The 142247-nt window shown below is 46.9% G+C and overlaps 4 protein-coding genes across 11 annotated transcripts; 1 reads left to right on the forward strand and 3 right to left on the reverse strand.

The window, feature by feature from the left end:
- Positions 1–776: 776 nt before the first annotated feature.
- LRCH3 (leucine rich repeats and calponin homology domain containing 3) lies at positions 777–63878 on the reverse strand. Its single transcript, XM_075716315.1, has 23 exons — positions 63641–63878; positions 35708–35852; positions 34039–34165; positions 33156–33261; positions 32848–32984; positions 31763–31872; positions 27070–27163; positions 26038–26158; positions 23363–23511; positions 21126–21202; positions 18334–18429; positions 17840–17891; positions 17550–17690; positions 16264–16311; positions 15099–15152; positions 11029–11109; positions 9580–9651; positions 8643–8691; positions 8036–8149; positions 7266–7384; positions 5593–5730; positions 3245–3322; positions 777–977 (listed from the first exon to the last, which is right to left on the reverse strand). The coding sequence occupies exons 1-23, from the start codon at positions 63876–63878 to the stop codon at positions 777–779; spliced, it is 2547 nt and encodes an 848-aa protein (XP_075572430.1).
- A 1299-nt stretch (positions 63879–65177) lies between these two features.
- FYTTD1 (forty-two-three domain containing 1) lies at positions 65178–79955 on the reverse strand. 2 transcript variants are annotated; one of them, XM_075716378.1, is made up of 9 exons: positions 79853–79955; positions 76369–76500; positions 73112–73257; positions 72202–72314; positions 71331–71427; positions 70214–70275; positions 69281–69355; positions 68335–68461; positions 65178–67225 (listed from the first exon to the last, which is right to left on the reverse strand). In XM_075716378.1, the coding sequence occupies exons 1-9, from the start codon at positions 79953–79955 to the stop codon at positions 67130–67132; spliced, it is 951 nt and encodes a 316-aa protein (XP_075572493.1). In that variant the 3' UTR covers positions 65178–67129. The 2 variants fall into 2 exon arrangements, with proteins under 2 accessions (XP_075572493.1, XP_075572494.1); XM_075716379.1 differs by lacking the exon at positions 79853–79955 and adding an exon at positions 79062–79090.
- Positions 79956–85930: 5975 nt separating this feature from the next.
- RUBCN (rubicon autophagy regulator) lies at positions 85931–111925 on the forward strand. 7 transcript variants are annotated; one of them, XM_075716351.1, is made up of 22 exons: positions 85931–85953; positions 91246–91399; positions 93782–93865; positions 95350–95509; positions 95692–95798; positions 96371–96511; positions 96736–96892; positions 97128–97676; positions 100229–100324; positions 100497–100612; positions 101109–101310; positions 101675–101776; positions 102575–102649; positions 105377–105437; positions 106461–106593; positions 106940–107085; positions 107448–107512; positions 108075–108313; positions 108716–108777; positions 108976–109129; positions 109484–109577; positions 110481–111925. In XM_075716351.1, exons 1-22 carry the CDS (start codon positions 85931–85933, stop codon positions 110642–110644), a joined length of 3084 nt encoding a protein of 1027 aa, XP_075572466.1. In that variant the 3' UTR covers positions 110645–111925. The 7 variants fall into 7 exon arrangements, with proteins under 7 accessions (XP_075572466.1, XP_075572469.1, XP_075572468.1 ...); XM_075716354.1 differs by lacking the exons at positions 85931–85953; positions 96371–96511 and adding an exon at positions 98264–98308 and having other exon boundaries at positions 91042–91399; XM_075716352.1 differs by lacking the exon at positions 85931–85953.
- A 2201-nt stretch (positions 111926–114126) lies between these two features.
- LOC104025136 (deoxyribodipyrimidine photo-lyase) lies at positions 114127–117163 on the reverse strand. The gene is made up of 9 exons (XM_075716994.1): positions 116917–117163; positions 116575–116720; positions 116237–116419; positions 115904–116062; positions 115370–115568; positions 115128–115280; positions 114733–114854; positions 114471–114630; positions 114127–114281 (listed from the first exon to the last, which is right to left on the reverse strand). Exons 1-9 carry the CDS (start codon positions 117146–117148, stop codon positions 114127–114129), a joined length of 1509 nt encoding a protein of 502 aa, XP_075573109.1. The 5' UTR covers positions 117149–117163.
- Positions 117164–142247: the final 25084 nt, after the last annotated feature.

A 142247-nucleotide genomic window follows, 5' to 3' on the forward strand; every position in this document is an offset into this window, starting at 1 on the left:
TAAAGTGTTATGACATTCTGTGGCATCTGACAGAATCTTAAAGATTTTTCCTTCTGTGCCAGAAAATGTTTCTCTCAAAGATGTTCAAGAGCTCAATTTTCTGAAAATTTCCTGCTTGATCTGTTATGAAGCTCAAGTAGCTCAGGATTCACTGACAATTATTTTAAAAAAACTGACTCAAAGTAATACACCAGAGTCTACAAATATGAGAAATCAAATGCTCTCACAAGCAGGATAAGGGACGGGAGGTAAGGAGAAAAGATATCAGTAACAAAGTCCTGTGGACAAAACTTACCAGACCATGTCTCCTAAGACTGTGAGATCTAATCAAGAACACTGATGTTGAAAAAAATACTTTGCATTCTTTAACATTTTTCATCAGATAATCCTGAAGGAATTTACCAAAGTGGGTGCAATTCCCATTATACAGATGGGGAAACTGAGGCACAAACTGACAATGCAGTTTTCCCAGTACTACATCACTTGTCATCAGACTATAGCATGCACCCTAACCTCAGTCCCTTGCTCTAGCCCCACAGACAGCACTTCCTCCCTTGTAAAAACATTTTATCTGCTAAATATGACACAGCAAATACAGATGTGAATTATGTCACAGATGGTCGTGTGGGTGCACCAATGTGTACACAGAGGTACTTGTCACCTCTGTCCCATCAGTGGGAAAGCAAGCACTTCATACACACAGTCTTGACAAAAACCAAAACCCTTTCCCAAGCACCGGAGCGATGGAGGGAGGAAGCAGCAACACTACCCCTCAGCTAGAGAAAAAAGACCCAGCGATAGAACATACAGAGTGTTAGCATTAGAGTACAGTAAAACACCACAAAGCCCCAGAGCTGAATGGAAAGGGAGACAAGACTGGATTCTTCTGAATCTGTCCCCAGGGAAAGAAGAGTCTCAACTGTTCTTTTAACGCTGAGGTTTAGCTGAAGAATGTCAGAAGGGGAACAAAGATTGTCCTGTCCAGAGTGTGTGAGCAGGAAGGGAAAACAGACAGAAAAAAAAGGTCAGTCAGTTAGCCATAGCAACATCCATGAAGCAGTCAGTCATCAGACATCTCAGATATAACCTACATGTTCAAGAATCGTATCACAGCTAGTTAATTCTCACAAAGGAATCTGCAAGACTCCCATTGCAAAGAACTCACTTAATGCAAATACTTAGTGTTCAATGAGGTGCCTGTCACCTGTACAGCTTAAACATGTAACTATTCTTTGTTGTTAAAAACATAGTAGTTTACACATGCCTTAGTGAAAACCATTTTTCCTCAGGGGAAACGAAGAGGCTACAGGTTTCTGAGATGCTGTTGGCACTGAGTACTCACCAAAGCTAAGTCTCCACATGTATCTTAGTTAATGAAAGCAGTAGGGCACGGGATTATTTATGTGTAACCAATGCTTGAATGCAGTATCCTGCAGAAATATCTATTACTAATGAGAGTTTAAGTGTCCTGTAACTATTCCCACTATGTATCTTCTCCTGCCCTTTCACACAGGTAACTGCTGTAAATCAGTGAAATCTAGATGCGCATATCGATCTGTTCAACTGTCGGTTGCTTTTGATGCAAGGGCTTTAACTAGCAAAGTCCTACAGAAATAGCTGCTCCACTGTGGTGCCTGTAATTAGCATTTTCTACACGTAGCCCTCCTCTTAGAAGGTAAGTATTTCTACATAGATCCATACTTTCAGAAAGTCTTTTATTTTTGTAATTAGAATTTAAATGAAAGGAAATACCTGCAGGCATCTTTTCCAGAAAAATATACTAGGCTGCCACGCCATTCTTGCATACAGGTATCTTATGTTCACATCTCAGTAGGTATGTAAATGTAGACACGTGAGAGCAACTTTAGAGTTCAGGGCGGGGGTATTTCAGTACATTTCCCCAAGGACACTCTCCTTGAACTCTTTCACATTAAAGCAAGAAATATGAGAAAAACAGGAGGGTCCTAGACAGTAGGTGTAGCAGGTATAGCAGACTGGGTCTATAGGGGACTTTTTTCTTGAGTGGCTTTTTTGTTTGTTTGTTTTAAAATGTGGGTCATTTCAGTGATCTGCTCTGTACTGCAACCCCATAAAAATTGCATCTTCATATTTGAGGGAGCTATAAATAAGGAAGCTGGGATGGAATTGAACTATTTTGCCCCAGATGAATTTATATTGTGCAGTTGTGCTGGGAGTAAAAGTCTGAAGTTTCTTAGGGGACCAAAACAGCGCAGGATCTCAAAGTACTAACGATTACTTACAACTCCCTACGACTCGATTCCAACACGATTCACTACTGAGTCATGTGAAATTGCCAGGCAGCTCAGTAAATATGCTACCCTAAAATCCCAATGGCTCAAATGCCTGCAAGTGAAGCTATCTGAAAATACTGCACGACTGACTTGAGAACATTACTTTTAGAAATAGCTGGGAAATGAGTCACTGGGTCTACTTTTCCCTTTCACAAAAGAAAGAAAACGGCACCTACAACAGAAACACTAATGCTTAGCAGTATAAGAAACCAAATCAATTAATGCACTAGAAAAAAAATTAGGAAAAACATGACATATCAAAACTATTTGTACTGAGACAGCTGGTGAATAAGACAAAGTGGAAAGAACAGGACAGCATAAAACAAAATAAGTGGACTCGGATTATTTTATATGTTCCCACCTCCTAGCTCTTCCAAGTTTCAGAAGAGGACAAGGAATACCAGAAGGTAGACTTCTATGATTGGTACATAACATAATCTATGCAAAGATAGCTACCATCAGAGAAAGGCCAATAATGCTGTGACTTGTTGGCAAGACAGTAAAGACGTTCACTAAGAGAATTATTCTGAAGGAACATGAAAAGCTTTGGGATAAAAATAACACATGCAAAATGTCATCCAAATTTTATCCCACTTTTAAGCTGTCAAATATCTAATCTTGAGAAAATGTAATTGTTTTTATAGAAATAGCTTGCAATTCTACAGGCAGACTTGAACTGCACCAGCTATTATGCATTTGAGGCACAGCAGTAAGTGAATCGGACCTCTGATCAACTGTATCTGACTTCATTTTGCTCTGGAAGACAATGCAAGTTAAGTCTGATCTATATTGCAAGACATAGCTTATACCTGAACTGTCTAAACTTTTAATCAATTTTGTTTTCATCAAATCTTTCAAAGAAGGTTTTATTTTCTGAAGCATCATACAAAACTGCACCCAAAACATTATATCAGGATAGTAGAAATACGTACCTGAGGCACTCCAATCCTTCTGCAAGCTTCCAAGAAATTCTCCACATTTCGTCTGCATTTTGCCATTGTAAGTTTAGGCTGCAAAGAAGTAAAGGAGGCAGGCATAGTGTTCTTAATTGGCAGGATTTTAAAAGACCTTTATTTTTTATTTAAATAAAACTCTTAATAAATATCTTTGCCAAAAACATACTGCACTGACATAAGCTTGTCTAATTCAAAGCAGGCTCTGTTGCAGTTTGCGTTTCTTTAGAAAATCAAGCCCAAATTTCAAAGCTATTTTGTGAAAAGCTAATTTATGAATCCTGGATGTTTTTAAAAAAAGACAATTCTAAGCTGTGCAATATTTATATACAAGGTGTTATATAAAACTGGCTAACACTTTTAGTGACCACAGTATGATAATTTAAAAAATGTATTTTGAATGAAACACACATGCATGGCTTCCATGATGTGATTTCAGAGCAATTTGATGATATGAAGCAATATGGAGTCTGTTCTGGATTACTACAATACAAAAATATATATATATCAAACCATATATCAATTAACAAACAGATAAAAAAAAGCAGGCTAGATGAAACCAGAAAATAATGGAAGAAAACTGGAATTGTAGCTTGCTGCTTGTAAGCCTCTTGTAGATGTGTTTGATGTAGCTGTTTGAATTGCACTCACTGGCATTTTTTCAAGGAAACTTTTTTTCAAGGAAGCTTTTTTCTACAGTTAGCATTCACACCTCTACACAGACATAGCATGGCACAGGCTCTGTCTTGTTTCTATTCTTGAAGCTTATTCTTTTCTGGTTAGAGACACAAGCTTCCTGCTCCTTTGAAAAAGCTACTCACAGTCTACATAGCAGCAGGCAGCGGCCTCTGCGGGTTCAATGCTTTTCCGTAAGCGGTGGGGTTTCTGCTCTGTCCCCTCAATATGCTGTATTTCCCCACCAAGAAAGCAGGTTAAAGGCTAGTGCTGACTTCTTTTTCCCGAAGGACGAAGGGAATACAAAGATCACATTGTGACTGAGGAATGACATGATGCCTCTTCTGCTCCTGGAGCTGTGCAGCTAAAGGCTCCCTCTTCCTTGGGATTTATATGACAAAGCCATAATTTAATTCCTAACACAGAATATTCAACAGCACATAAAACCAGGCCATTGAAAAGATATTCTCAATGACGCAAGTCTTCTGAATAGCGGCTGCATGCCCTTTCTCTTAATGATTCCACAATCTGCCTAAAATGTTGGTGTGTCCAGTTCAATCGTTCTCAAAATAATGAAGACATCTGCTTGTTCACATTAAGTCCAAGGGAAAGGAACCACAATGATATAGTAGGCAGCTCTGTAAGTGCCAGTTCAAATTCCAACCAACGCAAAGACTGACTCCAAAATAAGGAAAAGCAAACACAACATGCATGTTTCAACAACTTCCCTCAGGAACAATCTTAATTTTTTTTTTTCCTTATTCATACAACTTAAAGGTGCCTAACAAGCAATCTGCCTCTCCATGCTACTTTTTATGTAGCTGACCCTAAATATTTTCACAGAACTTTCTGACTTCCACAAATACAGATTAGGCAAATAATCTGTCATTATTTCACAGTTCTTGACCTTTCTTTAATTCTGTGCTTTCCCTACATGATACACAGTAACGCACCCAGAAATACAGGATCTTCATTGCTTTCCAGAAATACTGCAGTTAGGCACGGTAAGAAAAAAACCTTCAGAAATTTTCAAACTTCTCTATGCGCTTCCTTCCTTGCTCTCAATAGTCGCCAGATACACCACCTTTTCTCCTGTTATCACAAAGGTATGACTGGATTTGTTTTGTTCCAGGAGATACTGTTCTCCAAGTAGCTCGAGTGTGCTCTGTTAAAATTCCTAAGCAGAGGAATTTGTAGTGCTGTGAAGTGGACACAGGAATCAACTTGGCTCTCTGCCTGTTTTCACTGTTTTGTGTAGTGGGATCCTAAACACTGTAGAGAATGTTGCATTTTCCTACTATCTGTTTTCCTGAACTTCTCGGACCTTGTGATCTTTTGAAATATCCTATTTCAGTTTTCATGCTGAACTGTCTCTTATTTCACTAGTTTTCATGTTAACATAGAGAGGACTTGAAAATGTTAACATTTTCTTACAATCTGTGTTAGAAGTAACTTCATTTAAGTGAAACAACCCCAAATATAATTTCTTTTAATGAAGCTACAGACCTTTTTTTTGACAGAACAGATGGTTATTTTTTTGTCACGTACATTCACAGAGGAGAATGCTAAATTTCGCATTTGTCTGGATTACAGAACTTTATTGGATGTTATTTTGGACACCTATGTAAATACTATCATTATTACATACTTACAACAGCAGGTGAGGGGACATGAATGCTGGGGACAGATCGGGGACGCACATGATTAGCTAAATGGCACAGAACAACACCATCGGTGAGAGCTGCTCCAAGATCACTGGGCAACGACACTTTCAACCGTGATTCTATATTCTGTAGAAAAATGAACATTGACACACAAAAAGTAAAAGCTGGTTTCCTCCAACTGTTTCATTCTGCAGAACATTTTATAAGAGGCAGAAGCGCTTCCATTACAACTCTCTGTCCACCCTTGTGGCACTTCTAAACAGCTTTCTGAGTAACACCAAGGAAGGCTCTGCGTGCTACTGTGGCCCAGAGCTGACCACAATCTGGGAGCAGTTAAGTCTAATAATTAACAGTTTTCATTGTACAGCACAGGGGACCAATACAACCATTATTAAAAAAGTAATGGAAATCAGGGTCTAAGAACAGTATTCCTAATCCTACGTATTCTCAGAGAATGGTTCTGCCAAGGGAAGTGAAAATAATCGTCTTTTGTGGGTTGGAGTACAACATAGTTACCAAAACTCATGATAATGTTTTTCCCTGTAAAGATAAACCCAAACTACTTGGCACAAATAGTTTTAAAGAAGCGAGGTAGTTAGATTTATATAAGTGATTGAATAAAATTTCAATTCAGGCTTTTAATCTTATTTCAAATGCTGTGTGAATTTCACCAAGTTGTTACGCTGTATCTAAATTTTTTGAAGTATAAAAAAATTATTTAAGTTTACTTGGGAAGCAGAACAAGAGACAGACTACAAATAAAGCATGCTGAGATAACAGACGAGAGGATCTGCAAACAGCACCAAGTTTTGTTTTATTTAAGATAACCTTCTCCTTTTAAGAAAAGGAGATTGTCTTTACTTTAAAATTTACAAAGAGAAGGAACTCTCTCTGTCCATCTGGGATGCTTATGGCTTTTAAAATCAGCTTCAACAAGTAGGAATTCTTATTTCTTGAGAAAGCTCAAACAATTAATTAGAGCACCTCAAGGAATCCCTTCACGCTCTCCAGAAACAAGTCTGGGGCAAAGCAGGGTGGTACCTTAATGCCATGTGACATTTTCAATATTCACGTGTGTTGTCATTGTACCTGGGCACAAACCAGGACCTGAACAGGCAAATAGCACAACCGTAAGGAATGTTTGTACTTCAGATGTTCTGCACTTAACTAAGGATAAGGCAAGAATCAACAGATGGATCCAGAGCACACAAGGAAACCACGCTATCACCATGACTGGCAGTAGTCTGCACTCCACCTGCTTTTCTGCGGGCTTTACAGCAAAGAGGAGTTTTAAAAGAAAGGTTAAAAAGAAGACAGTAAGGCAACTGTCCAGGGAGTTCCTTACAAGTGTGAAGGCTGATAAGGAAGAAAGAAAGCAGATGTTTATTTTAAAAAATGACATCACCGGACACTCAGAAGCAGGAGTCAGCATAGTATATTTTACAGAATTTGAAGCTGACTTTATCCACCACAAAAAACAAAGTGAATGCCACTGCATCCATCTGAAAGAAACACTCAGACTGCACAATGCCATTTAATTTTGGTCAACCGTTCACCATATTGATTCAGCGAAATCAGTCTAAAACAAAAGGACAGATTTAGCAGGATGCACACGATGCATTTACTAAGATGTCCACATACTGGCTCCTGGCAGCACTTGCCTTACGTAGCTGCTCTATTAGCTCCAGCTCCTCCTCTCGCTGTTTGGAGTTTTGTCTTATTCTAGGGTCTGCAGAATCATTAGCAGGAGACAAGGCACGGGTAGAAGATGAAGTAACAGCTAAAAAAGTAGCACAAAGGAAAGAAAATCACTAAGCACATTTGGCTGATTGTCCTTTACTGCTGTACTACACATGCACACACAAGGTTCCAGAATGGGTACAGTGCATTCCTTTTCATAAATCCGTTTCTTTCATTTGATTATTAATCAAACTAATGATCTACTAATCTAAATGAGGTGTTCTGTAACAAATTTTTCTTTCTGTTTAGATTCTGTTCTTTCTGTTGGCTAATAATCATTCACAAAAGGAGGACAAAGTTTTGCCAGATGAAGTATGTTGAAACAGTTCAGTCTTTCTACAGAAACTGCAATTTTGTTATGTGCTACTGTGCAATGCAAAATTTTGATCAACCTGCCTTCATCAGTGGTTGAAAGCTATTGTGGCATTTCCTTGGTATCTTTTTAGGTGTAAGCACAGACCAGGAAGAACAAAATCCCACATTTCCACAAATATGACAAAGGAATATTTGACAGCTCTAAATAATAAAAAAAAATGCTTATTCACAAAGTATTTAATGCCATATGTCTACAAATGGAACTCTAAAAGTAGTTTGATAACAATGACCTGAAGTAACAGAACAGTGCAAAACCTAGGCAATGCAGTTAATACAACGTAGCAAAACTAGCTACTTTCTAAGCTATATAACCTACCTTTGTTTGCTTCATCCCTGACAGCTGCTCGGAAAAGGAAACTCTCAGGTCGCTGGGAAGGGTTTCTATAGGAAGGCGGGGCTGCATGGCCAGGATATGGAGGGGAAAGGTGGACTAAACAAATGTGGAAAGGCACAGGAAAGGAAAGGAGGAAGAAGGAAATGGTTAGAGTTTAAATAGGAAATGGGTTCAGCAATGTGGTAATTTAAAAGAACAAAACAAAAATTTTAATATAATAACGACAAAATAAATTATAGCCATGCATGATAAAAGCGCAGAGCAGGAAAAGGCACTTCCAAGGACGCCTGCATGCAAAGCACATTCCACATTCCAGTTCCAACAACTGTTGCTGAATGCATCTGTGTGCCAAAGCCTGTATGAAGGCCTAAAACAGCCAAACCCTACGCTCTGCCTGAGGACATGCTTCACCCCTGCTGTCTCTTCCCTCCTGTGTTTCTAAGGGGACCCAAATAACTGTGTAAATTCTCAAACACAGCAGTGCCACATACAGAGATGGGAACATACACTCCCTTCTCTTCATAGTACAAATAAGCAAGCAGGCATTTTGATCTTATTTTTCATTAACTTTTTTTCCTTTCCCTGTTACCTGTCTGAGTGGTAGGTGAGCCAGGGGAGATGGTAGATCTGTCATCACTCTGTGGACAAAAAAGCAGAAGAGTATAAATGGTCCTAATCTGGAAAAGGTATGACTACATTTTAATTTGCTGTGTTTTAAAAAAGGTTCCATCCATCTAAATGTGTTTCAGAAAAAAACCAGAAATGTGAAAAAACACAGTATGTTGTTCCCCAATTCTCATCTCTGCAGAAAGCGACATTTTTTTCTTTTGCAGAAATGGCACAATTGCTTTTTTCTGAGGAAAAAGAATGATGAATAGCACTGACTGTGCAATGACAGATCTTTGTTTACTCTTCCTTCCAACCAAAACTTTCAAAGTATTCTTTGCAAAGGGGACACAGAAAAACAGGTAATTAAATAACATGCAGAACTTGCATTACAGCAGCACCAATAAGGATACACCTCTGACACCTTTGCTAATGCAAAACTGCTATTTACTGAACATCACTCTCCCCAGTGAAACACACTGTGGTTTTATTACAGTGCTTACACAGACTAATGATTTCTTGTGATGAATGCATTCAGTATAGCAGTTTCCCCAGAAGAGAAAGAAATACAGGGTATCTGTATTCAAAAGTAAGCGGGTAAAGAATACAACAAGAGTAATTCTGATGAACTCAACTTGGTCAAGAGTAAAAAATCTTGTACAGAAAAAGCAACATCAAAGACAACCAAGAACCCCTTGGAGCAGAGCGTGGTTACCATGTTTTTATAGCTTAGGCCTCCTGTAGACACAGCCTAAAGCTACAATGAGGTAATATCTACTACAGTTTAATCAGGTAAAACGGATTCATACCCTACCTGAACTTTTGACTAGAAGCTGACAGACTAACACCTGTTAAAACAGATGTGTGGATCCAAGAGTTTTTTGTTGGCTTTACTGGTGAATTATAATAGCAAGAGATACCTTGACAGGGCTGAAGGTAGAGGCATTAGGCAGGGTAGTAGCACAGCTTTCTTGATTCAACCCTGAGAGCGACTGAATGCGGAAAGAAAGAGAAAGCAGTAGCAGTGTTAGCTAACAGCTGATAGGTCATGCACAGAGGTGGAATGCAGTAGACAAGTTAAAAAGGAAGAGGTGAGCATGATCACATTCTCAGAAACACTCAACAGGCAACAGATACTTACTTGCTGAACTACAGTTAAAGCCTTCCCACCCTCCTGAACTTTCTGGCTAATAAGCTCGGGAGGGGTGATGTTTCTTTTACACATAACACAGTGACATCAAAACCAGAACTAAGAACAGTAAGTGAGGTAAAAGCTTCTTTGGTAACACCTAATGTAACACCTATGCCATCAGACAAAAGGAAATTTTACCCTACAACAGTTCATTTTGAGCCACTATTCAAAATAAATAGCTTTCTTTTTAATGTTGCAATATGTTACGCATTTTTAGTAAGTTATTTTCCTATCAACTTTGTAAAATCAGAGAAACCCCCATCTAATGGGCTCAAGAATACACACTTTCTGTCTGCCACAAACATCTAACACTGATCCTTGTGAATTACACACAAAGTAAGTAAGGTTCCGTGGGTGGAATCTAGCTCTTGGGGAATACGTCAGTGTGAAGATTTACAGTGTTGTCACAAATAAAGTGCAGCCAAATTTCAATTATAACCAATATCAAAACCAGCCAAATAAACAACTTTTCGTGTTTACAGAACAGGAGCTCCAGCACACCAATCTGTCACTGACAGGTGGATCTAGAAGGCAAAATTCTGTGTCTTATTGAAAGCACAATCAAAATGTTAACATTTGAGGACTGAATGGCTCAAGAATGAAACTATACTTTCTGAAACAGCATTCAAATAGCAACATGGCAGTTCAGCACAGGAAAAGAACACCAAATGACACCTAGAAGCTCTACAGATGTAAACGACACATTTGGGAGTGTTAGTATTTAAAATAATTTGCAACTATTCTGCCACTTCAGAACAGTACAGCCAGGGAGGACTAGAAGGAGAGGTTATACTCAGGGTAAGCTTTAAATACAAAGATCTTTAGGCCCTGTGCAGACTTAACAGCTGATCCTCAAGACAGCCTCTTTCCCCACAGCAGTGCAGAGCAAAAATCATAGGTTTCTTTTTTTGTTTGTTTGTTTTAAAGAGTTTCAAAATATCACTTGACTTAAGCAAAACATTAGCTAGTATATGAGAACAGTAAAATAAAACAGAAGTAGGTGGTCTGTAACATCAACATAACTGTTCATTCCTGCATGAAAAGAGCAAGTCAACCCTGACACAGACTAACAAGAAGTCGTCACAATGCACGTATCCAGCAGTGGGCGAAGGGAAGGGGAACACCACACACCACAGGGCAGGACAATCACAACAGCAACACACTGCATGCTCTTCACCTGTTTGCGAGTCCCTGGCCTTCTTTTAATGGTATTGGTGTTATTGTCAATCTCAAACACAAAGAGAGGCTCAAAGCCATTCTGTCAGGGACAGCAAGGAAAGAAAGAGAGGGAAGAAAGGAAGAAGTGAGGCAAAGAACAACTGTAAGAAAAGGTAGCCACAATACCAAAGGAACCAGGATGCTGCAATTCAGACTTACAACACCCTACTGCACATGCTGCACTTGGCCTCTGGGTCTAGCACTGAGGTCAGAGAAATCTCCCTGCACCAGAAACAACGGTAGATACAGGGACTGCCAAAGCAGAGCCCAACCAGAACTCTGCATGAACCAAATAAGGATATTTTAAGAGAATTTGATTATTAAACATTTGAATACACAAATGGATGCCAATGGCCTGAGAGAAAACTCCAGGGTACAAGTTAGCATAATTCAAGTCCTGCTTACTTTACCCGTGCCATTATTATTTGTAACACACTAATGCCTAAAAGCCTTAACTTCTCCCAAGTAGTTAGCGACTTCTCCCAAGTAGTTAACAATAGGACAAGAGGAAATGGCCTCAAGCTGCGCCAGGGGAGATTTAGATTGGATATTAGGAAAAATTTCTTCACGGAAAGGGTAGTCAAGCATTGGAACAGGCTGCCCAGAGAGGTGGTGGTGGAGTCACCATCCCTGGAAGTGTTCAAAAAACAGGTAGACGTGGCACTCTGGGACATGGCTTAGTGGGCATGGTGATGTTGGGTTGGTGATTGGACTGATGATCTTAGAGGTCCTTTCCAATCTTAATGATTCCTAGTTTTTACTTTCATTATAAATAACCCAGCCACCAAGCCAGGAAACATGAAATTGCTACTCTACCCTTAATTGGTTTAGTGGTGGACTTGGTAATGTTAGGTTAATGGTTGGACTGGATGATCTTAAAGGCCTTTTCCAACCTAAACGATTCTATGATTCTATAACTTAAAATGTTTCAGAGATCCCATGTGCTAACAGTAACATGATGGCCTCAGGCCATGTTTGAGACCACAACAAAACACAACACAATGAAGGGAGCACAAGGCAGCAATGATGCAAAGATTATGAAAGGAAGAGGTCACACCAGCTGCCTGATGCTTATCAAGTATTTAATGGGCTTCACAACAGAGAGATTGAACAGCAGTTTGAAAGGATGTTTTTGGTTTTTTTTTTTTTCCTTCCATAGTGCTCACCTTGCAAGGGACAGTATGAGAGAAGACAAGAAGATATTGGGGGGGAAAAATGAGATTCATAAGCAATCAAGGCTGAAATCATTAGCCAAGTCTGAAGCCTTGATACTGTCTCAACAAGTATTCTCAATTGTAACGAATGGGTCTACCCTTGTGAGAATAGCAAGCAGGATATGACTAATACAAAACTTTGAGGTATACAGCACATTTTCTCAGAGAGGCCAGTGATTAGATTTCTTCAGCTACACTTTAGTTAGTCTGCCTATTACAAGCCAACACAAAGAAAACCACCACAGTGTGCAACAAAGTACTACAGCCAAACTCCACTTCACTTCAAATCACAGGTATGTAGGAGAAACGTACAACTAAACTGAACTATTAACATTCATAGGAAGTATGGGTAGTCATTTTGTGAGTTCAAACAGACTGTCCTGAAATTGTTTACAAACAGAAGGAAACAGTAACCTGTGCAATGTGAATACATTTTAATCTTAATTAGTGATAAAAGACAACAAGGAGAAGACCAAAAGAAACAGGAGGTAAGATTTAAAAAAGGAGATCCACAACTTAAATTTGAGTTTTAAGAAAATCTTTGTTAAAGCAGTAACAATACCAGAAGAGGGAAGTAGTGAAGTAAAAGAAAGCTTGCTTGCTTTCTAACTACGTATTAGACTTGCTACTTTTTAATCTTTTCCTTACATCTGAGCTGAAAACATTGTTTGGAACAAAATAAAAGCAACTGCTCAGTTTAGAGAGCTCTGATGTAACAAGGGAAATGCTGAACAAAACATCTGCTACTATACCTCTATGTAATATTCTTGTCTTTTGCCACAGTGTTATTTCCACACCATAAAACTAGAACAATCAGTGGAAAATCTAGCAGAACTCTTTTTTTTTTTTTTTTTAAATTTAAAAATTTTTTTTCCACTAACCTATCTGCAAGTTTCAACATCCAAAAGTTTTGCAAGGTAAAGTTTACATTATTGCATGCAGTCTTTAGGCAGAGAGAGAAAAAGACAGAGAGGAAACTAGGTAAATGGAGAATGTGTACTCAAAACTGCCACTACCGAATAGGATTTTGATATGAAATGCCTCTATATTTTGGTGGAGGGAAAAGCCATTCTCAGAAATTAGACCTAGCTAAATTCCAAATCCATAAGGACAGGGAAAATGTCAAATGAAATGCAATAGAATATAAAAAGGTAAAGCTAGAAAATCTAGCAGACCTTTTTTTTTTTTAAAAGCAAACTAATGAACATTTCCTTGTTGTTGAACAAGTTTTTACCACACGAAATACATTTGTGGAAACAAAAATGTAACAAATTCATGAGCTAGCCTGGGCTTAATGTTCCAGTTACAATAATTGCCAGAAACAGCTGCCCTGGCATATGTCATCATTAGACACAGTGTGTATCTCCACTACAAAACAGAGCTGCAGATCATACTTCAGCAGTTCAGAAAACCCAGTATTTCATATACTACTGTAGTTTAGTGCTGCTGGAAAGAGCAAGGAATCAAAAGAAAAATGAATAGAGAAATGATTGCTTTCAAATCTAGTTCAATCTTTCCCTACCAGCCTGTCCACTTTTTTGTGAAGTGCAAGGATGTAAGTTGGTTAAAGACACAAAGGAAACAAACAGCGATGGAAGCCAGTTTCAAAATAATTTCTGAAAATTCCAAGTCATGTAACAAAATTTTATACATTAATTTACAACAAAAGTCATGGGATCACACAATGAAACAGAAATGGGGTCTTTAAAGGTATCTTTAAAATACATTCCAAAGATGAATTCACTGACAACAGAATATCAACGCTTAACTCAAACCACTGCTATTCTCCTATTATCTAAATAGGAAAGCACATTTTTATATGCTAATTGATTGTGATTTCTCTAAACAGGCACATGCATGATCACAACTAAATCTCTAATATGATAAGCTTTTTTCCCCCACACCGTGCTAGTCATGTGACAGCAGGAAAACCAAAAATCTGAATAAAGAGACGGTAAATATCTTGACCAACATGTTTTGGAGAGAGCTATTCTAACTGAGAGCACTGCCTAAAGAAAATTTAGGCAGATAATGGAAGCACATGAATTAAGAAAATAAAACCCAGGCATGCAGTCATGCAACAGCAGGCAAATCAGGTGTATTTTTCTTTTATAGACATGGATTATAGCATAATTATATTCTTTAATTATGCTACATTACTAAGATGCCATAAAGGAAGAAATAGCATAAAACATGAAGTACGTACATAAATATTTTTATTTTCACTAAGTGTTCAAAATAGATTATTTTTAAGACATCTTCATCGATAAACAACAAAAAGGTATGAGGAATATTTCATGATTTGTAGCGTTCAAATATAGAGCAGTTTTTCCCTGTGCTATGATATGGTTACCAAGATACTAAATATTCCTAACCACCATGTACAGGATGCAAACAAGTTAAAGTAGAAGGCAGTACTTGAAGCATTAAAATTGCTTACTTGACACTGAAGAGCACATCAATTAGGAAGCAAGCTAAACGGAGAAGGAATCAAACCGGAACAACTAGAGGTCAATTTTGAATTTTAGAAGCTGTTCTTTACTATCAGTGATTTTCTTCCGCTCTCAGCAAAAGATAAGCTTTAATTATTTTGTGGAAAAACATCACTATATTATTAAAAAATGGCTGACAGTACAAGTATGAACATATTCATGCTACTAAAGTTCACAGCTAAGCCACTTTTCAAAGATGCTCATGTTTTATGCTATTTAGATTAGCTCTAAAATAGTTGGTCTAATCTGAGACAATCATAACGTTGTTATTTCTATGCTCTAGAATCTGCCACATAAAACGGCCATTACGTGCAGGATCTTACCACTAACAAGGCACTATCATCAGTATGCTGAGACCTTCTGGATGGAAAGGGACACTGGGAGGTGGGAGAGATGGAGTAATGTCAGAAACACAGTATGTGAACAGACAGAAATTTTGGAACATGTACTGCTTGTTTACAGCATCATGAGGCTTTTTTTAAAAATCCATAACGTATATGTAACTCCGTAGGAATATACAGCCACATGACCCATGAATTATAGTGTATTCGTATTACTTAAGGAATCAATTATTCGGCTTTCTGTGTTGTCTCAAGCAAATACAGACAGCTACGTATTCACAGTTCTTACTGTGATAGAACAAAGGACCCTTAAAAAGAATTAATTAAGAACAGAAGAATATCAAGAAGGAAAAGGAGCAAAAACTATTTCAATTACCCCATGTTTTGGTAATTTTCTAATAAAAAAAGAGTTAGTTGGAAAATGCTGCTAAAGAACTATTTATATTCACTATATTATTAAAAGTTTTGATCTGATTAACACTGCCAAGTGATTTATCTTCCCCTGGAGGAAAGTGGGGATGGCAAACAGTGGAAGAGCTATTACTATGCAGAAATCTGATGCAGAGAGTGAACAGATGTCATTGGCTCAGCTCTGTATATTCTAGAAGACTGAGCATTATGTGATTTATGTTCCCTACTGACTTACTGGTTTTGATTATAAAACTACACGGGAATAAAAATTTTTTTTAATTATTCATTTCTTTTTCTGACAGCCCTCAAAATTCTAATGCTTAATCTTTCTGGGATAACTGGTGTTCTAATGATAGGAAACTGGGAGAAAAGTGATCAATGAAGGATGACTGCAACACAGTAACTTGTCTGAATACTCCTGTTAGAAAGTAAACTGTACTGCTTGCAAGGAGCATCTTAAAATGGAATATGGAATGTATTTTCTGTACAGAATATAGAAAAGATACAAGAAACAATAAAACACCACACTCGGAAAGGCAATCTACATGAGCAGAAAGAAATATGAGACTGGTCCCATAAGCAAAAAAAACCCAACCCAAGGCTTAATAAGAAGTTTGAAAAAACTATGCTATAAACCCAGTCCTGAAGAGTTCTCCGTAATCAGGACAACCTCTGATGGAGAGAGCTAAGAATTCAGGTGCTGACATCCCTAGTAATACTCTTATTGGACTCTTACCTCACTATCCAGAGGACTTTGCTTCTGAGGACTTAACGATGCTTTTTGCTATACAGAAAAAGGAAAAATGAAAGACCAATTTAAAAAAATGTGACAGAGAAACAAAAGCTCAGAACAGAACAGCATAATTCAGAAGTGTTTTAAAACACAGGAAGTCTCAGTTTTTAAATGAAACATGCATTGGGGAAATTTCAAGTTTCCACTGAGATGAAACTTCGCTAGTGAGAAAACAGCCTTTATTCCATACGAAAACAAAAAACCCAAATTGTTTTTGCATATTAAGGATGCATAATAAACCCAAAATACAACCCAAGGGAGGAATTTAATTGCTGAGAATAAAGGGCTCATGAATAACAAAGGCAACAGAATAAAAACAAACCCAAAACCCCCAAAAGGCTCATCAGTGAATAAAATGCATCCTGAATATCTAAAGTCTTTAACTGAAAGACTGAGCTGAATCTTTAATAAAAGCAGTTTTCTACAAAACATTGCCAGGGGCCTGAGATTAGTTGGTGCTAATGAAAAGCCTAGTTTCAGGCAGCCAAAAACCTTTTTCTAAACTAACTTTATACATTACATAAATGCAGTATAACATTCTTTTCCTCTCTGCAGACCACCCTAAGCCCAAAATATCAACTGTAACATTTATTAAATTTGTGATGGCGAGATTTGGGTAGGTCACCAGAGCAGTAAACAGTAAAATAAATTTAAGACAACTTGCATATAAACAAGTTTGCGTGTTAAGCAGCTGACTACTTCATACTGACTGCAATGAAAGACAAAGCAAAGACGCAGTGTCCACAGAGTATATGATACCATAAATTTGCACGTGTGCTTTACCTGGAGGTATCTTAGTTATGCATCAAAATACACCAAAATAGATCAGGCAACATTATCTTCTTGTGTGTATGATTGATTTCTTTCTGCCAAATTTGTCTTAAAAATTGAATTGCCTCTATGCCTTCTCAAATAAAGACCCCTTCTTTCTTATACCAATCCTGTCACATCTATGCAAATGGAAAATTGAGAGAATGAGGCAGACTATGTAAAAACACAATTCTTTACAACAATCATATTTTGGGTAAATCTCTTCTGTCTTCCTCTCCAGTTCTAGTTTTCTCTATGTTAAGCTGCACACCAACACTGAATGGCATTAAATGCTATTTCTCCATTTTCTCCATGCATGCCCAAGAATGCAACGTACAAGTATTAATGATCTTGGCAATTAATTTTTATTAAGGGTTTCAGAAAAGATAAAGTTTCAAGCAGGTACTAAAAGGAGGTACCTTAACAAAGTCAAGGACAGCTTCTCTCTGGATCTGTTTTGTTCTCATCCTCTCCTCCTCGTACTGAAGCGCTGCCAGCTGGGCCTCCCGACGGGTCCGCTCTATGTGCCTGCGCTGCAGCTCGGGATCTGTGTTAGGCACCTGGAACAAACAGTGCACCAGGCTGTAAAGACAGAGCTACACAGGATAAAACAGATGGCTTATGGAGAAACAGTCTTATGGCTAATGTAAGTTTGGTTTTTGCATCAAACTCATCCAAAAGAACAAAACAGTAGAATTCAATGTGTTACCTGATTGTGGTGACTTGATAGAGAGAGAAAGTAAGGTGAATCAGCTGGGGGTCTGATAAATGGAAAAAATAGAGAGTAAGTATACTTTTTAACTTAAATATAAACAAATTTTCATACACAAGTTGTCAGCGTCACGCAAGTATCTCATCAAATCAGAAGAGTAACTGCTCAGTAAGCAAAGCTGTTAAACCAACTGCTGTGATAACAACTTAACTCATTGTGCATGACAGATTTTGTACAGTCATTTCTATCTCCTCTCCTCAATTGCGATAAAATTTTTTCTACAGCTCAAGATGTACCAATGGGATTGTATGTTTTGCCTATTATACTGAGATACCCAGTACTTTATACCCATTCTCTAAGAGCTGATCAAGTAACCAATCCAGGAACCTTTCAGATGATCCTCATTTAGAGGAGCAACTGGCTACTATGGTTATTTAGGGAAAGGGCAGTGAAACATTAATCAGTAGAAACTATATGTTTCTTTTCCCTACCTCTCTGTCCTGTCCACATAACTCCTTAGTACTTGGTGATGCTCTCTGTCCTGCATCAAATTTAGAGTTTCGGGTCTTCGTAATTCATCAGTATCCCTGTGGGTAAACACCAGGTGGAAGGGGGATTGGCTACTGATGCATATAAACTGTCAGATGAATTCTTCTCTAGATTACAGCTGGTTTTGTAAGAGTAATTGCCTAGACAATTAGCTTCAGCTAACCACAAAGGTGAAATTTAGGATGACTAAAGAAATCATGTTGTGATACCAAGTCAGATCACAACTACTGCAATTCATAATCAAATAAATGTAACTTGCTTAACAATGATTTCAAAATACACAAAGAAGGAATCTCTCTCAAGACTATGTTCTGGTTATTGTGGCCCTTATTCTGCTCTGGAAAGAACAGAATTATTTTTAAACATTAGCATCCTCTGATATTTTCAGAACAAATCTGCTCACTTCACCAATCAAGTGATGACTTTCTAACTGTCAGTGATACAAGCCGAAGTCACAAATAACCTGCCTCTTATCCATCATACCAACAATAAAAGAGAAATTTTGCAGTCAGTTCTTTGCTAGAAGGCAGCTGCTAGCACTGAAACAATTCCCACAGTCTATAGCATGTTCCCTGCCACATTGCCTCCCAGAAAGAAAGTTGATGGAAACTGAGTAGCTTACTCTTGACAGCCTAGACACTGCCACTTTCACTTCTGGGACAACTATGGAATAGAGGGACACTTCCAATGCATTTCCAAAAAAAGTCAGTCATGCTGCCTGTGTGTAGACTTATTACCTATTCTGCACAGAGAAGCTTAAGAGATGTGGAAGACCCATATGCTACAGGTCTCCTCTGTTACTTAAATTCACACTGATGCACATGACAAATCCATGACTGTGCTGTTTTGAACAGACAGGACTGGGTTCAACTGAGTGCCAAGCAGCATATTCAGACCAGAGTACATCAGGAATGCACCACAGTCTGTCCAGAGGCACAAACTGTATTTGCTGAATTGAATCAACTAATCTAAGTACTCTTGAGATGAAGTCTGCATTACATCCAACTCTAAGAGTTTTAATGGCTCCAGCATGCTGAAGAAAAAAAAATGGAGGCTGCCTGCCAAGGCTTTTGCACAGAAATACTGTGGAAGCAGTTTACAGCTTGTGGTTGCCACAAATGAAATATTTGACTAATACAAGCTTTAAATATAAAAAATTACTCATTGTCATATGGCTGTTTTTCCACAATTTTGAAGGCAACAACAATATGACCTGTTTTTAGTGCCTCATTAAGAATTTCACTCTGCTGCAGCATAATATGAATAAGCTACATTTCATTTAGATCATTGATTAACTACTTCTGCATGAAGATCCACTGCCATACTTAAGTTAAATTTTGGAAACACTGGATACCCTACTGAACTATAATTTCCTTTATCATTAAAATCTGTCTATGTAAACAGCAGCTCTCTCCTGGCTAACTAGCCTTCTCTTGTCTTATTTCCTTGAGATATGTCATGGAATCCAGTGGTAGTAAAGTTTAACTACTTCCATGTTGACCACAAATGTTCAAATAGAAAAATAAATAAACAAACAAAAAAAACCCCCAGTCTTTCAAACCAAGAGCACTAACTTTATTTGGGGAGAACACATCAGATTGCTACATTATTTTATGCCTTACCTGCAGATGGTACAGGATAAAGAATGCTGATATATGCTGAAGGAGTTACCTTCCTCTATATCAGTACAGCTACTATATCTGCACATTTACTGCACATTTCAAAATGCCTATTAAAATGTTGCCGTAACTCTGGAAAAATTTACACTCTATTCCTGATTTAATTTTCTCTTTCAATACCATTTAGAATGCCATTAAAAATTAATTTCTACAAGTAATGACATACTTATGGCTAGCAGCTGTCTCTTTTTTTTTTTTTTTTAACATTGCTAGTACAATTGAGCTGTTTTTCTGCCGAGTCCTTGCACATTCACTTTCACTCCACACAATACTTTAATATGCCACTGAAGCATTTCAGGTTCTATCAATTTTGATTTTAGTTCCATTAGCAAGAAGCTAGACATTTGTTTATCTTCTGTTCTTTTCACTAGTCACCCAGAAGTCTCTTCTCAAACCTACCTCCCTCATTTATATTCTGTCCAACTCCAACCCGTATTTTATGGATAAGCATTCCCTCCAATAAGCCAAACAATCATTAAAGAGTATGGACATAATTCAAAGTCTACTTCGTTCAACTAAGCGACCTGTTTTCAGCATTGACTCCCATTCTATCTCTTCTTCCTCTGATTTAAGCTCATGATTATGGCACAGAAAAGCACATTTTAAGTAAAACTAAAGCCGCACAGCACTACAGGTACCAAGACTCCACCAAGAATGTGACCTCACAGCACATCAGATACTCCATAGTAACTCTCTTTATGCTTCCCCTAAGCCTGCAGTACAGTTATCCCTTCTGTCCTTTATGTGATACAGCTTAAGTCAACTATTTAATCAAATCACAAATTAAATCATGAAAAGCAGATATTAAATCAGTTTTAAGAGTATACACGTCAATTTGCATATTTCTTTAACCAACTGATTTAAAGCCAAACCTTTTGGTCACTGCCATTATTAGAATGCAAATTCCTAATCTGGAGCAATAACTTATGAAGTGCCATGCACATTTCCAGTGAAGCAAGAGAAAACAATGTCATTTTCTAAACACATTCAGTAAATATGCGCTCTGCATTCATCATGAAACTTTGGATAAAATTACTGTTACCACGTATTCTTACCTGTTTTGATGTAAATGTCGTCTTGCATCCTCTGTTCTCTGAAATTCTCTGATGGATACAGGCTTTACTGGTGAGCCCTAAGCAAAATAGCACAGAAGACTGTTAGCAACTTGTTCAGAATGCTCGACATTAATGTCAAAGAATCTCTTTGTAGAGCAACATTTCTATTCAAAATACCTGACGAAGAACCACAAAACACAACTCAGGGATGTTGATTTCCAACTAGGCAAGCTCACTTGTATTTTTTCCTGTGATTTAAAGAAACTTTAGTTTCAAGATTAAATACACCTACTGATAAATTTAAAAACCTCCCTCCACTATTAAGAATCATGCCGAGAAGTAAATGTAGGTAAAAAGTAATTAATGTCACACAGAAGAAATGTAGAGTTAAGCTCCGAAGAATGTATATACAAGTGTACAGCAACGCAGTCTGTACTCTCAGAAATATAATAGCTGATGCTCTCTTATGATGCCCCAAAGACAGGTCATAGAGAGACTAAGCAAGCAAAACATGGGATGAATGAGAACACCTTAGGCTTAATTTGTACTATGGAATCATTTATCCTGTTGGGAACAGGACATATTGCCCTTGGTGTTATTTTAAAACTTTTACTGATACCCATTAATGTAGGAAGATGGAAACTTTTCAAGATTAACTTGCCAATTTTCACTCATGCCTGTATGTATGTATGTTGCTATATTGCACACGGTTAGCCTTCCTAAGTAGTAGAGTATTTCGGATTGCCGTTTTAGAGAACCTACTGCTTCAGTTAAGAGTAAACAGTTTAATTTTTATGGATAGATCCCTATGAATAGCTTTTTTGATGTTGAACAATGCCTTTTCACTATTTACAGCAAAGAGTCCTTGGGTCATATTGCCAATAGTTGCCTTTTCTGAGTTTTGCTCTTGTGTCTGCATCAAGTGGCACCAGCTTTTGTGATTTGATATTGAATTTATGAGATTTGCAAAATGAATGCACCTCTCATATCTGTGTCACTGATTTGAAACACAGTAAACAGTAATATAAAGTGGACAAAATAGGGACCAGGCTCTACATGAATACTAAAGATCCATGGTTTTTTTCTCTCTTTCAAAGAGCAAATATCTTTCTGCTTCAAAACACACAAAACTTTGAAAGGACACATTTGAATTGCAGCACAATAGGTACTGTTTAAGCATATCAGACACAAAGATTTTCTCAGACAGGTTATTCATGTAGTATGTACAGGGAGCCACTGAACTGTGTAGCTGTGTATATAGGTATTAATTAAGGCTGACAGACTGATAGCACACAGAAAGGAACATTATGTGGCTGAAAATCTGTTTCTATAGGTTCAGTTTCTGAGGACACTTTACAGAGGTGTACCGTCCAAATGACTTAACAGGAAACAGTTTTCTCCATGTGTTCACAGCAGTGGCTGCTACAACTGGAACAAAGGCATCTTCCAGTTTTGGCAATTCATACAATTTCAAAGCAACTCCAGTTGCACGCTAATCCCTGTGCAGCTAGAAAGCAATGAAATGACACAAGGTAAAGAAAAGTGGCAGTAAGTTTAGTGGAATCATTGCCCTTGTCTGGTCAATGTCCTGCCAGGACATCATTTGGATACAGTAAGCAATCAAAGAAAAGCAGCTAATAGCAGGCTTTCTGAAAAGTCTGACTATTTAAGTTAGTCTAAACTTAAAATGGATGCTCAGGAGAGTGAGTTTCCTGGCAAATAGAATATAATCAACATGAACAGCGAAATTAATGGAGCTGCAAAATTCCTGTACTAAATCTTCACGCGATAACAATCAATGTTTTTCCCTTGAGAAAGCTCGTATATATTCATTACTACCAAGTAAAGGTTACCAGTTTTCTAGATATCACCAATTACCAGTTGGAAGCATCAGCTTCAGTGTTTTCTGAAGACAGCACTCCTTTGGAAAAACCATTTACTTCACATATGCCTAAAGCACAAGCTTGCAAGAACCCACATGACAGCGAAACAGCGTAGCTGCCTTTGACTTATTCCACATATCCCAAAGGGCACTTTGGGAGCAGCTTAACACTCCAGCTCTGACCCTCCACAAAACACAACACGGTGCTCTTTCCCCAGATCAGACTTAAATTTTCTTTTTTTAATACCTTTTTTTTTTTTTAAAACCAAAGAAAACCTCTGAGGACAAGAAGTATTAATACCATCACAAAGGCTTTCCTTGGGCACATGAATTTATCTAATTTAAATAAAGGCACCACCTCAGAGATTCGCCGCTGGTCAATATATGCCATGAATTGTGAGCTGAGGCTGTCTGAGTCCATGCACTTGGGTTGTCTCACCTCTTCCTCCTCCTCTTCTGTGGCACAGCTATCAATATAGTCGATCTGATCAAGATCGTGTTCCACTTGACATACATACACAAAGAAAACACCCATAATTAGATAACCAACAGGAGAGGAAAAAAACCAACACAAAAGCAATGTCAGGAACTAAGACCCTACTGTTTTTCTTCTGTCTGGGAAAGCTCAGCCTGAAAGCTCTTGAATTTTGCCTGGCCCACTAACATTTGTTAAACATCAAATTTTGAAATAATGATAAAAGTAATGGTTTTTAAAAAGCAATGAGAAACATGTACCAAGCATGTAGTTTTAAACTGCTGGCCGCAGATACTTTTGTGGTGACTGAAAAAGTAAAGTAAATACCGCGATTTTTTCCAATACCGAAACTATCTATCAACTAACATCAAGACTGTACAATGATTTGTGTAAACTTTTTCTCTTGGTTCTAATTCATCTCTCTCAGAAAAATTAGAATGGATGTGACAGATACTTTTGCTATTTTTACTACAACAACACTTTTGCTATTTTTACTACAACAACAAAACAGAGGGCAGCATGTCCAAGTTATCTGGATACAAATGCAATAAATACAAAGAGTGTATGTGGAAATAACGAAGGACAGTACAGAAAGCAACAAACCCCCTCTAAAACAATATAAAAGCATCTGCAGTTTTATTTTAAAAAGAGGAATGAAAGAAGAAATTAGAAACCACTGAAATGAGAGCAAGAAACAGCACAGCGAGTAGTACTGATTTTCCCTTGTGTGCGCGATATTATGTAGGACAATTTTTTGACTTGTCACTGCTTTTACACATTTTGCCCAGGATTCTGAGAGTCATGACATTGAGCAAACTACTGTGGTGAAAAATACTGTGCTGGGGATGCAGGGGAAAGCATAAGCTCTCTTTCTGAGCACTAGAGCTTTCTTTTTCTTAAAACTCTCCCCAAACTTGCTCCAGACTCTCTTGCAGACATTCTTTTTCTACTCCCCCGCCCCTTTCCTGCTTGTCTAAAACAGACTTCTCTTTGCCTCACCACACAATCTAGCAACTGTTACTGCCAAAGCCACCTCCTCTGCTACTACAACCATCCAAAACAGCATTCCTATACACTTTGGCTTCATTTGATTTCCATCTCAGTTTCAAATCTTAAAAAAAGCCCAACAAAACACACCAAAACAAAAACCCCCTTCTTTCCAGCCTTGCTTACTAAACTTAAATAATAATATTACAGTAGAGGGTAAAAGACATTAGTATCTGTGTTAGGAACACAAAATTGGAAAGGATATCCTGGATCACTGACAGCCACATGCTACGGCTTGTGCCCCTCTCAGATACTCCTACTCATGAACTGACCTTGCTCCATCTTAAAAGACTAGTGAGGCATTTTGAAATCCCTGGCGTACAAAACACAAAGAACAAAATAAAGTTAGTCTTAGAGGCGGAGCTGGCAGCACTACCTGTTATTAAGGCTGCCCATAGCTTCCCATAACACCATGTCTTCAATTCTTCTAACTTTGCCAGAATTTAACTGTTTGAACCAAATTTTTTGTCCCTTAATGTGTAAACAAGTGTGCGTCAACCAAAAAGTTTCAGGTATTTCTAGAAGGTGGCAAAGAAAACAAAGTATTGTGGCAGAGAAGAGTAAGACTGAGAAAAGAAGGTGGCAAAAGATGAAGAGGGGGATGAGGAGAGAAGAAGGAAGAAAAAGTGGGAGCTGGGCACAGAAGATTAAAACTAGCTGGTAAGAGTGAGACTCAGACAGGGATATAAACTGGAGCCATTAGAGGAAATGGAAAAGAAGGAGCACCTGAAAAAGAAGAAAAATTAATCAAAGTATACGGGGATGAGATCTAATAACCAGTAGTGCAAAAAAATGGAGAAGAGGGAATGACTGAAAAAAACAAACCTTGAAGAATGCTAAAATGGGGACATATAAAGAGGACTGAACTGTGAGCCAGTGGTAGCAGCAGATTACTGGAAGTTAAAATTGAGAAGGACTGTGGAGATCAAGAAACATGGGAAGCGCTATCACCTCTTGAACAAATGTGAGGGTGCTACTGTAAGACTTCAGGACAACAAATTGAGAAGGTGCAAAAAAGCAGTGTCACTCACAAATACCTGTCCCTCCTAGATGGCTTGCATGTTCCGATTAAAAAACAAGACTGCTGAACAAGGCACTTTTGCTACTTGGAAATACGAAATTCCCTGAAAAAATTGCTCATCCCGTTCCGACAGCAGTCGGCAAGAACACTGACAATTTACTACTGCTGTAAATTTTCCCCAGTAGCTGAAGCAGCAAAACTCGATGCACCGAAGTTTAAGATTCCAAAATACTGTTTGAAGCATTTGGAGACTTTGTCAGCTTCTGCATACGTGTTATGTTAATGTTTCCCAGATAATCCTAATTCTGATGCTGTTTGATTTTGCCTTGTAACACCGTAGTGTTTTTACACTGTTTACACAACTGGTTTTGTGTAATCTCACCTAGACCTTTCTCTTTTTCCTCTTTAGACAGTCTACTATTTATCGCAAATATTCTGGAACTTTAATAATGATGACAAATATTGTTAGCCAAAGATCACTATTTACCTCCACCATTCGTTACAACTGTGCTCCCTCGGTTTTCTTGATACTGACTTTCTCTTCGCAGTCTCTGTTCTTTAGTGATCTCTGCCACACGTAAAGGGAGATCTGAAAACTCATCTGTTGGCTTTAGAAAACAAACAGTGAAGTCAAGAAACACTTTTCTTTGGAAACATCATCTTGTAAGCTACCTCTCCTTGATTCGTGTTTTTACTTGAACTGTCCGGTTTTGCATCTACAAACCACTAACTTAAAGCAAAATACAGCCACAGAGTATTGTTTTTTAAAAACGTATATTTAAGGTTTCTTAAAAAAACCCAGCTTGCCTACAGTTTTGTTTGCAATATCTGGAAGTGCTTGAAAATATCCCAGGATGGAAACTCCTAGAACCCTCTCAAAAACCAAGCTAGGACTGCAAGCAGGTGTACGGAATACAGCTCACTGAAACACTTCAGGTCTTGGCTACTGCCTTTTCTAGTTGTCCCAAGAGGAAAAGGGAGCTTCTTCCTTGGAAGAATAATTCACAGTCTCCTTGCTAAAAGAACCTACTTTCCTCCTCCTAAATGGCAAACAGATTTCATTTTTAACTTTTAAAACATGCTGCAAAGAAAGAAGATGAAATTTCCATCTCAGTTTTGAAGCTTAATTTTTATGTTCAGATTTATTTTATTGAAACAACTACTCAGGAGTAATTGTAGTTGACTCAACATTGTAATATGAGACAGTTAAAAGCCTTTCTTTTTTTCTTTTTTTTTTTTTAATACAATGAGTAACCCCCTTTTTCTCATCTTTTATGCTCCAGTAAATTCATCTGCCATGCACTGTTTTATAGATTTCTCTTATTATTTCCAATTTGTGTCCATCCCACATAAAATTATGCTTGTTTTTCTCCAATAAAACAACAAATAATTTTGTCTCAAGGCAACCTGCACGCTAGCATATACATGTTACCTATTGAATATGCTTCCAGATGGATACTTACTACTTCCCTTTCCTGTACAATACTGCACTCAACAAAAATAAAGCTGCAACACTTACTTCATTCCCCGACCATCTTTTGTCTCCGCTGTCCACACTATTGAAGCCAGAATCAAGTGCTCCATACGGCCGGCTGGAATAGAGTTCCTCATGGCTGTCAAACACACAGTTTTAGTTACTATAATATAAACACCACCAAAAGCTTCTCAGCTATTACAGAACAAAAGCAGAACAAGCTACCAAGCACAGTTGCAAGTGTGTTCACAAGCTCAGCATGTTAGAAAGCATCATACTGCACTTGCCACGTAGGACAAGAGGCATGTGCTTACAACTACAAACATACTCGTCAGTCAGCTGTCCACCTGCCACTGCCTAGCATTTTAAGAGCTAATCTGATCCAAAGTATATATCCATACTTCAAACATTTCCCACGCAGAAATTATGACAAAGAAAACTGCAAAGTGGTCTCTTCTTTCGCTGTTTAACAAGTGAAATTTTCATTTTCCACTACTCATGTTTTGGCTGTAAAACACCATCCCACAAACGTTTTCATAAGTAAGCATAAACCCATGCAAAGTTACTAAAAATACAGGTATATCAGAATATACTTCTACACAAAAGTACACAGAATGTATTACAGAACTATCTTCTGTATCATAATTACCTACCTAAGAAATTGTGCAGTAAGCTGGACAGTATTTCAAATACTGCATAATACAATAAATATAGAAGTACAGTTTTCATATACAAAGCCTAACTTTGTCAATGACATGTCTAGACAAAGGCATTAGACACGTGCCTAGTGTTACAATACACATAACCAAACAGCCATACAGTTCTTCCCTAAATTTCTGGGCTCAGAAACTACATAACTCAGCAGTACAGCCATCACAGATGTCAAGTCTGGCAACTGCTGCAGATAGCTACAGTAAAAGAGACAATGGGACTTTTCTGATCCACTGCAGATGGCATTTCACAATGGCTCAACTGTCCTACTGGCACTCGATGCCCCAGGGAGAACTGCAGCAGTAATTACTGCATAATACACAAGGAAGAACAAGTTTCAGGAAGCTAATTGCTTCACCCCATCATAACTAAATTGCAGATCATTTTCTCACTGGTATACTCTCAAGTTGTTGCTCCCTCGAAAATCCCTCTTTCAGGAACTACTTATTTTCAAATTACTATTATTATTATTTCTACAGTACCCTGTGTGTGCATGGGACTTTGTAGAACAGTGAGAGACTACTACCTGGGCTATTTTAATTTTCAGATAGACATAAAATAGCAAAAAACTAGGAGGGGTGGAGGGCTACTGCCCTGGTTTTGGCTGCAGTTCCCGAGCAGCAATCACAGCCCCCCAGCCAACTCCCCCCAGTTTCTATACTGAGCATGATGTCATATGGTATGGAATAGCCCTTGGGCCAGTTTGGATCAACTGTCCTGGCTGTGCCCTCTCCCAGCTTCTTGTGCACCTGGCAGAGCATGGGAAGCTGAAAAGTCCTTGACTAGCATAAGCAGTACTTAGCAACAACTGAAACATCAGTGTGTTATCAATGTTATTCTCAAACTAAATCCAAAACACAGCACTATGTCAGCTGCTAGGATGAAAATTGACTCTATCCCAGCCGAAACCAGGACAGCTACAGATGAGAAATGTTAGGTTATACATCTGCTTCTATGCAGGTCCAGATTCTGCAAATGTAGACCAAAAGACAAGCTCTTGTACCCGCACAGAATTTTGATTAACTCAAAAGATTTCCACCTTTATGGCCCCTGTATTTGAACAGAAAGATCACCTACACAATAAACCCCTAGCAAGAAATAAGGGGAAAGGAAAAACAGCTCCCTTCTTTTGGGTGGGGAAGAAAAAAGAAAGACCATGAAATTGCCCAGTGCAGTTAAAGAACTATTAACTTGAATCACAATAGAACCATACTTACACTAACAGTTCACAGTACTTAAATACTGGATTTAAAACACAGGTCAGAGAAAAGAAAAATCCATCTGCAGTTTAATTCCATTTTAAATGCATCAATATTTTCAGAACAATTATTCTGAATTGAAAAGCACCAAAATTACTATTTGGCTACATCTCTAAAATAGAGAAGTATTCTGATACAAATTTTCTTCTTTTAGCCTTTCTTTTCAATTATAGCTTTTGAATAGCTAAACATCTAACAGTAAGGTTATCTGGAAGCTCAGAAATTCATAATCACTGTTCCCACAACTCTCTTGTCCTTTTTAACGTTAAAGGTGCTTTCTGTCTCCCCAACTCTCACATCTAAAACAACTATTCAATGCTGCACGCTTTACACAATTATAATTGTACAGTAGCCATCCTGAAATCAGTTGAGACTTAAGATTTTTATTCCTTCCTCACCAACAAGCTACAAGGAACAACAATTAAGCATTTAGATAGATCAAAGCATCTTGGGGCAACTACAACTTATCTGAGAAACTACATACAGCTCGAAATCAAAGGAAGATAAGTTAAACACCTGATAAGACCAACAGCCAAAGGAAAGACTTGCCAACATTTCAAAGACTAAAACACAGCTCCGAAGCCACAATGAAACACATATTTTTAAGTCCTGTAAGATAGAGCAGTTGCCCAAGTCCCAGAATATCCACTACACTGGTTTATGTATGAGTACTTCATGTTTTAAACCTTCTAACTCCAGACTACACCAGTCTGTCCCAGTGCCAAAGGAATTGCTACACAGCTTTGACAGTTCTGCCTCCTCTCAATCACATTCACTCCAGCACCAGCCTGAGCTGCTCTGAACTTCAGTGTTGCAAATGAGAGACTGGCTACAGCAGATCAAAACTTGCTGCAAGGTAAATTTCACATAGCTCATGATTAGAAAAGGGCTGTAACATACAAGATTTCACTTTGGTAAGCCAGTTTGATATGACCTGACAAGGCTAAAACAAATAATTAGCTGCACTAGAATCTCCAAATCACAGTCTGCCATGACGTTTCAGAATATCTTGTTTTATTAGCAGTATTAACAACTTTGATACTGAAAAAATGTTTGATCCAGAATGAACTGACAGCACAACTCAAACTTCTTTAAACTTTAAGAATCTCTACCACTCAGTTTCTGATTCTTAACCTCCATGGTGTTTCATTTAGGCTTATCAGATAAAACAGCAACAAAGTCTAGGTGTACTGACTGATACCTTACTTCTATCAGTTGCCTTTGAAGATAACAAACATAAAGCTCTTGTGACTTGCCTGGAAATACTAACTATACTGTAGCTGAATGCTTTTATTTCTCTCATGCCAAGTTCCAGAAGAATAGAATAATTTCGGATCCTCTCTTCCACTGGATCAATCTACCATTTCCTCCTAACATGTACTCTGATCCACGGACAGTTCTTCCATAGGTACAGGAACACAGGCGAAATCACCTGCAACACTAGATGCCCTAAACAGCACGGTACCAACAAGTCATTCTATCACCAACTCTTATCTCCTCTTGGGGATGGAAATATAGCTACAGGAAAGCCAGCTGAAGCTCATTTCATATGGCTCAATCTGGAAGTAACTCTGGAGGAAGCATCTTCAACCAGTTCTGCACTTGTTTTTACATTCATAAATCCAAGCTATGATTAAAATACATTAATTCTTCTCATTTCACAAAAGCAATTAATGAAAATTTCCATAGTAACATACAACTACAGACAACAATAAATCAGTAAATACACAGCCCATGGATTGTTTTGGAATTTCTCTTAAAAAAATAAACTATGCTAGAGATAAACAGATCATGACAGTTTATCATTTAGAGCCTTTTCTTTTCAGTACCAGGACAGTATCCCTGGTATTATGCAGACACCTGCAACAGCTTATACTCTAGGAAACTGAGTAACACTCATAAAATGCTCATATGTTGACCTCATCTAGAAAAAGAATTTAAGACATTCAGTGCTGGTGAGGAATCACTCTGTCACTTTGCCTCACGCAAATTCTTCTTCACAAATCTGACTCATGATGATTTATTGTGAGGCCCTCCGATTTGTGTTTTATTGCTAAAGACAGCGGTACATCCTCTAGCAACTTATCCCTCCACACCTTATTACAACCTTCCAAGATGACTGAGGTAATTTTTATATGTATTTTCATACTTCACTGACTCCCCTTCTTCTGTATCATGTAACAGAAATAAATCTTAACTGCTGCTTTTCTCTAGACATCTTAATTTAGCAGCTGATACAGCTCACTGTTCCAATATTTGTGTTACAATGCTAAGCAATAGTGCCAAGTGAAAGCTTGCAAAAAATAACAATTTACTAATGGGGTGGGGATCAGTACTTACACCTGCGGTTAGAGCACAGCAGTTATAATATTCTGTACGAAAGGCTAAAAATCACAGCAGGGATATACTTCAGTAAGTATGTGGAAAATATTAAGATCTTATAAACTGAACACACATGTTAACAACATGAGAGCACGCCCGCTGTACTATGAAGATGCCAACACTCTCTTCCTACTGTATATCAGCTCTAACACTGCCTTTCATGTGATATTGCCCAGGTATTCTTCTGAGCTGCTCCTCACTTCTCATATAGTGGTACCTTGTTAGAATGCACCACGAGATAACGCAAATGATATTCTTCAAAGCCACCTCCATCAATGCATTTACCAAAGAAAATTCCTTGGATTATTTTTTTTAAAAACTCAGATGACTCTCAAAATTTTCCTGAATGTCATCAAAACTAGGAACTTGGATTGTGCCAAACTTACCAAGAGCCAAATCCCATGGGTCTCCTATCATAATCAGGCAAGTCTGGAGCTATCTTGCATGCTTCTATGTTCAGATATTTGAATATGTGAATTTTTCCTTTTATACATATCTTTAAAAAAAAATTAAAATTATGTAAGTATAATTTGACAATACATTTTCAAAGTACTCTACAGACATTTAACCTGTAGTTGAGAGTAATAAATGAGCACATTTGTGCCAAACAATGCATCTTTTCTTCTAATCTCACTGCATTTTAGAGAAACAGCTACAGCGGAGCATCCTGGGGTGCCCGTGATAGGCAAATGGAAGCTGTCCTCCAAGTACATCTGGTCTGCATGCAACTCTGTCAGCTAGATGCTGAAATTTCATCAAGCAAACAAGACATAAGCATTTACAAGTACTACAATTTATACCCTTGGCATCAGAACAGATGCATTCCACCCATGCCCAACTTTGAATGGCAGTGGCAGGCCGCCAAAGCAAGCTCAAATTTAAAGTGAATCAAGCCAATAACAGCTGTCCTTGCTTTCAAAAGGGAGGCAAAACCCTATTGAAACTACAGGTCTTAGCAAGTGCCACTCCTGATTGAGAAGCAGCAGCTCACAGCAGAACCTGTAATACTTAAGGGCTTATATACCCACATTAAAAATCAAATTAGTCACTAACCATATTGCAGTTTCTAACTCAAAGGCCAATTTGAGCACTCTGCTGCAAAGTGAATGCAGGTTCACAGCAGCAGTGAGGCCTCAGTCAAAACTTTGACATTTGAGTGGCACAAAATCAGTCTTGCCTAACAGAGCTTCCTCTCTCCTACACTGAAAGCAGAAATGTTCAGCTAACATTACTACAATGCTAACAGCGGAATGCTTAGTAATATCCCATAGGTGAGATTATTAATATAGTAAAATAAGAGAAGAAAAAGGGATTTTTCAAGCAGTGCTGTATATTTAACACTTTTAGACAATACAATTTATTTAAAGTCCTCTTGTTCTTAAATAAAGTTTGTAATATAATCCTTCAGCTTTGAACTTTGTTCTGCCCTGTTTAGTTGAACTAGTCATCTGAATTCCTAGCTGCACTTTACCTGTGCAGGGGGTGACTGGAGAGGGTTGTTCTCTAACATGATGGTCTGCAGATGTCTGAGGTTCCTATAACAAACTGGTATTGTTGTTATTTTATTGCAGGAGAAATCTAATCGAATCAAAGGCAACTCAGCAAGCTCTGGAGATAGAAAATAAACATAATTCAGCAGATTTAAAAGCAAGAATATAAAAATATGCGTTTTACAAAATAATTAAGTATACTGCTCCTAGCTCTCAAGGGAAAAAAAGGCATTGAAAATAAAGAAGTGCTTGAAGTTTCTGTTGTTACAGCTGGCAGCCTTTATCTCACCTTCGGGTAAACGCACCAAATTATTTCTTCTGACATTTAGGTCGCGCAAGGATTCCAAATTGCCAATCTGTGGAGGTATTGTCTGTATTTCATTACAGCTCACATCCTACAAAGCAGGAGTAAAGAATGAGTTAGCAGTTTTGACATTACCACCACTGACTGGTAAGCCTCTGTTAATTACAGTATGTAGTGTTCTATTTAGGGACTGAAAGAAAAAGACAACTATTCACGTAACACCTCAGATCCTTATATTCATTAAATCTCATTGCTGATCTGAAGCATTACTCTCATTTTAAATATTTGGGGAAATAAAAGCTTTAAAAGATTAAGCATTCAGATGTAGAAGTTTATTTCAAGTTATCTCATTCAAGTTATTCCATATTATTTGAGACAGTGCAACTTGCTATATAAAAGCTTTTTGCCAGAAACAAATGCACCAACAGCTCTAATTCCACCCAGCCTTCCTCTCAAATATGAGGAAGGCTCTTAGTTAAATTGACGTGGCTCATTTGCTCTCCAGTGCAAGGCATCTTTCCCCCACATAAATTTTTTTAAAAAAATCTCAGAGTATTTCAAACTCTTTTCTAACACCTCTGTACAAAGTCAAAACATAGTTGGAGATACTATGGCAGATAGAAATCTTCCTTAGGCTAAGAGCAGATTTAAGTAACTTGCTATTGCATACAAGTGACTGGTTTACAATCACAAAGTTGTCAGCAGAATGAGAAACAGGATGTCCATCTTGCACATGCCCAGATAGCATCCTAATTAGGGCATTATTTTGATCAGTTTAAAAAAAATGTTATTTCTGAAGCACCTCCAAACCTATTAAACACATCAATTAAAAATTAAAGTAATAGTTAAAAAATAACTGTATACTCACAAGTTCTGTCAGCTGTCTGAGCTGTCCAATTTCTTCAGGTATTGAAACTAACTTATTATTACTTGCTATCAAAACCTTTAGCGGTAGACTGCAGAGATGTACTGGCAATGTTGAAAGCTGGTTTCGACTTTTTGGACAGAAAGAAAACAAAATCATCAGAAGTCTAACGAGAAATCACCTCACATCTTAATGCAATGAAAGAGACATACAAAAAGCACACTCCATTTAGATGATCAACTCAGTTTTTATAGAATTACTGTAAAAGTAGTTCCACAAAGCCTTTCTTCATTACTTGCTTTACCTAGTTACTTGTGAACAAAATCTGAATATCAAGTACCAAGCCTGATCAGATGTTTTCGAACTCGGCACGGGGGAATATGATATTTTTGTGCCCTCTCAGGTGCTTCTGACAACTGGCCAGCCCCTGTCACAAATGAGTATGCTTGAACAGAGTGCAAAAGCCTTTCTGATAGGTAGTATTGCAGGTCAGCACATACAAAATGCCACAGAGAAAGTAATTACCTACTCAATTAGAAATATACTTTAAATATTCAGTAAGTTACGTGGATCTAGACTCTTGGTATGATGGATTTCACTATTCCAAAATACAGTCTTGGACATTTCATAATAACCTACTATTAAAGTAAATATGAGGTCATATGGCTGGACCGTAACCTCACATGAGAATCAGGCAGAATGAGAATGGATTGTAAAAGAGAAAGATTCCCTTTAAAAATAAAACACAGCAAGGAGCAGTGACTGAATAATTAGAAAGTAAGTTATTAGGATCTTAACTAAGGCTTTGATCAGGTGTTGACATTTACCAGAATATGCTGCTGTATTATTTCATGTTTGAAACCCAGATTTCCCTACTATTAAAGGAAAAAAAAAAAAAAAAAAAAAAAAAGTTCTGAGCAAAAGTTCTGATGTGAACAAACAGCAGCTTTTAAAAGGATAATAATTGCACTGCACCTACTAGAGATCATAGCAATAGGAAACCCATACCTGATTCATATCCTATTCCTACATTCTCACCATCAATAAAAAAAGAAAATAAAGAAACATAAGCATACTAAATTGGCAAAAGTATAACAGCAGAAGGAAATAGCCTGAAGTTTTTCTTGATTGGTATCACTGCCAATTTGTGATGAGGAACTTTCCGCACCTCTTAAAAGACATTCTACAAAAGGACGATGCTTACACTGTTGAATTTCATCAACAGGCTAAGTTGCAGCAATTAGCTTTTAATGCTGGTAGAGAAGCGTTAATGCTTGAGAAAGATCTTTAAAAGCCACCAGTACAGTGAAGGTAAAGGGAAATTGCATAAGCCTTATTCAGCTGCTGAGAGCTGAATTGTTCCAAAAGCTCTATCCTCTCTTTGCAGTCTGCATGCCTGTATTTCACATGAAGACTACTGGAATTTACTTTGTGAGTCCTTTAAGTTGGAATTAGCTTTCTTCTTCATACTCCACTTGTAGAACCTACTGTTTAATCCTCATGTTCCCTGATCCACCTAAGTGGGAAAGACTGGTTCAGGTTGCTTTGATTCAATGACATACAATATAAAAGCGTGATGATTACACACCATGTTAGCGTTATTTATGGATGCATCAAAATTTATAAACCTAGACTGCTGACACTAAAGCAAAATTTCTAAGACAATCGTTACCTGATATTTAGAAATGTTAAAGACTGTAAGTTCAAAACGGTCTCTGGGATATATCGAATGCAGTTCTGGTACAAATTAAGACTCTCGAGGGAGACAAAGTGACATGCTTCTGCTGGAAGCTCTGACAGTCTGTTCCGTGACAAATCTGAAGGGAGGGAAAAAAGAAACATTCAGTAAAGCTATCTTAAAACTTCATGAGGACAAGTATTGTCTGTATATTCACCGTCACACAGTGGGAACAGTTGGACAGTTTCACCATCCTGCCTGCAAAATTTTCAAGATTATGAAGTGACTCTCACTTCACACACAAAATAAATCAACATCTTTTAAAATCTCACCGCCACAATGAGAAAGAGAGAGCCAGATGCAACGCTGCTTTCATAGTCACACTTTCACATCCCGAACTGGCTTATGCTTAGAGAAAGCTAGTTTAAGATGCTGAAAGCCCAGCTTCAAATCTCTGTTCCAGGACAATCTTTAGATTATGGAGTTTGTATTGGTTGGGCAGAGTTGTAATGAAAAGAATCAGAAAAGTACTTTTCTCCCAGCCTCCTGCTAACGTACTCTCTGCTACATGGAAATCTCAGCTTCAAATTTCTGGCCTAAAATATATACTTTATATAGATACACGCATATTTATAGGTAACAGTTCCAACAGGGGAAACATGAGGCACACACCTTAGACTAGCCTTCTATACTCTAGCCACAGCATTCCCTCCTTCAGAGAGATTCAAGCCTGTAATCTCAACAGGCAATGGAAGGATTTTCAATAAAGGGTCTTCCCAGCTGCAGAGAAATGCTCAGCTTGCTGCTAGCAGTAAGGTTTACTGTTTTGTTGTGAGCCTACATTCCTTGCTTGGCAAGAGATAAAAATTTAACCAAAACTCCTACCAAATGTTTGTATTTGAAGAATCAGTACTTTTCCTTAGCCAGTTCAAATTACGAGTCTATATGTATAAAACATCCATCAGTATTACTCTCCTCGTAAAAGCTGCACTGTGATAAATAACACAGTTGCAAAGGTTTCTTTTTTCTTTAAAGGTCAAGGGAAGCTCTTACTTATAAATGTCACAGGACAGTTCTCACAGACACACACCCAGCTTCTTAATACACCCAGCTCTTAATTCTAACACGAGTTATGCTCACATCAAGAGCACCTTGCATGAGCAGGGAGTTGCTATAGAGATACTGCCTGTCTAATAAACTGACACCTTTACATTTTTAAGGGAGGGCAGACATTCATTGCAAAAACCCATCTAACCTGAACTGGTGGTGTGACTGATTAAAAAAAAAAAAAAAGTAATCCAAATTTAATTGCTATTTTCTTTATTTCTTTTGAATGTCAATTTTTCCTCATCAGCATAAGAGGATAAAAGCTCTAACCCTAAAGCATATACAATAAACTGACACAGTAATTTCTGTATCTTTATTCCATGAAGGAACCATTGAATACAGATTATTTTTTAAGGACTACCAATACAGATAGGTCTTGTGACTCCTGACATTTTTTATTTCTTTTTTTAAAGGGAAACTTTACCAGAGTAAAAAAGCCCTCATCAGAGACATCCTGCCTACCACTGATCCAATGTATGCTGCTCTAGGTTGCCCAAGGAAAAGAGGTCACTCTGAGTGCAGCTGGAACTGACTCTAGGTCTACCTCAATGCTTAGACAAGCCATGAGCTACTACTGATAAGTAACCAGTAATTAAAAATCTCAGTAGAAAGAAGCACTATGAAAAACTTTGTGGAGAAAAACCTCCAGAGGTACTTCAAAGTACAAGTGGGAAGGAACTGCATTATCCAATCTACAGGTATGGCTGAAGCTAACTATAGAAGAGGCTATGATGGATATAAAATTCAGCAGATGTTGCAGGGTACACACAGATAAGAAAACACGAAAATCATGGGAACTTCTAATCTACCAATACAAAAAGGTAACGGGGAATATAACAAAACTCCTTGTCTGTTCAGCAACGAGTATTAAAAAAAAAAAAAAAAAAAAAAAAAAAAAATCACACTAAGGGCTTCTTTCCAGCTTGTTTCAGCCTCAAACATGACCTCGGCTTAAACTTGTCCGAACTTGGTTTTGAAAACCCAACATTTTTAAATGAACATTTCTGACCAGCTCTAATAGTGGAAGCTAGAACTACAAAATAATAGAAGTCATCAGCATTAAGCCTGCACTGCATATCTAGAATTGTTTAATTGCATTATGACAGAAAACAGTTCTGGATCTTTGCCCCTCTTCTCTATTTTTTTGTGAAAGAGGACAACATTTCCCCCCTGCCTTTTTTTTTTTTTTTTTTTCTTCTAAGAGTGAGGAAAATCCTGCACATACAGATTGCTGAAGACAGCTTCCATAAACATCCTAATCTTACTGTATACCAGCCCAGATAAAACATCAGATAAATGTGTCAAATACAAAGAAAGACCACTGTGATTGATCCTGCTTTGTGCTACTGCCGAACCCAAAGTTTTCTTACCTCTGTTGCTTGTCCCAGGCCCTTTGTATTGTCAGAGTTTGGGGGAAACTCTGATCAGAATGAAATATAACAGTTTTTCTGATTACCTCACCACAGAGCCCCACAAACCCTGTGCCGGCACCAGGGAAAAATGCTGGTGCAGGCAGCAGAGTCCTTTGTTCTGGTGGCACGGATTACTTCTGCTGATTTAAAGCACCCACCAAACTCCAGCCTAAGTGGAGAGAGCAAATGAATTGGACTGATCAGAACCTGCTTAAGAATCTGTAGATGGTGAAGGAGGCAATAAGATATCTGTGTATATCCTGCAGGGACACAGCATACACTTTCAAGGGAATTTATGAAACAGACACTTATTTTACACAAGCCATCTCCCATAATACATTAGTCTGTCCTAGGGTTTCTTCTGCTTTACTTCCATAATTTAATTCTTGTTAATGTTTTAGTGAAAATGACAGCAAATTCCAACCTTCCCCTCCTCCAAGTTGTATACTTGCAGTAGGTTTAAAGCAGAGTAATAGTGCTAAAACTATGCAACATTGCTATATCCAAAACTGACATTACCAATAGGGTCTCTCCTATGCCAACATTGTTGTAAAACTAACAGAAGGGCAATTTCCAAACAAATATACTGTCCCAATACAAATAAAAATGATGTAACCTGAAAAATTTCTAATAAGCACAGCCAATCACAGTATTTGTAATCACTGGAATTACCTGTGATACATATAACTTGCCTTAAGGTTTCACAGTATAGTTGTATGTTACCATATAAGAAAGAGAGAAGGATGCAAATTATTTCAGAGATGACAAGAAACAAGCAAGATTAATTTAGAAAAAAAAAATTCCAAGCTTCCACATGGACTAGATGTTTAAATACCTATTTATTTTAAAAAATTATTACAACATTGGTTCACCTATAAGGTGCAAGTGTTTTTCGTAGGTATTCTGGAAGATGGAACTGAATTCCACCACCTACCTCACAATATACTAACATCCTTCAGCACACAGCTGTGCTGGCAAAGTCTGTTTTAATACTACCCATTTTAACAAAGAAATAGGCTTCCCAAGTAATGAGCCATATTTTCTGGCAGAAGAGTTACAAAGAAAAGGTTTCTTTCAAGTCTGTTTCGGAGAGGGTTTAACCACAAACATGAGAATTCTCAATTGTTTTTTGTTTCACTTTATCTTACCAAAGAACATTTAAAACCTAGTGTTTACATATTGTTTAGACCATAAGGCACGGGAGTACTAGTCAAGAACTTCACATATTCTGAGCTATCATTTAATATTTCTAAAGAAATAACGCCCTGCAAAATAACATTAGGTATGAAGAAATGAAAATACACTTTGAACAACAAATGAGCTCATAGCATGATAGAAGAGACACCAAAGCTGGTTAGCAGTAACAACGAAGTTTTTCCAGACTTTCCCTCAACCTACAGTGATTTTTAAAACTTGGCATTTCTGTTTAGCAGTAGAAATTCAGTGGAAAGCAGACTAAATTGGAGCTGCATTTTGATGCTGCAGTATAGCCTCTTAAATCATTCAAAATGGGTCTAACCAATTACAAGTTTGGTTAATAAGGTTGCAGCATTTTTACTCACACGATGGCCATGAGAATGCTATCTTATACACAGCATCCGTGATTTCATGCGTTCGTATGGGGAGCTAAGAGTGAGGGGCTGCCAGGACCATAAAAAAAGGCAAATGCTAGGGAAAAAAGAGACTAAGCTACACTGTAAAATAAGAATACCTTGAGAATTAGATAGAAGCAATATATGATAAAATACAGTGTGAATTCTGAACCTGCAAATGAGGAACTGCTTTCGGTTATTTGCAATCCCCGCCTTGCCCCCCTGCAAACTTCAAACAAGTATTTAAATTTCCCAAAGTCCAGAACACATCATCCCTAAGACTCGGCGACAGTTTTGATCTTGGCCAATTTCTCTAGAACCCTCTCCCCACTCCAGAAAACAGACCTTAAATGGGACCAGAAACGGGGCAGAAGAGTACAGCACTCACTGTACAAAACAATTCAACAACTCCATCCTCTTCCCCACCTTCCTCCTAAAAATATCTGAATGAAAGGAACAGCTCTAACAAAACCAGGAGAGAAATAAAGAAAAAAGCACTCCAGTGATTGGTTATATATTTACATATATGCTACTCTGCAGTACAGCAGCAGCTGGTGCTTTTCCAAAAGAGAAGTGGGAGTGAGGTAAAAGATCAAAAACTAAGGTATTTAATTGAAAATATCTTGTCATTTAAGACTTGTTTTAGTGATATTCTTCTGCTACTGTATCCATAAAATAACTGTTCAACAACCAGAAAATAAAAAGGTGTTATAGTACAAATTATTGTGCAAACTAAAAATTGTGCAAATATTTCCCTGCATTTCTCAGAAAAATGACAGAATGTTGCTGTGAGACTTTTTTTTTAAACAAATATTGTATCATGAATTAAGAAGGAATTGATGCCTGTCAAATCAACCAAGGAGTAACCAGCGTGATGCAGATTATTTGCTTTAATACGTATGTGCACACCCTTGCTACTTGACATACCATAAAATGCAAAGAGCAAACGACTAATTCCCCCCCAAAACCACAAACGCTGAATTTCACTATGAATAAGCTTATGAGTGAAATATGGCTATTATAATTTGAAGTAGGATTAACTTGTTTGCGTTCACATTTCATGGGTTAAAATTACTGTTACCAGAAATCTGCCTTAACAAAAAGGCTCTTCTAGCCTGCTAAAAATGGATGTGTTTCCTTGAAGACAAGATCATGTGGAATTTTGGCAAAGGGGAAGCGTTCTCTGGAACTAAGCTCTTTGTGAAAGATAAAAAAGCCAACAGTGCAAATATAAAACAAAATCTCAGAGTGGAGTCAGATCACTGACCTTTTCCATCTTAATTAGAATTCCGTTCAGAAAGCCAGCAAATCCTGTGTTAAATGTGACTAGAGAATACACTACGTTTAAAATTGCATCATTTGGCATTAAATGTAAACTCTCCCTGCTCAAAGAAGAATGTTCCTCTAACATCAAACATTAGCAGAGCTGTGTTCACACATCTTTAACTTAAGCCGTAACACAAATTCCGTCTCCGAAGGAAAACTGCTGATGCATAAAGATGCACTGTTTAAGGTACCAGGCCCTTCAACCCACTACAGATGCTATAAAGAGAGGGAGCTGCAGCTCAACTGTTGCTGGCACTCAAACTAGCTGTGCAGTGGGGAATTCCAATTCATCACGAGATGCTAATGTGATCAGTCCACTAATCCTGTTGCGATGGGAATATGGCTTTGGCTCTCATTCCAATTAAAAACGACAATGAGGGCCAGTTCTAGGCCTGGCCTCTGCTACAAAATTTTGTTGATAAAAATCTGCCTTTTGTTACCAGAGATCTGCACGTGTTCCCCACACACATTTAAAATTTTATTTATTTTTTAAATGTAAACCAGCAAAGCCTCGATTTTTGGCCGTCTGTTCAAAACCAAGAGTCAGCAACCACCATAACACCCGCTGGCAAAACGTTAATGTAAGAGAGATTGTGACATTATGTCAGCAGCTGTAAACTGTGGGCTCCCACCCATGATGTATCACATCTTCTGTAACAAGCCAGTTGCAGCTGTGCAACATCAGCCATGAATGTGCTGCAGTGATGCAACAATACTGGTATCTGTGAACTGATTTGAATCCTGATGGTGACACTGGCTGCTATAAACTGCTCTCAACTATGATGACTTCATTTGACGGGCAAGAAAATGTTCTGTTTTCCCTAAAACTATGAAGCATGTGTTGTAACTTAAAAGCACGCTCACCGTTTTCCTTTTATACCAGACAAATCTAAGACATGTTAGATTGCAGCTTACAGACAAAAATACATTTTCGTATCAATAATTAGATAAGCCAATCAATGACCAGGAGGCTGACAGCCAGTATGGTGACAGAAGGAAAAAGGCTGAATGAACTGCCGTAAGAGGACAAAGTACAGCTGTTCAAGAAGAAATACATTCAAATCTGGAACTGTGTAAACAGACTTTATTTTTCCACATACACAACTTAAAGACCAGAAGCAAACTCCAGTTTCACAATGATAACAACAAAACCGCAATCACCAGCGTCTCATTAAACACTGAAGAATATCCTTGAAGTAGCTGATGTAATCTTGCAGATATGTAAAGCAGCTCACCTGAACAACTCATTTACAACTACTGCTCAGGAAGTCACACTGCTCCCTGGAAATTAACTGCTTAGGTTACAGGCATCTTTCAGATAACGTCACTAAACAGATCTTTTGAGGAACTTGATGCCATTTGATTGCTCAATTAGGACATTTAGAGTCAACTCTATTAGAACGATTACTCACATTTCCAAATGCATTTGAAGCATGTTGTTATCTAAACCTTAACTCCACTTTTTGTCATTCATTCTATTAGCCACATAAATTCTGCATATTCATCCCTGTTTTACGAATTTATTTGTTTCACCTCCCAAACATTTCAGAACTTGAAATGAAAATCTGAGAAGAGCAATGCTTGTGATCCTGCCGATTTTCAGGAAACATTCCCATAAAACTACTAAAAGAAAATTAATAAAACGAAAGCATAGCTCTAAGCAGATAAGCTACTGGTATTATTTTACTAACGGTTTTCTTGCACAACAAAACTAGATATCATCATAAAAGAATACCTCTGTGATGTAGTTCTGATGCTGTTGGTCTCTGTACTCAGTACCTGGGAATGTTTTCCTTTCTAAGTACTGAAAACATTGGCATCCTTAGAGCTTCATTTCACACCTGGAGGACTTCCTGACACAGGAGGGGTGATTTTACCTCTTCCTGCCTGCTATGATATAACACTACCACTTTTGTCATACCCTAATTTAAAACAAACCTCAAATGTCGTCTCCTGACTCACCTTTTACTTACCTGACAGCCCTGTCAAACCTGAACTTTTCCCAACTATTCTCCCATGTATCTAAGATATACTTCTTGTAAACCTATTAAGTTAAGGTGAAAGAAGGTGGCATTTACTGAATCGAAATGAGGCTATTCTTTCTTTGTATTACCTAGGTAATGCACACTGCTGATGCAATAGCACCACGGCCCAAGCCGGAATACCCGAGTAATGGGCATAATGAAGACTGTTTTCACCTACGTTATTTTTGTAGCCCTGTAATGAAACACATCTCCCAATTCTAGCTTCAATTTCCAGTATTTTATGAGGGAAAATTATATTCAGACATGCAATCCGTCCTTGATACACTTATCACATTTCAATTCTCAGCAGATCCATTCTTGGTATGTATGATCACATTCCTACTTAGCAGCAGTACTAGCAGCATTAAATCGTGTTTTAACCCTTTCCATGGACTAACATTTTGTAACCAAGAATCTCCAACCTGCTGGCTTTTGCAACATGAACAGGCTATGATTTCTGCAGTTACAGAAAAAGAGGCAAAGGTTAGTGGTTTCTTCCAAATGTCAACTTGGTGGTGCTATGCCTGGAATGCAGAGGTGCTTACCACCAAAGCCTACTTCACCAACCTGAGAATATACCGCATAACATGCAAAACAAATTGAAAGGTTACACCTCACACTAAAATCAGCTCTCTGGATTTTCTGCCTTGTGTGCTGAAGACAAGGTTTGTAGCATGCTTTTAACCAAAGCTGCGTAACATTGTCCTTTGTAAAACCTGTTTCAAATCCTTGCCAAATCATTGTCAAGTTTCAGATGTGTGGATCAAAGTTTCATATATGCTGTTTCCTCTGGCTACACTTTTATTTTGGAACATGCAATACAAATAACAAAGCTTCTTGCCAAAGGTTTGAAAAAACAAGAAACCCCCTCACTTCTCTGAAGAACTCTCACAAATCCCTTGCTTGAAGCAATTTGAATGAGTGAGAACTATGGCCAAAGCATTTACCTTTTCCTTCAACACCTAGATTACCAAATGAAACCTGGCTAGTTTGTGTGTTTTTTAACTCAGGAGCATCTTAAGAACAGTCACACAGGGAGTTTTGCAGCATGTGGCTTCCAAATTACAACTACACTTGTTTTTTTTAAGCAGTAAGTTGCGCCTTCAACTCTTCTCCATTAAAACACATCACATAAAACCAAGAAATGAATCAAGTACAACTCTTACTGAGCTTAGTCTCTGCAACATTCACCACTCTCTGTTAAGACTAGAAAAATCTATGTAAAGATCTGTAAGAACTTTAATTATACTAAATAAGAAAACTCAGTCATACGTGGGATCAAAGAGGAAAACAGCACCAACTCCCATTCTCCTTCCCTTTTTTCTCTCCACATGATTTTAATGCATATTTGCTGTAGTTTAGCTTTCTCTTTTACACATGAATGAAAACCTCATGGGTGTCACCATAAAAAACACTGACTAAACACAAACACATATTTTACAGTCCTGCACTTAACATCAGCTGCTGTATGTCCTCTGACAAGAAAGCACATTCCCAATGAAAGCATGACCTTCTCACAGGAGCACACTGCATGAGTACTGCAAGAAGAGGATAAATATTCTAATCAGAGTTAACAACTTGGAATACAATGCCACTTCCTCTGAGAAATAATTTCATTTTCCTTTTGCAAGGAATAATAGTGTTTGTTTATTAAAAGTTTTAAAAAAAACCCAGAACCAGTGGAAACTATAGAACACCATTACACAGTTGTTCTTGTGTGGTTACTGGAGAACAGGCAAGAGTGACAAGTTCCAGTCCCTGCAAGGAACTGAGAACTCCTAATATGCCGTCAACTCCGGTTGCTTTTCCTCTAGTTGCCTCTTGAGCAGGAAAATCAGTAGGCTAAATGAATCATACTGTTATGTCAAGTATTATTTTTTCATTTTTCAATGTAGAACCTGTCTTCTCAGTCAGCCACTCTAAGCCAGTGAAGGGATCGATTCCTTAGTGGCCACGTGATATCATCCCCTCCCTTGCGCCAGCACTCCCAACCGTGCAGCCACACAGCCAGTTGGGTCTCATTACTGAGAACAAATCCTGCAAAAAAACAAAGCCACAAATAGTTTTCAGCCTGAGGCATGATCTGATTCATGCTGCAGTTGTGTAATCTCTAAGATCAATATAAGGGAGAGGATGAGAATGTGTGGCTGCATGTGTAGGGAAGAAAGGGACCATGACTTTTGGCAGTAGCGGGGATTTGTACTAGCTGGTTAATAATAACCATGAAACTGTACTTTTTTTGGTTCCTTAACACACACACTTCTAATAAAACACAGTTCTTTTCCCAGTAGCAATACAGGGTTGCAATCAAGTTTTGCTCATTACAGATACGTACCTGCGTACACAGCACAGTATTTTACGGATGGCACATGGTGGAGTAAAGCAAACAATTCAGGAATGAGATGCAACCACTTTTCAGAGGAGCAGCGAGCAGAATTCAGTGGCTTTAAAAAGGAGGCAGATGAATGAAGTCAGATGACCTACCAGCTGGGCCTTATGACTGGTCAGTAAACGATGGGATAGACTACAGACAGAATACAGACTGCAACTGCATGCACTGCTACAGCAGAGATGATGCAAAGTGGAACTGTTTATCCATGTTTGAAAATAAGGATTAATTCTAACTCCTTCCTGTGGGGTTTGGGGTTAAAGAAATTTTTACATATGCTCTGCTTCCAACTTCTGATGGACAGTGCCCCCCCCCCCCCCCCATCCAACCTTCTCTCTTCCAGAAATTTCATTCCCTTTCCTCACTGAACTTGGGCATCCAGCCAACAGCATAATCATGCTTCTCTTTCAAACAACCCTAAAACATAAAGCCAAACAAACTAAAATAAGTGAAAGTTGGAGAAGCAATGTTGCAAGAGATCTTACACTGAGGAAATGAACCAGAGTCTCCAGCTCACAAAGTCCGGTTAAATTGGGGAAGTTCAGTTCCTCACTGGCCAGCTGCATTGCAGGTCCCTCTGTTTTTTTGTGCAAAACATACACACAGTATTTATCACCAGGGAAGGCAGCCTTTGGACTACACCTACAAAGCTGGTAAGGCAGCATACACCCCTTCATTGACAAACATGGTTTAAAGAAGGCTATTTTGGTTTGACCCAAACCTACTCCTTGTTGACTTTAAACTAAAAAAGAAAGGAAAGAAAAAAAAAGAAAGAAGTCAAATCATAGCATGAAACCTGTATGTCTAGCCTTTTATACTAGTTTAACCAAGACAGTTTGAAATGCTACCTGAAAGCCTTGGAGATACACCCTCTGAGATCCAACTATACTGGTGTAAAATTATCACCTCTACTGGATACTCCTTACTAGCCCTTTGCTGTAAGCTACTGATTCTGCAACGCTTGTCTGAGCATTTCCCAATTCATATCAGGCAGAAAAAGTCAAGTTAGCTCACATGATTTTTCAAGTTGTTTAAACTACTCTTGCAAATTTTGCCTGAAGCTAACTTGGGGAAGATATACATGAACTGTATCTCTAGCAGATACGTAAGGGCAGTGACTTCCTTTGGCAGCACAGACTCCTTATCTGCACATTGACAAACAAGTTGAAGCCTTGCCTTTACAAAAAGGTTTAGAAAAAGAGGGGGAAGAAAGAAAACAACTTTTGAAAGAAAATCTTTAATCGTGATTCTATAAGCAGACATTACTTGGAACTGAATCAGATCAAAGTCCTCATTACTTAAGCATTCTATTTTCTTCTAGCATTAAGCAACCATCTCTGCTAAAACAAAGGAGACTAAGCTCGTTCTGTAAATGCTTTGCTGCAACACCATTACTTAGAATCATTACGTGGTTCAGATTTGCTGCTTTGATTCAGGCCCTCAATCACAGCATACACAACATGAAATTTACCTCTCCTCCTGTATTTCTTCCTCATGTGTTTTTATTTTTATTTAAGACATCTGCTTTTCTGGGTTCTCACATTCAGGATCATGGAGGATGAACACCAGTAAATGGACATACTCCCAGCAAAAGCATCAGTACTTTCCACTATTTTTGCTTCCCATAGGCCTTAGCTGGTCTTGTCCCATATTATTTAGGAAAGACATACCTCCCTTCTATGGCCTCTCTTCCCCAATCAGGAAATGATTTCTCATTTTCTTTTACACCTCTGCACTTTCCCATGAATACTTCAAGACAACCGACAACTCAAGACTTGAGTATAACTTCTCACTTTCACAGGGGCAGAACTAACCTGGTTGTCACTTCATAACTTACAGCAACTTGTTCTTAGTGATCTGGTTTCTGGAACAGAGGAGAGATGAACTGCTGCACAGACATAGGAATGAATGTGGCAAAGGGCTGCAACTTCTTCAACCTGCTATGACAGTGTTTCCTGAAACTACACTCAAGCTTAATTAAAATTCAGTTGAAGACATTCTTTTGCAGGCTCGAGTTGGAATGCTGAATCTAAAAGTCAAGTCACTTAACAATATGTATCTTTTATCTTGTTTTTAATTAAAAAGCTTGCTATTGTTGTTATAAAACTTGGCCTCACATCATGGTAAGTTGTATTAAAAAATATATTTCAGTACAAGATACAACGCAAGCTGCCACCTCCAGAACAGGAGGCCTAATGGTGTAGTGGGAAGACATTTGCTCTTTAAGAGAGAAGAGAAGGCTGCGTGTTCTATGTGGTGACTTCTCATTTTCTTACTTCTACAAGTTTAAAGAAACACACTTTTCTCATGGTCCAGAGACTGGCCAATAAGCACTCAGAGGGCTTCAAGGTCTTTATAGACATTATCATCTCCTTCAATTCCATTTCTCTCACCTTTCAGTTTTTACACGGAGAACCTATAGCATGCAGTGTGTACATAACATACCACACACAGAAGCAGCTATGTAAAATAGAAAAGACTCTTGCCAAGAAACTACACTGCACATACAATTTTCCCTCACAAGAGACAGGAAAACAAAAAAATGATAAATATTACTTCCTCCATTTCATGATTAGGCTCTAAGATACTATGCTAGATATCATAGTCTATAGTTTAAATCTAACGTCAACTTTCAGTTATTCAGAAAAGGAGGGGGAAGGGAGGGTCAGATAACGTGGATAAAGCAATACCATAGGTTAATACAAAACATAATGCAGACAGTGTACAACGATAAGTAATGACACTGCTGACAGAAGAGTATCAAGACCTCCTAGGTAGCACTGAGCCAGGCTAGAAAACCCCTGTAAGGCAGCACAGTGCCTTTGAATAAATTTATGCTGTCCAAGCTGGCACTCCCACAACCAGCTTAGGCACTCCAAGTACACCTACTACATTGCTAAACCACCCTCAACAATCTGTTCATAGCTATGGGGAGTTCTACCTGAAGAGACTCTCAGTGAGGAAGATCATATGTTACTGTCACTTTGCTTAATGGTCTGCCCTGGCTTTCATCTGTATCAGTGAAATAACTCATACATTCAGCAATTCCAACAGCTCTGCAACTAATCCGTAACTTGGGGAAGGAGACCTGGCACAGAATAAAGGCAGGAATACGTCAGTCAGGAGGGCTGGAAATGTAAAATGCAACCAACAAAGACTTCATATTTCTACCATTCGTCTATTTATTTTACTAAAAGCTAGGAATCACTTCAATTCATCTTAATATTGTACATAAAATTCTCCATCTACAAGTATTTTCACGTACAAATATGTCAGCTAATATAACAGCTGCCATTTACCTAGTATCACATTAGTTTTGCATATTCTCCCCTATCACCATTCGGCTAAAATATATTACCTTACTCCCTTTTTTCCCCCTACAGACAATTATAAGTAGAATGATATATTAAAGTCAGCAATAGATGGACAGACCATAAAGAAAAACATTTTAGCTGTGAATATATTTCAGAATGTTTTAAGTGGAGAGTTAGAAACAAACTAGCTCAAACCAGAACTGAAAATTCAAAGGTCCTAAAAAGCAAAGTGAGAAATTTCACATAAAAAGGCCAATTACTTTCAGAGAAAGGCAAGCATTTCTATAAAATTTTATGCCTGTTATTACTGCATTTCTCTGAAGCTCTTAATAGAGTGCCTCCGTATTTACGGTACTTAAGATAGAGCTTCATCAAACTACACAGTAAGGTCACCAAATATGTCTCATACCATTGCAGACACTCATCTGTCTTCAGCAGAACGGTATTTTATTGAGGAGAAAAGTCAATAAAGTCCAACAGTCAAAAGTCCTATGTTCTTTTAATGACTCCTTGAGGCCATCTCTCATGCTGACATCATCCCTAACAAAAAAAGTCTGTTACACTTTACACAAGCAGCATTGCAATTTTCAATAGGACAATTATTGCCAGAATTCTAGAAGAAGAGCTGGAGTCTTACCAAGTCATCTGTGCAGTACAAGCCATTTTAGTGTCAAGAAATAAAACAACAGTATAGGATATGTATGGAAAATATCCTCTATCAAACAGAAAGAACAGCCAAATGAGGAGATAAATGACAGCAATTGCCAAAACATATGTTCATAATATGAAATAAATTTTGAATCTGGAAACCGTAAGAGTCACCTTCAATCAAAAACACACCATGCAGACATTAGCAGGGATGAAGGACCACAGAACTGACAGTCACAGTTTCATACATCTTTGCTTTTTTTAAAAGCTAAGCTTGCTAAAATCTAGTAGCAAGGCTATCAAAACGATTGTTACATTCTCAAATTAATTTGAAGTGAATTGTATACATCTTTTCACAAAAACCCAAACATTATGAATCCCTGGCAGCAAACACACAAAACAAAATCCAAACTGATCCAACTATAACTAAAAATAGATTTTTTTTTTTTTTTTTTCAAAACCAAACCAAACCCATCCCTGTTCAGGAAAATGCTTAAGTCAAGGTTTAACAGTAAACATCACTCTTAAGAGGCCATGATGGAAATTAATCTCAAACTGCAGTAGTCACTTTGAAAGTTTTTGGCTGGTTGGCCCTATCCCTCCAGCTCCTTCCGAGAAGCATCAGCTTTGTGCATGTGACAACTCTACCTATACCGGCTTGGTACAAATGGCACGGAGCAGGAGAAAACAGAGAACGAAAGCTTTTTGCCTTGCTAGAAGAATTCTTGCCACACAGAGCCACAGCAGAAAAGCTGTGTGGTGACTGCCCACACTGCACAATAACGATGAGAATTCCACTTCCAGAGATCTCCGTTATTCCATTTCATAATGACTATTTAACTGCTAGTATTTTTAGAGCTCTACATATACATAAAACCTTATTTACAAAAAGCGTTCATTTGCAAATGTGTAAAAAATGCAAATGGAAAAATCTCAAAGTTACAGAGAGACTGCTTCATACATGCTAACACATGGACACTAGCATGACGCTCGAAATGCATGAAAGCATACTAGTGCTCCTCAGCAACATGACACCCTGCCTTCTGCCCACTGCTTATGAAATACTTGACTGTGTTCCAGCAGAGCAGGGTTTCATTTTACAAGAGTGCTTCACAAAGTTAGCAGTGAGGGGAAGTGTGCAGTAAATGAACTCATCCCCCCCAACCCCCCAGATAATGTTTCTTCAGGTACAAAAGGAATTACCCAACTAAACAAATCAACTTAAAAAAAAAATTCATTTTAAGGCAAGAGACATTAAAAAAAGCTTTGAAAATGGAGCTAGAACTATTGCCAGATTGTAAATCCATGTGCAAGCCTCTGGATCCATCTATTATTTTTTCCTATTAAAAATTATGAGTATTGTTAAAAAGATACAATTAGTATTTATTCAATCCATTTATCTTTCCCAAAACCTCACTAGGATAACAGGTTTGGGTAAAAAGAGGGACAACTGTCTTCAACTTAGGTGAAAAAGCAGGTAAACTAGTAGTTCCAGCACCGTAAAAAAAATCCCAAACAAATCCAACCCTAAAACAGAAAATAGTCCCACAGCCAACAGTCACTCCCTGGATTTTAATCAAGAGACTTAATGGAAATAATCCAACTTTAACAACTTTCAGAAGTCGGCACAGAGGAGTGGGGAGATAGGAGAGAAGGGGTTTGATGCAGCAAGGTACTAGATAGCATAAGAGTCCTGAAATTATAAATTTGATTTTCACTAAACAGAAAAAAATAAGCCAATGAATCACACACAGCAAAATGGAACGGTTATACATTGAAAATAATCAGCCCCGATATGCAATTTTTTAAAGACATTATAAAAAAGGCACAGCACGAAAAGATTAATTTAGCTTCGGTATAAATATGGAAGTGATCAGCAAAAAGAAAGCAGTAAGGGTAGGAAAATGTGAGTCAAGCAGGATATTTGAAGTTTATACAAAAAGAAAAATTATGATAAAGCACTAACAATAGTGACAGTACTGAATATTTCTCTTGCCCTAAAAGTAACATTGATCTCATTATTGTAAGTACAAGATGATGAAGAAAATCCCAAGATCACTAGAAGCACAGAAACGCATCTACACTTCTAACAGAAGTAAAATAAAACTCTTCAGCCTACTCTAAAGCAAGAATGAGAAACTTGTGAAAAGTCTCACCATAAAATGTATTTGAAAATAAAACCATTTTAGTTTATATTTCACCTGATAATATTTAACATGCTTTACAAACAAGAATTTCCCCATCTCTATTAAACTGCAACTACAGCCAAAGAAGAAACAGCCATTATAACTGTGACAAGAAATACCACATGAAAGAAATAGAGCACTGCATTTCATTGATGCAGAGTCAGATAGCAGGAGTGGCAGCAATCATAAGACAAGATGCCATAAACTGCTTCAAAATTTGGTAAAAGAAAATTTGCCACTGGAGTTTGACATCCCCTGAAGAACTTAACACCAACAATACAGCAGGAATGACTCTTCTGTCACAAGAGCTACATGGAAAAGTTGTCACGTGGAAAGTAACAAGAAGAAAGCTCTTGAACAGCTGGAGTGAAATAAAGTTTATTACAGTGAAGTTATACTGATGCTACAGGCATGAAGCAAAATTAAAGTTACATTTACAATTTAATATGCATGCACACACTTATTAAACCCTTGTTCATTAATCTTTCTCATCACGGAAGATGCTACCTGTCAGAGGTAGGCTAACTCTGTCTTATGAATCAAGATCTCCACAAACTATTTTTGCTTATCAAAAAGGATGCCTCCAGCTTTACAACTGTTAACATCTCTAGTTCCTCCTAAGTACTGTCACCCCTGCACAACCTGCAATTTTATGAGATTACATAATGTAGTAATATAGTTTCAAATCAACTGGCATGGAAATAAAATACAAAAGCATATAAAAAACCTCTTTCAACAAATTTAGTCTTTGTGCAATACAAAACTTGAAATGAAATTAAACTCAAGTCCCCCAAATAAGATGGATGGTTTATGATTTCTTCTTTCCTCCTCTCTTCATGGAGCACAAACTGTGTTTTCTAGCTTTAAAATTACATGACTTTGCCTGAGAAGTAAATACACCAAACAAGTTCTTCTATAAATGCCTTGGACACAAGCACGTATACTGTGCAAACCGCAAGGAAGCAGGATGTACCACACAAATTAGAGAAAGCAAGATGCAGAGACAGGAAACAGTGGTAGAAGGATTTCTTTAAGGTAAAAAACAGAGAATGGAAATAGAATAGGCAAATCTAAGAAACATCATTTATTTTAAGTAGGAAACCATTTTCTTCTAATATGATTAAAAAATAGACACCAGTGTTCAACAGACTGAAATATCCCCAATTGAGAAAAACAGAAGTATAAACCGCTTCTCCAAGAGTGAAGCGGTAGCAGGACTCATTTTAGCACTATTTGTGAAAGCAGAGATGGCAGATGTTTAAAAGACTACATCTGTATTAGTTACATAATTAATACCCAAATCATGTGCACTAGCAATATGTGGGGAAAAAAGTTGTGCCTTACCTCCTCAAAGTGCTGTATATTCCTTAACTAATAGTAGTAAACACAACTTTCTCACTGTTCCCTAATAGCGATTTGAATAGAACGTTATGGTGCAGAAAAAGTTGAACTCAAGAAAAACATATGAAGCACGTTAATTTCATAAGGAATAGACAGTTCTGGCAATGAAAGCCATGTTCAACGATTTATTTTATTAGTACTTTAATATGTTGGTCTAGATGAAATTCTATGAACTAGAAGAGATTCTTGCATTAAGTAACAAAAATGCTCTTTTGAAAAAAAGCAAGAAGAGCAATCAAGCTTTGCAACCTGTAATATAGTACTGCCAAGGTATTTTCAATACCTGAAAGAATAAATTTTTAGAGAACATGGTATATAGAGGTGTTTGTAGCCACAAAAGTATCCTCAAAAACAAAATACAAGCTTCAGATCTAGGATACAAGTAGTTTGTACCACACGCTTTATTCATACTTATCATTTTTCATATTTATTCAACATGATCATAACCATCTGCACGTTTGAACTTCTGATGAATGTAATAATATGGAAAAAGCATAGAAAGTTAAATCTGTAAAAAATATGGCATATCGCAATCAATAAAGTTCTCAAAATAATTACAATACAGGTGTGTTTTTGTAACCCCTCACATTCTTGATATCTTAAAGTATAGCCCTGGGAAAAAGTTAATTCTTCAAATTATAACAAGTCAAGTCGGAGAGAAACTATGGCATCATCTTCGTATTAAGGTTGTGGGTTTGGGGTTTGTTTTTTTTTTTTTTAATAAACACATTAACACTCTTAAAAATTATTTCTGGTAGTATAAATAAACCTTCAGGTAAACAGTAACAGACTGTAAAAAGAATGTTTTTGAACAGAAAACTAGCTTCCTTCTTACTCTACATAAAGAGAGAATAAATCTCTCACTCAAAGTCATTTGCTAACATTCACCATATCAATTAGCCAAGAGAAAGAAGGATGTAGTACTTTGGGAAGATTTTAAATAGTTGTTCTGCATTTGGACACTAACAAAATAAACCAAAATTTTCTACCTCACTTCAAATTACAAGTTTTTAATGCTTTTCCCTCCTCAGGGAAACAAACAAAAAAACCCAGCAGAGAGAAAAACCGTGAGCAAGTATCTTAAAAACAAAAAAATAAGAAAAATATGTTAAGTTGATCATAGGAAGAAATTTGCAGTATTGTCTCATGATAAATGATATGAAAGCACCTTTAAACTGAAAATTCAATTTGAAAAGCTGATTTTAAAAAAAAATGTGTTTTCAAGGAGAACAGCAACTGCAAAACAGACTGAACAGTACCAGTGGGTGGGGGGGGTAGTATTCTCCGTGAAAATCTCCTCCACCATGCTCAGAATGAGAAGCCAGCATTTAATCACCAGTGAAGGGTATTAACAGTGAAGCTTCCAGGCTTTCCTTCTTACACTATAACTTTTAAGGGTAATTATAACAGTGTTCTGACACACAGGCATCCTTGAATGATGGGCTATGACTTGCACAGCAAAACAGAGCCATGCAATATATACTACTTGAATATTTTGCTACACATTTACAGTTCAAATGATGAATCTGCTGTTTTAGCACAGATGGGTTCCAAAGATTATTTTTTTACCCTGCTAAGCACAAATCTACCCACCCCTTGGCAAGCCAGAAGAATAAAAGGAAGTAGCAGATATTTTATGGCTCATAACCACCTTCAGTTATGGCCCTCTACAAAAACATGTATTCCGTAGCTGAGCTTGGAGTCAACATAATGGCAAGCACCTAACTGTCCTGCTATTATTGCGCTCAATGACTCTCTTGCTCCTAGAGAACAGCGTGTATGACACTAAGTCAAAGACCAGTAAAAGCCTTAGGCTACAACCGAATTAAGGGGTAATATATATATGGCCATAAATAATAGTAATAATGAATTAAGCAGGTTTCAATTACTACTCGTCTCATCAGCACCCTAAAATTAATGTTCTCCTTGGATTTAAAAGGAATTTTCTACCCAAGATTAAGATACCGATTATTCCTCTTTTTATCGTGCTAACAACTTGGATGAGAAGACTGGAGTTGGCAATGAGAGAGACATTTGAGACAGAGGGCAAGATTAACAAGGAAAGAAGAAAAGGTTAAGACATGGAAGCTGGGCAGAAGGTGATGGAAAAAAAAAGAAACAGGGGCAGAAGGGGCAGAACTGAGATAACAACATATTGCTGGGGACACGACATACGGCATGGAACACGGAGGAACCCCAACCTGCTAGACCCCAATCCCCCCCCGGTACCAAGCACAGAACCCAAGACCTGCACATCCCATCACTCCTCTGCTCTCAAACATCTACAGAACCCCGGAGGCAGAGCATCCCACTCTACAAACAGGTCCTAGGGAAAGACAACCTCTTGCTATCTTATTGGCTCAGGTAAGAGAGACCTGACAGACGTAAAGGTTTGAACTGTGCTGATGAGTCATGTGGATGCCAGCATGATTCCACAGGACTGAATCTAGAAATCCAGCCTGAATCTCAGACTGAAATTCAGCCTGAATTCAGAATTCAGCATTAGAAAAGTAACCTGAAAAGGGCACTGATATTTTGTACAAAGAAAACTCAATTTAAAACTTATGTAAGACTGCAAAATCAAGCACACAGACAGTATAGTCTAAAATCAAAGATGTCCACCTAAGTTTAATTGTGCATTTCCTGTGCACGTATACTGTCCACAGGTATTTCACAACGACATACTACTTTTTGTTCCTCTTCCAAGATATTTCTGTTCAAGTACATTTCTTCAAACAAGATGAAATTACTATAGAATCAGGACTGGTCACAGTAACTGTCATGCAAGAGATTGATATTGAAAAGCCATTAGGGAATAAAGCAGGGAATTACAGAAAGAAAAAGGGATGGCTAACCTGAAAGCTAGTGAACACTGCTTTGGTAAAATGGATTGCATCCTGTCAGTGCTGTATTTCCTTCATAATACTAAGCAAATCTTCTAAACTAATTTTTCCAAAGGTAGTAATTAATCATATTTCTACTTTTCTAGATGTTGGGCTTGATTTCCAGTACTCCTGAGGAGTCACCAAGGCATCTGAAGGTAATAAGAACTGCATTTAAAAAAAAAAAAAAAATTAACCCATAATAGCTGGGTTGCCTAGAAGTTCAGGCACTAAATGTTTTGAATTTGGTACCCCAAATCAGCAAATGCTTTCAAACTTTGTGTAATCACAAGCTTCATATATGTAAAATGCAGTAACATCACCTTGCCTCACTTCAGAGATTACACGAAAAATAGTGTCTGAAACTTTTTCAATAGTAGGGAGCACTACTAAAAAGCCCAAGGCAACAATAACATATTTCTGTATTCAGAGCTAAGTTTCAACAATAAGCAGAATAAAGAGACTAAAATTCACATGGGTCATAGAACAATGGGGGAAAAAAATTGAATAGATGCTCACTAATCCTGCTGCCCTCTGTACAGAGCAGACTATGGTTAAAAACCATATGTTCCAGCAGCCAACACCTGGGCTGCATAGCAAGTGGGATTTTTTAGGCATATCCTCATTTTGGAGTGCTTGAACTACATTTAGAGAAGACTATGACTGTAAATACTTCATTTTCAAATCAGTAACATTACTGGCTAGAAAAGAACAAAGACTCTGCTTGCTCTAAGGAGACTTCTGGGCTCTGTCAGTAAAAGCAGCTGTCTGTAGTGTGGAATCATAAGTGAGGCTGAAGTAAAGGACTATTGGGACAGTTTTGGGGACTTCAGAGTGAAAAATAAAGCCCTCTTCCTGCATATACAGAAAAGTACTAACTTATGCAAAACAATATAAAGAAAAGACCACAATGTATTTATTACCCCTTGCAGCTTCTCTAAATATCTATAATTCACAGAACTAAAGCAGTATCTTAACTCTAATGCACTGATAAAGTCTAACCGCCAAGACACTTTTAACGTGAATGGGTTTTCACCCCTCCACTTTGGAGAGAGGTCATAGCAGATGAAGAAAGCACACTGCATAGCCCATGACTTCAGCTAAATACACAACTGCAATTCATTCAAGCTGTTTGGCTAACATCGGAAACCATGAGATCCAAGCCTGATTAGTTATTAAACAGAGAAGAACCCTTGACTTGAGTTATAGCCTTCTCATTAGCTACCATGTAATTTTATTTTAACACATGCTATATAATTTGCAGTGTTTGTTGTAACTAATTCTTTACTGCTGGTTCTTCTACTGAAGAAACTAATTATGTCTACTGCAGTCTAAAGCTAAACCTAAACCATCAGTTTAAAATTACTTGCATAAAATAACAGATTTTGCCAAATGAAAGCATGAGATCCAAATCTGTCAGCCGTAAAGTCTCACTGAATGCAATTCAGTTCTATGAGCCATGCTCTGAAAGAAAAAAATTCCCAGGCCCACTGACTCAAGGGCTAGGATATTGTTTTACAAAAAAATAATTAGCAAATTTACAAGAAGTCAGTGGTAAAAGGTTACAAAATAGACTTAAGGTGTGATTTCACAATTGATGCAAGTCAATTTAAGCTTACATATCTGCTAAAACAGGCCCTCTCATTCTCATCACCCCATAGTCTTTCCACCCTTTCTGTTTGCGGCACCTGTGCACACGTGAAAACACAGCAAGCTGTCCAAGGATTTGATGCAACTAGTTACTGGCTGAGTTTTCAGCCAGATAAGTATGAAACAGCTTGCTGGAAGGCAGTATGATTGCTGGTGTTGACTGTGCAGCAGGAGATGAAGACAGAACTTCCCCTTTTGGCATCAGCATAGAACTTGGATCACATTAGGCTATGTATTTACAACTGACTTCAGGGAGTATTTAACCAATATAAATTTGCTACCTCCAAGCACAGGTACAGCCACAGGAGAAGAGGGCTGGAAACACCACAAGAGAAACAAAGACTTTTCCTTTTTTCCTAAACTAATTTGTCCTTCATGTGACTGCAGGACTCAATATATTCACCTATCAATCTCTCTCCTCTTTACTTTTTATGTATAGTTATCTCCAAAAATATAACTAAGAGTGTGTGTGCAGACAAGACAGTATTTAAAAACAAACAAAAAAGTCTGATCATGATGGAGGCAGGGAAGTGGAAGACTACTAGGGAAGTAACTAGAAACACATGCAATCCTGAACAGCACTCAGAAGACTTTACTGGTAGTAAAAGTTTGATTGTGGGACTTTTTTTTGTTTTAAAAGATCAACTCGCTAAACAAAGGCATTCCGAATGTCACGTATTACTTTTATTGCAACAAGGCTTAGAAACTACAAGCTCAGACTCCACTTTCCCAGTTGCTATAAAACATCAAGCAAACAGACTGCCTGTGCGCCAAGAACCTTTGAGCATTACTGCAGGCCTCAGCTCTCCATCAAAACCCAACACAACCCATTCAACAAAAATGAACTACAAACTACGACAGTCAGCTGCTCTCCACATTTTGAGGGTAACAAAAAAAGCAAGAGAACTGATCTCAATTTAACAACTTACCAAAGCACCACTCTCAGTTAATTCCATTAGCCGAGACTAAGAATTGCCAGTATTTACGCATGGAACATACATGAGATCCAGACTTTCTAATAACAGAAGCATAAGAAAGAAAACAAGAGGGAGCAACAGTCAAACTATAAAGGGACTGACAAGTAGGAGGTAAGACCGAAAAATGCAACTGAACCGAACAAGGTAGATTACCCTCTAAAGTTTGGGAAAAGATTATCATCCTCCCTCCTTCTTGCCTCTATAGCTACTAGAACCTCTGGACAGTGTATTTCTGTTTGGGTTTTAGTAAGGGCAGAGGCAAGTATAGAAATCTGAGCACAAGACTCTGAACTACCCTAATGACATTTTAGGTTTTGATTTTTAATAATGAAACTTACCAACACTGTAAACTCTTCTGTCAAATAGCCTGCAACTTGAACAAAGAACAATCCCATTTCCTCCCAAGTTATCTTAAAGATCATAATAAAATTACATTCAAGATATAGTAACCCAAAGAGGTTTTTTTCAAACAATTATTTAATTTTAGGATGGTTTGGATTCTGCTGTTGTGGCTTTAAGAACAAGTGTTTGGGAAATGTGGCCTCTGCCAGACTGTACTTCTCAAGCTGTTTTACATTTCATCAGGTAATATCAACTAAATTTCTGGCAGGGAAGAAAAATACCAGTGAGACTTCTTACTGCAGAACGCTCACATAGTGACTGTAATCCTTCTAAACACATGCAAGCACTTAGTATATAGAAATTTCATTGACACTATGGTCAGATTTTACCGTTTCTATGGAGAGCTGCTAAGAACAAAACTATAGCAATACCTTATTGGCAAAGTCATTCAAAAGGTAGTAGCAGACAACTTTTTTCTTCCTTTCCAGAGTCTTGCTATCCTTTTTCACTACTAATACATTCCTGAAACAAGACATAGTACTCTGCATGTAATTATCTTACTAGTTGAATTCCATATAACAGCCATTTCTTCTAAACCCACATATTCCCATCTTCTCCTTTAAAAATGGAGACAGTGAGTGGTTTAGGTAATTACAGCTGTCATGGATGGTTTGACAAATAATTTTTCTGCTCAATGTATGCTTTAGGCCACTGGGAAAGCTGTCAAATAATGACATCAGAGTCTACATTAACACTGGCAAAATGCAACTGTGTTTCCTTTCATACTTAACTCAGCTGGTTTATAGCCCTTCCTTTTCCTATTCCCTGGTTGAGTACAAGAGTGGAATGAGCAAATGGGTTGTAATTCAACCAACATAAAATGGGGATGGATAATGCAGGTTCAATGAAAGAGTATTAAAGAAAAAGAGAAGCACATCCTTGCTTTGTTAATGAAGAAGCTTGTTCATTCTTTATCATCAATAAGCTTTGTAAGCTTGAGTCACTTCCTAAAATTCCAATTAAGTTGTAAGGGATGAGCATAAAACACAGCTGCTTTCCCTTCTCTTTCAGTATCTAAGTTATTATTACATTGCATTTCTTGTACATGAGCCATCCCACACGTACAAGAGCGTTAGATGGACTACTGCGTCACACACTGTGGGCAGCTACCTTTCTGCTAATCCATTCCAAAGCTCTCAAGCATAGACCACCCCATCTTCAATTTGATTTTATATTACATGATCTTAATTCCAATCAAAGTGCAAAACAACCAGAAACTCACTATTACTTCAGTGCCTGAAGTTACCTGCTCAGTTCTGAGAACAACCTTGAGCACTGATCTTGGTTTAAAAAGCCTTCTGTGGGTCTTCACCATCTGGAAGACAGCAGTGCCCAGAAGCAGCTGAGGCTCTGACATTACTAGAGAATTCACTTTCCAGTGAAAAGTTTAGTGACTAAGGCAAATGATTAACGAGGAACTTAATTTTTCTGCTGATGCCTAACAGAAATATGGTATTAACTTCCAGAATAAAAATGCAGCAAACCTGATCTGGTCATATGGTTTAGTTTTAGATAGTTCTGCGAGGAGCAGGGAGTTGGACTCGATGAACCTTATGGGTCCCTTCCAACTTGAGATATTCTATGATTCTATGATCTGTTTATCAAATATTTTTCCAAAGTTAAGTTACACCTGCCAGAAACTCAGCTCTGATGATTGTTTAGTGAGCGGTTAATAATGGTACCTAGAAGCTGTTACAGCTTAAGCACTAGGGTTAGTATTACTGTCAATTCTGAACTCAGAAAAGATCCAAAGAAATGTGATCTTCCCATCGATTTAACATTTGAAAATGTGCCTTATGGCTGACATCTACTTAAAGAGATTCTCCCCTCACCCATCATCAACCTCAAAATTTGCACTGAGCGCCCAACAAATTTGATCAAGCATCTAATCTCTAACACCCTGTTCCTACTGACCCGCTTTGCTGGCTCATCTGCGTTAACAACAGCTTCCAGGCAAGACCAGTGATTCTGTTAAGGCTTAAGGCTATGCTAGATGCTGGTTTCCTAGCAGTGTAGTTACATTAGTGGGGGATGTGATTCATTCCCACCTCTTTAGCATCGATGCAGTCAGTGTGATGTGCAATTACTTTTGTTACTACAAGAACAGGAATGAGCTGTACCAGTATAATGTGATCCACACTAGAGTGGTGTCTATTCTAGCACATAAAAAGGAGGAAGATTTGCATATACGTTGTTTTGTCTTCGGTTTTATAGTTCGGGAGTAATTCCAATGATTTCTATAAAACTCCACATACATGCCCCATCTGATATGCTTTGAGTCTTTGCAGCACAGCATGCAGGAAGGCACTCGGAGTCTACAGTCTAGGGGGTTATTTTAAGTGTTTATTTTAAGCGTTTGTAACACCTAACACACATATACATTATACCATATTACTTGTGGCTACTCCCATATGAAAGAATTGGAAGTTACACAAGAAAGAAATTTATGTGGGGAAAGAAGTGAATTAAATTTGTAGCTGAGCACTCAACTGACAACTGCGGGTCAGGAACGCTTGCATGGATTTTTCTCCACTGCTCAGCCTTACTCAAAACAAAAAAGTCATAGAACAGACCACGCTAAAAAAAGGCACAAGATGAAGTTATTCACAGCAGCCTTCAAAACAGAGAATCTAAACGTGTCCCCCCAAATAAGCTTTGCTTCTTACAATTTAAGAACAGTTCTAGCTTTTTTCTAAGGTTCATTGTGATGATAAATGCACAAAAGTGTATGGCATGCACTGCCGCTTATTAGCATTTAATGCTTCTTGAACAACTACAATGCAAATATTCATCACAATAGATGGGAACCTTGGTGGAAACAAGAATTCCCACAAATTGTTTAAGAATACAGTAAATGAATAGTATTATAAACAAAAAGCCCAAATCCCTCACAAATGCATATGTTGTATTTGCTTACAGATTAGCCCACTACACATTCATTGTGCAACTGCATTTGTAGAAAACCCTTTGAACAGAAAAAGTTTTGTACCCTAACAAGAAGTGTTTTCTATTTATAGATGTGTTCAGGTCAAACAAATCACATCTGTCTCAAGGTTTGGTTGGGTGGTGGGGTGGTTTTTTTTTTTTTGCATTAGTGACAGATTTTTGCATAAATCGGATGTTGCAGGACAGAGTACGAAGTCAGACAATTTTAAAGGAGGCTCCATTTTGAATTACTTAACTGACAGAGTATCAACACGCTAAGAAACATGGTAACTTTCAAAAAGCAATTATTTGAAGTTTATTTCTAAGTGAGTTTATTTCTAAGCTTCTAAGCTACAACTCAAACAAAACATGAGAAAATCTAAATGACCGCATAGGAAGTAATGAAAGCTACAAACAAATGGAATGTTGACACCTTTTAAAACTACTTTTACTTCACAACTAGGCAGTCAAAGCATAAACTAAATTTGCTCTATATAATGCTTTAAGGAAACATGTACATCCTGCGCAAACTCTCATCATTTCCCAGGTCTCATCTCTCTATTCAGTACAGTGATACGCAAACACACTCCGCAGATAAGTTTTTGCTTATGATCAAGGTGCTTACAGGGAAAGTATACATTTTTAGTCTACTCCTATGAACATATTTGAGGAGCAGAGGGAAAAAAACAGCCCTATTGCTTACTGTACCCTGTAAAGTATTTCTTAAAAATTCTTAATATTTTTATCCGTATAATACAGGAGGAAAATTAAGAAAAGGGGCATGATTCCATTCACAGTACCTTTCATATCTTGCTTACGGCTGTCAGAAATGACAATAGTAGAAGTATAAGAGCACAAGAAACAGTTGTCTTTAGCGTATGCACACCTGACAGCCCTTCTTGGAAAATTGGTTTCCCTTGTCAACAGCACAAGATGAGAGGTGGCGAGGGTGCGTATATATGTGTATATACACATACACACACATCAGAACAAGAACATGTCTGGCTAAAACCACATCAGTGAGCAGCAGTACTGAGAAAAGCCTCATAACTCCTTTTAAAACAGTCTCCAACAAGGGAAACACCTCTAGAGTGGAGCCGATGAAGGAGAAAAAAAAAAAAACCCTAACAAATTGAGAGATCTCATCGGCCAGACCCACGACGGGCAGAGGAAGGAGGAGTACCCAGCAACAGCTCCTCCATCCTGCCTCAGCCGAGGAGAGGAAGGGCGGAGAGCGAAGGGAGGAGGCGAAAGCGTGAAGGAGAAACGGCCCAGGAGGAGAAATTAAGCATCGCCTCCGGTGAGGAGAAATCCCCCTCCATACCCACATATACACTCTTCAAGAGAAATGGGGAAAGACACCCCCCCCCCCCCCCCCCAAAACATCCACTGAGGAAATTTCTCCTCCTCATGCATCCAGCTTCAATTTACTGAAGAGACAGCGAATTAATCACCTCAGCCTCACTATTAGCGGGGGGCTGGCTGTCCTCCCCCCCCCCCAACGCCCCCGGGGGGCGTTGGGGGGGGGGAGGACAGTCAGCCCCCCCCAAGCCCACTCTGATGGGGACCCGCCAGGCCCCGCCACACCGGCTACCCCCAGCCCTGAGGCGCTTACGAGGGCAGGGCAAGGCGTTTCCCCTACCCCCATTCCCCGCTGTCTCGCCCCCCGCGCCCGAACGCCGCGTCCCTCACCGGCCTGGGTGGTGTCGCTGAGGTCGTGGTTGGCAGCGCTGGCCCGCGGGTAGTCACGGAGCTTCCTGCCGCTCAAACTGAGGGTACCGCTGGCCGCCGCTTCTTCTAAGGCTCGGTCCAAGGAGCGGCTCCATGAACCCGGGCCTGAGGGACCAGGTGGCGGAGGACAAACCACCGCGTTCCCCGCCGGCATCACGGCAGAGCCGCCCTCCGGCGCCGCCAGCACCGCGGCCGCCATTTCCCCCCCGCCGTATCCCGCCGCTGCTGCTGCTGCTGCTGCTGCTCCGGCTTCGCGCGCCACTGCGCAGGCGCGGGGAAGCTCAGCGACCGGCGGGGAGGGCGCAGGCGCCAGCCTTGACAGGGCGCGGAGTGCGCATGCGCAGCCGCCCGCCGGCGGGCCCGGGGAGGCGCGAAGCACTTCATTAAGGGCAAAAAAAAAAAAAACCCCACCCCACCACCAAAACAACCCCAAACAAACAAACAAAAACAACACACCACGAACCCGAAACATCCCCTTTTCGGGGCTGATTTTTCCACTCGCCTGGGGTAATCTGGCGTGCGAGGGCGCCCGCCTCGCCTTGACAACAGCTGTAGTGCCCATAGACCTTCTGAAACTCAGAAAAATTCCAGTTTTCCCCTGCCTGGGTGGGACGCCACACCAGCTGCTTGGCACAGGTTGGCTTTTGGGTGAGAACTGCTCCCCGCTGCTGGGTACGCTGTCAGACCCATTCCAGCAGCAAACAAAGGAGAAAACGCACATATCTGAACCAGGTGGGAACAGTACCAACTGCTTCATGGCTTTTTTTCCCTCGATGTCATCAATCCTTAAAAAGTCGCACTCTTTGCAGTGTCCAAATACACTCTGGGAAAGCACAGGTCAGCTGCTTACGCCGGAACTGTTGCATGTCCGAGCACTGCCTGAAGCTGGCAACCGTACAGACTTCAGCTGGTGACGAAGAACAATGCCTGCAGATAGTCAGGTGCCAAGGCACTCGCCATACTCAACACCTTATCAACTATATTTCCAGGCAGTATTTTTTTCCTGCACCACCAATAGCAGTGCTTCCACTCCTCATGAAAGCCTCCTGCCAGCATCGCACCGGAAAACACGACCGCGGTCGTTTATCAGTGTTGACGCTGATCCTGTAATACAAGGTTTAGATTACAGACACTTCTCGCTAGCAAGACATGTCACAGCAACATGAAAACCAGTGCTTGGGCTGGCAGATTAAGGGATCCGGTACGGTAATCACACCAAACCACTAAATTAGATGGTGCTACTGAAAAATACGTTAATAGCTGACACATTTAAATGCAAGTGAGCTCATACAGTGCCACTCCAAGGAGTGCTTAATTTTCAGGATATTAAGCTGGGCAATGAATGCAAGCCCTCTTTAAATTAGGCTGCTTTTTGGTATATTCTTCAGAACGTTTAATAAGAATTTAATCATTAAGAACCCCTTGAAGGATATCAGAAAATTCACATAACCAATATATTGCCCAGGTGGTTATAAGAGGAACAAGACAGTATGAAACCTGTAACTTTTTATTAAAAAAAAAAAAAAATTAACAGCTTCAGAATAGATCAAATGTAATAACTTCTCCAAAAAATACCAAAAGGTACAGTGTAAAGCATCTTCTCATTAAATACAAACTAGCATTTTTTGATGCATTGCATCAATGTTTTGCATCTACGTTGATGCAAAAGAATTTTTTTTGTTGCATCCTGGCACATGGAAAATGTATACACTGAAACAGGATGACTGACAACACTTTACCTACTCAAATTCTAACAGTGGGGTATTTTCTTAAAAAAAATTTCCTACTAGTAATTAAGAAAAAAACCTTAACACCATTATGTTTAGTTTGCTTCTGCTAAGGTATATTTTTCAACATTAAAAATAGGGGTTTAAGTACTATATAGTATCAGGATGCATTCTGACTTTAAAACTGCTATACAAACAAAAGCCCTTCTACTGTCAAATGCTCTTCAACATTGAAGTTCCGGTAAATGCTAGTTAACTTGGAATTTGAGATAAAAATGCAAGGAAACCAACTCTGTTAGAAGTCAAATGTAAATTCTTCAAGAACAATTAAAAGGAACTAAACCCACTTCAAACACCATAAACATTTCTGGATGCAGCAAGCCAATCACTCTTTTACCTGACTGTACCTAAATCTCATTGCTATAGAACAGTGTTAAATTCATCAGTTCCTGGTCTGGAAGCAATTCTGAACAGGTGCCTCAGTTTTAGGGATCATATAAATTCAGACTGAGGATGCCCCAGTTGTTACCATCCTGCAGATTCTGATGCACAAAGCTAAGCTTAAAGCAAGTGACTACATGCTCCCGCTTAACGCCTTACACATGCTGGCAAACTGAGGGCTTTTTTCCAACAACGTTCCCCAGTTTCAGCCAATTCCAAGATGTCTGACCACTCCTGATCAGCTTCACATCTTACCTCTCTTTGGTATATACAAACAAGTGCCATTAGATTGCTTGCCTCTGGCTATTTATAAGAGCCGGAGAAAACCCTCTGGGGCAAGGTATGCAAGATGAGAATCCTATGTCTGGGAGGGTAAGGAACTCTACCATACCACTGACTTTCTTGTGAACTGTTGTATTTATTCCTATGAAATTATTCAAAAATGTGAAGTTATTGCATTAAGTTTGTGAAAAAACTTACAAAAAGAAATAGAAAGCAAAAGTTTAAGAAAAAATAGGAGACAGACATACTCCATTTACAGAGGAGGATGAAGAACTCGAGCTATTTGTAATATAAATTACTCTCATACTGCCTGGGCAGTATTCCTCCAATATGATCTGGACCACTTTTAAGGATAAGAGTAGAATAGTCTCCATCCCAGTTACCTATTTTGGGTCTCAGCTAAAAGCTTTATTTGTGAAAGTGAGGATGCAAAACATTTAGTTTTCAAGAAAGGAAAAAAACTGAACTTCAAAAGCACAGAGGAGTACAACCAATGCTCCCATGAAAAATGCCGCTACATCACTACCAAAGTATTCATGGACTGAGGCTCCATGCCAAACTGCAGTCCAAAGGAAAGTTCATAGGCAGTCCCTAAAAAACCCTAAAATGGGGTTTGTAATGAAACACTTACACAATCTTTACCATAACAAAGGGGTCAAAGAACAGATACTGAGTACTCCTAGACAAAAAAACCCAACTTTTAAAACTTGTGTTTGTGTTTTGGTTGCAAGATGAACCAAAATCAGTGTTTGTCATCAGCTGGACAACGGAATCTTTTCCAACCAGGTGATGGTGCCACTCCAGCAGATCAGTTTCCCCACCTTCCCCCACTTAGGGCATGTCTTTTACCATTCAAAGTAAAAGTAATAAAGACAGATAGCTCTGCCACCGTCTTAGCAAGAAGTCTGGAGAATTTCAGTGAAGTATGCTGTATTCTTCTGCCCACTTTTGTCTCAGTTTCTTAGGTAGGTGGGATCAGTGCTCAAGCCCATCTGTCAGGTTAGCCCACTGTTACAAAACGGCTTCCTTTGTTCTGAGACAGCGCTGTTCTTTGTTCCTTCAGGATCCCAAAACGTTCGTTCAACGTCATCCCTGTCTGAAAAATAAAGTAATTTCAACACAAACGTAAAAGATGTTAATTTAATCAAAGTAACAGAGACAAAAATAATTTTTTCCTCATTCTGTATCATCACTTGACTCCTTAATTGCCTCACTTAGATTAAAAAAAAATGGGGGGGGGGTGGTGGTGGTAATTTGATTCCATCATTTCCTGCACCATTTAAAAATCAGATTGGACTATACATCAAGAGCTAGCATTTCTCAGAATTCATTAAGAACACATGATACGCAATGTCAAGACTGAAAGTCTGCTCAAAGTAATCTAAGTTAAACTGAGGACAGACAGACAGACTGAAAAAGGGAACTTTCACTACACTCATTTCCCCACACAGATTCTATGCATCTTCAACAAATGCAGCATTTTAACCATGTTAATGCAGCTTGCTTTCCAGTCCATCCAGTTGAGGCAGTAGACTGGGGTCCAAAAGTTCAATTAATTTTACAATATAGTAGTAGACTATTTTTGACATACGGCTTATTCACGGAAAGAACAAATCCAGACCGATGCACTGATCCCATGTAGTTTTCTACAGCTGGCAGTAAGGAGCTGGTTACAAGAACAGCATCTAACTCTGTCACCCTGTAAGAACTCCTTCAATGACAGCACTAAGATTCCTGCACCGCATCGCCTGTCTTCATGAATCTTGTGAAAAATTGCTCATCTTTCAAGCCTTTACATCATCACATTTGATTTTTTCCTAGATGCACAGCAAAAGTTGCCTAAGAAATTCAGCTGTCAGGGTTCCATGCAGGTTATACAACTGAGAAGCTCATCCCTGAATTACACACACTTGCTGATTCAAGCACAGCAGGAACACCAGAAGGCTTTTAAAAATATTCAGTAATTTAAATCCCATTTAAAGCATGTGGGCATGCAAGACATGAACTAGAGGAACAGGAACAGTGAGTTTAGTTACTTGCTTAAAGTTACATAGCACATTAGTGGAAGAACTGGAAGTGGAAACGAGAAGTAGTCACTAGTTCCCTCTTTCTGTCACTAGTGAGTCTAGGAAGAAAGTACCTGAATCACTGGCTTTTATTGGTCTTGAAACTGCTTCCACAGTTAAGGAAAGAAACTGCATTTACCTGTTTTCCAACACTGTTAATATCAAACTGCAATGGAACGCCTTTGGGAATCTTCTTCTCTTCAGATTGGTCCCTCTTCATCAGAAATGGTGGCACAGGAGTACAAGTTAGTCGTAACTTCTGGGAACTGTGAAAGAAGGATGTTAGAAAGAACACATTAATACATGTTTTTTGTAATCAAGCTTTAATGCCGATAGAGGTATGAATTTTTCCATCAGGCCATTTGATCAGGCTGGCTCAATAGCTGGATGGCACAAATTCAAGAATGTAAAAGTCAGGCAGAACTATAAAAGGGTAGGATTTGTTACGGTTATCAGATAGCAAGTGTCCCAACAGGAAGCGATCTTATCTTTTCTCTCTCAATACTACTGACAAATGCATAATTTGCAGTTAATTATTCCCATAAATGCAAAAAATAATTGGTAGTGTTCCTTACAGATAAAATGCTACTAAGGAAAAAGCTACTCAAGAGATTTTTAAAGTAAAACACCTCATGAAACAACAGTACCATCAACTTCCCAAAGACAAATACAACAATGCTTCCTTTAAGCAGAATTCTAGCAGTATCTTTACGAATCAAGAAGGAACTATTACCATCACTCATCAACTAGGGGCTCATTCATTTTTATTCAGATAGGGGAGGAAAACAGTTGCAATACAGTCTGATTTGGAAGAGGCAGACAAAGTGAAAATCTACCAGCCCACCACTCTTCAACTCCATACACTACATCAAGCTCCTAACTGGGAGATGCCTTGGGAAATCCAGCTGTAATATTATTCAAACACAGCTCAGAAACACTCAGAAAGGGGGCAGATTTAAAAGTCTTCACAAGAAGCTGTGACCTTGAGGTCATCTGAAATACTATCTGAAAGGAACTTGCTAAATGGCTCAGAACAGCGATTTCAGCTATGTTAAGAACATTTCAGAACTTTTTTGAAAACTCACATTGGGGTTATGATTGCTCCTGGGTTGTCAATGGATACAGTCAGAATCCCTCCACTCGTGGTAGAAGTTCGCCATCTAGTTTGAGAACACAGAAATCACTTACAAAAGCACTGCAGAAATTTCAGTCAGAGTATCTTTAAACGTGTGTCCAAAACACTAGCTAGTAAAGAAGGTACAAGCTTTTGGAATATAGGTCAGTACAAGACCAGATGCAGTCAAACAATCCACAAGAAGCTTGGCCATTGATTCTTGTATCTTTTACATTGTCTAAACCTATTCAGGTGAGTGCTAGGTCACATGCTGGCATGGTGTACCAGAACTACAACACTGACTGGAATGTTCACCTTTTTAAAACATTGTTTCCTTGCCACAGATGGGGCCAAAATGGTCCTCACAGCAAATCAAAGAGGTGACAGACTGCAGGTCTGTGGCATATGCTGCTTACTTAGCCTGCTGTGTTACCAACAAACAAGTTGCAAAGAGCCCAGCAGGCACAGACTGATACGGGAAGAATACGTGGGGGGAGAGCCGAGCGTCCACCTTGTGACCTGCCTTGCTTATTTGCGAACTGCTTCATAGGCTTTTATGTATATTAAATAAAATGGAAATTACATCAAGACCTCAGGAGAACATTGACATTTGAATTTTTCTTCCAGTCTATGCAGTATTCATGAGTAGTAGAGATTAGTCTGATCCTCTGAAGCTACCACTTTCCCCCTCATTTCTGCAAGCATCTTATGCAAACAAACTCCTTCTGGTTAAATCAGAAGATAATTTAGGAAATAACTGAGAATAGGGGGAGGATCACTGTCACTCAGCTGATATGCCTACAGGGGAAAAAAAAACCCATTCAATTATCATAGCCAGGAAGCCAGAACTAAAATGAGAATCATACAAGTAACCAAACTGACATTTTCCAAATTAAATACTTACTGACGAGTTCTCTTTACTGTCTGATTATCAAGATCATCTGTTGACTGCACTTGGGCCTGCACCTGAAAACACATCAATACAGATGTGGGATTTGAATACTGTTTCAATTCCCATTGTAGCAGCTGGAAATACAGCAGTTCAAGAATAGAAGTGGAAAGCTGTTTGTACACTCTGCACAAACGGGGTTGTACTTTCAGAGGGACTTGAAAGAAAACTACCCTATTACCATTTAAGACACTGGAAAGAAATTACTTTAAGAACACAAAATGATTTAAACAAAATTGTCAATAACAAGTCACTTAATCAATAAAGAGATGGAACCATTTTTTTGGACTATGTTAGCAAACATACACTTTACTAAGATACACCAAAATGTTACCAGGCCAGCAAGTAAAACCTGGCTAGCTCCTAATCTGATCAATGTTAACATACATAATATCCAATATGCCACTAAGTCCCACTCCTGTTTTAAAGGACTCTGGTTTTGTTTTTCTTCCTTCTGATCCTGTCTGTAATTCTGCAATCCACGCAGATGGAAGACAGCAGCTACCTACAGTCACAGCAATGGCAGATGTAGAACGAGAGCACAAATGAAAACCGAGAACACCACTAGCATTCACTGCAAACTCTCTATTCTCTTGATCTTACTCAAAAAACCTAAAAAATCCTTAAGTAACTAAAATAATAACTTAGATAACTAAAATAAATAACCCCCAAATAACTTTAAAAAAACAAAAAACCCCACCACCATCAGATTCTAAAACATGTTTCTGGTCTATCCTTCGCCCGAAGGCAATTTTTGAAAGCCGCACAGTGCTTTCTAACATTTACTTTTAAAAGGAAAAATTAATACCTTGCAACTACCCTCAAACATTCTGACAAGTTCCATGCCCCTCTGAACGTTCCAGCTACACTGGAACAGGAAGCAAGACTCAATGGGTTACAGTAACTGAAGAGGACAAGTACATTTCCCTAGAAGAACCCGTGCCTATTTCCCAGTCTATCTCAAGGTTCCACTCAGATCTGATGTTCAAAGTTGATTCATTAATATTGGTGTTATAGGTTAGCTTAGAACCTGTGGCACAATTTTGTTGTTGTTTTCAGTAATTTTTATTACCTTCAAGCCCCTTCTAAACAGGAAAGTTGCTTGACGAGTGTCTTTCTGCTGATTTAGTTTGTTTCCAATTCTGGCAAAAGTGGACGGCATGTTATTCCTGTAATATTTATTAAAATATAGTTATCAAAGGCTCCACAGATAACATCTTAGAGAAACCACTATGCAAGCCAGGAAACTGCCAATGTATTACTCATAAATGGAGAAATCACTTCTGTTAGATAGAAGCCTAGCACTTCTATGTCACAGGACAGTATGGTTATTAATTCTGCTTCTTACTTTGCCCAGTATCCTCCAGCACTTTAAGCACTGCTGATTAGACAAAAAAAAAAAAAAAAAAAGGAGCAGTCTTGATATGTATAAAGAAAGTTTGTTTACAGTTTCCACAAAAGTCACATAGTGAAAATTTTCATCATGGAGACCAGTTAAGATACAGTTCTAACAGACACGTTAATTCCAGCACAAATAAAACATGCAATAGCTTCCATCAAACTGAAGATGGCACCAGGTTCCACAACGGCATTTTATTTAGAAAGTTCACTAAACCATGGCTGTCACTTCAAAGCTACAGAAATCCACATGTTGGCCATTTCCATATAGGCTGCCTATGATTTAAACAAAGGCAGAATACCAGGTGCTCATAAATAGAGGTACTGCCTGAGTGCTCCACACAGTAATTAATATCTGGCTTTGTATCGAGACCACGTTTGTCCCATGCTCGACTTCCAGATTTGTAGAACTTCATACACACGATAGTCTTGACCGTATTACTACTACCAGTACGTACCGTCCTCTCTTGGACTCAGTCCTGTCAAACAAGACTCACTACAGAAAGTTGTCAAGAAGAGTTCAGAAAGCAGACTTGGTATTTTACCTTCTGTTTAGCGGGGCAGGCCTCCTGAGGGCTGGTGCTTGTTTTCTCTGCATTTCGGATTGTCTCTGCAGGTTTGTTTTCTTTTTCAAAACTGGATAATTACGCTGTGCATTCTTAAAAAACAATACATGCATAGAGTGTATACGTATACTGTATACACACAAACACTTTTCCTTCAATTTCCATTTACAAACTGCATATAGAATACATTTGGCTTTGCCCACCTTTCACAGACTAGTATAATTTGAAAATACCGTCTACACTTTCATGAATTCTGTATTCCACTCATTACCAGGCCAAAAAAAAAAAAAAAAAAGCAGAGCTTAGCAGTTACTTTTCGACTACTGTATCTCCCTAAACTGACAAAATACATGCTCCACATGTCTTTCACAAGACGTAATAGACGTCTTCTTCACAAACCCAAAAGCAATCCCCGTTCTACAATACTGAATGAGAGGGAGTAGGCAACAATGCACTGGAGGAGTGCAAAAGAGCGAGTCTACTCATGGAGTTAAGTATTTTGCAAAAGCTTCCGGTTTTGTAACAGGCACATGCTTAACACCTGCATCTCAGCTGAATCATTCGTTTGTAACAAAGCAATGCAAAACCAAGAAATCCTAGTAAGTTTTTCTTGTAAAAATAAAGTAACTGCCTCCATACTTGCATAGAATATACTTTGTACTTCAATTTTCATGACTTGCAACCGAATTAGGGGTTAAAAAACCCCTTTCAAACCTAGTCATTAACCACCCCTTTCAAAACAAACAAGAACTCATCTAACACATGCCCAATTTAATAAAAAGGTTGTACAGATGTATCCATTTTCTATTTCAGTGGCACTGTTCTAAAGCCATTGTGCCTCATTTTTTTAATCTGCTTTTACATGAACCTCTAGAATTGCATTAATTACCTTCTCGCTAAGCGGCTGTCTGTTCAGAGGACTAATTCCTTTGTGTGAACCCATTGCTTTCTTGGCTGCCAAGCCAGTTATAACTCCGTAAGAACGCTTCTTCCCTGCTATCTTCTTTCTGCGTCCCAAACGATTTTTACCATAACCTGCAACAAGCATGAAGAGTTCAACAATTCTTATCGAAAGAAAAAGCTTATTGCTTTAAGACGCTATGCAGGCAACACCAGTTATTTGGTTGCACACTTCAAGCCTTAGAGCAGAAGCTGTCACTATACTTGAAGACAATTTGGTCATTCGATTATTTTAGTAGATCTGTCCCAAGCCCTAGCACAACAATAATCAGCTTCTCATATAGATCACAGTTTTGCTCTAGTTCGTTGCATTAATTTATGTTGAAAATTTGTTGACATGTCTACAGGGACAACTTAAGAGTCATTCTGGCATAGAAAACTATCAAAATACTCTGAAATGGAACTTCATCAAGTGCTGAATAATACAAAACCAACCAACCAAAAAAACCAGCTCCCCACCCATTCAGCAAACTTTAAATTACCAGTTTAATTTAAAGAAAAGAAAAGGGAAAAAAAAAGCAACTTCAAAGCTTATTTATTTAGATCAGTGGTTCCCAAGACGTGACTTAAGAAAAAAAGAATATAGCTATTGGCCCACAAAACCATATTAAACGGCGTATGAATTACATCACATTTAAAGTGTTTTCAATTAGAAGTCTGCATGGCAGCCTGGATGAAACTGAGAATTGAAAGCAGCCTTTGAATATAAAAGGCTTGTAAGTCTGAGGTCTGTAGTATAAACATCTGAAATCTCCAGTTACAAGGGTTTGGTTAACCCTGTCTGGAGCCATTTAGCTTCACGTTATGAATACAGACCATGCTTCAGTTTTATCCCCAAGTATCATCCTCTTTAGAGCCTCAGACTGCAAGACAAATTTAAGACTGAGGAGTCAGCTCTACAGCAACAGACACATCTAGCTTTGACATATCTGACTTCATAGCATCGAGAAGAAATCTGTGCTTCTTCATGAGACAGGAGCCGGGACATGAAGTAAGCCATCGATCAGAACCCAGCTTAGATAAATTTGCTATGGAGAAACTGCTATGTACCCACATTTTGTGGATGGTTAGCAAATGCTCTTCTTTTCAAATACAAAAGCTGAGAAACAGGGTTACTTAGGCTGAAAGGGACCTCACAAGCTCTCTGCACCCTCTGCTGAAATAAACGACAACCTCAAAGTTAGCTAAGGCTGCACAGGGTTTTGTGCAGTTGCATTCTGTGTATCACCAAGGACAACTTTTATTTAAATGAACAATGTTCTTCTCTCTGCTTCTGCCCCCAAAAGCTGAAAAGCGTCCCAGCTCAAGTTCCTCGCTTCTTTCCAGAGAGTTTGGCAGCTGCTTCTAAAACCACAAGGAATTGAACGCTGTCGATCGTTTGTGGTTTCTGTAGCTGTCCACAAACAACAGAGGATTTGCTACTTATCAGAGTAACTTCAATGGCAATGGAGCAGCAATAAATCTATTGGTCATAAGCTACTAATAACCAGAATGGTCAGAAGAACTATTTAATGATACCTGCCGCTCAAAAAACAATACAAAGAGGTTTGCTTTCAATTGGAGAAAATGTGTGGAGCTGTATAGGAGGGAGCAGTTAAAGCTATCCACAACATTTCAACATGTCATGAATCTGGCAATTTTGCAAAGAAAAAGTTTGCTTTTTCCTAGAACAAAGGCAGGCAAGGAGGGAAGGTTCCAAGAGAGAAAAGTAACTTCCAAGACGGTTGTATTCAGAGTTTTGTATTTGCAGCTCAAGTTCCTCCTAAAATTCTAAATTCTAATACTTGCTTCTTTTGTGCCCTTTGGATCATAAACAATTGCATTTGACAACTGTGGTCATAAATAGAAGCTTATGTGTTTGATAATCTACAACTTAAATTCACTTACTACACAAATATTCTTACACAAATATTCTTACACTTGGGATGACCGATGTAAAATATTTTCCTGCACTGTTACCGATTTACTAAAGATGCACAAATTAAGTAACACTGCTATGTTGGCCTGTATAAAAAACAAAACTCCTCTGAGCCCTGAGCAACACGACATTCCACGGATCCCCAAAGACATTTGTGTCTAAGACGCTAACTATGAGCTGCTGCTACAAGAAATACTAAGCAACAACAAAGACAAAATGGGGATCACTGTGAATACACCAGACAGATGTGTATTTGTTTTAAATGAATACTACTAAACAAGAAATTGCACGCATTAACTTAAACACTTCATTAGTTTGGATTGAGGTGGTAAGCTTTCTGGTTAGAGAGTATTTTTCCATATTTTGATAACCCAGTGCTAAAAAGGTACTTTTCAAAATGAAGCATAAGTAAAACCAGCCTATACTTCAAGCAGGTGCTGGCCATGTACTGGATTCAAACCTGGGAATCATTTTAGAGTATGACTCCTGTTTATCAGAAAAACAAAACAAAACAAAACAAAAAACCCCCAAAAACCCCACACAAACCCAAACCCCTGACAGTTACTCAGGGAATCTACAGTAAAGCTGTTACTGTGCACTTTTCCTCTCTTCACTCCCTGTATGATTTTTTTTCCCACTTTTGTATTCCACTGTAAAAACACTGGCTCAAGAAGGCTAACATGGTGCTTCCTTTGCATCCCAAGGTCTTCACAAGAAAAGCCGATTCAGACACTCTACACTATCCATTTATATATCCCAGAGGCAGCATTACAGTTTGCAGTAACAGCTATTTTGGGAAGACCTACTAGGAGCATTCCACCTAGCAAATATAAATATGCTGCCTCTTTTGCACAAAGCTCTGAGCTCTGGCAAGGCCTCCACATTTCCTAATATACAGGCTTTGGCATAAGCACTCTTTCTATCCATCTCTGAGAAGGGACAAAGTATCAACACGATTTCCAAAATTAAAATAAATTTTAAAAAATCAGAAAGCAAGCCAATCCTTCCTTGAGTCAAACAGAGTCCATCAAGCACCTAAGCTCCCTGTTGGCCAAACACATCAACGACTTTCTCACACTGAACCAGAAACAAAACCGAACATAAACAGATCACAAAGAACTGAATTATAGTCAAAACTGCATATGACACTATTTGAAAGACACCTGAACTGACCATGTCAATCCATACATTTTCATTAGGTTACATTTCAGCTAAAAAAAAAAAAAAACCAAACATTGCACAATCCACAACATGTTTGACATACACACCTTTCTGCTGTTGGATTCCCCACTTGGAGCCTGGTGTCCTGAACTGTCGAGTTCGATTCTGCTGAAGCCCTCTTTTCATTTTGGGGGAATACTGTTTTCTCTCTTCTTTCTTGTTCAGTTTAATTATATCATCTGTAAGCAGAAAATAAAAAAAGAAAGATTTGACACATTGCAGACATATCCTAGTTCTGAAGAAAAAAAACTAGCAGGTTGGAGTCATGGGAAACAGACCAATTAATCTTGCAAAGCCAGCACATACAAGCTAAGTTTCCAGAAATATCTCTATAAAATATCCAGTTCCTGTTAGTCTTACAGAACTTCCTTTATAATATAATGCCCTAGCAAAAGAGAAGCAGTTGCATATGTCCATAACATCCAGGAGAGTTGAAAGATCGTGGCATTCCGTCCAGCATGAAATTTTAAATTGAATGACTACATTAGTTTTTGTATACCATGAAAGAGAAGGTAACCCCACCACCAACAGACTTTGCAGATTCCAGACAATATGTCAGTTCAAGCCTTAGTTCTTTCAGCCTAAGTTACTTAAGAAAAATCACACAGAAAGAACTCAGCCTTATCAGTTATCTTCATGGTGTTCACTGTGGTTGAGACGATGGGAAGAAAAGACAGCAAGACTTCTCTCCCCAGGTATCTGCAATCCAAAGCAATCACCTATTGTCCAGGGAAACAATGTTGAACAAATTATTAATCAGTTTAAGAATGTGTAAGATAATAAACTGATGAAAAGTGAACAGCAGGTCTGTCAAGTGCAAATCATGCCACACTGCTTTGACTTCCTTCACTGATCTGGTAGCTGGCTCAGGAGATAAGAGTAAAGCAACAGATGTGGCATGCTTTTATTTGACTGTTAGCTTGTTTACAAAAACAACATAAAGGAAAATGTCAAATTATGTTTATTGCATCTAGATCAGGAGAGCACAACTGATAAAAATGTTATGTGTCAACAGGGAGCTACCACAAACACACGGACATCCTTTTTTGAGTCAGGAAGAGATGGGAACGGGGTTACTGCATTTAACAGAGTTCAAATGGACTCGGGCAGGGTAGAACAGAGAAAACAGTGTAAAGGAAAAAAAAAAATCACAGCATTGGATAACAAAGTTTTGTATCCTGCTGAAGTAAAGCTAAGAGAAAATCAGCTTTGCTGTAAAAATGACTGAATACTCAGAAAAAATATATCAGGATAAGGAATACTGATACAGGCCACTGAGGGTTTGATTTCTATAGAATCTTCTTTACCAAAGGGATCATCCCTAGGGGAATGATTCCCAAGCTATCCTTTTTATATGACAAAGGAAACCAAAGCCACTTCAAAATGGTATACAGTTCCAAAATAGCAGAAACAATCACTGCCAGCATTAGTACTCAATGAGGAGCATTATTTGAACTTAGCACCACTAAACTGATGTTCAACAAAAACTAAAACTTCCAAAACTGTTAGAGCAGAATATGTAATTCTGTGCAATGGCTGCTTCCATTCCTATGTACCTGCAATACAAACCCACCATGTTCAGAAAGCACGGATCCTTGCTTCACAGTTCATCTGCTCCGTCTTACATTTTTGCAAGTTAGCTGTTGCTGCACACAGCGTTACAAGTTGTTAAATAGAAGAAAGTAAGTGTCAGCTATTTTCTTACTTGGGGAAATGAAGGATATCTGGGACTTTACGCATTTGTTGGCTGAGACACTCTTATGCATTCTCTAATCTTGCCTGAGATCAGAGATCAAACCTATAGCTGGAACAGCAGAATAATCTGGGAACATTATCAAACTAGAAGCTTAGCTTCAGATGAGTTGCACATAACACACGAGCAACAAAAAGTTTAATCTTTATTACTACATGAGAAAATATTAAACCTTAAGATCTAGATCTTAAGATTCCCTCGATTAATGCTGTGGGGTGTTTTTTATATCATGATAGATGTGGGACTGCATCTTATCTTTGTTTACAACAGACCACACATCTTTGACTTGGGGACAGCGGGCATATATGACACTGTTCTCATGCAAGTTACCCTTGCAAGGAAACAAGTTAAGGGACACACCCACTCACAACAGCTTCTTGAACAAAACGTCACCATGACACCACACCAGTCCTTTACAATTTGTTATTAGTCAACATCCAGGCCATGTAGCAGTGGCTAAATGAAAGGTTAATTTTGTCAAGGAAGAAACATTAGAATATATGAAAACAGAACTAGCCACTGAGAATCAATAACTATATTAATCTCAGTAGCCTTGGACACAAAGATACAGTCTGCTAAACTATAAGTAAAAATAGATTTATATGGATGCTGTAATGCTACTCCACATTCAAACTCTAAACATCATTTCACAAGTTATCTCTGTTGCCAAAACAAAGAACTCCACTGGATCATTTAGAGAAGGAAAAATTGTAAAAATCCTCTTATTTTAAGGTGGCCCCCAAAGGCCAAGTCTACCGTTAACATTACAGTTCACACCATGGTTTCACTTTTTGAAGCAAGTCTCCTGATAGTACCTATCTACCATGCTCTGGTAGCGTCATGGAGCAATCTTGGGAGTATACAAAACCAATTTTTTGGGATAACTGGAACTAAACTGGAAGATGCACTCCAGTAATGCACCAAATGTGTCCCCAGCTGTTAAGGGGACTCAGCACATAGAACCAGAGCAGAAGTACTCCGAGTTACCTCTTTGAAATCTACACAGCATGGATGTCAGTGTCTCAGATACACTGGAGAGACCCAGCTCTGCAGATCTGCAATGAGCCTGTGCAACTTCCTAATGCACACAACCAATGGGAAGGCAGGGGTGAAAGCGGGGCGGATTGTCACAGGAAACTACGTGGTAGAGACAACCTCACGCTTGATCTGACTGTAAAATACTGCAGAGGAGTTACAAAGGAGACTTGCCATTACCAACTTCCAAGCCTGGGAAGAAAAAAAGGCAAGGCCGGCTGAGCAGCAACCTAACCACCCCCGCCCCTGCAATTACGAGCACTGGGACGCTCCCCCAGCGCCACCCAGCAAAGAGCCCCGGCACGGCGGGCCTGACTGCTGCCAAAGGCACGCAGCGCCCCGGTCTTCGGCCTGCTGCGGACACCCAGATGGAACAAAGGGGACCCACCCCGCTGAACCCGGCTCCTCCCTAGGTAGGGACAGTGACCCCCGGGCCCAGACCCCCGGGAGCCCCGCCACCCCCGGGGGCACAGCCGGGCCTCGCCTGCCGTCCCGCAGGCCCCCGAAGCCTGCCCGCATTCCGCTCCCCCGCCGCGCCCTAGCTGTGGTAGGGTCCTAACGCCCCCCCACCCGCCCGACTTGGCGCAGGCCGCCTCCCTGCGCCCCCCCATTGGTTCCGCCCGCGCCAGTGCCCGGCAAAGCCCATTGGTTCGTTCCGCCCCCCCCCCGGCCCTAGCGCTTGGTTCAGCCCGCGCCCCTCCAGCCTCTCCCCCACAGCGGCGGGCCCCAGGCGCTCTCCTCACCGAGTGACATGTCGATCTTCTCCAGGCTGTCGCTGCTGCCGTTCCGGGCCCCCGCCGCAGCCGAGGAACCGGAAAGCGGCACCGCAGCCCCGAACCCGCTCATGGCTGCCCGCAGGACCACCGCCGCCTCCCCTCACCGACTCAGCCGACGGCCCGCACGCATGCGCAGGGTGCGGCCGCGCATGCGCCGCAGCCCTCCCCCGCAGGCGCTGGCAGCTCGCGCATGCGCAGTAACCTCTCCCCGGCCCCGGGAGCCGCCGCCCGCGCCGGGAGGGGAGGAGTCGCCCCTCGTCCGCTCCACCCCCCGCTCGGGAACTGGCGTGCCGCCCCCTGCCGGCCGGGAGGAGCAGGTGCAGCGTGGGCCGGGTGGGGGGCGTCCCGGTCCCGTCCCCGTCCCCCCGCGTCGCCTTGGGAGCCGCCGCCCGCCCCAGCGGCTGCCGGGGGCCCGCGGGTGGGCCCGGGGCTGCCCGCTCCCCTCAGGGCCCGCGCCGGGCAGCGGCCTCGGGCGGTGGCAGCGCCGCGGCTGGGCCCGGGGCGGCCTCGGGCCCGGCGGGGTGGCGATGGCGGGGCCCGCAGGTAACCGGGGTGCGGGCGGCCGGGCCGTCTGGGGGCCGCTTGCAGGAAGGGCTTCTCCAGGGGCAGGCGACAGCGGGTGTCCTTGGGAAGGCCGGGGGCGGCGGGGGCCGGGGAGCGGGGCTGCTGGCGGCGGTGGAGGGGCGCGGTGCGGCCGGGGGCGCGGGGGACGGGGCGGGCGTGCGGCGGGGCGCGACGCCGCGGGCTGGGCGGGGGTCGGCGGAGCGCCGAGGGGATGCAGGGCGGGGGAAGGGGCGCGCAGCGGGGAGGCTGGGCGCCGGGTGACTGCCTGCCACCCCAGTGCGGCCGAGAGAAATAACCTGTCCTGTAAACAGCCAAGGCGACGCAGGCTAGTTTCTAACAGAATTATGTCCCCAAACGTCAAACAGCAGGGTTCAAACCAGGTTCCTATTTCAAAATACCACGTTAGGCTTAAAATTACTACTTAGAACAGTATGGCTACTGACGTTTTGTTTTCTTTGGGTTCTTTTCAGAGTTGTTATCTTCTCCAGTTTCGGGTCAGAATCACATAATTCAGAAATTCAGAAGAGAACTTAGCAACTTGGTTTTTTGAACAAGGAATCTAGTGAAGCCTTTTTTTTTGTCGCCTGTATATTTGCATTCTTTGGAGCTGTGTGTATTAGTGGTGGGTCAACAGTACACGCATACCTTGTGGTCAGCTGGCTGCAGCTAAATGAGCTGTAACAGGGCTGGGATCTACGTCTTTTCACTCAGTGGCACTTCCTTCATCAGGCACTCCCTTTATTAAATTTAGGGGATTGTAATTATCTTTAAAATCTCTACGTCTTGCTCATAGTTGATTGAAATTGGTCAGTGAGTTGCAGGGAGAGTAAAGGAAGGAGCAGATGGGCAGACAACGTGATCGAAGAGGCTGGACTTCCTTCAGAAACCGGGCAATAAATGCTGGAAGGAAAATCCTGATGAATTTCCCCTGTTTGCAGTGGTCACCTGGCATTACTGTCCACATCTCCCTGAGTGTTTTCCGGGAGCTGTGCTGAGGCTGCCGTTCAAAAGTTGACTTCCCTTGCCCTTGGCCTTCAGTAGGCTTTGCAACGTGACCAAAGGGCAGCTTATTTCAGGGCTTGACTGACTGCCTCCAGAGAGGGAGAGCTCTGTACCGAGACTCCAGGGACCATGTTGCAAATGCCCTTGGGCAGCAATAAATATTTTCATATGCACAACCTTGCACACGACCTTCTCCTTGCAGCAGGAACACTCCCACGTTTCATTAACTGCCCACGTACTCCATATGCCCATTTGCTAAAATAAATACTCTGTGGTAAATGCGATATCCTCAGTACCCAATCCACAGCTGACTCCTTGTGTGTGTAATCCCAGGCACAGTTCTGCCCTTCTGTGCTGGGAGGCACCTGCACCTAAATACTACGCAGGCCTTTGCCCCTTAACTGCAGAATTGGAGATCTTTTGAGGAGTATTAGCATGAAAAGCAAGCATGAGAGGAGAGAGCTGAGGCTTTCTGGTCTCTGCTCTGTCCTGTGCTACAGACTGTTGACAAGGCCTTGTTCTCTCCACTTACACTCTTTATGCATCTCTTCCCTTTTAAAATAAGGCCAATAACGTGCTCCTGGATGTTCCTCTTGCCGCTTTCTACTGGCTAGAAGAGAATGGCTCAGTTCTTGTCATAGGACATCTTCAGCTAGTGAGAGATGTTCCCTTCAGGCAGGAGGAGCTCGTGACCATGGTGCTGGAGGCTACGAGTTCCACCCCATTTTCTTCTCTGTGCTCTCCATGTGCAGCATAAGTTCAGACATGGAGTCTTGGAGCCACATACTTGATAATTTATGCATTTTCCTCCAGATGACAAGTGGGATTTAATGACAAGTGGGACTTGAGATTCTAAAAGTCAGGCTCCATTTCTAAAGGGAAGATGCTATGGCCAGATGACCAATAAATACTAATAGAGGTGTCAAATAAAAGATGTATTTTTTAAAAAAGCTTTAAACCAAATTCCTGTGATGCTATAAGGTACAGATCCATCTGGTGACTGTGTCATATTGATAAACAAATGCTCTGTTTACCCAAAACAAATATGCTAATTGCAAAGGTGCCAGATGCTGCCTGCCCTCGTGATAGGTGGAAATCAGACAAAATCCAGATTGTACCACATCCATGGGTTGCATTTATTACCCAACAGGACACCAGCTGGCTGCTGCTCAGCACAACAGAGAACCAGGCAAAGGTTCTGATCCTGAAGAGTTTTTCTCTTCTTGTTCAAAGTGGCTGAAATGCCGTAGGGATCATGGAGGCAACGATGCAAACATCGGCTCTTGGTTTTCTGTCTAGCTCTCAGGATAGTGTCAGCATCTAGCCCCACAACAACAGTTCCATGTGGCATTGACAGTTGTAAGTTGTAAGAACTGTACTGTATAAAGTACAGTATAACTGCAGCCCTGCGGAGTTTGTAGCCACTGTAAGAAGACAGTGTGTCTAAAGCATCCACAGGCCGTAGTAAGTTTTGGGGCTGGTTCTTTCCTGGGCCTTTCCCAGGCTCTTCCTGAGCACCAGTTATCTCCTCACTAAAATGAGACTTCACGGCTTTGCTGCCCAGTAACCCTGTTGTTACGGTACATTGTGGAGGAATTGCAGACTAGATGTTACCTGCTGAACATCCTGGCTGAAATTTGGGTGTTACAATTACCAAGCAGAAACCACACTGAAAGAATCGGGTGCTAAATGCACTCATAGATTTAAAGCCAGAGGGAGACGTCTAGTCCAAGCTGTATGTCGTGGGCTGTGGAATTATCACACCTACATTGATCCCAGACACAGGTGAGCTATTCAAGTGCATCTTCCAAAGGAGGTCTCTGCTTCCCTAGGGGCACAGACGCTACCCTATTAAAAATAGCTTCTTATTCCTCACATGAAATTGTCTGGCATCTACCAATAACTTCCAATCCTGCCTTCTCTGTGAGGTTTAACAAGTAAAGAAATTACATTGAATCAATAACTGACTTTATGTCACCCGAATCTTCCCCAAACAGCAGTTGGTCTGTGAGGTTCCAAATTCTGCTACTGTTCAGCAAAAGGATACATATATGCTTTCATACATTTACAATTATTGACCTCTATTTGCGCTCCTCAGATTTTATGCTGGAGGATGAATCCGGTTTAGTCTCAGCACAGTCCCAGAAGCTAACGCAACTATGTGTGACTATAGGCTCTGTGTGATCAGGCTTATTTTTGACGGAATGATTTTTTATATGCTCTCTAAATTGACACAGGCATTGACAATAGTTAAGTAAACAGTGTCTGTAAGTAACGTGCAAAACAACATCATGAAGCAGGGGAAAAGGAGAGATTTTTCTGAAGAAACGTAAAAAATCACTGTTAAGCAACATCCAGGCTATTTCTGACTTGTGGAGCTAGAAGAATCTTGTAATTCCTGATTTAGGAGCTAAATTAGATCTGTCAGCTTCATCTGCATGCTCCATTTCACCAGGTGTGATCATCATTGGATGATCACAATAGTCTTGATGACTTGACTTTCTCCAATATTTTTACTGTGAGAGTTAACACATAGTCTGATGCCCCAATACCAAACATGCCATGTACAGCCAGCGTTTTCGACCTGTGCAATCAGTGCTTTAGGCTCTATGCAAGAAAATTTCTGCCTGACTGACAACCATGCTGGAAGTTGTTGTTCCACACTTGTGTGCAATTACTATGTATGGGGAGTCCTTGTCTCTTAATTAAGTGCCTTCTGAAAAATGTTTTGTTGTTACTGCTTTAAGAATAGCAGTATGGAATGCTGTTCCCCCAAACGCTGCTTTAGTACTGTACTGGTAAGATAAGCCACATAGAAAGTCTTCATGTAAGGGTGTGTCTTCATGTATGCAGCATCAGCGAGCAGCATATTCTTATCATTAAAAGTAACAGTTTTATGAAGTTTCCACTGTGCAAAAGACTACCTTTGATTTCTGAGGCATCAGACAACTCTGGAGACATATCTGGGTTTTGTCTTCTGTGATAATCTGTCATCTGTTCTCAGTCTGATGGCAGCAGCATCACTTTTTCCTTTCTCATTGCACTGCTTTTTGGTGGAAAGTACATACAATTCTGTAATCTGTTTCACATCCTCTTTACCGTGGGCAACAGAACAGAAACATTCCGTTTGTCTCTGCTGGTACTTTCAATGCGAGCGCTGTCTGCCAGGGACACGTTGGTTGGTTGTTTTTTCCCTTGCCATCGCCAGTTTCTTTTTTCCCTTGCCATCGCCAGTTTCTTTTTTCCCTTGCCATCGCCAGTTTCTCCCCACCTCTGCAGCCGGAGCGGGCAAGCCGTTATCTCGGTTAGCGACCACTGTGGTTTCACGCTGCGGTGCGGCCAAACCCCGGCGCAAACACTTCACTCGGCGGGCTGACAGTAACATGGCTGGCAGCTCGGCTCTTCCGCGCTGAGGACAGCCGACCGCTCTGGGGCCCTACCGCGGCCAAAGGCGCACCCGTGTGCCCACGGGGGTGGCGGCGGAGCCCGCACCAGCGGCCGCCCCTGACGGGAAAGCCGAGGGCCCGTGGGCCCCCGCTCTCCGAAGGCGGAGGGCGGCAGAGGGGCGGGAAGCTGAGGTGCGACGCCCGCCATGGCGGCCGGGCCCCGCCTCGGCGCGGCCGCGCGCAGTGCATGCCGGGAGCTGTAGTTCGCGGCGGGGCGGGGCGGGCGCTCGCCCCCACGTGACGGTGGCACGGTGGCGCGGCGGCGGCGGCGGGGCCGCGCGCGCCCGGGATGGAGGTCGGGCCCCGCAAGGGGCGCGCGGAGAGCAGGTGGGGCCGCGCGCGGGGGCGCGGCGTGGCGCGGGAGAGGGACACGCGTGTGCGGGGGGCCCGGCGCGCCGGGGGCTGCGGCCGCCGCCTCCCGGTGACCGGGGCGAGGAAGCGAACCCCACCCCGTGCCGCGCGGGGAGCGGCGCTGGCGGAGCGCGGCGGGCCGCCCCCGCTTCGGTCCCTCGTGGGAGGAAGCGCGCCGTGAGCTGGGCTCTGGGGGCAGCCCGTGGGCCTCCTCGCCCGCCCGGCGCCGGCACGCCGCTCTGCGCCCTGCCGCGGGCGAGGGTCTGGGCCGCCGGAGGGGCCGCGGCGGCCGCACCCGGTGCTGTCTCCGCCGTGGTGGTGACGGCGGCTCGGCGTCAGCCGCGGCCGCGGCAGCAGCTGCCGAGCCTCTGCTTCGCACGCCTTGCGCCGAGGGGTGAAACCGTCCCGCCCCGACGCCGCGCTGCCGTTGCGGTGGCTCTGCGGCTTGCTGCGCTCGGACCGTGTCCCCTGGCAGCCGCCCGCACCCCCCTTCCCGGCGCTGCGGGGGCCTCTCCGGCTTCTCCGTTCTGCCGAGGGGAGGCCCCGCGCCTGCACGTGGCTGGCGGGGGGCGCGGCCCTGCTGCGCTGGCTTCGCCCGCGGGGTCCTCGGTTAGGCTGTAGGCACGGTTTTTCTTGGTAGCATTTATAAAAGCAGCAGAGGTTGTTCCCTGGAGGTGTTTTGATGACGAGTCCTGCTTCCTTCAGGTTTTTGTACGTCTTCAGCCTTTGCTTTGTGCTGCGCTTTTGCCCTGGTGCTCCCAAGCGCCGGGTGGATGTCGGATGGAATGGGAATGCTGGCTGGGGAGGAGGGAGCAGCTGGAACTTGATATGGGAGAGAAGCATTCCTTATCTGAGGGGCTCAGCTAGCCGCTCTATTCCTGCTAGCATTATCAGCTGGGAAAATGCTACCGGTGCTTTTAAAGCTATAGCACAAGTTAGGGGTGCCTTTTGATTTGCACGGTTCGAGCTACTCTCCCTCTTTAGCTAATGCTTGAGACCCAGCAGGTTCAGAAAGGTAAAAGGAGTTAACTGCATTCACTTCTTTTTCTTTCTGGAATCATCTTTGTGCATGTTCTTGCCTTTGCAAGTGCAAGTCCTGCACTACCAGACTCTACCATGGTGTCACTAACAGAGCTGATGCGGTGCCACCCCCAGCACTCCCTCGGGGAGGAGGAGGGCATCGCCCCCTCCAGTGCTGGCACATGAGGGGGGCTGCTTGTTCTCCTGGCTGTCACTGGTGCACTGGGGAGGATCCTGGCATGGGCCTCGCACAGCCTCGTTGTCCTTTGCGCAAATGGTCTAGCATTTTAATTCCCAGGGAGGTGCCATTTCACTACAGATTGTGGCTGTGACTGATAGCGATAGGATAGAGGTCACTGCATCCATCTTCCCATGGATCATGGGAAATGCAGAAGCAAAAGTTATTTTGCTGAAGTCCATTCTTCTGCTGGGGCAGGAGAGGAAAACGATCTCGTGCTGGATTTTGCTGCCTCTCCTGAGCAGCAGGTCCGAAATGCATCAGGGAGCAGGGGCTGTAATGCTGATGTCCGTCAAGGCACGTCAGGAAGGTTAGTGCCTTCATTCTGCCGGGCAGAGAGCAGGGCTCTCGGTGCCTTGGAGCAGTGGGAGGGTGATGTGAGGGATGCAGCAGCCACGGGGGAGCAGAGGGGCCGTTGGTCGGCCGGGCGGGTTAGCGAAGAGCTGCCGCCTTCGGCTCCAGCGAGGCCTGTGGACGGCAGGGCCAGCGGAGAGGGTCCCTAAGGGCAACCAGCGCTGGGAGCTGTAGAAGGTGAGCGGCTGGTCCTGGGGAAGTGGGTGCGGTGGGGATCTGCTCTGCGCGTCGCTGCCTCTGGCTGCCTACTTGCTTGTTGCAGGAGGTGCTATGCAGATGAAAGCCCAGTGGACACTATCCTCGGTCTGCAGGTTGTGGTCATCTGCTTGTGGGAGGCTTTGCCAGGATGAGCAAGCAAAACTACTTGCCATGGTGGGAGAAGGCTAAAAAACACCTTTAATCCCTTTCTTCTTCCCTCATACTTTGCCAGTGCAGAGCAAGAGTGCTCTGGCGAGCAGCAGGTCTGGGCTGCGTTTGCTGTGGGAGCCTTTTGTGGTTGTGCCCCCAGTTTTATACTGGTGCAAGCTTTTAGCACTGGTGCAAGCAGCCCTGCGTTTCAGTTTCCGAGCCAGCCTGCTCAGCTCTCCCCAGCTGGACACTGCAGGGCTGACCCGCCAGGCTGGCAGAGCTCTTCTGGCTTCCTCTGCCTCATCAGCCACTCCCCACGGCTGCAGATGAATTGCACGAAGTCTGCTTTTATTTTAATCCCATTTCACAGCAGTGCCGAGCCTGCCGGAGGAGCAGGCGGGGTAGCCCGAGGAAAGGGGCTGCTGGTTGTCTGGGAAACCTGGGGACGGCGAGGCAGGAGCAGGCTGTGCGCAGCGGCGGGTTACGCAGCGCCTTCGGGATCTGCAGGAGGAACCGGCAGCTGGCTCAGGAATGTCCTTGGGGATCTGGAGGAAGTCCCTCCACGACCTCAGCATCCTCAGCCTGACCTCTTTAGTATGCTAAGAAGGATCGAGAGACTGCTCCAGGTAGGGGACGGTTCAAGCGGCCATTGCTAGATGCCTCCTGCAGGGCACAAGCAGACGCGCAGCAGATGTTATTTGTGAGAAAGACAAGCTTCATTTTTCTTCTTTTAATACTAGATACCTGTTTTGGAAAGTAACTAGGGATTGGTTTTCTTTTAAATGAAGAAGTTCACCTGAGTCAGCAGCATGGCTCCCTGCCTCTGCTGTGAGTCACCTTTGCTGACTTGGGCCAAGAGGAGTTCCTACCCTTGCTGGCATGGAGGGGCTGAGAAAGCCTTGGATGAGCGGGCAGCATTTCCCTGATGTTGTCATCAGCAGTCATTAAGCCATTTTTTGCTCCAAGGCTGGATTGTGTCTTATCACTCCAGTGCAAAAGGTTCAGTTATATTTGGAACAGTTCCTGATGGCGGGTTGATGTTGCTGTACCTGAAGATAGAGTTAGTGGTGGTAAAGCAAGGAAACCCAGTGCCAAGTTTACAGAGCTGGTGGCTAAAATTGGAGGCTGGATCAGAGGTCATCTTTAAGGAAGAAAAGGGAGGCAGCTGAGGTCTCACTGGTGTTCCACCAGCGATGGCCCCTGCAAACACCCTCGGCTGTTCTGGCTCAGGGACCAGGCTCTGCTAGACAGGAGAGCAGAAGCACGTGTGGTTCCTGCAGAGGAAGCTCTGCTTGTGTCCTGTGACCTCTCTGGGGTGTGTTGCTGTCCTCCCTTTAAGTTGGGGTATTTTCATGATGTGATATGAATTGACCTCACCCCGTGTCAGGCTTTCTTTAGCACTACCAAAGGAAAATTCTCTTTATTCAGGAAAAAACGAGCAGATTTCTCAGTATCGCTCTGAACACCTGCTGAAATGGAGAACTTGAGGGCAGCTGGGACCCCGGCTTTTGCTATCCGTCCTGGCAGCCCAGGCTCAGGCTCTGTCGCTGGGAGGGGAGCAAACCCTGCTGCTAATTCAGGGTTAACCCACGAGTCCAGTTCAAGCTGAAATGTGGTTAGCTGCACTGTCTCTCGATGTCCCTGCCACCTGCAGCCAGCTATATGGGTCTTTGTTTCTTCAACCTTGTGTCACTGTATGCTTTTCAGCATGCACAGTGTTCCAGCCCAGAAACATCTGGGGTTTGGGTGTCAGTAGGGTCTTGTGCATCCAACTTGTGAACTGCTTTGGGCCAGGAAGTCCCATGGGATCCTTACTGTCTTACAGGTATTTAATTCACTTTTGGTAGCTTCTGAATCACCTGTGCAAAGGTGCTTTCATTGTGCTGCTTGTTCCCTATGTGCTTCTGCATTCAATGTTTTAACATTTGGAGGTTATTTTGTTTGAGGATTGCTTAATCTTAGTTTCCCTGTCCCAGGAGGGAGCTGTGACTCCAGTCTGTTGGATCCTGGTTTTCTGCCTCTAGGGAAATGCACAACTTCTTTAATGAGACAGGTCATTTGGTAAGGCACGGCTCTGCATGTCCTACCTCCACATCCTTGTGTGCATCGCCTGCTTTTTATAGCATGAAATAACAGGGAGTTTCTCTGTCTCACTGACTTGGAAGATCAGCAGCGTGGCTGAGCTTTCACTTGCATTTCCTAACTCTGAGCGTTAGAAATATCTTGGGGAGGAGCCGGTGACCTTTTGAGCTCAGTGGCTGCAGATGTTCTTTGACCAGGGACCGGCGATGCCGTTCTGGGCATCTGCAGATGGCATCGCCGGTCCCCGGTCAAAGAACATCTGCAGCCCTCAGGGCAGGGATGAAAAAAATCCATAAATTCAGGAGAATGGCTGGATTGATTTTCTGTGTCTCCCTGAGTTGGATCTCCTTCAGGAAGGTGCTTTTGATTTGTATCCCTGCTTTCTTCTTCAGTCTCTCCTGAGACAAGCCCTGACCGTGCTTGTTAGTCTAAGTACATCATAAACATATACATACTTCTTTATGCATTGCAGCTCTGTTTTAGAGCTCCTGTGCTGCCGGGGTAATAGGCTTTGCAGGTGGAATGGGTTGGCTTCTGCGTGGTTTAAGCTTAGGTGAGCACTGAAAGCGGTGAGGTTTTGCTGGGGAGACCTCATGAAGGGAGTGGATGGGGAGCTTGAAGTAGAGCCAATATCTGATGATCTGCTTGTTCACTTGATCAGTTTTGCAATAACAAACGAGTCACAGAGAATATTGTCGAGAAAAGCTTGGTTTTAAATATCAGGATTATGTTACTTTTTAGTGTCCTTCTCTGTGCAGCAAGAGGTGTGCAGCCCACGCTTTCATCCACAAGGATGAAAAGGAGAGTAGTTTTAAATAATGTTGTTTATTTTAAATTTATTTTCCTGGTTTGTTTTGCAGAGTGAGAGGGATTAACGGCTGAAACACTGGCTTGTTTCTGGCCAGTCGAAAGGTTGGACTTTCATTCTAAGCTGTCACCCCCAGCGCTTTTGTTACAAACCCTGCAGAGGCACTTCTTTTGGCATTTATACTGCCAAATATACCTTGCAACATTCCTGTTGCTTCTGGGAGAGTGGCTCCTATCAGAACACGTTTCTGACAGCTGCTGTTCCTCTGGCAACGCTGTCAAATGGCTTGAGGGGGGATCTCAGTCATCCAAAGCTTCCTTCCCCAAAGTTGCTTTTGCATAGACAAATGATGTAACCTCTCTGCGCTGTCACTTTTGCTTTATGGTGGATAATGGTGATTCCTTGGTGTACACAGGGCAGCCAAGGGGGTTGATATCGGTGAGGAATGCTGTGCAAGCTCAAGAGTACAACTGCAGTTTGCGGTTTGCTAATCTCTGTCCAGTAGATGAACGCTTTTGCAAGAAAGTCAGTTTGTGCCTACAGCAGCTCTGGGGCCAGAGAGCAGCTGTACAGGTGGAGATGCAGATGAAGAGTTAAGGAATTCAGAGTGGAGCACTTCTGCATCCTGACGGTGCTGGAGTGCTCGATGCGGTGCGCATTGCTCGAGGATTGCCTCTGTAGTTGCGGATGCAGCGCAGCCAGTGTCTGCTAGATGTGGTGGACATCGTGCCGTTGCCTTACAGGTGCCGTACTCCTGATGTGCTGCTGCTCTGAACAGTCTCTGATAGAGCGTGTGAGTGAAGCAAGCAAGAGGCTGGCTGGAAAGACGTCCTCCAACTTTGTTGGCCCATACTAAGCAAGTGGTATATTGCAGGAGCCATCAGTCTTTGTTCTGGCTGTCTCCTGAGACCACATTGGTGGTGGCTACCAGTCGTCACAGGCATCATACAAAGGGGCCTCTTGTCCACAAACTATGCACGGGAGACCACAGGGAGGTGTAAAGTCCTTTAGCTCACCTTTGCTAGCTTCTGGACCACCGAAGGTTTCAGCTTGACCAGAGTCTCCTTGGAGAGAACACAATACCATGGTCCTGTTGTGAAGCTTCTCTTGCTGTATATCTGATGCAATTTGCTCTGTTCCTTTGCAGGAAGGAGCATTGGAAGCTGCTAGGCAACCTGAAGACCACAGTGGAAGGCTTGGTGTCTACCAGCAACCCGAACGTCTGGTCCAAGTATGGCGGCTTGGAACGGCTCTGCAGAGACATGCACAGCATCCTCTACCATGGGCTCATCCACGACAAGGTAGGGCTCTGTCCTGCCAGCACTGCTGTCTGTCTGTAGCGGCTTTGGTGCCTGTCATGAGCAGGTGGGACAGTCCTGTCTGCCTGCAGCTTGCATCAGTACTTGTAACACGGAGTGGGTGCAACGCTTGTAGCAGCATGGAAAATGGTCGAAGCAGGGACTGAGCTTGCCTGGCAAGTGCTGGGTGCATGTTCTTTCTATCTCACCCACCTTCGACATGGTTTTTCTAAGTAGCCGTGCCCCCCGCGCTGAGGCCAGCCCCTCTTTCTTTTCCTTCTGCTGCAGCCAAGCGATAAAGCTGCATTTGCAATGTCAGCCCCATATCGTCTGCACTTGGACAACTCCCCAGCGAGGTCTGGCAAGAGAAACCTCGCATCTTTACTGTTTCTGGTTAGCTGTATTAATAACAGGAGCTGGCAGCCAAATCCACGCTCTGCGTGAATAGGATCTCTCTTTCTAGGCTCTCGTCGTGCCTTGCCGTTGCTTACCCAGATGTTCCTTCTTCCACGGCTGCCGGGAAGAATTACACCTTCCCACTTGTGTGCAGAGGCCTGAAGATCTCCCCTTCAGCTTGCAATTACCACCACAATTAATTTACAATGGAAAGTTGAAGCAATTCTGCAGGGCGTGCCTGTGGGCAGGCTTTCCATCAGCGGCTCTGCCACCCAGAGAGCGACTCAAAGAAGCAAGCGATGCAGAGGAGCCCCAGGCAGCTTGCACAGGCCAGCTGGGTCCAGGAGCAGGAAAACTGCACCTATGCAGTGCTGCACCCGAGCTAATATGCCTCCAGGAAGAGCCAGGCGGGCAGCTCATCCCAGCAGGGTGCTTTGATCCCTGGATGTATTAGCTGCAGTCAGCACTCGTTACGGTGCTGCTCTGTTCCCGTTAGTCCCCAGTGGTGCGGGCCAGGGACCTTTGGGAGATCCGCAGAGAGTGAAGCTGTTGTAGTAGCCACTTTCTAGAAGCTACCTTTTACACGTGCTCCCTTCTGTTAGATGTGCTGTTAATAGGCTTCAGGAAGTGAGATTTAAATTATTTGTATTTGTCTGTCTATTGGTAACAGTTCATGCCAGACCTGCAAAGCAGGACAGTGTGTTGCCTTCCTCGATGCTTTTACTATAGGCAAAGGCAGCTCTTTTACTTAGAAATGTCTCCCCTGCTTGCGCACGTGTGACACCAGTCAAGCTATAGGAGCTGCAAAGGAAGGCCTGTAAAAATACAGCTTCCTAACAGCAGTTTTCTCATAGTTGCTCCAGCAAAACACTTACTATTTTCTTATTAACTTTTTTCCTACAACTGGGAATAAATAAAAAAAGGCGAAAAAATCCATATGTACATATTGAGAGAACTAGGATAAGAGGTTTTTAAACTTTTCAGTGAATTTTATTTGTCCAGAAAACCCTAATTCAATCTAGAGGACTAAAATTGCCATGTTAGTTCTCTAGTCTTAAAAAACCAAACCAACCCCCTCAAACAAATAAACCACAAAACAGAACTCATTCCTGATGCTTGTGAAAGAGGAAATAGAGATGGAAGAAAAAATAATCAGCCTTTTGGTGAAGAGAGGCATTTTGGGGCTGTGTTTACAACCAATAGGGTGGTGAGGAAAGCAGCAGCTCTGCTGCAGTTCCTCTTTAATGGGAAGAATAACTAAGAACAAAATAACTCATTGTCGGAACAAAGCTGAGGCAAACAGCAGCAAAGAGCTGATAGAAATGCAACACCAAATTTCTTACCTGGGGTGCTCAGCTGTGCTGGTGTCCTCGGTGGTGGCTTGCATCAGAAGACAGCAATGGTTGCTGGTTTTGCTGGGATGTGTTTTCATGTTGCCCTTCGTGTCCCTTCAATGAGGTCTGACTCTGCAGTGCTGAGGCATCAGGACTCTCCTCCAGGTCTTGGTCCAGCAGGAAAGGGAACAGTGAAGTGGGAACTTGGTCAACCTTGAGCTTGGCAGACCTGCGGTTGGCCTTTAGAATCCTTGTTGCACTGCAGCAGGGATGTGAGCCCTTTGGTGCCACATCCCTTCTCCTGTCTCCATGGTATGAAGGACTGGGATCTTACCTGGTGGAAGAAGAGAAGCTTGGGGATCTGTTGTCTGGTCACTTGTGGGCTGACCACAACTGAGAGGTCACCGTGGGAGGGGCAGGAGACAACTTATCTACATCAACCCAGTGGTTTTTGACTTGATCCCTTGATCTGCAAAACTGTGTTGCTTACATTGTTTCTCCTTTGTAAAGCAATGCTGCTCTTCCTCTGTCTATTTTCTGACCCATCTTACCAGGATTAGGGGCTCTCCGCTCATGGTAGCATGGGGCTAAGGGGGGATGTTGTCATTTAAGTGGGACGTGGGTGGTGGTATCTAACCGTGCCTGTCCTGGGCAGGTGTGCTGCAGACAGAAGGATTACTGGCAGTTTGTGAAGGACATTCGCTGGCTGAGTCCTGGCTCTGCTCATCACCTGGAGAAGGTGGGTTCTGGTGGGGTGGCCTCGTGTGCTGCTGTGGGTAAAGCAGCTCCACGTCTTGTGGAGGCTGAAGCAGCCGCGTGTCTGTGTACAAGCCACATCTCGGGAACTCGGCATGGCTTAGGCTGAGACAATCGGCCGCTTATATCTCCCAGGCCAGTCTCCAGCTCGGCTCGGCCGGCTGCAGTGGGCATCACCAAGGGAACCGGCACAAGCGTCGCTTGTGTGTGTGCAGCGGTGATTCATGCCTCTGTGCAAATCTCTAAAAGTCTGGGCTGTCCCGTTTCTGGGTTCTGCCTTGACCATGCATTTGGTTCTCCTGTTCCTGGCTGGTGCCGACCACTGGCGCATGGCGATGCTCTCAGCCCTCGGCTGCCCTGTGCCGACGTCCGTGGTCCCTACCATGTCTGGGCACAAGGGGCTGACCACTGGTGGTCCCTATGTCCAAACTGCTGCTGGGGGGGACGTGGGGTGTGACTCCAGCTCTTCAAGCTGCAGCAGCTCAGGTGTTTAGCTTCCCCAGTTAATGTGTCACCAAGAACATGACTGTCACCACTGGGGTCAAGTTGGATTTGGGAGTGTGGGGTCCTTCCAGGTCAGGGGTGAGGCACACGGGTGGGGGAGCGTGCAGGACAAGTTCATAGTGCTGGTGGCTGTCAGAGGACTTTGATCGCTGGCTGACCTTTGAAGCATTGTTCATCCCCAGTGCTTTTGCCTCCCTGGTGGCTGGGGAGCTGCTGGGACTTGTCCTCCTTCCTGTTGACAGTGACAGGTGCTGGAAAGCTGCCGTTTTCGGGTGGGGATGGGGGGAAGGAGGGAGCCAAAGCTGAGTGGTGGTGTCGTGGTTTAGTCCCAGCCAGCAGCTAAGCACCATGCAGCCACTCACTTCCCCTGCCCCAGTGGGATGGGGGAGAGAATCAGAAGAGTAGGAGTGAGAAAAACTCCTGGGTTGAGATAAGAAGAGTTTAGTGATTGAAATAAAATAAAGTAAAATAGTAGTAGTAATAATAACAATATAATAATAATAATAGTAATAATAATAATATACAAAGCAAGTGATGCACAATGCAGTTGCTCACCACCCGCTGACCAACACCCAGCCAGTTCCTGAGCAGCGATCACAGCCCCCCCAGCCGACTCCCCCCAGTGTGTATACTGAGCATGATATCATATGGTATGGAATAGCCCTTGGGTCAGTTTGGATCAACTGTTCTGGGTGGGGAGCTATGCACCCTCCCAGCTTCTGGTGCACCTGGCAGAGCATGGGAAGCTGAAAAGTCCTTGACTAGCATAAGCAGTACTTAACACACTGATGTTTTAGTTGTTGCTATCAACATTATTCTCATACTAAATCCAAAACACAGCACTATGCCAGCTACTAGGAAGAAAATTAACTCTATCCCAGCCGAAACCAGGGCAGGTGGAACAACCCCAGCTCCCCCGCTTGCCTCCACATGCCTTAACCTGTGCCTGGCATCCCTTTCCAGTTCATCAGCCTGCAGGAGAGCAGCCAGCCCAACTCAGAGGGCTCAGGGGACGAGGCCATCGCGCAGCTGTGGCTGCAGCACAGCCTGCAGTGCCACTGCCTGTCGGCACAGCTGAGACCGCTCCTGGGGAACCGGCAGTACATCAGGAAATTCTACGCAGGTAAAGAGAAACGGGTGGTTTTCTTCTTATTAGGAAAATATCTAGCTGGTGGCATTTCCAAGCCACACGGGAGTGAGGGGGATGCAGGGAGGCAGAAAAGATGGTTTGCATGTAAGCAGACGGCGCTGCCAAACCACGTGGGTGAGAGGGACCACCCCCAAGCAGCAGTTTTCTCTCCCCAGACACTGCCTTCCTGCTCAGTGACGCCCACGTCACGGCCATGCTGCAGTGCCTGGAGGCTGTTGAGCAGAACAACCCCAGGCTTCTGGCTCAGATCGACACCTCCATGGTGAGTTGAGGTCCTGGCTTTTCTATTTGGCTCTCCCCAGACGCTGGCTGGCTGTGGCTGCTTGTGCGAGGTCTTATTCAGGGCACGCGGAGCCCTTGGACAAGGGGCTGGACTTGGAAGCAGCAAAAGGAGCTCCAAGAGGGGAGAAGAGCGGTGAACTGGTCCCTGCGCTGCCTGCGTGAGCTTGGCAGGGGTTGGGGTGGGGGAGATGGCTGTGTGGAGCCTGTAGTGGGGTACCTCACTTCTGGCTGGCATCAAGGATTTGAGTATGAGGACCTGAGGACCAGTTCCTCGTAAGAGGCACCTCTAAAGCCCTCTCCAACAGCCCCAGACTTCAGGGCCACCAAGCAGAGCTGCCTGGTCATGAGGGACAGCCACCATCAGAGGGGACGAGCAGCACTCCAGGACACCTGGGTGCCCACTCCTGCTGGTGACGCCAGCGACCCCCCGTGCAGCCCCGTGCCAGCTGCCCCCTCCTCAGAAGAGGGAACAGCGGCTGCTTTCTTTGCACAGAGCTCCCCAGAGGAAGGCAATTAATGAGGCTTTGTTAAATGGGGGCTGTGTTCTTTCAGCTGGCTGGCACGTCACTGCCATCCCTGTGCGCATCAGGTCCTTCTGCTGGGACAGGAGAGATGTGTGACCATGATGCTGAAGGACAAGAGAGCCGTCTGCCTGGGGCGCTGGGCTGCCTGGATCATTTTGCTGAGAGCCTGGTAATTTCCTGACGAGAGCCTGCGTGTAGCTGTGAACAAAAAGCCCCTTCCCTTTTGCACTGTGAGGTTTTCCCTTCCCCATCCTCCTGCCCCCAGGGCTGCTGCATCCTTTGCTGGCTGGTGACCAGGCGCTTGCAGGTCATTTCCTTTCCATTGCTGCTCCTTTGATGTGTAGCCCCAAGCCCTGTAAATGCTGATTTATTAACGATGCCACTTCTCTTCAGCTTACCAGAAAGAGTGAGGGTCCACCTCCGGTGACCAAGAGTCAGAGCCTGACTGCCCTCCCCGCATCCCCGTTCATCCCTGCTGTGGGCTGCATGCAGCAGCGCTGCTTTGGGTCCTTCTCCAGCCTCCACCATCCAGCCTCGTCCAGCCTCTCAGGTAATGAGGGTGGGCTGGGAAGCTCAGGATAGACCCAAAAAAGACTTTGCCTTTTTTCTGGTCTTGGAGTCATTGTGCTGGATGGGTGTGAGGAGATCTCTGCCCGCACTGGGAGGGAGATGCCTGGCCTTTGCCTCTAGTGGGTGGGCATGCTGGTGTAAAGCCACAAGCTTATTGCTGTAGGGTGGTCTGCTTGTGCCGGGTTGTGTGACATCCTGCTCCTACCTCTGTCCAGACAGGAGACCAGCAAGCTCCTCCATCAGCTCCAGCTCTAGCCAGCCCCAGGAGCGCTGCCCGTCCACCCGGTCCTCCTCCTTCAGTGAGGGCAGGTCCCCTCTGGAGCAGCCCAGCTCTGCCACCCGCTTCCACGTCCCCTCACCCAAAGACCCCTTCTCTCTGACCAGCGATATGAGCTCCAGCACCACCAGCCAGAGTGAGGACACTTGGACGGGGAGTCAGGATGATCCGCAGAGCGATGCTAATGATGGGCCGGAGTACCTGGCCATTGGGAACTTGGGGCGCCGGGGCCGGGCGTGCAGCAATGCCAGCACCAACAGCACCAAGAGCAGTAGCTCCAAACTCTTCTCCTCCAGCAGCTCCCAGAAGCTGGACTCAGTCTCATCCCTGGGGGAGCAGGGGGCAAGTGGAGGTGGAAGCAGGGGTCTGAACCTGTTGCGCCGGTCCAGCTTCTCGGAGGGACAGTCGTCAGCTCCGCAGGGCATCCTCAAGAAGAGCCACATGCGCTCGCACTCTGACACCAACGTGGCTTCGGGGAAATTGCACGGTAATGGGGCAGCTTTTCTGGGATGGCTTTGGGGTGTGGAAGTCCCTGGTAACTGGAGGCTGATGCTGGCCACCCCTTTGACTCCATGGGTCAGGCCAGCGAGAGGAACAGTGGGTGAGTGGTTGGGAAATTTGGTCTTTGCCCTTAGCTTTCCTGCTCCGCACTGGAGTGATGGGCTGACATCTTGCCTCCCAGAATGCCCTGGGCTGGTGTGTTATTGGTATTGGCAGCTTTTACCAAAAACTTGGAAAATGGCAGCAATGCTGTGGCATTAGCCATTCTGCTTGCACAGCGGCCTTGCCTGGCTGAGGCATGGGGCCATGGCAGGGCACTGGGCTGGAGCTTGGGCTCATCCCACTGGTAGGATGTGATCCTGCTGGTAACCTGCTGAGTCCTCCTGTGCTCTTGAATGGGTGAATGCATGGCGGGTGAGGCGGGACTGGGATGTGAGGGGACAGCCAGTTTGTGGGAGTCTGCCCTACCAGTGCTGCCTTCATGGGAGAAGTGGAGGTCCTTGCTGAGTAGTAACCAGTTTGTCTCTGTTTTCTCTCCCTTAACGCTGCCCTCCTCCTCCTCTGTCTGCCCAGGAGGCCTCAGGGATATCACCATTATAATAGAAGATCCAGTGGCAGGTTTGGGAGCCAGTATAACAGCCCTTCATTAGCGATCATTGCATCAAGTTCAGGAATTCCATCAACCCATTAGTGTCCATTTAGAAAAAAAAAATATTTCTTCCCTGTGTCCCAGCTGGTGCTTTGAAGGGTGGTCAGGTTTATTGCATGTGACCTGACTGAAGATCCCAGCTTGGTTGTTGGGAGCAGTGGACCAGACCAAGAAGGATGCCCAGCTCCCCTGCATGGTGTTGGGGAGTGCTGGCCACCGAGTCCCTGAGCTGCATCCCTGCCCTTCCCTCCACCCCACTGCCTTGGGAGCCAGGAGAGGTTTTGTCTCTCACCTAGCGAATAAGGCTGGCAGCTAAGCAGGCATGGGCTTGAACATCTTATTTTTCCTTTCATTTATTGGATCTGTGGCATGGGGAAGTTTGATGTTGGCTGAATTCAGCTTCATCCCAGCCAGCTGTGCTTGCACCCACAGTCAGGACTGCCGGGTGCTCTTCTGGGCTCAGGGCAGGTTTCCCCCTGAGCAGAGGTGCTGGGGTGCTGCCATCCCTTTGCCCCACATGCAGAAGGAGTCAGCAGCTCAAAAAAATGGGTTGTTTTCTTTTGCATCTGTTGAACAGCAGCACTGGGTTTGTCTAGCTCACAGCTGGGTGCTGAGGGCTCTGCAGCTGGGAATGCTCCTTCCTGGAGGTGGTGGGTGTTCAGACAGACGTGTCCAGCCCTGTGTCCTGCTCCAGCAGAGAATGCTGAGCACTGCCTCGCTTTACCCTTCAGCCGTAGGCTCTGTTGTATGTGGCATTCCCCCAGGCTGGTGATCATGAGGAGGTTTCTATGCTGGTATTCAGCAGGGTTGAGGTGGCTGCAGGATACCTTGCCAGGCTGCAGCGGTTAGCTGTGAGAGCCTCCCACCCCAACGGGTCTCCTTTGTCACCCAGCCTGTGGGGTGGGTTGGTCCCAAGCCCCGTCCTGGTGGATGCTGCTTCATGGTCTTGGCAGGGAGATGCTGGTGTTGATGGGTTCAGGAGCCTCCAGCCACATCAGGGTTATGGCCCAAAGCTGGGAGCAAAGAGGAGTAGGATATTGAGAGGATGGGGTTGCCCTTCTGTTGTGCTCGGGATGTCGGGATATCAGCCAGCACCTGCCCCGTGTCCACACTCATATGCTCCTGTCCTGCTCCAGTCAGGGTGTTTTCAGTCTCCTTGACCAGTCCTCCGTCACCCAGATGTTCCATCCAGGCGCTACCCGGGACCGTGGCTCTCTGTAGAGCACCATCTGTTGCTTGTCTCCAGTCAGGCTAGCTCCTGGCAGTCCCCCCCGGCTCAGCCTGGCAGGGAGTTGCACCAGTGTGTGCGTGGGGCAGAGCCCTGCCCACAGCCTATGTAGGTCACCTTGAGCACTGCAGCCCGGGCTTGAGGGTTGTCTGCGGGGAACTCTGGCTTCTAGTTGAGCAACAGCATGTCCTTCAGGTGCCTCCTTCCACTGCTGTCCAGGCTGCTTTGCAGGGCTGGGAGCCCCACAGATTCCTCAGCTGCTCAGGTTCCCCCTTGTCTCCTGACTCTCTGCCCTGGGGGATAATTTGTCCCTCAGAGATGCTCCAGCCTGAAGAAGGGGCTGGCAAAGGTGCTTGCTGGAGCCTGTTGTGTCCCCCAGCTCTGCTAGGGGGTAAAGAGAGGAAGGCTCAGGACTCGACTGCTCTGTGGCTCTCATGAGCTTCTCTCCTTCTTTCCCCTTCTCTCCTGCCTGAAATGCCCTTCTAGTTTCGTCCCCTCCTGGGCTTGCCCCAGCTGTGGCACAGAGCAGGAAGATGTCCCTCCTTGCTTCCCATACATTTGTGCCTGCCTGTGTGATGCTATGCCCCTTTCATTTCACCCTGTGCGATGGCCGGGTGCCTTCGGGATACTGATGTGTGCCTGGTGTTGTCTTCCCTTCCAGAGTCGCACGGCGATGCAGGTGGAGGGAGAGGGCCAGTCTCTGCTTCCACCCAGAGCAGTGAACTGAGCACACCCAGCTCCCTCTACATGGAGTACGGTGAGTACAGCCAGCCTCAGCAGGGACACTCGCTCCTGGTCAGGCTCCTCCATTGGCTGCGGTGGCCGTGGCTTCTGGCACCTTCTTGTGGGATGCTGGTTGCGCACTGGCAGGGCTCGTTAGCCTGGGGATAGCAGCAGGTCCCTCCGTCATATGTCTCTTGCTTTTCTAGACTCTGGACAGTACCTGAGCTCGGGGGAAGGGATGTTCAGAAGACCCTCGGAAGGGCAGTCCCTCATCAGCTACCTTTCTGAGCAGGACTTTGGCAGCTGTGCAGACCTGGAGAAGGTGAGGGAGGCAGCAGCAGCCTGTCTGCATTGGAGAATGTATCTTACTGCAGGTTCAGTGATACTTCCCTCCCTGAGGAAGATAATCCCGTAGTATTTCCTGCTATAGAGCTGTGCACAGAACTTCAAGGTTGAGTTCCTCAGTGTTGTCTGGCAGCCAGGATCTGCCCATCTAGCATATACACAGCAGCTTTGCAACATGTTAGGGCTCCTCAGGGACATGTGCTGACTCCCCAGAGTAGATGTGTTGCACATCCTCTTCGTAGGATGTCCCTTGTGTTTTGTGAGTATTCTGGTGCCCAAGAAGGCTTTAGTTTGTAGGTCCTCGTAGAAGAGTCAGGTTTTGTGGGGTTGGCAGGGATTAAGTAGGTAGGGTAGAAACACCACCCTCCATGAGTAATAAGCTCTTTCCTGTCACAGGTGGGGAACAAAAGTTTACCAAGTCTTCCTAGTTTTTCCATGGTACAGCCTTGAATGCTTTTGCTCTTGCCTTGCAGGAGAATGCCCACTTCAGCATCTCAGAGTCCCTGATCGCTGCCATTGAGCTGATGAAATGCAACATGATGAGCCGGCAGCTGGAGGAGGAGGAGGAAGACAGCGACAAGGAGATCCAGGAGCTTAAACAAAAGATTCGCATTCGGCGCCAGCAGATCCGTACCAGGCACCTGTTCCCTACCTGTCAGGAGATGGGCTCAGACAGTGGGTGCTGTGTTTTGGGCTCATCAGCTAGTGGGATGTGGGTTTTCTGTCCGTTGTCTGTCCTTATAGCATCCTGCCTTCCTGCCCATTTGTGGGAAACAATCATATTGCTACCAGGGTGCTGCAGAGATTTGTGAAACTCTGCTGCTATTGAAGACCATAATGGGATGGATACTATACATTGATAACACTTGTGTGCTGCTGGCACTGGAATGTAATTTCAGTTTGAACCCACAATGTTTTTCATCCTTGACCTCCGTCCCTCCATGCCCTGGCCATACCTGGCTATCAACTTCTCCCTTAGCTGTCAGTGACCCTTCAGACCGCTTCCACTGATGTCCTGGCTGTGTTGCATTTCTCCCAGGTCTTGTGGCAACAGACAGCGGGTCCCAGTTCAGCTCTCACGGCTCCATGCGACTCTCTGACTCCGGCTCCATGGAGGATGTGGAAGAGTACGAGATCCGAGGTAGGAGGGAATGGCTGTGTTGGCTTCTTGCATAGAGACAGACTTCTCCTTGGTGTGGTTGTGTTGAGGTCAGTCCCACTGAAGAAGAGCATGTCCCTCTGGCCTTCAGGATGGCTTTTCCCAAACAAATGGCTGAATTCTGAGCATGAGCAGAGCAACCAGTTTCCCTCATGTGGTGGCATGACTTTCCTGTGAAATCCTCTGTAATCCTCCAGTGCTCAGTGCCTCTGGCTGGTAGGTGGTTTCCACTTCATTGCCTGGTCCGCATAGCGGCTGTCACAGCTAGAGAGAGGTGGGAGAGCTGCCATCCTGCTCTCCTCCTCCCCAGGCAGAAGGAGCCATAGCTCTGACCACTTATCTCTTGGGTGGCAGTGGTGGGCACTGGTCACGTCCTGACCTGTAATAGCTGTAGTCTCTGCTCCTGGCAGCTTGGGTGGCTGAGCTTGTCACCCACAGGAGACCTGTCTGGGTCCCTGGGTGACTTTTTCTTTCAGAGCCTTGTTCATCCTCCGAGGTGGATGACTTCTCAGCAGTACCTCCATCTCACTGACTTTAAAAAGGAAGATGGAGCAGTCCAGTCTCCAGCTATAAACTTCTCATCTCTTGACTGTTGACAGCAAAGCCCTTCTTTCAGTCCCTGAGGGCTAGATTTTGGGCTCAGTTTTGAAGCCCATGGAGGGGTGTGTGAATTCAGTTCTGGGCTTCTCTTGTGCGAGTGCTGCTCTTGTATTATGCCCTTTCTCTTTGGCCTAGCCAAAGCACTGAAGTCAACTGTTTTGTCATCACCGTGTTATACAGATGGTAACGATGGATCTAACCTGATTCAAATGTGCAAGAACGGCCTCTCAGTGTCAATGGCTTCCTTGTTCTCAGGTAGTACCCTGCAGTGCTCCCCTGCGGCACGCGTGTGTGTGTGCAAGGTGTGTGTGTGTGCGTGCACGTGCACACTTCTCAGAAATCTGCCTGATTTGGGAACTGTGAACAGTATCATCCAGACGTCAGTGAGAAAAGCTGTGGCAGGATGATATGGCAGGATGGAGTAGAGAGAAGGCAGAGGAGCTCTGCTGTGGGCTCCATCCCCCAGGGCATTTTGCCATGCAGTATTTTGGATATACTAAATGTGTCTGCTGTAGTGAAGACCTGTCTCGCCTGGCGTAGGGCTTGGCACGGCAATGGCATAGCTTTGTGGCTTTGTAGCTGCTGAAGGCTGGATGAGAGCAGAGTCCTCTACAGTGTGGGACCAGGTCTCCATCCCAGGTGCCTTGGGGAGCGTTATCCTGCTTGACTTGGCAGAGCTGACATACCGTAGCTCTGATCTGAACCATGGCCAACCCTTCCCGTTCTGCTCAGACTTGACTTGGAAAAGAATCCTTCCAGAAGGAAGTCCTGGAGGGAGTAGTGAGAGCAGAGAGGGCACAGGCAGTTTGTTCACACTGGAGGCCCTGGGTACCGGGATCACATGCAGCCAGGTCTTGCTTAGTGTTTTTATGGTTTACAGTACTGCGAGATAATTCTTCCAGTCTGCTGGCCACATTTAAATAACCTTCATGTGCTCCATGTTTGCTTTAGCAAGGGAACAGCCTACGTGGGCTGCTGCTGGTCTCTTCTGTCAGGTGTTTGGTGCCAGCACGTTGCTCCTGCCGGAGATGCTGGTGCTCAGAGCTTTCCCATCAGCCCTGCTGTGTCCTGTGTTTACAGCCCAGGGGTTTAATCCAGGGGGGCTCATCCTGGCCTGAAGTTGGCATACGGGGGCTGGGGTGACATCCTTGGGTTTGGGGGCTGATGAGCCTTCTGGGACTATCCCACCTGGTGATAGCATTGGCAGCAGAGGCGTTTTGTGCAGCTAACTGGAGGCTTTTGGGGAGTGTCTGTAGTTAAGGTCGGGAAGCGAGCTGTGGCAGGATTCTAGTGCTAGCCCCTGCGGGAGCCTAGGGTCAGATTTGGCTTCCTCTGCCATCCCTGAGACGATGCCATTGCCTGAGCGTGCCGGCTCTGCCTCCCCATAACGCCTGGCCCACACTATGCTGCATGTGCCCCACTGTTTGCTCATGTTCATCGTAGTCTAGGACCATGTGGCACCTTCCTGCACAGAGCCGAAGGGACCAGAGCATGTCTGGCCAGTGCCCTACGTGGTCGGGAGGCTATGTTTGCCTGAATTCCCTGTTTTCTGCAGCTAGAAGTCCGTTCACATGATGCAGATATGTGGATTCCTTAGCGTTAGGATGCTTTTGTGTCTGTTTCTAGCAATAGATGTCAAGAAGGGTCAAGCATCTATCTATGCTGAGCTCCACTAGCGTGAGTGTGTAAATTTACGGGCAGCACTGGGACTTGCTCCTCTTGCTGCCAGGGCAGCCCCACTCTTCTTAGGGGAGCCGACACCTTGGGGGGTGGTACTCTTCTCTCAGCCAGGCTGTGATTCCCTTGGCCTCGGTGTGCGGTTCGTGTCTGGCCGGGATCAGGGGGGCTCTGTGTGGGTCTGCGTAGCTGACCTGCTTGGGGTGGAAGAGCAGGGACCCCAAGCTGTGCCTCCCCTAGCCAGGCACTGGGCAACTGGGTTCGTGGGAGCTGCAAGCCTGTGTTTGGGGGTGGTGTGGTCACTGCAGACCCCGTTCCTAGGGCTCCCCAGCGATACAAAACAGGAGACCTACTGTGCTGAAGGTTGTGGCACTGGCCTCTCTTCTGTCTTGACCTGTAGTATTTTTCCCTTGCATGCCCTCCTTCCCTTTTCTGCGAGTCTGTCTGCAGTGAAGCAGGGTTTCTGCCTGCCTTGTACTGCTGGAAGTAGTAGGGTCCCTGTCCCAGGGTTCTTCCACCGTTGAGATGAATTCCCTGTCAGGGTTTAACCTGAAAGAAAGATGAGTGATGAAGGTACCTCTGGGTACTGCCTGGTACCCAAGGCTGGCGCCGAGGAGGGATGCAGGGCAGCCCAGGGCTGTTGGGGAGCTGATGGAGGGGTGGAGGGAGCAGGACCCCAGTGTCCTGCACCTTATCTTGGACCCCTCCCTCCTTGGGAGATGGGTCTGTGGCCTCTGCAGAGGGCTGGCCCCTGTGGCTGCTGGCCTGCTCTGCGTGGATGCTGATGCGTCTCTGGAACGCTGGGCTTAGGCTGCCAGCCCGGGCTGTGCAGTTGCTGACAAACTGTGGCATGGCCACTGTCTGATCTTACAGGTTGCAGTCAAGTAGAGAGAAGGGCTCTGCATCCCGTTGCTAATCCTCTGCAGCATCTATACTGTGTGTAGAGAGCTACTAAACCTTCTTGCTAACCTTGCTGTCCTGCCCTCCTAGCTCCTGTGTGTGTACTGTTTCAGGCCATGTCACTACTAGGATGTGGTGCATGACCTGTACCAGCAGCCACTTGTCTCCCCCAAACCCCAGGCTCACTGTTTTCACAGCACCCCACCGTGTCCTTCCCTTGTAACTCTGACAGGCAACTGGTTAGACTGCACCTCTCCTTGCTGCTCAGTGCCACCGGTAGAAGTTGATGCTGTAGTTCACGTGCTTTTGAACAGCTTGATGAGTTTTACAATGAAGCTTTGGTTTGAAAGGAGTGTATCCCCCTGCCCTGCCCCATCTGCTCCACCTTATCTGTTTGTGATTCAGATGCAGACATCAAGAGGAACCCAGAATCCAGCAGGAAGTCCTTTCTCTCCTCGGAGTCCATGTACGTCTTCGACTCGTGGCAAGACATCTTGGTACCAAGTTCCCCTTCCTGCCCAACTCTGCTCTTCCATGTGCATCAGCTGCTCTTTTGCACCGTAGTGGACAGCTATCCTTCCCTCCCTCCTCCCTCCCTTTACTTAGCAGTGGGGCACTGGGTCCTAGTCTTAAATTTGGGAAGCGGCATCTGGGATGATCAGGATATTCACATGAGGTAGATATGATATGGACTGGTGTCAGGAGAGATGCCCATACTTCCTAGTAGGTAAGAGGCTGGGGAGAGGACCTGGCACAACCTGGAGCATGTGGACTGGCTGCTGGCTTGCTGCTGGCTCTGAGCCTCCCCTGCCTCCCCCCTCCCAGCTGGGACGGCCTGTTAGACTACATGGTGCTGCCACCTTCTCTCCAGCCCTCGCTGCTGTGCTGTGACCCAGAGGTGGAACTGCTGGCACACAGCGATGCTCACAAACTCTGTGTGCAGTGCAGCAGCAGCTTAAGCGTGAAGTGCTGAGCCCTTTCCTGGTGCTGCCCTGGGGTGGAGAGGTGGGGGCTGTGGGGAGGTGAATCACAACCTGCTTTAAGCACAGCTGCTGTGTTAATGCTCTGAAAGCAAAACCCCTTTGGGATGCTGGGACCCCTCTGCTCGCTGGGTGAGATACAAAGCTGTGCCCATACTTGGCAGCTTCTTGGGTAGGTTTGTACTGGGAGAGCAGCTACTTCTGGCTTTGTACAGACACTGGCTCTCACTTTGCAGCTTCCCCTGCAAACAGGCACAGGTTTTGTTAAGTAAGGTATGTTTTGCTTGCCTTTCTAAACAGTTGTTGTTGTGCCATTAGCCAGCTTTGCTTGGGGGCAGCTGCAAAGACAGAAATCAATCACATATATCATTTTTAAGCCTGTATAGTAGTGCAGAAATAAGGTACCAAAGTTGAAGGGAGCATCTTTGGCTTGAGCTGGGACCAGCATCAGGGTTGTGAGGAGGACACAGCTGTGAGAGCTGGTACTAACCACTTCCTTCGCTGTCTAGATCCCACTCCTTCCTCAATTCCAACTCGGCAGACGCCGTGGCCATGGGCTTGTTGAAGCAGTTTGAGGGCATGCAGCTCCCGGCTGCCTCTGAATTGGAGTGGCTGGTCCCCGAGCACGACGCCCCGCAGAAGGTAGGGGTGTGAGTCACCAACAGCATTTGATCTTCCCCAAACCGCTGGCTTCATCCCACTGCCAAGGGGCTTTGCTAGTCCCAGTGATCCCTTTGTGGAGCCGGAGTTTTTGTCCAGGCTCCAGAGATGGGTGCAGCCGAGCAGGGCTCTGCCACTGCAGCTTCCTACAGCAGAGTGCCCCAATCCCTGGGGACACCCCTTCTCCAGCCCCCATTCAGCTGGAGCAGCAGCTCAGTGCCTGCCAGTTTTCCAGAGAGCTGCAGTTGCAGGTTTCTGGCAAGCCAGCCAGGTGCATTGCCTTTGTGATACCAGGCAGGAATCTGACCCTCTTGCCTGCATCTACCAGCTCCTGCCCATACCTGACTCTCTGCCCATCTCTCCCGATGACGGAGAACACGCCGACATCTACAAGCTGAGGATTCGGGTGCGCGGAAACCTGGAGTGGGCCCCGCCACGACCACAGATCATCTTCAATATTCACCCAGACCCAACGTAAGGATCCGCATGGCCGAGGGATCTCTGGGGACCTGCCCTTTCCAACCTTTTTCCATCAACACCAAGGTTGATTATCCTCTCCTTCCCACTTCACTGCTGGGGCTTCCCTGCTCTGAGCCTGGTAAATCCACAGTGGTCACCACTGGCAGCTGGTGCTGTGAGATGGAGCCAGTGCCTGCAGTCGGTGCCTTTGGGTGCACCAGGGCACAGCAGGGCTTTTCCCCTTGGATTTGTTGTCCACACTTAAGTGGCAAAGCATGTGGCCATCTCTGCCATTCAGACCCGTGCCAGCGCCCATCCTCTGGTGCCAAGTGCCATCAGGGCTGGAGTCATGTGTGTTGTCTTCTATCTCTGGGCAGGAGGAAAGTGGCTGTGGCCAAGCAGAATTACCGGTGCGCAGGCTGTGGCATCCGGACTGATCCTGGTGAGTGCTGGGACCATGACCCATAGCTGGAGAATGGGGAAGAAAAGTGGGAGATACAGAGTGGGTGGGTGGTGGCAGAGCTGAGCCCAAGGTCAGCAGGGAAATGGTACGCTGCCTTTGCCAGCTCTGCCTGCACATTGGTGTGCACCACCCACAGAGGAGCCTCCTTCTCCAGAAGGTCACAGGGCTGGTGGAGGCAAAGAGCAGCCTGTTCTTTGGAGGGCATTTCAGATGTTGACTCTTCTAAGGCAAAGACCTGTTGGGGTCCTAAAGCTCCCAGCAGCTTCTGCTGTGGGTACAGCTGCAGAGCTCTCTGACCAGCTGTGTTTCCTGAATGTGTAGGTAGATGTGGGTGTGTGAGACTGGACTGTGGTCCCAAATGCTTTTGTGGTTGGCAGGGGTGCTTGCAGACCCCAGTGTTGAGTGCTCTGGGGCTGGAGGAGGTACTGGCAAGGCAGGCTGCCTTGCTTGTTGGAAATGCTGAGCAACATTGGGAGTCCAATATGTGGTTGGGCAGAGCCCGTGCCTCAGCTGACCGCCCTGTCTGCCTGGGTTTGGCCAGATTACATCAAGCGGCTGCGGTACTGTGAGTACCTGGGGAAGTATTTCTGCCAGTGCTGCCACGAGAACGCCCAGATGGTCATCCCCAGCCGTATCCTGCGCAAGTGGGACTTCAGGAAGTACTATGTGAGCAACTTCTCCAAAGACCTGCTGGGCAAGATCTGGAGTGACCCACTCTTCAACGTGCAGGATATCAATCCTGCCCTGTACCGGAAAGTGAAGTCTCTCAACCAAGTGTGGGTAAGACCCTTTCCACGCCTTCCTGAGTGCAGTTTGGCTGAGGTGGGTGGCTGCCAATTGTAAAACCCTATTCCAGGGAAGCTGGGGAGAAGCAGCTCTTTCAGTTTTTGAGGCTTAAGACCTCAGCACCATGGGTTTCCATTCACCTCTTGTTCTTTGTCCAGTAACGCAGGAATTTCAAAAGGAATTTCTGCCTGGTGTCCAGCTGAGCTTTCGTTTATGTCCTGGAGCACGTGACGATGGTGGTGCTTGCTTTGCCCTGCATGGTGTAAACACTTCGGTAGCAGGGGAGCAGCAGCTGAGGAGCAGCGGTCATTTCACCAGCACAGGAAATGGGGCAGACCTGCTTGGCCAAGGACTGTGCTCTGTTTACTGATTCTTGTGTCCCCCCTTCCTCTCTAGCTGCTGCGAATCCAGCTTTTCCACATGAAGAACATGTTTAAGACGTGCCGGCTAGCGAAAGAGTGAGTCCCGGGCTGTGAGATGAAGCTGTTTTGCTGTCCTGGATCTGTCCCATGGCAATTTGCACTGGGCATCTGTGCAGCCTGTGCAATGAGCAACAAGGGAGAGGGGAGTGGAGGGGGAGAGAAAGCAGAAGCAGTGGAGAAAGGGGGCTTAGTGGAGTCGCTTTGCTCTGAGCTCTGGTTTCTCTGTCCTTGCAGCCTCCTAGACTCCTTCGATGCAGTGCCTGGCCACTTGACGGAGGATTTGCATCTCTACTCACTGAGCGACCTCAGTGCCACGAAGAAAGGGGACCTGGTGCCTCGCCTGACAGAGCTCCTGAAGGCAGGCAGTCTGCACGTTGAGAAGTGCATGGTAAGGCTGCCTTGCCTGCTTCCTACACGGCTCTGGACCCTCAGGAGCGACCTTGGGAGCGGGCTTTGCCAAGATAACCGATGGGGAGGCCTTTGACATGCAGGGCAGTCACCAAATTAACTGATTCAATGCTAACTGCTTCTGCCTGCTCCACAGAGCTCCTACCCAGCACATATGGGATGTCCCATTTTGGCTCTCCCTGACTCCTGACACATGTTGATTCTGCCTTGCTGTGTTCCATTCTGGGGAAGGGCTGTGCCACATGGTTAGAGCAGGGCCCTGTGTCCTCCTGCCCTGCTTGCCAGGAAGATGAGGAGCATTTAGCTGCTTTTTCTTCATCTTTTTTCCTTCCAGTTGTGCCAAGCCAAAGGCTTCATCTGTGAGTTTTGCCAGAATGAGGGCGACATCATCTTCCCCTTTGAGCTCAACAAGTGTAGGACATGTGAAGGTGAGATGCTGGGGAGAAACAGGGAGGGGACAGACCCTGGAGCCACCAAGCTCTGCCTCCGGTTTGAGTGGCATTTGTGCTAGCGAGAGGTACAGAGCCAGAGCCAGCCAGACCAGAGTGCCTCTGTGCATGGCCTGTTTCTCCGCACCACGTTATCACAGCAGCAAATCAGCATTATAATGGTGTTTGGCCAGAGCTGCTGGCACGGTGGAGCGTGTAGGTCCCTTCCTGACCACGCTGCGTGCTGCCTGCCCCGGCAGCAGCAGGCTGTCTGGTTGTGACTGCAGCAAGCAGGTGTCTGGCAGTCCTGGCTTCCCTTCTGCTGTGGTTATGGGACAGGCTGCAGCCTGCATACAGCTCCCCTGTCCCTGCTTGGATGGCTGGAGCTGACCTTGTAGAGCAGAGAGAGCCTGAAGGCACTGTCTCTGTGCTCTTCCTGCCTGCCAGCAAATCCCTGGGCCCCATCAGGAGTCATCATTGATAAAGCCCAGTACTAATGGCCAAGCAGAGCTTGTCTCTGCAGCTTGGGACCAACCTCTGAACTGGCTTGAAATGGCCCTTGACAACGTGCAAGCCTTGGTTTGGCAGGTGCAGTGCCAGAAAAAACTTCGGGCAGTCACTGTTTCCTTGGAGAATCGGGAAAGTTTGGGGCGGAACCTTGTGCCGAGCAGGAAACCTCCCACCTGTGCTCCCAAAGGCTTTGCAAGCCAGTGCAGGGACCCTGCAGCATGACTTCTTGCTGCTTCCAGAATGGTGCTGGACCCCTGCTTCTGGTGCTTGTTCAGCCATGGCTTTGGTTTGAAATGTCCTCCTGGACAAGCCTGGAGCATCCCTCCCCGGGTGTGGAGTGCCAGGCAGTCTGTCTCAGCCTCTGCCAGCTCTCAGCCATGCTCTCCCCCGCAGAGTGCAAAGCTTGCTACCACAAGTCCTGCTTCAAATCCGCCCGCTGTCCCCGCTGTGAGCGGCTTCAAGCCCGGAGAGAGCTGCTGGCCAAGCAGAACATGGAGTCCTACATCTCAGACTACGAAGACGAGTTGGAGCAGCCGGAGGCAGTGGCAGCCACATGAGCACGTTGCAGCGGAGGAGCAGAGTGGGGGTTTATTTAAGTGCATGGCCTTCGTCACCAGAGACTGATCCACATGGACTGGAGATGAGGAAGACTGTCAGGAGGCCTGGAGCACTGTCTTGAAGGGATCTGTTTTCCCCATGCAGTAGTGCTGGGCTGGGGAAGGGGCATCTTCCATCATCTGAGTCTGCTCCAGGTACTGCTTGCACTCCCTGATGCCTTTGCTTGGGGAAAGGCAGCTGCTCCTGCCTGTCCTGCAGGCAGAACAGGGGCCTTTTCCAAGCAGTTGTTCATGCTGGACCAGGCAGGGCTTGTGCAGCCAGTCCCTGTGCCCTGCTCCGTGGCAGGGTCCCCTGGGGAGTCAGCACTTTCTGCTCATCAGCTGTATACTAGGAAGCTGTATACTAGGTCGTCTGCTTCTTGGAGGGGGGAATTGGCTCTCCGAGTCCTCCAGTCCCGTGTCCTGCTGCTGAGGGTTGTGTGTATGGAGAGAGGGTGGGGCTTTGGGGTTGGTTGTACATTGAACAGCTCCCTTTCTCAAATCTGGCTTGGGACACTGCTGGAGAGCAGTTGCTCTCACTCCAGGATCAGAGCAGAGGAGGTGGCAGTGGTGAAAATGCCAGATTTCTGCCTTGCCTCTCCATGCTGTCTGTGCCAAGCTGCTTTCCCTGCCCTCTGCCCGCAGCCTGTGCTGCAGAGGGGCATTGCCCCCCGAGCAGCTACACAAGGGGACTGGTGCCGCTAGGCTTTCAGTGGAGGCAGACCCCCATGGCTGGAGGATGCAGTAAGCGAGGGTTCCAACCCTGCTTTCTTCTCACGCTGCCGGTCTGTCCTCCCCAGGGGACATGTCCTCCTCTAAGGGTGACATGGGACCTCACTCTGGTGGCACCAGGACCTGCCTTGCGTGCAGCTGCCTTCTGCCCGAGACCCGCTGGGATGTGGGTGAAGGCTCAGCCCTCTGGCCGCATCCCCTGAGCCTCTGTCTCGGTTTGTTCTTTTAGGTTGGGGTTTTGTTTTTTAATCTGCTGGATTTGGTTTTATTTTTTTTAATGCGATTGTTTGTATTTTTAATTGTGTGTTCCCCCCAAAGGAAGTGCTGCTTGAAATGCCTCTTTAGGGGACATGCGATTTGCTTGGGACTCACCGGTATAAAATCTCCAGGACTGTCCTGCTCCTGGTTCCTCACCCCTGGATGGGGCTGGCGTTTGCCAGGTGTCCCCACTCCCAGCAGATCTCCTGCTCCCCTTGGGAGAGGGGTCCCTGAGCCAGGCAAAGCCTTGAGGCTTCCTGGCTGTGGTGCAGCGGGGTGGCCCCGCAGCCTGCTTGCAGTGGGGGGTGCACGGGGGAGAGGGATTTGGCACTGGGGTGCTGCAAAGCATTAGTCCCTTGCTGATGCAGAGCTACCTGCCACGACTGACGGCTCTGCGGGATCGGACCTGGCAGTGCAAGGTGAACTCTGCACTCTGGGGCTAGCAGTCAGTCGAGGAGGTGCCTCTGCATCGCAGGGGAATGCTTTAGCCCATGGCATGGGTGAGTGTCCAGCAGCACCTTAGCATGGGTGGGATGTGGGGTGGCAGTGGGGTGTTTGGAAGGATGGCGTGGGCTGTGTACGTGCGAGAAGGGCATTGAGGGACCAGGGAGCAATACACTGGCAGAAGGCATCCTAGAGGCAATGGCTCTTGCAGCGCATGCCTTGGCTTGAGGCTGGGATGTGGCCCCCCCATGGGCTGTCCCCGTGGGGTTGGCAGGGTTGGGGCAGGGAGGGGAGAGGCTGGGACCAGGAGAGGTGGCTGCAGGGCTTGGTCGGGGAGGGTGGCTGCAAGCCTCGCTGCTGGGGGCCAGGCTGCTGCATGGCAGCATCTCTCCCCTGCTCTGCAGCATCCTGACAAACCCAGGTCTAGCCTGGGTAAGGGGATTCAGCTCCCCACTCACTCCCCTGGGGTTTTTGCCGCCTCCTGTCTTGCTTCTGCTTGTTTTCCCTAGGGGAGCAGTTGCTCTCCCACTCGCTCTCTGTCTCTGCAAGCCCTGGGGCTGCCAGACGCTGGTCCACCTTGGTCTTGCCTGTCCCCAACCCCAAGCTGAGCCCTCCCGCTGCTGCCCGGAGCTGGCACCCCCTTCCTTGGAGCAGCCTCAAGCAGCACACCTCCATCCACCTTGTTTTGTTTGAAGCACTTTAATGTCATGGGACAGCAGCAGAGAGGCTGCCCATGTCCCTTTCTAGAAGCACTGAGTACATTTAGAGAAGAGGGAAGGGATTTTTGGTTTATTTGTGGTTTCCACCCTCCGCCATAGACTTTGTCTGGAAGCAGCGGGACTTGCAAACCCAGTGGAAGTCTCCAGGGCAGGGTTGTGCCCAGCACTGACACTGCTGCCCAGCACTGACTGCTACGAGTAACACTGGAACTGGCCAAGGCAGTGAGCTCTTTATAAGGGAGAGTGCCGTTAACTGGAGCCCTCCCCACGGGACTATTGCACAGCGTAGCAACGAAAATGCTGTCCCTAATAAACTAAGTTAATAAGGGGCCTGGTTGTGTTGTGGCATCGTTTCAGGTGGGGTAACTGTGTATCCCCGCCTTGGGGTCAGTGCCGCAGTGCCTGTTGGCCCCTGGGGCAGGGAGGGAGCAGTGGGGGGACAACTTGTGCAACTGGTGATGCAGTGCCAGGTGTCACTGGGAGGGGGTTATTGTCACCACCCCTTGACTAATCCATCTGGTTTGTGGCCTCCCCCTGAGAACTGCCCACTGGACTCGGGGCAGGAGGTACAAGCCCCTGAGTAAGGGGCTCTCTGTAACGCCTGCCCCCTTCCTGAGCCTGCCTTTGCTGCTGGCAGAGGGGCCCAGGGCATGGCCTTGGCTGCCCCAACCCTGCATGCAGCCCTGTCCCATACAGCCTGGCTCTCCCCTCGTAGCAGTGGTGCATCACCCCATAAACACCATAGACACAGGAGATACAAACTGTAAACTTTAAAACAACTGCCGAAGGACACGTGTGCAAGCCCAGCGCAGTGCAGGCTCCCCATGGAGCAAAGCAGGGCTTCCCTGCAGGCAGCATGGCGTGAGTAGCCAGTTTCTGAGGGCTTTTGCCCAGAAAAGCCCTGCTCAGCCTCCATCTAAGCTGTGGTTAGCAGCAGCAACGGCGACTTGGGCTTACTCCTGAGCACAGTGGTTATAGAAAAGGTTTCTGGCAGGTATGGGCAGGCTGAGGACGGGCTCTCGCAGCTGCCAGCAAACCTATGGCAGCAGGAGAGCCCTGCACGGCCCCGCGGGGCTCCAGCAGCTGCCCCAGCGCAGCAGCTCAAGCAGGGGGTGATGGCAGAGGAAAGACCCGCAAAACCCTGGGGCTTGCTGCTGTTACCATAAGCCCTCCAGCAGCACCTGGGGTGATCCCTGGCTGGGGTGTAAGGTGCGAGCTGGCACCTTGGCAAAGGCACGTCTGCCCCCCAGCACAGAGGGGCACGGGCAATCCCAAGGCATGCCATGCCCGTCACTGGGAGAGTGTGCGGGGGGCATAGCGACGCTCGAACTGGCCCACGTCGAACTTGCGCTTGCAGCCGGCGTAGTTCATGTAGCGGATCTTCCCAAAGATGGCCCGCTCTGCCCAGCCTTGGTCGTGTATGCCACAGATGGACCAGAGGCAGCCTGCCGGGCGTGGGGACGGAGCGTCAGCTCTCCCCCTTGCTCGGAGGCATCTGGAGAGCAGGTGGGATGTGGGTGCAAAGCAGGATGGGCTGGAGCATGGGCTGGGTTGTCTGCAGGGAGAGCCCCCCCACCCTGACCCCCCCCGCTTTGGCCCCCCACCCCCACCCATGCCCCTATCCTGCAGCTTGCCTACGTATCCATTGGGGTCCCTCCCATCCAGCTCATAGCGGTCATTGAGGTAGATGGCAAACTGCAGGGCCTCCTCGGGGGAGCGGGTCCACTCCAGGATCTTCTTGGCCCAGTACATCCGCAGGAAGCCATGCATCTTGCCCTCCCGGACCATTTGGAGCTGGGGGGAGAGGGACAGCCGCAGGGGTCGGTCCGTGCAAGCTTGTCTCTGCTCCTTGGACAAAGGCTCAGCATTTTGAGAGGGGGAGACGCTGGGCATTACCTGGGCAGCATTCCAGAGTGGGTCATGTGTGGTCCCCTGCTCCAGCTCCTGCAGCTTGTAGAGAAAAGGCCTCTTGTCTTTGGCGTGGAGCTTCAGGGTGGTTTGCGCCCAGTCATAGGCACCTGTGAGCAAGAGATGAGCAACACTGAGCAACCCGCTCCTGCAGGCCCTGAGGAAGGGATGGTGAATTGGGCTACTGAGGGCGCTGTGCCCTGGAGGCACCGGCCTTGAAGAGGGCATCCACCACCTCCTGTCCTACTTCCAGAAGGTACTGAAGGATGGCATATTAGTGCCCCCACAGCCCCTCTCCTAGCAGAAATGGGATTGCCAAGTTGGGGTGATCAGTTGGGTACCAGCCCAGCCCCCAGCGTTGCCCACCCAACCTGGCATGTTACCTTGCACGCTGTCATAGTTCTCATTGTAGCAGCAAAAGTTTTCAGCCAGCTCCCGCCGCACCACGGCCTCCTCCACGAATGCGTCCACCGACTCCTTGTACTTGCTCCGGTGCTTCTGCACCTCGAGGATGGCTCGTTGGGTGGAAACCTGGCCTGGGGATGTGGGGAGGGAGCAAGTCAGGCTGCCAGTCGAAGCCACCGTGCTTGGTCTGGCTGCAGAGTGGGAAGCCTGGGATGCTCACCGAAGTGGAACCATGGGGACAGGTTGCTGAGTGCTGCCTTGTTGGGATCATTCCGGTGGGAGCTGAAGGATTTCAGCCGCTCCGCAATGAAGGACTGCAGCACAGCCAGCCCTGCAGCCGTGCCGGGGGTCGCCCACTCCACCTCCTTCACAGTGTGGTCCACCTGCAAGCTGGAGTAACAGGCCTCCCAAGCAATGGGCTGGGCGGCGACCAAGCAGCATGAGTGCATTTGCAGATGCTCTTTGGCCAGGGCTGCCCTGAGTGTTATGTACCCTGGATGTCCCCAACCAGCAAGTGCCCAGCTCATGCCAGCCTTCTCCTCTTAACCAGCCCTGCACAGCAGAGATGTGGGAATTGAATAAATGAGGTGGGAACCTCCCTTCCCCAGGGCATCCCCATCTCCACACCACCTGCACGTGACCTCAGGCAGGTCACTGTCCTCAACCCCTGCCACCCCTTCCCAGGATCACAAAGCAGCTGTGGAACTCTCTGTGCCTGGCCGCGAGTGGGTGTGGAGGTGTCTCCTGCTGGTACCTCTGCCGGGCAGGAGGGGGGATATGGGTGATGAATGACGGGGGGGAACTCGGTGAGGAACTCGGGGAGCTGAGCGTGGATCTTGCCCCGGATGGTCCTGGCGCTGTACTCCTGCTTGGGGGAGGCGACCCAGCAGGGCACGATGTTGTGGGCATCAACCTGAGAAACAAAGCCGTGGAGGAGGGTGTGAGCAGGAGAAGCAAACGGTCCTGATGATGTGACACACATGCTCCCTGCTCAGGTCACTCCAGCACACCTCTGCAGGCACAAAACACAAGTTTCTCCCATGTCTCACCAAACAGAGTTTTCCCCTCCCAGAGCGTGCGCACCCACCTGTGCAAATGGCACATCCTCTGGCAACCGCTCCCTGACGTCCTCCACCCACTGCCGGGGAAGGCGGAGGGGGCAGAAGTCTGTCACCAGCCCGCCCACGCCATGCTCCACCACGAACGCGGGCAGCACGTCCTTGGCATAGCCCAGCAGCAAGTGGAAGGGGATGTTCAGCTCTGCACACTCCTGCAGCGAGGGGGAAAGGGCTATGGAATGGTTCATACCTCTGCGGACCCCATCCCACCACCATCCGCTGAAGGGATGGATCTGCCTCCCCCTTCCCCAGGAGCTCTGTCCCTGCCCTGTCCCACCCAGCATGGACATCCCGGCAGCAGCTGTACCTTGGCCACCTCCTGCAGGCCCCTCAGCATGAAGCCATAATGGCGGATGGTGGCATCCAGGAATTTGGGCACCAGGCAGAAGCAGACGTGCAGAGGCAGCTCCTGCTTGAGGGCCAGGCGCTGGGCGTAGAGGAAAGCCCAGTTATCTGGGGAGAAAGGACACAGGGGAGTGTCAGGGGGATGCTCTGCTGAGGGGATGGAGACGGCATTTTGCAAGAGGAATCCCCCCAGTCCCCCATGCAAAGGGGGGACCGGCTCTAAGGGCTACCATGGGAAGTGACCAAGGCTTTTGCCACCCACGGGAGCTCTGTTTCCCGGCCCCCTCCGCCAGCTGGTTCTCACCTTGCACCCGCTGGTCCCGGGACATCCAGTAAAGGACGCACCGAGCATCGTCCTTCAGGTCCGAGCCCTGCGAGACGAGGCGAACCCGCTTTTTGTTGTACTTGAACTCCCGCACGGATGGGGCCGCCCTCCGCCGGGCCTCCTGCACCGCCTCCTCATCCTCCTTCCTCCTCTGAGACACGCGTGGCAGCTCCGTGGCCTCGGCCTTTCGCTTCCCTTGCCCCCGCCGCATCCTTAGAACAGCCCGGGCCGGTGCCCGGAGCAGCGTGGTTGCGTGCGGCCGCTACGAGGCGAAACGGGACCGTACTGAGCTCCCGGTGCCCTGCCCATCCCGGATCCCGGTTTTCCCTGGTCCCCGATCCACTCCCGGATCGCGGTGGTCCCGGTCCGGGTCCCTACCTGGCAGCCACGCGGCCCTCCGGGTGTTACACAAGCCGGGGGCGTGGTTAGGGGCGGGGAGGTGGGCGTGGCCTCAGGGGAGGGCGTGGCCTCATGGGAGAGGGCGTGGTCTCAGCCCCTGGTACCGCCCCCCGCCGAGCACGGGGACATCGGCGGCGCACCGGTCCCCGGGAGGCGGAGCAGTGCCCGCCGCTGCCTCCCCTCCCTGCCCCCGGGAACGAGGAAACAGCAGCGTAGTTCCCCGCTGGCATCACCCCCGCGCTCTGCTCCCCGGGTGCAGGGATCTGTCCCCGCGCGGGGAGTGGGGGTGCTGGCTTCTGGATATGGCTGGGCAGAGAGGAGGGCTGCCCCTGCCCCTGCCCCTGCTGCTGCTGAGCCTTGCCGTGCCGGAGCTCACGCTGGGTAAGGGCTGAGCGGGATGCGGTGCTATCCATGGGATGAGGGGTAAGCAGGGAGCATTGATCCCCAGGGTAGTGGGTGACCCCAGGGTGGCTTCACCCACACAGGTGAAACACTGTGGGTGCCGTTTGCTCTCCGACATCTCAGCCCCGTCCCAGTGAGCAAACAGGGCTGGGTGCTTTGCAACCCAGGAGCGACAGGCTTGGCTTTATTTTGCCTCTCACGGGTGTCTCCATTCGGGCAGAGAAGGCCTTGGTCCCTGCTGGGCTCGTTGCCTTTGCTACGGCCTGCCCAGCGGCACCAAACGCCACTGCCCAGATGGCAGAGTCACTGGGATGTCATGGGTCTGGAAAACTGCAAACGCCATCCCGGTGTTTGCACTTGACACAAAGCAAGAGCAGTGTTGCATGGAGCACAGGGAATAAGCCTGCGGCTTGTATCTCCTGCGAGCCTTGAGCTAGAGCTGTAGGTCCCCTCCTCCTGCGTCCCTCAACCCCCCCGCAGATCTTTCGTGGGTCACTGCACGTCTCTAACGTCTCTCCCCTGAGCTGCAAGCTGGGGTTCGTTCCTCTATGCCCCCTCTCTGTGGGGCTGGATCCCCATTGCCATTATTTACACCTGGTGCTATCAGTTCCTGACTATCTGCAGCAGAGAGGTTTGTGTAAACTGTTGCTGCTGCAGTTCCAGCCCATCTCACGGTCACCAGTTCCTGCATGGCTCTTCCCACTGGACAGGTTTATCTGACTTCCTCCAGGGATGGGTGAAAGTGGTGGAACGGGTCTTGGCGCTGGTGCCTACAGGAGTTTCTGCCCTGAGACAGGCGATGCCCATGGCTTGTTCATGCTTTGTCAGGCTGGGGGATTTACGTGGCCTGCCTTGCTGACAATCACGTTGCTGTTCAGGGGATCCACGTGTTTGATCCATGCGGGATGGTGAATCTGCACTCCTGACAATCCATGGCCGATGAGTAGCTCAGGGAGCTCATGCTGGTGGTGATGCTGCACCATCCCCGGCACAGCCATGTTGCCTTTCACCGCCAGCCCTTGCACACCTCATTCTCCAACCTCTTTGCAGGGACCACTGTCACAGGTGTGACAGTCACTGTGTCCCTGACTCTCCCTACCTCCTTGACACCCACAGAGACCACGGCACTGCTGCCCACCACTGACCCCACCACCACAGCCACCCTCCCTTCCTCCAGCCCTGAAACCTCCACCCCAGAGGTGCTGACAGAGGCCTTCACAGCCAGCACTGCAACGCCTCGGGGGAGCAGCCCGGCAGCCTCCAGCACCACCACACCGCAGGCGAGGGGCAGCACAGCCCACAGCACTCCCGGGTCGCCTGCCAGCACCACGGTGCAGCCAGACCCCACCCCAACAGGGCTGGGGCTCACCACCACCACCCCAACTCCAAGCCCCATGACTGTGACACCCAACTGTGCTGAGAAGACCATCGTCACGTCTGTGGGGACCAGCCCGGCCCTGGCTGTCAGCTCGTTGGGCGTCGATACGAGCACGCTGCCTCCCCCCACCTCTACTCTTCTCTCCTCCGCCTGGGTGGGCACCACGCTTGGCACCAGCACCCACCAAGGGCCAGCCATGACCACGCCGCTTGGCAGCACATCCCCAGGGCCCGGCAGCGCCTCTTCTCCCACCGCACCAGCATGGACAGCCATTTCGGACGAGCCCTCAACAACCCCATCAGACACCACAGCCATCTCCGTTACCAGCACGGAGGACCCCGGGAGCACCCCTGCCCCCAGCCAGCCAGACGTGACCACAGCCAGGACCCCTGGTACCTCCACCCCAACAGCACCCGAGACCCTCAGTGCCACCGCAGGTGAGTGCAGCCACGGGGCACCCGAGGGGCAGGGGCACAAATCCCCACGGGTTCCCCCGCCCCGCTCCCGCCACGCGCCGGGCTACTTCGCCCCAGCCCAGCCCAGCCCAGCCCAGCCCCGTCACGCAGCGGGGCCGGGCGCTCCCTCACACCCGCGCTACCGGGCGGGGACCCCGGGCCGGGGCTTAGGCGCACGGCGGGGCTGGGGGCGGGAAGGGGCGGGGAAAGATGGGAGGGGCGTGGCCTGTGGAGGGGCGTGGCCTGTGGAGGGGGCGTGGCCTGTGGAGGGGGCGTGGCCTGTGGAGGGGGCGTGTCCGCCGTGGCGGCTGGGAGGGGCGGGGCTTCGGGAAAGGGGCGGGGCATCCCCAGCCCCGGCTGTACCCCCAGCAGTGCGCCCGTACCCCGGCAGTGGAGCTGTACCCCAGGGGTGTGACTGTGCCCCGGCAGTGGAGCTGTACCCCAGGGGTGTGACTGTGCCCCGGCAGTCCCCCCGGGCAGCCGTACCCTGGCAGAGCCCCTCCCTGGGCACACGTGTCCGGGCAGTGCGGCTGTATCCTTCTGGCTCTCCCAGGAGCCTTTACCCTGGGGCTGCAGCTGTACCCTGGTGACACCCCCACTCCGTGCACCTGAACCTGGCAGGGAGACTGTACCCTGCCCCAGTGCCCCTGGCCATGCGTGTGCCCCAGTGTCCCTGTACCCCGGTAGAGCGACTGTATCCTGACAGAGTACCTGTACCCTGGCCTAATGCCTACAGTGTGAGAGCACCCCGATAGAGCGACTGTATCCTGACAGAGTACCTGTACCCTGGCCTAATGCCTACAGTGTGAGAGCACCCCAGCAAAGTGCCTGTACCCTCGGTGCACCTGTGCCCTGGCACTGCCCCACTGTACCTGTCCAGCAGCAGGGTGGCTGTGCCCTGGCAGTCCTTCAGCGTGCTTGTCTGCCTGTGGAGCGCCTGTACCCTGTCGCAGTGCCTGCAGGCACCTCTGACTGGTCTTGTCCCTGAGAAGAAGGAAGCGTTTCCGGCTGTCAGTGGTGCGCTTCAGCCATGACATGCTGTGACATGGGGAAGTGATGCTTGTATAGGCAGCCCAGGAACAAACCCTCAGCCTGGAGCACGCCCTTCCTGAGCACTGCCTGTTCTCTCGGCCAGTTCCTTGCGCTCAGTGGGCTGTTGTCTCCTAAGGGCGCTGGTGCCGGGAGCCACCACCGAACATCACCCGTGTGGCAGGGTGCAGGGACGGTCCCAGGCAGCCTGGCTGCCACCCTGGGCTTTTTCCAGTTGTCACCGTCCCCTCAGCAGGCAGAGGACAGCACGGGCCCCGGCTACAGGGACCTGGTCTGCTGCAGTGGTGGCTCTGCCAGCCTGCCCTGCCTGCTGCTCGTGGCTGCTCTGGGTCCAGCCGTGCAGCTGATGTCTGCCTGGCATCGCGGCCGTCCCTGGGAGCATCCGTGTCGGGTGGAAATCCACACTTTGCTGCCAACACCTGGGGAGTAAAAGGACCCACCTGGACGCTCCTTCTCTGTTGAGCAAAGAAGACCTGGAAACCCCAGTGCTGGGGCAGTGGGGAGTGCTTGGAGCAGTGCCTGCGGGGGGCATCAGCTCCCACCCACCCGAACATGGCCGGGCAGAGAGCGGGGCTGCCCCTGCCCCTGCCCCTGCTGCTGCTGAGCCTCACCGGCCTCGCTGTGCCGCACCTTGCGCTGGGTAAGAGCTGAGCGGGATGCGATGCTCTCCGCGGCATGGGTGGCAAGCGGGGACCGTTGTTCCCCGGGGTGGTGGGGCGCTTCGCCGCAGCAGGCATCTGTGGGGCACGGGGGGCGAAATGCTGGGGGTGCTGTTTGCTGTTTGCTAAATAGGAAGTAGAGGTGGAGTTACAGCTCTTCCTTTGTGTGAAAATGAGGCCCTTCAGTGCAGACACCCACCCAGACATGGGCTGGGATCAGACCTTTGCCCTTCTCCTCATTATTATTTAACCAGCTGCTGCCTGCAGCAGTTCAGGGAGGGAGCCGCTGCCGGGGGCTTTGGGAGTTTCTGGTGGGGTTGGCTGAAAGCAGCTGGTGGCTCATGGCTTGGTTCGCCATCCCCATGTGAGCAGAGCCCCAGACTCACCGGGTTTGTGCTGGGATCACTGGGGAATCCAGCCTGGCATCCTAAAGCTGCCACCTCACAGGCGCCCCTTGACAGAGGCCTCGGGCAGCCAGGCTGTTTTGTGCATCCTTTTGGAGAGGGTTGCAGATGCCTGGGCTTCCCCAGGGACAGCAGGCTACTCCAGCAGTGTCTGTGCAGGCAGCAAGGACGGCCCTTCCGCATCCCTCAACCCCCCCCCGCATCCCTCAACCCCCCTGCAGAGCTTTCGTGGGTCACTGCACGTCTCTAACGTCTCTCCCCTGAGCTGCAAGCTGGGATTTGTTCCTCTATGGCCCCCCTCTGTGGGGCTGGTTCCGCCATTGCCATTATTTACACCCGGCGCTATCAGTTCCTGACTATCTGCAGCAGAGAGGTTTGTGTAAACTGTTACTGCTGCAGTTCCAGCCCGTCTTACGGTCACCAGTTCCTGCATGGCTCTTCCCACGGGACAGGTTTGTCTGACTTCCTCCAGGGATGGGTGAAAGTGGTGGAACGGGTCTTGGCGCTGGTGCCTACAGGAGTTTCTGCCCTGAGACAGGCGATGCCCATGGCTTGTTCGTGCTTTGTCAGGCTGGTGGATTGTTGCCAGGCTGGGGGATTTATGTGGCCTGCCTTGCTGATGCCCATTCAGGGGATCCACGTGTTTGATCCATGCAGGATGGTGAAGCCCCACTCCCAGTGCTCCACAGCTGATGTGTGGCTCTGGGTCCCTTGGGGAGCTCATGGTCGTGGTGATGCTGTGCCATCCCCGGCACAGCCAATGGTCTCAGCCTTTCACCGCCAGCCCTTGCGCACCTCATTCTCCAACCTCTTTGCAGGGAGCACTGCCACAAATGTGACAGCAAACATGTCCCTGACTCTCCCTGCCTCCCAAACAGCTATGGAGACCTCAGCGCTGCTGCCCACTACCAACTCCTCCACTGCAACCACCCTCCCTCCCTCCAGCTCTGAAACGGGATCCTCCACCTGGGAGAGGTCCAGCATGTCCCTGTGGACCGGCAGCGCCTCACCTCCCACCGCGCCTCCTCCCACTGAACCAGCATCGACAGACATTTCAACCGAGCCCTTGACAACGCTGGAAGACACCGCAGCCACCCTTGTTGTCAGCACAGGGGTCCCTGGGAGCACCCCTGACATCTTCACCCCGACTGTGGAGCCAACTCCAAGCACCCCAACAGGATCTGGGACACCCAGTGCAGCCACGGGTGGGTGCAGCTGTGGGGCACCTGGAAGGCAGGGGCATGGTCAGGGTGACAAATCCACACGGGGGTGCTGGGCATGTACTTGGGTGGCTTTGTATAGGTGGCTTCATGTGGGTGGCTTCATTTAGGCTTGGTCTGTCCCCAGGTGTAGGAGCATCCTGCACCTCCCTGCAGACAGCACTAACATAACGTTGCTTTGCCCAGACACGGAGCCCTCTTCCCTTGCCACTGACTCAACTCAGACCCCAGAGGTTACCGTCAGCACCCCTGCAGACCTGCCAACGACGCTGCCCGTCTGTCCCACCACGTCCAACACCAGTAAGTGCAGTGCCCCATAGGCATCACCACCCCCCTGGCACCGGTGGCTTTGGGCTTCCAGGGGCCAGTGCAGGGGGTCCTGGAGCCCCACTGCTTTTGCCGTGCTCTCAATACAGAGGCATTGATCCTCTGTGAGATGTGTGGTTTGCTGTACAGGTGGAGGGTTGTTCTCCTGGCAGCGTAGAGTGTCCATGACGTGATTAACCTGGGAGGAGGTCCCATATCTGTGCTAGAGATCCTGGGGAGAGACCCCCAGATCCTTTGGTGCAGCCCAAGGTTCAAGGGGATTAACCACATTTTTCATCCCTAGGTGCATCTCACCTCTTTCTGTCGCTGCGGCTAACCGTCCCCCTGGGCCTGGGGAACACCACAGTGCAGGAGCTGGTGTTGTCCAAGGTGAGGTGTGCTGGGAGGGGGTGCCACTTTGCCTCTGCCAGCCACCGTCCAGCCAGCCGGGGAGGGTGTCAGGCAGGCAGCAGGAGGGGAACAGCTGGGTCTCACATCGAATGTCACCCAGAGCCCTTTCAGATGAACGAGAGACCCTCTTTTGGCTGCCATGGTCCAGGATCAGGCCCCTCCTAGGTGGGGAGTGGGGGTAGGAGACCCCCTCTGGCATGGTTTGACGGCTGTCCTCTCTCCCCAGCTCCGTGGGCACCTGCAGACGGTGTTCCCTTGCGCTGGACTGGTGGTGGAGTGGCGAGGGAAGAGGACCTGACCACTGCTCCTTGCGTGGCCAGCACGCGTGTGGACTGGCAAGCCTTCTGCTCCCAGCTCCTTACTCCATAGCAGTGCAGCCCTTTAGGGTAACCTGTACAGCTCCCCTTGAACCTGGGTCCCCCTGTCCTTCGCTATGCACACCCAGAGGACCCCCAGTGCCCCCCGTGGGCTGGGGTGCCCCTGCCCCTTCCTGCAGCCTGTCTGTAGAGCCTGAGCCCTCCCACCATGCTGCACCAGACCTGGCTCCCACGGAGGGGACCCCCCCCCCCCCCACCCAGTGCTGCTTGGGGGCTGGGAGGAGGGGACCCTGCAGGAGCTGGGCTTTTACAGCTGGGACTGAGCTAGCTCAGCCACAAAAGCCACCCTGGGGACCGGTGGATGAGAGAAAGGAGACCTGGAGCCCCTGGTACCACTGTGCCCAGGGCACTCGGGGGCTCAGTTGCTGGTGACCTCTGAGGTTTGCAACCTGGGAAGGCTGCGGTGCCCGAGGTCTTCAAGAGATGCTCCGTGGCTGCTTCACATCCAGAGTGGGCCAGGATGGAGCCTGGGGTGGCTCTGGGAAGGAGGCAGGAGAGGAACCGCCCCCCCCGTCCTGATCCCCATCCTGGGGCCAGCAGCACGCTGGGTCTCCCCGGCTCACCTGCGGTAGCACTGACAGAGGAGCACACCCATGCCAACAAAGGCCGGGCAGTAAAAGGAAATCCCACATTTTCCTTGGCAAAGATGACGACTTCTTTTTTTCCAAGTTGCCTTCCCAGTTTTCAGCTTTGCTGTCTAGCAGAGGTACCATTGAGGAAAATGGGCTGAGTCCCAAAAGCTTTGCAGCGGAGAGACGGGCTCAGGGCTGTCCTCTCCTGGCAAGGGCTGCTGCAGATGTTCCTGAGGATGGCTCTGCACCCCAACAGGCTGGGGGTCCCTGCTTTGTTCCTGTCTGCCCCATGACACCCCACGGCTGCCAGGGCAGCTGTGTGCACAGTGGGGCCATGGAAATCCCGTGGGCTGTGCTCCTTCCCTGTTTTTTTCCAGTCCCAAGCTAAGGAGACAGCCGCAGCGTCTGTCCCCCTGCAGCAAAGTCATTTATTAACTGATTAATTAGCCAGATAAAATCCAACCGAAGCAATTATTAGCCTAAACAAGTCACCTCGCCGGGAGATTAAAAACTGAAATAACTAGCAAAATAGCTGTGTTGCTCATCAGGGATTATTTTTGGCTGATCCCTGCTCCTCGCTGGCAGCCCGCGCCGCCCTGGCACGGGGAGGGTTGGGAGGGGGCACATGGGGCTGTGGGATGGCAAACCCGGGCACGGCTCCTGGGCTCCCTGGGTTGTCACCCAGCTGGGAAGGAGCCAACAGGGCAGGGAAAGGCACCCTGGGATCACTTGTCTGCCTGCCAGCTTGCAGGGTCTGGAAGGGGCTGGGCTGGGGCTGGAGGTTGAGCCCAGGCAGCTCTTCAGGATGCTCCCATTTGGGATGCCCTTTGCATCCCAGGCTTGCCCCTTTGCTCTCTAGGATGCTGTCTGGCTTTTGGGGGCTTGTTGGAGCTGTTGACACCAAGAGCGCCCAGGCAGGGAGCTAGGGAGCAGGGCAAAGCGTGCTGGGAGGGGTCCTCATGCTGGATGCATGGTGGGATGCTGGGAAAGAAATCCTCGTGCTCTGCCTACGCCGTGGAGCCGGGCCAAGAGTCCTCCCACGCCGTGTCCCATTGGGCTGCTTTCTCTGGCTGTTGAATCCATAACTTCAGACCCCAGGACATGGCCAGGGGCCAAGGCTGGGGTAATGGAGCCAAAGTGCGTCACAAAGGGAGGAAAAGGTCCTGGAGTGCTGGGATGAAAAGGTGACCGGGCGCTCCCTGTCCCCTGCTGGCACAGCTGCCTTCCACTGTTACCGTGCTCGGGGGGTGGTGGGGGGAGGAGAGGAGGTGCTCTGGTCCCACTGAGCCCCTCTGCCCCCCAACCTGGGAGGGAGAAGAGGGACACGGTGAGGGACGTGGCTCCCAGAGCGATGGTGGGCACTGCCCAGGTGTTGGGGACACGGAACTCAGACAAGCTCCTGACACTGCCCATGCCCTCCATGCCTGCCATCCTTGAGGATGCTGGCAGCCACCTTCACCCCACAGCTGCTTGCCTGCCACGGACCGCTGACCAGAGGGGCTTTGGGAGGTCGGATCCTGGTCCTGCTGCTTTCCCAGCCCTTAAATAATTTCTCAGCCTCTTTTCTGTAACCTGCTCCCATCTATCAGCATTGTCCAAAGGAGCAGACCGTGTGCCCAGCAGGACTGTCACCTTTGGAGGGCCCAGCAGCATCATGGGGCGCGTGTCTTGAGTCCCTTGTGACTCAGGTGTCCCTTCCAGTGTCACCCTCCCCTTCACCCCCGCCAGTGGCTATAGCCCAGCTCCTGCTGTCTGGCAGGAGGGTGTTGCAACACGCCCAGCTTGCCAAGTCATCCAGAACCTATGGGGTTGATGGATAACCCAGTTCCCCCAACCACCACTCCTGAGCCCTCTCCAAATGCCCTTGCCAGGAGGCCTGAGTGGTGCCGGTAGGAGATGCCAGCATCTCCGCAGGGCTGGAACAACCAGACCATTAATTCCAGGAAGGCTGATAAGGCACCATGCTGGGCCATGCTGTGCCATGCCGGATGGTGCAGAACCCCCAGGTGCTGGGATTCATGGCATTGACCCCCAGCTGCAGGCTCCTGAGGGGCTCTGGTGTATCATACAATGCTTTGGTCCTTGATAACTGTAGATGATGGTTATCCTTGCAGGAGCCGGTGGCCTGCTGGGACCTTGGTTTCAGGCATAGCAGAAGGAAAAGCCCCTTCCCAGGGTGGGAACAGGGCACCATCCTCAAGATGAGGGATGACCCACGGTGGCTGCAGGCTTTCCTGGAAGGGTGTGCCAATGCCAGAGCAGAGGGATGAGCTTGGTTTGTCACCCCCGTGACTCTGCTAGAGGAGCAGCAGGGAGACAGGGCTTTTGGGGGACAGCATGGGCAGGAGGCGCAGGCACAAGGGTCCCCAGATGGTGCCAGTCCCAGTGCACCACGGGCAGAAGCTTGCAGGCCGGCCGAGGGTGAGGTGGGCTGGAAGCACCTTGCTTCAGCTGTTACTTTCCCCTATGCTGAGCAGCAGGTTTGCAACAATCCCTGTGGTTGCCACCACATTTTGCACCTCAAACACTGGTTGGAACAACTCTCTCCAGCGTCAGCACATATTCCCCGTTGGGGTGGCTTTCCAAAGCAATACAGCCTTGTCAGCACAGGCAGGAATGACTCCCATGGTGGGTTTGCAACCCTCTGATCCTCCATCGGCCCAGGTATGGTGGCCACGAGGGTGGTCACTGGCTGGGTGGTCACCCCGTGATCTGCAACGCTGGTTGCACGGGCCCCCGACGCACCATCCTCCCCCTGGCTTTGCCCTTGTGCTGGCATTTTTGGTCGGCATTCGTTCTGGGCGAGCAGCACTCTCCCCTGATTTACCGTCTGTGCCCTGCTCCCACTGCTGGGGGTAATGCGTGGGTTTACAGGATGGGGTTTTGTCGGCCGTGACTTGGCCTCCCCTGGCATTTCCCCCATCGACGCTGCCTGGCCGGTGGGTCGGGGTGTCTGTCGCTTGGCGTGCCTTGCCGCTGCCACCTGCCCGATGGAGGCCAGCTCCGGCAGGACACTGTGTACTGCCTAACACCCCTAATAACACTTTGCAGGAGTCGCCTGGAGGCATTTCTGGTTAAGAAGTGTTTAATTGATTACAAAACCATGTCGTGGTGGGGGTTTGCATAATGCTGTTCATGGGGGAGCTGGCAGCAGTTTTCAAGGTGGGGAGCGGGAATTGCTGCTCCAGGGGAAGGGGGGAAGAGGAGACGCAGGGCTAAAGTGAGCCAGGGGATCAGGGTGAAGTGACCTAGGGGATCCCCATAGCAGGGGAGGGGGTCCAGGCCTGCGCCTTTTCCTGCTCCAGCCTCTCGGGATGCTGGTCCCACCTTGCAGAGGAGCTTCCCTGGCCCATTCACCCCCTCCCAGCATGCCGGCACCACTGTGCCCATACTGAGGTGCAGGTTTAAAACCCCGCTGGGGCATGCTGGGGCTCTGGACTGGGATCCCCAGTACTCCTAGTTGCAGCTGAGCACTGGGGGGCTCGGTTGATACCCCACTGCCTGCCCCCAGCCATAGGTCTCCTACTTTATAACCTGCCTCTGCTCCCAAGGAAGCCTTGACCCAAGTGGGGACTTGGACCCTGCCTGGCCCCAGGCTGAGACAGGGCTCAGCTGCTGATTTTAGTGCCCACGCTGTCCTCACAGGCATGGTGGCACCAGCTGGCTTTGCCCCGTCACCACCACCCGCTGCTCCGTGGCCCCCTCCCTTGCATGGGGAGCAGGTTCTGTGGGGTCTGTGGGGTGGCTGCCATGGGGAACAGGTCCCGTGGGGACCATGAGGAGGCTGCTGTGTGTAGCAGGTCCTGTGGGGTCTTCGGGGTGGCTGCCATGCCACTGTTGGCAGTGCCACATGCTGCTCCGGGCTCAGCTTCTCCAGCTGGTGCTGGTGGCCCAGGGAGCTGCACCAGGCTGTGCCCACATCCCTGGGGGGACTAGGTCACTGCAGGGTGGGCTTTGGGTAACCCCAATCCATGCCCCAGCTGAGCAGGGCATCCAGCCCTTGGGAAGGGGAGGGCTCAGCAGGAAGGGAATGATGACATGGGCATTAGAGGGAAAGCACCGGGGGCGGGAGGGGACAACGGCTGCAACCTGCCTCCTTCTGCCATCCCTATAAATAGGAGGGAGCAGGAGCAGGATTGCACTTGCAGGACTCTGCTCTGCAGGAGAGGCAGGCAGGCAGGGAGGGACGGGCTGCTTTCACCTCCCTTTGAGCCTCCCAGTGCTCTGCCTGCGTGGAGGCCCAAGGCATGGGGACCAGGGGATGGATGCTTTCCACCTTCGTGGGATGCTGCGTATGGATTCTGCACGGTATGTCCTATATTTTTCTGCTAGCACACATGCTACCCGAGCCTTTGCAGGGCACAGCAGGTATGCTTGTGAGTTGCTTTTCCCTCCTGGCCGCACTGGAAACTCCTCTTATGACCAGTCCTTGTAATACATTGCAGCCAAAGAGCTAGAAAATTATTTTACGGGGCAGGCACCACCCAGAGGGGCTGGTTGCAGGTGTGGACCCATGGAAGAGGCAAGAGCCTAGCCCAGGAGCCTGCGTGTGGCTGTGTACCCCTCCAGCAAGGGAGCCAAAGGAAGCCAGCTGGCAGACCGCGGCTCCAGGGATGCTCCCATCCCTCCCATGTCCTGGGAAAGAGCAAACTTGGGTGCTCTGGGGCCCCTCTTCCACAAACTTCCCATGAATGGGCAGCGCGGGGGTAGATGGTGTTTCCTGATCCGCCTGGAAGAAATAAGATAGACCACGGATTTACTGGGGTGGAGTGTGCCAAACTAACCTCGGGGGACTTGACTGATGTGCTTTGTTTTCCCTGAGATGGGAAGGGAAGTGGCTGAGCTCCTCTGGTTGAGCAGGGTTGGTGCAAAGAGCTTACTTCAGCCAGGGAAGATGGTGAGGAAGCGGCCTGCCGGGAGGGGGAACAGGGGGCTGGATGGACCCCTCAAGGACTGGTCTGTCATAGGAGATAATGTTCATTAATGAGTGGCACAAGCTATTTGCGAGCTGAGCCAGCGGTGAGGTTGGAGGCACCTCTGCTGTGGGGGGACCTGGCTGCCTGGCAGGGGGAACCTGATGAACCAGAGCACAGGGATGGGGAACAGGCTCGGGCTGTCGGGCTGCGGCGAAACCCTGCTGGGTCTCGCCCTCGGGGTGCCCTTCGTCTCCCCTAATTGCAGCCGCCTTTTAAAGCCAAGCATCAGCAGATCCACCCAGCTCCTCCTGGAGCCAATGGCGGCAGCTTGGTCTCCCCAGAACCCGCATCCCTGTCCTAAAAATAAGACTGGGTGAAATGTCACCCATGGGTGCCAGTGGATGCTGGGAGAAATGCCTGGGATGTGGGGTGGTGTCTCCTTCTCCTTTCAAAGAAGCTCCTGGATGTGGTGCAGGATTTTGGCAGCAGAAGGAGGGAGCTGTAAGCAGGGCTTGGTCCTGGGAGCCTGCGAATATTCCCTCCATGGGCAGGGAACCCCTGGTGCCTGTGCCCAGCTGGGAGCAAGTGGGATGGGCGGCAGGAGAAGGCAGGCTCCCACCCTGGGAGAGGTTTAATGAACCTGCTTTAACTGCAGCGAGTCAAAAGCCATTTGCAGCCAGGGAATGTTTCACTAAGCCCTGGCTGTTCTGTCTGCCAAAGGGCTTTGAATAAAGTGTATTTAAATGTCCCTCAGACACTTGGAATGTGAGAAAACACAAGAACCCCCCAGGCTCTGCAGAAGTGACTGTGCTCGGGGGCGTCCCTGCAGCGAGGCAAAGAGGGCTGAGGGCTGTCCTTGGGCAGCAGAGCTCCACAGAAACCCCTGGGGCTACGAACTGACTTAGTGGGCCCCGGCTCTTCCCAGTGGCCAGGTGGTACCATCCCCAGCATAACTGGGCTGGGTTACAGCGGCTGCCTTTGCCTCCGTGCTTGCAACAGCATCTCTTCCTGACCTGTGATGAGTTGTGTCGTGTCTCAGCTGGCAGCTGCTGATGCTGGGAATGCAAAAGGTGCTGTGTAGTGCTGTGCCTAAGGCAGCCCAGGCTGCGCTCCTCAGCTCTTAAATCAGAGCCTTGTAAGGCCATGGGATGAGGCAGTAGGGTTTAAGAAGGGGCGGGAGCATCCTGATTCTCAGCTGGAGGGGATGCATGGCTGAGCCTGGCAGGCTGCTGGCTCCGGCACCCAGCGTAACGCTCCGCTTTGTGCTTCTCTGCAGGGCTCAGGGCTGCTGCCGCCATCCCCGTCACTACTGAGGAGCCATTTGCCACAGGGACAGCTTCTCCCATCACAGCGGAGAGCGAGGAGCCCCGTGCCCTGCTGATGAGCACTGCAGAGACAAGCACCACAGCGGCCGATGCTGAGATAGCTGAGAGCATCCTCATGGGGAGCCCGGCAAGCCCATCCTTCCCTCCTGGGGCTGAGCCAGATGGTTTGGTGACAGCGGCAAGCGAATATAGCTCTACAGTACCAACTTTGATGAATGTGAGCAAGCCTCTTAACACATCTCAGGATAACGAGAGGGGTTCGGCTGCTTCTGCTGCAGCCACGACTGCTGCCACCATCTCTGCACAGCACCCCGCTGTCACCCCTGAAGCAGAGCTTGATGTAACAGAGGTCACTCCCAACACAACCCTGGGGACCACCCCTCCCTTTGCAGACATGAAGGAGGATGTCCTCGTAGCCGTAACCAGAGAAGGAGCAGATCCAGACTCCACCACGGGTGCCGTGTCTCTCCCCACCACCCCTCCACCGGCAGCTGCCTGGGGGGCACAGCCAACTGCTGGCAGCCCCATGGGTGCCGGTGTCACCGCACTGCCGAGCCAAGGGCTGACCACGGCAACGGGAGCAGTCAAGGAAGGCATAACCCTGCCTGTGGATATCCAAAACAAAGATAGTGCCAACTCCTCGAGCCCCAGCCCTGGTGCTGGGGGGCTGCTCACGACCCAGCAGGCCATGGGCATCACCCCAGAGCCAGCAGGAGAAATGGCCCCAGCTACTGAGGAAAGTCCCTTGGCTTCAGTGCCTGAAAATGTAGGAGATGCAGTAAATGGTACATTCAGCACAGCTGGCTCATCCCACCTGCCTCTGGAGAGCCTGACCGTGTCAGGAGCAGTGGGAAACCCAGGGGAGCCCTCCTTCCTCCTTGGCCAGGCTGCACTGAGCCCGGCTGCTTCGCTGGCACCCACCGGTGGTAGGGACGGGGATGGGCAGGGAACTCCCGGCATGTCATCGGACACTCCTGATTCAGCCCCGTTGCTCGCAGCCAGTGAGACACCCGCAGTGACAGGGGACACGGCCACCTCACTGCTGGCCCCAAGGATTCCCACCGATGCCCAGAGTGACACAAATCCCCCAGCCCTGGCCACCGCACTGCCCACAGGGGATGTGGGGGCTGTGGGTCTGGCCGAGCCATCCCTGGAGCCTGCTCCATGGCAGGGATCCACTGGAGAACAGACACCGCTGCTTGCTAAAGCCCTGCCATCCCCCATGGACACCCCCAGTGCTCCTGGGGCTGCTTACCCACCCTTGGGTGTTGCTTACCCACCCCTGGCGTCCAGCACCCTGCCTGCAGCTGACAATGGGGCAGAGACACCAGTGAGCCCCGACCTTGGTGCTGCACAGGGAACACCCGTGCCTCCATCCCTTTGGGCGACACAGCCATGGGGGACGGCAGATGGTGCTCCCCAAGGAGCAGGTCTCCCTGGAGCCAATGGACCAGGCACCGGCTTGACTTCGACATGGACTGCCCCCAGCTCAGCATCTTACGGACCAGCAGGACCCCCATCACCTGCCCTTGGGGACCAGCTTGGCACAAACTTGGGGCTGCCAGCAGTGGAGGGGCTTGGAGCTGGCATGGTGGAGCAGGCACTGGGAGGAGTGGGCAGCGGGACTGGGTTTGACCCATCCCTGAGCTCGGCCACAGGCAGCGGGACAGATGCTGGAATGGACCAACTGCCTGGAGCAGGTTCCCCATCTGGTCCTGCCTCTCCAAGTCATCTGTTCGCAGCATCCTCCATTGTGGGGGGTAATGGAGCAGGACCCATCCCAGCCACAGCCCCTGGCCCTGACAGCCTGTCTCCAGCCTCTTTGGACAGTGAAACTGGCCCAGAGCTTGCTCCAGTGCAAGGGGTTGAGGGTACAGGGGATGTGGCACAGGCAGGAAACTCAGAGAGCAGAAGTCCCTACATGGAGATGAGTCCTTCAGCCATCAGTGCTCAGCAGGACCCTGCTAACACTGGAAAGCTGCTGGCTGGAGGAACAGGGACTTTGGTGAATGCTGAACTGTCCCCTTCATCAGCCCTTGGGGACGGAGCAGGAGCAGCCCTGGCACTGGGGCAAGTGTCCCTGCCTGGTCCCATACCTTCCAGCAGTGCTGGGCTGGGGCCTGACCTCTCAGGGGCTGAAGGACCAGGGGACCTGCCTGGCAAATCCCTCAGTGCTCCTGGGGCTGCTTACCCACCCCCGGGGGCTGTGGCCGGCCCTGTGTCTGGGGCAGAGACATCAGTGAGCCCCGACCTTGGTGCTGCACAGGGAACACCCGTGCCTCCATCCCTTTGGGCGACGCAGCCATGGGGGACGGCAGATGGTGCTCCCCAAGGAGCAGGTCTCCCTGGAGCCAATGGACCAGGCACCGGCTTGACTTCGACATGGACTGCCCCCAGCTCAGCATCTTACGGACCAGCAGGACCCCCATCACCTGCCCTTGGGGACCAGCTTGGCACAAACTTGGGGCTGCCAGCAGTGGAGGGGCTTGGAGCTGGCATGGCGGAGCAGGTGCTGGGAGGAGTGGGCAGCGGGACTGGGTTTGACCCATCCTTGAGCTCGGCCACAGGCAGTGGGATGGCAGCTGGGATGGACCAACTGCCTGGAGCAGGTTCCCCATCTGGTCCTGCTTCTCCCAGTGGTGTGGTCACAGCATCCTCTGTTTTCAATCCAGCCAGCCTGAGTGCCCTCAGAGGAGCGGGCGGTGCTCCTGGAGCTCTGCAGCCTTCCCTGGGTGCTGGGCCAGGCGTCCCTCCTGCTGCAGGCCAGAGAGGAGGTGAAGCAGCTGGTGACGAAGGGTCCCTGGGGCAGTCCCAGGCCCCCGTCGGAGGGGGACCAGATGTTTCAGGAGGCTCTGATGGAGAAATGGGAGCTGTGCTGCACTCTGCATCTTCTCCATCTACAGAGGGGTCTTCCTCACATGGGACAGGTGGCGAGGCTGCCAATGGAGCAAGCCTTCCTGGAGCTGGTGGAGCTGATGGTGGCTTGAGCACAGGCTTGGAGGCTGCTGGCCCCGAGGGACCCTCCGTGTCTGCCCCTGGTGTCCAGAGTGGTGCCAATCTTGGACTTTCTGATGCAAAACTGAGCCACATCAATGTGGTGGAGCTGCCTGGAGGAGGCTCAGTGAACAGGGGACCTTCCCCTGGTGCCAGCCTGGGAGAGGGCGCAGGAGCCATCATACAGATCGCTTCAGGAGTGCTGGCCCCGTCTGCCCTCGCCTCCCCCCAGGAGATGCAGCCCCTGGTCCCGGTGCCTCCAGACGGCAGCGGTGTCTCCAACAGCACCACCGCCTCACTGGCTGCTGCTCTGCTTCTTCCCAGGCATGGGCTGAGCTCAGGGCTGGCACCCAATGGGGACCCCCACTCTGCCCCCGGCACCCAGAGCGGCAGCAGACCCCTGGTGCCAGGGGCACTGGGTGGGCTGGCAGGAGATGCTGGAGGTGCTCACATGTGGTCTCTTGAAGACGAGGTGGCCTCAGGAATGCCGGCGCCTTTGGGAGAAGCATCCCCCCATGCCCCTGCATCCCCCAATGCTGCCCCGGTGCTGTCTTCTGCTCTCCAGAGAGAAAACTCTGCAGAGGGGGTGTCCACTGGCCCCAGGGTTTCCACTCCGCTTTCAGCACGTGAGTCGATAGTGGGGTCCTCTGCAGGGGGAAGGGGAGAGCTGGGGGCTGCCGCACGGGGGGACCCTGCCCTGCTCCTGCCTCCCCACCAGCCAGGAAACCCCGGAGTCCCCTCCAGGGATTCCAAGAGCCCCATTCCGGGGGAAGCAATGGTAGGGCGAGGGGATATGGCTCAGCCCCTTCCTGGTGTGGCTGGAGCTGGGGCAGCCATAGAGACCCCCACTCGCTCCTTGCCAGGGGGGAGCCCAGGGCTCCCTGGCCTTCCTCCTGCCAGGATTGCTGCTGACAGCCCCGGATCAAAGGTCCCAGGGCCAGGACTTGCCAGTGGCTCATCACCTGCCACACTGCAGCCGTTTTTGCACGGCAAGGTGCCCACCAGCCTGGCAAATGGAGCTCCTGCCGCCAGTGGGTTGAGCCTCCCCACAGCCTTTCCAGGCCAAGGGGGAACCCAGGGAGGGTCCCCAGGCACCGTGCGCCCAGCCACGTCCTGCAGCCCCGCTGCCGCCAACCCGGCCCCACCAGCCCCCCTCCCCGGAGGCAGGAAGGCACTCCCCAGGCCAGCAGCGGCCGCTGTCACCTCCCGTGCATCGTCCCCTGTGTTTCCAGCTCCACCAGGAGGGCCGGCAGCCACCCCGACCCCGCTGCCCATCTCCGCAGGTACGTGATACTGGCAGGACAGCCCGGGTGAGAGGAGCACCTCTGGCCTCCTGACAGACCATCCTGGGGGGCATTCAGTGCAGACCGAAGGGGCTATTTGGGCCAGGACCCCCAGGGGAGACACACCATGAGGTGCTCCTGCACATGAGCTTGCATTTTTGGCAGGCTGAGCCTGCCTTCAAGTATGGTCCCATCAGCTGGAAAACCCATCCCCTCCAAATGCTTTGTTTTATTTAACAGACATAATTAGGGAGCTGGAGGCTGTAAACATCTCTAGAAAGAGCTGTGGGTGTTTTAATTCCCTGCTGTCTGCTTACCACAGTCCTGTACAATGTTTTTCCCCTCCTATCAGCTGTCCTTCAGCATGGTGCCCCAACGGGGCTGGAGCAGGAGGGGACAGTGACCACAAAGGCCATCACAGCAGGTTTGGGGCAGCTGTGTATGTGTAAGGCAGTGAAAGGGGTGGGAGCAAGATCCTGCAAGGGAAGGTGACGTGCAGGGTGTCCCAGGCGGCTCTTGTCAGCATCCCCCCCATCCTCCTGCTGCCCAGGCTGTCCCCCTTCGGAAGCAAAACCATTTCAGACCTTTGAGTTTTTGGCACAGACCAAAGGCTTTGCTGTAAGTGTGTTTTGGTTTTTTTGTTTGTTTGTTTCTCTTTTTCAGTCGCAGCTGTGCCCCTCTACGGGTATGGAGTGAGGGAAAATGACCGGGAGTATGTGGAAAGGAGGGTGGATTTTAATTCTCCGCTTTTCAAGCCTGAGACTGGATTCCCATTTGGGAAAACTCTGCGTGACTCTCTCTACGTGAGTCTCCCTTGGCTTGACTTATTGTTGGGCAAGTGGCCATCCCCCAAAAACCTGGGGGAGGCACCACAGGCCAGGTGCCTGGAAAAGGACCCTTGCAGGGGTGAATCGATTGGGATGCTGCTGGGGTCTGTTTGCAGCAGGGGGTGATTTCATGGCGATTTCAGTGGTGGCAAGTGATGGCCTTCTGTAGGCGTTGCTCAAAGTGGGCTTGGAAATGGGTGGGCTGCCACCCTCTGGTCCTGACCTCAACTGATGGAGGGATCCCTCTGCTCAGTTTACAGACAATGGACAAATCATTTTCCCAGCCTCAGACAACAGCATCTTCACGTACCCCAATCCTCCTCCAAGGGGCTTCAATGGCCATGAGGAGGTTCCCATGATTGCTGTGTTTTGGGACAACGCTGACTTCTCCAGAGGCGTTGGCACCACCTTTTACCAGGTGAGTGAAGCCACACAGGAGCATGGTTGCATGAAACACCTTTTGATGATAAACTCATCACCTATTCTGCAGATGCCCCTTGAGATGTGTAACTGATGGAGCCCATGAATGTCCTTTCCCTTTTCTGGGCCAAATCTAAGAGCTGTTGGTCCTCTGTGTGTCACCTGTTGAGCCATCCAAAGCTCATCCAGACCCCTAGTCTCAGTGCTCCATGCATGACCCCAATCTAGACCTGTCTTTGCCCTACTGGGAGCTAACGCAGATGTGGGTGTACCCAACGCACAGGAGTTCCTCACCCTCAACACGGCCAAGCCTCCGTTCGTCCGCGACGTTGAAGCGAAGGTTAGGCAGTACCTGAGGTCTTCCTACTCTGCAGCCTGGACCCTGAAGATCACCTGGGAGAAGGCACCTGCCTACGCAGCACGGACTGACACCCGGAGGGTAAGGGGCTGATGGAGCTCAAGGGCTTTTTGAATTGTCAAAAAAACCCCAAGACCCCAAGACCCATGGGCGATCACCTTGTCTGTGCCTGAAAATAAGAACCGGCTTTGTGAAAAAGGTCAGTCTTGAAGACTTTTGCCAAAAAGAACTGGGCTGTGCTCATGTTTTGGTGGTTTTCAGGTTTTTGGGGGGGACATCTTTAGTTGAACTCTCCCTGCTCTGTAAAATCTTTCTCTTTAATGTGGTGAGATTTTATTGTGCACCAGAAACATTGTTCGTCAGGAGCATAAAATTAGGTGAATTTGTGGCTTCTCATGGAACAGCATCAAAGTAAAACCACCACATTTTCCATCCAAAATGCAAACTAGCCCAGGCTGCGTTTGCCCTGCACATCAGGACTTCATCCCTGACATTCCCCAGCAAGCACTGACCCACACCCCTAATTTTAAACCCAACAGCTTTGCTTGCTTTCTTACCTGTCCGCAATGCTTCTCCCCAGACGATCACATACCAGGCCGTCCTGACCACCGATGGCTTCAGGTCCTACGTCCTGATGCTGTACCAGGAGGGAGGCATGCAATGGGATTACACCAGGCTTGCTGCCACCAATGTGCTCATCGGCTACACCAGGTACAGCAGGCTCAGCACCCTACCCCTGCCTCCTCTGAGCACTGGGCTGCGTCCCACCCTCGACTCTGGCCTGGTTTAATCCTTCCCTCCATGTCCCATGAAGTGCCCTGCAAGGATGAGGACAGCCCAGATGGGGTCTGCACACCCATATAGCCTAACATATGGGGGTCTCACAACCAAATTTGCCCCGTTAGTGGCTGGATCATGCTGCAGCACGCTGACTTGCCAGGATGTGCTTGTTGTAAGATCCACACATCCCTCTGGGGTCCTGGGCCTGCAGCATCCTGGTGTTTTGGGTGGAAGGAGTGGGGAATAGGGGATGTTTGCTGAACTTTGCACCGGTTGAGGGAAGGGATTTCCGCCGCTTGGCTGGAGTGGTCGTTTCCTGCCTCCTCGCATTACGTCTTGCCCTGTGCATGCTGTCTCCAGGGTTTGCTCATTAGCTGCTTGCTGCAGCTGGGTAAGGAAAAGGTGGCCGGGACGGGAAGCGCGGGCGGCACAGACATGTGTGTGTGCTTGCCTGTGCATGACCGCTCGTGGGTTTCTGCTCCACATCACCCTGCAAGATGCTGGAAACCACAGAAGCTGCTTGTGGGGATCTTGAGATGTCCGCGGGTTCAGCCCATGATACAGCAGGAGCATTTGCAGCACCCAAAACTAACCGCACCCTGTAAAGAGGAGGCAGCAGGCCGGGGGAGCTGGTGCCTTTGCCCTCCTGTCCTTGGAGCTGTGAATTGGGTGCTGTGGGGTCCTGCCAGCTCAGGATCAGGGAGGCTGAAGGGCAGGCTTGGGCTGGGGCATGGGCTCAGATAATCCCACCTGGGAAGAGCAACCCTTGATTTTTTCCCTTTTCCTCTGCACACAGCGGAGATGGCTTTTACCGCAATGATGACCTGACTCAGAGACCTCCAGCCGCTAAATATCGCCCTGACCAGTTCAGGGGCTACAATACAGGTAGTGCCGCACAGCCGGGGCAGGTCCACGCAGCCCCTCAGGGTTTTGGGGAAGGGCTGTGCGGGGAGGGAAATATTCCCAGGGGATGAAACCCACCCTGCCACTGTGGCAAGGCTCTCACTGAGTTCACTGAGGCCAGGCTTTCCCCCCAAGCACATAAAATGCTTCCCCTGGGTACCAGCTATGCCCTGAGGCTGAAAAGTTCTTGATGTGTCCATGGACCCTTTTTGTTGCAGTGGCTCTGTCCCAAGGCTTTCTTGTTTGGCAAGACCCTCTCCCCCTGTTTCCCTGCCATTGGGTGGCTGTTAAGCATGGGGTCCCATGGCTGGGGGTCAAAGCGGGTTTAGCTTCCAGCATCAGCATCACTCAGCTCTCGCCTCGAGCCAAAACTGCCCCTGCAGTCCCCTTGGCCGGAGGTGACAACTCATGGTTTCTCTCCCCACTCAGACCTCCGCGGGCTGTGGATTTACAAGCTGGAGAGCCGTGTGGGTGTCAACTACCGGCTGAAGTGCCTGGCGTGGACTGGGCGGCAGCAGGAACCGCGGGCGTGGAGCCAGGGCCTGCCTGCCTGCCCCTGCTCCCTGCAGCAAGGCCAGCGGGACCTGCGCTTCAAGAGCAGCTGGGGAGGCAAGCGGACATGCTGCATCCCCACCCTCCTCGTCCCTGAGCTGTCCTTCCCCATCTCCCCTGCAAGGGTGGCTGGGGTTCTTCCTGGCTGGGCAGGTGGGGGACCCCAAGGAAAATGAGGGGGGGGGCTGCCCTTCCCTGCAGAGACAGGGAAAATGGGCATGAATGACGGTTGACCTGTCCCTGTCTTGTTGGACTGGAAAGATCTGTCTAAGCTGCAAAGGGACAACAGAAATGGACCCTCCCCAGCACTGGAGTCTCACCTTGCGGTATCACTTGGGTGGTCTCCATCAGTCTCTCCAAACCACCTGTAGCACCATGGGTGATGTGGTGGGAGGGATGGATAACAAGGAGCCAACCCCGGTCCCGCTCGTCACCTGGGAAGGGCTGCGCCAGAGCAGGGATGCTGGCCGGGGGGAGCTGTGCCGAGTCTCACTGCTGCCCTGTTGCAGGCTGGTGGGCTACCCGTGTCTCCATGCTGCACTCCGCCTCCCCCAACCAGCACGGTGCCGGCGTCCGCTGCCTGTACGACAGCCAGAGCCAGCTCATCGAGGGGCGGCAGGAGAGGTACTGGAGGTCCTCCAGGCAGGCGTCCCCCTACCGCGGTAAGCACAGCCAGCCCTGGCATCCCCTGGCTGAGGCTGGCATTGCTGTAGCCTATAAATCATTTTAATCTCCATGCCAATGTATTTCCTGACATGCTGTTGCCCTCGGCAGGAGCGTGGACCTGCCAAAAGCCGAGGCAAGCGCTCTGCCTGCCTGGAGCCAGCCCATCTCCCTCTCGTCTCCCCTTTAGTCCCTTACTCTAATTTTTGTCTCCAGACCAGGAGCTGAAGTTGTACAACTGGTGCTGTAACCAGGCAGGCAGTGCCCGCCTCTGCGCCCGCTACAGTGAGAAGCGACCAAAGATCGGCTGTGATGGATACCAGTCACCTGGCATAGGTGGGTTTGCAGCCTGTGTGTGCCAGGGTGATGCCATCTTGGTGCCCAGGGCTGTGGGGAACATCACAGACACCTCGTGGTTAAGGCAGCAAGAGCCCTGGGCAGATGAGGGATGGGTTCTGGGGTGCTCATGTGCGGGTAGCGCTGTGTGGGGTTGAGGGTGGGCATCTCCCTTAGCACATAACCACCAGCATAGTCTGGGTGTGACAGCACCAGGAGGGGCAGAGGACAGCAGCTAATGTGTTCTTGGTGTAAGCTGATGTGGGACTTTCTTACAACCCCCAGCAGGTTCCTCAGAGGAGGCAGAGAGCGACTCGGAGGACCAGAATGGTGAGTGGGCTCGGGGCTCTCCTCTCCTCCAGCTGCTTCCCGCTGCCCCCCATCCCCACCACGTGGAAATTCCCTCGGGGTTCCCAGCTCACCCCAGGCCCCCGGGGAGAAGGTGGCCGGGCAATCCTTGTTTATTCTTCTTTGCAGATGAAGAGGACAAGTAACTGGGGGTTGCACGTCTGCAACACAGTCCAGACCACAGCTGATCCTCCAAGTCCTTTGCTCCTGCTCATCCCCTGTACCCCCTCAGCACTCATCGCCCCTGCCCACCACTCAGGGCAGCTCACTTGGCTAGTGCCTGCGGTTGCCTTCACTGGCACAATTTCATTTTTCTAACTCAGACTTGTCCCAAGAAGGTGGTTGCTTTAGTCGCCCTTCCCCACCTGCAGCTGAGTGGGTGCCCATGGACACTTCCTTGCTGGTGGGTAGGTGGGCAGGTACCCCCCACCGTGTCCACCACCCCCTGTCCTCCCCACATCCCACTGTTCCTCCCACACTGCGGGGTGAGGTTGGCCCCTCAGCACCCAGGGAATGGGCTTTTGCACCTTGCGTGGGTCGACTGCAGCTGAGCTCCCAAGTACCACAGTACACCAGGCTCACCCTGTGAGCTGTTCCTGTCTTGTTTCCCACTTCTGTCCCCCAGCCATCCCTCCTCGGGCAGTCCCCAGGCCCTGCTGTGCCCAGAAAAAGGGACAATTCTCCGGATCAAGCCAGAGTCTGTTTGAGGCCTCTGCTGGGTGTGCAAGGGCAAAATTCAGCCCCACGATCAGAAACATTGAGAGAAAAGTATTTTTTTCTTTTGTGTAAGAGAGCATCTGTCTGTCTTAAAAAAAAAATCCTTGTCAAATCTTGTTTGTTCAATAAAGCCTCCAAGGCGTCTGAGCATCACTGACCCTGCAGCAGCCACATCCTCTACTGAACTGGGGTGGGAGGCAGTGGTGGGGGCAGACTGGGGACGGTGGCATCACAGGCTGCTGTTGCCTTCTGAGCTGGTGCTGGGGATGTGAGCATCTGGGCTGCGGCTGAACCGGACTCTGGGGCAGTGGGACTGGAGCTGGGGTCTGCCGGGGTCTGCTGCACCCTCCTTGGGCGCAGCATCTTCCCTCAGCAGGGGCAAAGGGCTGTGGGGTCTTTGCAGGGACCACAGCCCAACTTGTGTGATCTGAGCCACTTCCCGCGGTGCCTGGGGAGAGCAGTGAGGGAGACTTGCGGCTTTGCAGGGGGAATGAGGGGATGGGGCAAGAAAAAAAGCTACATCCATCTTCTCTTTGGCCCTGTCATCCACAGAAAGACCAGCAGAAAGCAGGACCAGCAGAAAGCAGGGACTTGAGAGCTCAGTGACAGGGAAGCAGGGCTGGCGCATGGGCACCGCAGGGTGCAGGCAACTTACTCAGCAGCATGCCATAATTTTTGGTTTATTTGATTTTGCTCCTAACTGGTTATAATCGCTGCATTGCCCCACCTGAGTCTGCTATCAGCGGCTCTGCTGGGTGCAGTTACATTGCACTAGGGCATACCCTGGTGCAGACACACTCAAGGACTGCCCCGGCTGCCTCTGCACATCCTCAGGGGAAGGTGAAATCCTCTCTCTTTGGCCACTCAACATAAACCCACATTTTTCATTCAAAACAATCACCTCCTCCAGAGCAAATCCTCCCACAAAGACCAGACCCCAAAAGGCAGCTGCCCATCTTCTGCCTCCACATGGGCATCGTTGCCAGAGACCCCGAGAGTGGGTGGTGGGGCTGGCAGCAGCGGCTGGCTCCTCTGTGAGCCCGGAGGCGCTGGGGCAGGGCTGGTGGCAGGCTAGGGCTGCTTGGGGGGCTGGCAAGGAGGCCTGACGTGGGGTCTCTGGATCCTTATCTGTAAAGGAGGGACAGGCCATGCCGTGCTGTTGGCACTGCACAGGCTCTGCTCTTCGTGATGAGCTCAGATGGTGGCGCAGACCTCAGCGTAAGCCAAAGCATCCACGATGCTCTGGGATGAGGCA

This window comes from Pelecanus crispus, chromosome 9 (assembly GCF_030463565.1).
Source record: "Pelecanus crispus isolate bPelCri1 chromosome 9, bPelCri1.pri, whole genome shotgun sequence".
Taxonomy (NCBI): Eukaryota; Metazoa; Chordata; class Aves; order Pelecaniformes; family Pelecanidae; genus Pelecanus; species Pelecanus crispus.

Excerpts from the sequence above, each read along its gene's own strand:
- FYTTD1 (XM_075716378.1), bottom strand. The coding sequence starts at position 79,955 with ATGAGCGGGTTCGGGGCTGCGGTGCCGCTTTCCGGTTCCTCGGCTGCG. Across the intron at positions 76,501-79,852 it reads GAAGATCGACATGTCACTCG|ATGATATAATTAAACTGAAC; the intron begins GTGAGGAGAGCG and ends TTCTGCTTACAG. Across the intron at positions 71,428-72,201 it reads CCTGCCCCGCTAAACAGAAG|GAATAACATGCCGTCCACTT; the intron begins GTAAAATACCAA and ends TAAATATTACAG.
- RUBCN (XM_075716351.1), top strand. The coding sequence starts at position 85,931 with ATGACGAGTCCTGCTTCCTTCAG. Across the intron at positions 105,438-106,460 it reads TTTCTCTCCTCGGAGTCCAT|ATCCCACTCCTTCCTCAATT; the intron begins GTACGTCTTCGA and ends TTCGCTGTCTAG. Across the intron at positions 106,594-106,939 it reads AGCACGACGCCCCGCAGAAG|CTCCTGCCCATACCTGACTC; the intron begins GTAGGGGTGTGA and ends TGCATCTACCAG.
- LOC104025136 (XM_075716994.1), bottom strand. The coding sequence starts at position 117,148 with ATGCGGCGGGGGCAAGGGAAGCGAAAGGCCGAGGCCACGGAGCTGCCA. Across the intron at positions 116,420-116,574 it reads GCCTGCAGGAGGTGGCCAAG|GAGTGTGCAGAGCTGAACAT; the intron begins GTACAGCTGCTG and ends CCCTCGCTGCAG. Across the intron at positions 114,631-114,732 it reads CACTCTGGAATGCTGCCCAG|CTCCAAATGGTCCGGGAGGG; the intron begins GTAATGCCCAGC and ends CTCTCCCCCCAG.
- LRCH3 (XM_075716315.1), bottom strand. The coding sequence starts at position 63,878 with ATGGCGGCCGCGGTGCTGGCGGCGCCGGAGGGCGGCTCTGCCGTGATG. Across the intron at positions 21,203-23,362 it reads AGCGGCGAATCTCTGAGGTG|GGCTCACCAGTAAAGCCTGT; the intron begins GTGCCTTTATTT and ends TATTTTGCTTAG. Across the intron at positions 5,731-7,265 it reads TAATAGAGCAGCTACGTAAG|AATATAGAATCACGGTTGAA; the intron begins GCAAGTGCTGCC and ends ATTTTTCTACAG.